Source organism: Camelus ferus, chromosome 7 (genome assembly GCF_009834535.1).
Source record: "Camelus ferus isolate YT-003-E chromosome 7, BCGSAC_Cfer_1.0, whole genome shotgun sequence".
NCBI classification, from domain to species: domain Eukaryota; kingdom Metazoa; phylum Chordata; class Mammalia; order Artiodactyla; family Camelidae; genus Camelus; species Camelus ferus.
In genome coordinates, this window is record NC_045702.1 from 358,252 (window position 1) to 486,468 (window position 128,217).

At 50.1% G+C, this 128,217-nt stretch overlaps 1 protein-coding gene and 2 long non-coding RNA genes across 3 annotated transcripts; 2 read left to right on the plus strand and 1 right to left on the minus strand.

The window, feature by feature from the left end:
- Positions 1 to 4,778: 4,778 nt before the first annotated feature.
- Positions 4,779 to 15,484, minus strand: LOC116664755. The gene is made up of 3 exons (XR_004321159.1): positions 15,089 to 15,484; positions 7,401 to 8,094; positions 4,779 to 6,656 (listed from the first exon to the last, which is right to left on the minus strand). It is a non-coding gene; the product is annotated as an uncharacterized LOC116664755 (long non-coding RNA).
- Positions 15,485 to 19,914: 4,430 nt separating this feature from the next.
- LOC116665091 lies at positions 19,915 to 38,540 on the plus strand. Its single transcript, XR_004321668.1, has 3 exons — positions 19,915 to 19,926; positions 21,068 to 21,069; positions 38,319 to 38,540. It is a non-coding gene; the product is annotated as an uncharacterized LOC116665091 (long non-coding RNA).
- Positions 38,541 to 49,106: 10,566 nt separating this feature from the next.
- VIPR2 (vasoactive intestinal peptide receptor 2) lies at positions 49,107 to 113,188 on the plus strand. Its single transcript, XM_032482964.1, is given in 14 exon segments — positions 49,107 to 49,309; positions 51,622 to 51,721; positions 68,141 to 68,248; positions 70,769 to 70,833; positions 70,835 to 70,867; positions 87,177 to 87,274; positions 100,392 to 100,533; positions 104,552 to 104,702; positions 105,375 to 105,435; positions 106,727 to 106,796; positions 107,303 to 107,394; positions 110,281 to 110,410; positions 110,492 to 110,533; positions 111,512 to 113,188. Coding segments are annotated over 14 exon segments (1,329 nt in total). The 5' UTR covers positions 49,107 to 49,246; the 3' UTR covers positions 111,686 to 113,188.
- Positions 113,189 to 128,217: the final 15,029 nt, after the last annotated feature.

The following is a 128,217-nucleotide window of genomic DNA, read 5'->3' on the forward strand; positions in this document are numbered from 1 at the left end:
GCAGAAAGTCTGAAAGAGATATTTCCTCTGCTCTGACACTTTTCCAAGTTGGTGTGGGAATGTTTAGTTCCACTCTTAACTCTATTTTTTTCTATCATCAACCTACTTCCACCCTCCTCTTTTGCCCACTTTTCCTTCTCCCTCCCCTCCCCCATCCCCCTGCACATTCACGTTTGTCACAGGGAACTCTAGAAGGCTCACACGGCGGTTGTGCATTGGGATGCACTCAGCTGTGAGAACTGGAGCCTGCAGCAGCCCCAGCGAGGACAGACCACACTCAGCAGGAGCAGAGCACAGGAGCCCCACATGAAGTCGAAGAACCTGACTCTGCTGTTCAGCAGGGGCCGTGGAGCCCTGTGAGATCACCTTTGGATTTGGAGCTCCCCACCTTTGCTGCCTCTCAGGACCAAGCACAACGATTCAGCTCCTACACGCCCGAGGAATGGGTTTCGGGAAGCTTCCGTGGGTGTGGTCATCACAGTGAGTCTCCGCTGCTTGACCTGCTCAAAAACCCTGTTTACAGATTTTCCTCCTAATCATTGTTTGGGGGAAGAAAAAGCCACTTCTTTAATGTAACTTATTTTCAGACTCCTAGACTTAACTTGATTGCTGGCTATGCACGCAAAGGATTAATTCTTTTCTTTTGAAAAGAATGTTGCTTAAATATACCAAGTAGAAAATGTAAACACTCATGTTCCTTCACTGATCTGAATTGTTTGTGAGAAATAAAGAATGTAAGAAAAAAGTAGTCAGTGTAGGAAATTTTTATTTTAAAAGTGAAAAGGTGTTTCCAAGAGACATCTCATATTGACCTCATAATTTTAGTAGGGGAGATTCATTCAACCCCATAGCACTCAATTTCAGTTATTAGAAACCCCAGCAGATGGGACCAGGAATTTGTAAACTAGGTCCTATCCTCCTGCAGTGCCCTGGTGGTGGGTCCCTCATCAGCTCAAATAATGTGTTCTTGCTCTTCTTCGGAGACATGGAGCTGATAACACAGCTTCAGCTGACTCCACAGGTTTGCAAGGGAGGTCAAATCACACAATGCAGAGACTTCTCAAAGGAGCAGGCGAGGATGTTTGAGGTGGGTAGGGAATGGGGGGATTTGCCTCCTGCTTTGATCTGGTTTTAGTTATGCTGTTTATCTGGCAGTTTAAAGCATCACTAAGGGAGCTCATAAATTGTGCCAGTTTTCAAAGTGGGACATAGTTTGAGAAACTCTGAGTCAAGGTATGTGCTTTGTATAAATGTCCTTATGCTAAAAACATTGTATGCATTCTCTTAAATGAGTAAAACTAATTTTTCTCAATAATCAAATTAAGTTCAAAGATACTTTATTAACTAAAATAGAGAAACGGTTAAGTAAATGTTTGAAGATTTTGTTTGGACTAAAAAGGCTTTCTGGGTTCCCTGAGTTAGATAAAGAGCTCCTCCTTCAGATTCCTGCTGATTCAGACTGTCGGTGTAAATGACCGTATTGACCTGTAACCTGGGTGGCTTGGGGTGGTCTGGGGGTGAAGGGATGAGTACACTGTGGGTGAGTAAGAGGGCAGAGGGCTCATAACCAGGGCTGGGAGGGTGCACTTGTGACAGTGAGTTAAGGAGTCGAGGGTCTGGGGAGGAAAGAACCTGCAACCCTTGTTCTCTAGAAGATTTGCTCACGATAAGCTCCCACCTTTGCAGACCCACGTTCCCACCCCCTCACACTCATGTTCCCACCCCCTCACACCCATGTTCCCACCCCCTCACACCCACGTTCCCATCCCCTCAGACCCATGTTATCTCCTTGCTTATTTTTGTTGGATACGTAATGTTATTTGCCCCAGCCCTGTGCCTCTTCAGGAAAGACTCAACTGAAAGGGAACCTGAGAAGACATGAAAGAATTCTCTCCTCCATCATGCTGCCTGTCCACACCAGACCCTCCCCCTGTCCACACTAGACCCTCCCCTGTCCACACCAGACCCTCCCCTGTCCACACTAGACCCTCCCAGTGTCCATACCAGACTCTCCCCTGGGCTTTGTGTCCAACTTCTCATTCAAGGACTGTCTGTGGGGCAGCCGTCATATTCCAGGATCTGTGCGGGCTCGGGGAGCACAGAACTGACCAGAACAAATGAAGCTTACGATTTACTGGGAGGTACAATCAATTAAAAAGGTAATTTTAAACAGAGTGTGACAGATTTATTCAGGCCTCAAAACAAGGAGAAAGACAGTGTTTTCCCTTTTTCACTTACTGTCAGAACCACAGGGGTTCCCACCTGCTCATTCCCCCACACCCCACCCCTCTCTCACATGCACTTACCACAGCTGAGACTAGGGATAAACAGCTGCTTAACTCATAAGTGTTGTCCAAGATGACTTCAGAAGTCACATCCATAGGTGATCATGGGAGACCAGATTCTCTGCCAAATCACCGGCTCCTCAGTCACAGCCTGGACTCTGTCAGACCTGCTTTATTTATTAATCACTTGCTTAATACCTGGCAAGACTCAGCTGTTCCAATGAACTTGGACACAGCCACCGTGAAATCACTGGACTTCTTTTCCCTCTGCAACAGTTCTGAGATGATATCACCTCGTTAGTGTGTGGGTGATGCCTCTAAGCACTGCTGATGTTCCAGATCATCTGCTTCTTTTATCACGTCAGAGAATGGGAAGGATTGTGTCATGGTTCAGCTCAGACTGACACTCAGACAAGACAAATCCTGCAGCTTCTCTGCGGTGGGAACCTCTACGTGAATTTCCCAGCCAGTGACCTTTCCACTTTTTAGCACTTGTTCTCAATTAAGGATCCATAATTACTTTTTAAGCCCCCAATTCCTGGTATTGGCCTGTTGATGTGTACACACACGAGACAGCAGCGCTCCAGAGAGACGTGTGCTGTACAAGCCGAGACTGGACACGTCCACCCGGCACGAGGCAGAACAGACTTTGTGTTTTACTGAACACAAAGTATCTTACAGCTCGAAGGACTGAATTCACAACTTCCCCTGCAGGGGGAACCACCTCCCGTCACTAGGGTGCTGGCACCTTAGGACTTGAAGATTTACCCTGAGGATAACAATTTTATTTTAATATGAATATCTAGAAATTTTCAAGACCCAAAAGAATGAGGCTAGAAGGAATGGAATTTCCGATACTAAGTCAGACAATGCACGTGGTGAGTAATCTGACTTCTGCCATTAGTACTCAGGCACAAGATAGGTGGCTGTTCCCCTCTACAAACAGCCACTAAAGTCATTTATGGAGCCTCCATGGTGCTGAGGGAGTCAAGGTAGGGTCCGGCAAAATCAGCCCTATTTACACTCAAATGTGCAGGTACCTTTCTCAACCAAATAGAGTTAAAGTGATTAGTGAGATCAATACATAACAGAAAGGTGCTCCTGGTGACTGTTACAAAGGAGAATCATGTGACAGCCGGGGAGCTGCCCTAGAATCTAGCAGAAGTGAGATGATCTGTGGAGGTCACAGGTTGTAAACAGTGATGGAAGATGGCACTGTTATGATCGTGACTTGGTTCTACAACCTGATTCTCATGAAATCTTACAATCAGGGTTACTCTTAAGTAACACCAAAGCACAGGAAACTTCTCTGGGCTGCTTCTACTTTCCTGAGACCCACACTCTCATTCCTTGGCTTCCCAGCTATCTTTCAACAAACCTACTAAAATAGAACTTTATAAGTGGCTTATTATCCTTCCTTACAGTTCATGGATTGGAAATAGGAATTTCTGGACACAAAGTATCTTACCGTTCAAAGGACTGAATTCACAACCACCTGCAACAGTGTAATTTCAGAATGTGCGTTAGTAGGAGACACATCTGGAGGAGGGCTGGGGATGGTTTTCTAGACACACGTCAGTCAGTGCCCTCACCACGGACACACTTCACCATGGACACGGCAGAATCCCTCTGCAAGAAGCAGACTTGCTAGGAAACACGAGACTCCACAACAAAGAAATGCGGACTGTGGGTTCCTGATCCTCCCAAAGTCACCCGCAGCCGCTGTGAACACCTAAACTCACACCCCAAAGTACATCAGTGCCTGGACCCTGAAGGAGGGAGAACGCATAACTAACGAGAAGAAAGGTCCAAAGAGTGGAAAGTTCACTATCATCAAAAAAAGTTTCCTCATCGAGGGAGATTTGCCTTTATAGTGTTTGAGATTTTATCAAACATAGCATTCACCTGTTCTTTGTATGCTAATAATGAAATAATTAACAAAAGAAGGATAACACTGCCAATCTTCCATTTGCACATAAACATATAAATCATAAATACCATGTTTATGAATAATGTAGATAAACTAGGTATAAGTTTTCCAGTTTCAGCATTTCCTAGATCAGCAATGCATACTCCAGTGAATGTGAAAATGCTAGTTTACTATACTTGAATTTTTCTTACTAGTTACTTACAAATCATAATCCATTGTGCATTTTGAAATTTAATTTCTAATTCTCAATTTGCCTTAATGCTTACGTAAATACCAGGGAGGAATTTCCAAAATATAAAAAAATCCCCTAAAAAAAATTAAAGGCCCTTCAAGTCTTTTCTTTTGACCAGTTTAACTTTGGCTTTCAGGGTTGAAAAATATTTGTTCCTTGGATGACATTACCACTTGCGGTCCCAGTGAAATGGCAGTCAGACCAGGCCTTGCTTTGGATGAAGCTTTGGCCTGAGAATGGACGATCTTAGAGCAGAAAGACATATCCATCAACACAGCTACACAGAATTGCACAACTTAACACTGCAATAACCACCGTTTAAAAACAAAACTTTAGAAAAATGTTTGTTTATAAGTCAGGGCATTAACCAAATTTACAGTTTTCAAAAACCGTCAAAGGTTTTGCAGAGCCCACTTCACACAAGGCGTGCTCACAGCTCAGCGTAATATGTTAATAGCAGAAATGAAAAGTAGAGACGCAGGCAGAATTGTTTAAAAGTCACTGGGACCGTGTTGGGACTTGTTCAGATCTGGAGCCAGCATCACCCTTGCCCTCGTGTACCTGTTTGAGACGGACACTGTGAGCTCGGAAGAGCCCTGGCAGAGGGATTAAAGAGGAGACATGGAGGAGGCGGATGGGGATGGGCAGCCTCTCTCCCTCTGCCCCAGAGACGGGACTTGGAACAGAAAAGGCGCATTTCAAAGGCAGCCTTTGGAACAGGCTACACCGCTCTCTTTCCCCTGAGCAATGTCTGCCACAGTCCAGCTGCGGCTCTGCAGAGGTCTCCTCTTGGGAAGTACCTGTGGTCCCCCCACAGGACTGCTGAACACAGATGGGGTCCTGTAGGGAGCGTCTGTGTTTCCCTTTCCCCCGTGTGTAGACGCCTCCAGTGAGTTTGGCTGCATTATCAAAATGAAAGATCTTGGAAACTAGTTTAATTTTGACATGAGTGATTTCTCTGAATGAGCATTTCTTCTAAATTTGGCTAAGTTAAAGGAGTTTATTCCGTTTGCTTTGTCTAGGCCACTGGGCATGCCCAAACAATATAAATTAGCGGGGCTTTTTAACGGGAGAGAACACTGTACAACTGTCTGGAGGAAGCCAGTTTCCATCCACTCGGGAACATCAATGCCCGTGAACTTAGGCTCCACTGGACACCTGTGGACACTCTTGAATGAGACAGCTGTCACCATGGTAACAGGGTGCTATGGACTGGGTTTGTAAGAACATCACCCTGCGTGGTAAGAACATCACCCTGCGTGGTAACGGGATGCCTCAGGGTCTGATTCGTAAGAGGGTTCATCTACTCTATCTCAAGAAACAGAAAACTCGAAGCTGGACGGTTTCTTAACCACAGAACTGACAAAGATTACAAAGTTATTGTTTTGCAAGTTAAGCCCCTGAGAATTGTAAATGGTATTTATATTAAAATACAGCTTTGTGAGCACTTAGTAGCAAATAACTTTTCATGAAATTATGTGTGATCCTTAATGTCTCTTATAGCCTTCCTGGCACAATGGCTTAGCAATTCTTCTAAAACCACTCAGAAGTGTTTTTGATTTGGGCGCCAGGAGCTATTCGTGGTGCAGCAGGAAGAAAAGCGCTCACTTCGCAGACAGCGCAGATGCGAGGGGGTGTTTCTTTTCTCAATGACACTGTGATACTCGGGTATTTGAAGAATTCCCTGGATGGGAGATCACATGTTAAACTTGGAGTAACTGGGGAAGGCTCAGGGTATGTCACAGAATATTTTGAAAGAGATAAAATTCTTACATTTAATTGCGTAAAACAGGATAGGATTGGTATCAGTTGAGGCCTTTGGGAAGTTACTTTCATAACAAGACACCGTTTATAGTAAGTTTTGTGATTGTTTCTATGCAACTTATTTCTAAATAATGAAGGCTATTAAGTTCATTGTGTGGCAATAATGAAATGACTGCTAAAATCTCATATATTCGTGGGCAGAATAAAGACTCCATGCGAGTGACCCCAAGTTCCAAAGTGAGGGTTGAAATGGACGGTGTTTTCTCAGGGAACATCTGTTTAAATGGCGCTGGTCAAGCGGTCCTTTTCCTTCAGCTGGGTAGGACCTGCACAGGGTCGTTGGGATGGGCTGGTAGGGGAGCTGGGCCAGGAATCCGGAGATCAGAGTTTTAGCCCTGGTGAGTGACCGTGGGCAGGCTGTGCACACTGTGAAGTGTCAACTTTTCTGTGTGTAAAATGAAAAAAAAATGAAAATGAAAATGATAACCTAGGGATCAGGTTATTATTTTCCTACAACTAAATGGCATGTATTCAGACAGTACTAAAACACAGTGACCTGTGAAGAGGCGTCATAAGGAAGGAGAATTCCTCACAACATACAGATTTTCAGACAAATTACAATGAAATAATGAATGCTCTGGAATTTAAAAAACTACATAAATGCTCAGCACGTATACCTTAAAATGATATACAAAGAATTTCCCGTTCTTCATACATTTCTGTTTGAAAGGGTTTCCTCACCGCTCCTTGTCTGTGTTACAAAGCAGTGGTTCTGGAGCCTGGCTGGACTTCAGAATCAGGTAGGTGGTTAAAAAGCATCAGATGTCCAGGCTGCGCCTCAGGTCAGTAAGATTAGAATCTCTGGGAGAGGAAACCAGGCATTGGCACTTTAAAAGCTCTCCTGGTGATTCTAATATGCAGCCAAATTCAAGAACCACTACTAGAAAGGTTTCCTGTTTCCTCTTCAATCAGTCCTCTGCTTCTTTGCTAGTTTCACCTCCTCCTTCCAACCCTTAACCCAGATGCTCCTCGAAGCTCAAGGTAGAAATTCCTTTATCAGATATGGTAGGGACTAGTAATTGGCTCATTACGTAAAAATTGATTAAAGCAAGGAATCATTTAAAAAACACATTCGTGCTGTTGTGGACGGCAGGGAAAGGTTGGCAAACCCCCGTCCCGGAGTGCCCACCCTTTTGCAACACGACGTTGCTGCTCCTCTCAGCACAATCTCAGGTTTGTCCTCACCACCTTGAATCTGACGGGGTCTTCTGACTTGCAGTGATGATGGAATTCAGCAGGTGTGATGTTGTGGAGTTCTAAGTCCCGGCTACGCAGTTTCTGTTCTTGCTCCCCTGGGTACCGCCCTGAAGCCGGTGCGCGAGGAAACCCAGGCCAGCCCCTTGAGGACGCTGGGCCACGAGGAGGGCTGGCCAACCGACAGCCAACATCGGTGCCATGAATGTGGCCGAGACCGTCTGAGACCACAGGCTCCAGGGGAGTCCCCAGGGGGCCCAGCCACATGAGGGACCCCGTGAACCACAGCTTTAAACGTGGGGCCACAGACTCGCCAACAAGTAAGATGGATGCTATTTTGAGCCACAGTTTTCTGCTGGCTGTCGCACATGCCTGAGTCGCATGAGTAGAAGTTTTTTTCTGGCTTGAACAGTCTTCAGGCCCGTGATGGAGGACTTTTTATTTTAAACAATTAGTATCTTCTTTCTGTTCCTATGTTATCTTTCTTCCATAAACCACACCCATAATATGGCATCTGCTATTCCAGGTTTTGGAATTTTAAAACTAGTTCAAGAAGTTAAAGGCATTGGGGGGGGGCGTGTCTCAGAGGCAGAGGGTGCATGAGGTCCTGGGTTCAATCCGCAGTACTCCTATTAAAAAAAAAAACACACGATTAAAGGCATTTGTGGAGTAATCTGATCCAGACTCCTCAAATTTTACACTATTTTCCCAATCAATTCCAGTTTTCTCCCCCACACATAACTTGGTAGCATATTTTAATGACTCACTCTTACCAAGTTTTTCTTATCAAGTATTTTCAATCTGATTTTCCTAGAAACACTCCTCATTCTTTGTGTACTCACATTTAATCATCTTAATCTTTAGTTAAATTATGTAATTATAATAAGCACGGTTGGCACAAATGGGTTTAAGGACAAGCACTACTGATTTTTGTTAAGCATAAAACCCTAACCTGGGAGGAGAAATACAAGACATACTGGTCGGCTCACGAGCAGCCCTCGGTCAGCACGCCTGAACGTGGTCACCGCGTTTTACAACTTGGATGAGTGGAAGCCGTGAGAACGTTGCCTTTTGTACGTGGTTCTCCATCCTTTATATGGTCCTACGTGCCCTCTCCCTTCAAGGCATGTCCACAGCCATTGTTTCAAATCAGTTTCAGATTTAGAACTAAACTGTGGGTTTTTTGAGTTGCAAACATCTTCCCCCTCAGTTTCTCTCTTGAGATTCTTTTTCATGCCCTCCCTTCATACCCCTCTCTTACACACATTCTAGTTTAAATATTGTGTTTTCTGGTTACTCTGATTTCACTGATCTTCTGACCCTAATGTTCTGTTACACGTATGGGCTGAAATGATTGTTTACACACTGTGGTATCATTACTCCTCAGGTGTGCCAATTAATTTTACGTGTCAGCTTGGCTCGGCCACACTTCCCGCATGTTTGGCCAAACATCAGCCTAGATGTTGCTCTGAAGGTATTTTTGGATGAGATTAACATTTAAATCAGTTGACTTTAAGTAAAGTAGATTGTCCTACAGAGTGTGGGTGGTTCTCACCCAACCAGTTGAAAGCCTTAAAAGAAATACTGAAGTCCCCTGAAGAAGAAGGAGCTCTGCCTCTGGACGGACTAGGGTCTCCAGCTGCAGCATCAGCTCTTCCCTGGGTCTGCTGTCTGCTTCTGGACCTGCAGGATTCAGACCTGCCGGCCCTACAATCTTGTGAGCCCTCTGCTAAATGTAGTTACCTACCAACCTGTCTAACTATCTAGCTATCACCTACCTAGCCTGTTGATTTTGCTACCCTAGGAAACCCTGGCTGGTGCAGGTGCCTTAGTGTTTTTTCTCTAGAGTGTAAGCTATTTGATGCAGTGACCAGAACTGTTCCTTGTACAAGTGTGTACCTGCTGCCAGCCTGTGGTAGTTCATTGAGCGCAAGACTGTGTACATCTTTGTGTTTTAGGTCTATCACAGTGCCTGACACTATAAATGTTTCTTTAATGAATAAATCTCTTACAATCAGATGATTGATTAATAACCACTGAGAGAAAATATAAGTAGAAACGTTTAAATCCTTTGAGATGCCCAGATGAGCATTGCCACTAAGCTATACGCAGCAAACATAGCATTGATAACTTACAAAGTTCTGAAAGAAAGCCAACTTGGATTCTGACTTAATGTTTTCTTTCCAGAAATAAATATTTACAGAAAGAAGATGAAGCTATTGAAATTCAAAAAAGGCAGTTTTAAGGAAAATATTTTCTGCACACAAACATAGTAAATCTATAATATTTCTTACTATTAGGAGATTTTAAAGATTGAAAATGTAATTTCAAAAAAGATATGGATAGATTTGTGGCTATTTTATTTCTTACAAGGAAATTATGGCTATTCATGGTACATTAGCATTTTGAAGCTAACAATGTAGAGAGTATTCCCATTTTTTTAACAGGAAAAAAAGTGGAAGTAAAGACTGAATCCTAGGTGGATTTTATTACAGTTCTACCAAATATATAATTTTAATGTTCAGAATATAAAGATTAAAGCTCATAAGTGGGTATTTGTGAAAACTAAATGAACTCTAAAGTTGTATTTTTAATGTAATATTTTCTTTTTACATTAATAGATTTTAACATGTGTTACAACAAAGAGAAAACTCATTCATTATGTCACTTAGGTACCCAACGGCAAAGAGAAATTGATTTTATAATTTCCCCCCTTTAGTATGGACAGGGAATCGGTGATGATTATAATACAAGTTGATATAATTCAAGTTATTTTCAACTCCTTAAGAAAACTGCAAACTTCTATATTATGTCATTTACTTATGATTCTGTGTATTAAGTGTGCTTCTCAAATCTCCATGGTCTCGCTTAGATTCTTGACATTGGCCACTGTCAAGCGTAAACAGTAATTCGCTACGTATTTGAATATGGGCTAAAACTGTTAAGGCTTATAAGAGGTAGCCTCGTAGTAACCACGACAACTTCTCTTTGATAGGAAATTTCCTTGCTTAAAAAATAACAGGTGCTGATTGCTATGCAGTAGTAAAATGTCAGGCTTCAAACTAAAATTGCATATTGGGTATCATGAGAATTAGTGGGACAAAGTTGCCAAATATCTACAATTTCTCCCCCCACTACCAAGCCTCAGAGTTATATAGTTATTTCAAAATCATAAAATTCTTAAATTCATAAAGCTATGAGAAGAAAATAGAGCAGAATGTTTTACAGTCTTTGAAAGTGGGAGGTCTAAATATTATACCAAAACTATAAATTATAATGGAAAAAAATTAATAAATATGACAAAAAAATTAGTGATTAGTACTGGATATGAGACAAATATGAGAAAAAGTGCAACCTATATGACAGTCAAAAAGCTAAAATTATTCATTTATGAAGAATCTTTACAAAGAGTAAGAATGAGTAATGTGATGACCAACATAGTAACAGCAGCAGACTAGAATGAACACTTAGGAAAAGAAACAATGACTTGTGAACATGAAAAATGTGCTACTTTATTTCAATAAAATAAGTGGCATTTAAGTTTAATGATTTTAAAGTAACTTTTAGGTTGGCAGAGACTAAAGAACAGGACAGCACCCGGAGCTGACAGTAACCCAGCGAAACAGGTGCTCTACTGCACTATCAATGGGGCTGTAAATTTTATGTCATTAAATTAACAGTCATTGCAGAAGATAAATTTGCAACATTCTTTTTTATTGAGAAGTAATTATCATATAGAAACATTCTCTAAAATTTTTTATTTATGTATTTACCCTTAAATGTTATTTATTTATTTATCCTAAAATGGAAAACAAGACAGCCAAATGTATTAAATTTTATGTGACGTGACAGTGAATGGGCTATGAGTGAAGAGGGCTCAAAGCAGACTTGATGAATGAAGTGTATGAGCTTGCGTGCAGGAACTGAATTTTGCTGTTTGGTCCTTTTTCACTTGCTTCTCAGCTGTGTTCTGTACAGATGAGGTTGCAGGTAAGGACTTAGGCAAATAAATGGTTACTGTTTTCTTAAGAGTTTATAAAGAAAGACATTATTTGTGTCCTCTTTGAATTATAGGATTTCAGGTCAGATATTCTTTCTAGACCCAATTCTGTTCTCAAAATCTAAAACTCACAATTTCAAAGTGTACAATTCAGTGGGTTTTTGTATATTCACACAGTTTTGCAGCCACCAGCACTATCTAATTTCGGCAGACTTTCATCAGCTTCCAAAGAAATTCCTAACCCATTAACACTCACTCCCCACTTCTCCTCCCTCCAGTTCCTGGAAACCACTATCCAACCTTCTGTCTCTATGGATTTGCCTGTTCTGGACAAGCACAGTGGACTCAGAATGCGTGGCTATAGACTGGCATCAAAACACAGACAAGTGAATGCACTTCTGTGTTTAAGTTTTCTGGTCGTGCTAGTGGACAGAGGGCTGCTGATGGAGCTTTCCATTCTCGGCCTCTCACCAGGCATGGGGACCTCACCTCAACTGTGTCTCCACTGTGCTGCAGAGGGCCTCACACCAAGTGGTCACTTAACTTTTGCCAAAAGACTGAGGATCAAACAGACTCATTAGGTTGTGAACTCGGGGTGTGGAGAGAACCCTGGGGGCACCCACACAGGCACACCCCACTGCTGGGAGCTGAGATGACACCGTGACCCCCAGAGCCCTTTCTGGGTCACTGCTCACTGCTGGAAATCTCTGAAACGGGCTCACCACACTTGACTCTCTGTACAGGTCAGAAGATGAGACAGCATCTCGCTGTGATGTGGGGCTTTTCCAGGACGTCAGCCCTCACCGTCCATCTGCAAGAAGTGGGAGATAAGGCTGAACCTGCACTGATCCCCAGGAGTTGCCAAGCTTGAAGCCCTTCTTCCTATGACTCCAATAATTCTCTGCAACTTTATTTTCACATCATCTGCTTCTCTTTTTTTGTATATATATATATATATATTTTTTTTATTGAAGCATAGTCAGTTTACAATGTTGTGTCAATTTCTGATGTACAGCATAATGCCTCAGTCATACATGAACATACATATATTTGTTTTCATATTCTTTTTCACCGTAAGTACACAAATGGCTTAAAGACTTAAACATAAGACAAGACACTATAAACCTCTTAGAAGAGAACACAGGCAAAACATTACCTGACATAAATCTCAGCAGTGCTCTCCTAGGGCAGTCTACTCAGGCAACAGAAATCAAAGCAAAAATAAATAAACGCTTATAAGCTTTTGTACAGCAAAGGAAACCATAAACAAAACAAAAAGACAACCTACTGAATGGGAGAAAATGTTTGCAAAAGATGAGACTGACAAAGGCTTAATTTCCAGAATATATAAACAACTCACACAACTTAATAAAAAAACAAAAACAAAAACAATCCAAAATGGGCAGAAGACATAAATGAGCAATTCTCCAATGAAGATATACAGATGGCCAAAGGCATGTGAAAAAAAAGCTCAATGTAACTAATTATCAGAGGCATGCAACTCAAAACTACAGTGAGGTACCTCCTCACACCAGCCAGAATGGCCATCATTCAAAAGCCCACAAATGACAAATGCTGGAGAGGGTGTGGAGGAAAGGGAGCCCTCCGGCACTGCTGGTGGGGATGGAGTTTGGTGCAGCTGTTATGGAAAACAGTATGGAGATTCCTCAAAAAACTAAAAAGAGGCTTACTATATGATCCAACAATCCCACTCCTGGGCATATATCCAGAGGGAATTCTAATTTGAGAAGATGTATGCACATGGGGCTATTCACAATAGCCAAGACATGGAAGCAACTTAAATGTCTGTCAACAGGTAAGGAGGCTATGGTATTTATACAGTGGAATACTACTCAGCCATAAAGAAGAATAAAATAATGCCATTTGTAGCAACATGGATGGAGCCGGAGATCGTCATTCTAAGTGAAGTCAGCCATCTGCTTCTCTCTCAGAAGTAAACTAAAGCCCCATTCCTATAAAGTCCTGAACTGTTGGGCTCTGATAAACTGGAATGTCCTTCATCGTTTTATGACTAAACTACTAGATACCAGGCCTGGCTCCCTCACTGGCACTGAAGGGTATTTTCCAAGTTTGTAAGTCTTACGTTGAGAGCCCTGACTGTGGACCTGCTCGCCTCTTGGGGACTGTTGGCCTGGGGCTCAGAGCTCACAGTGGAGGCCTCCCAACCATCTCCGGAGAAGACTTGATTGTGTTCATAATCTCCAAGCCATTACAGACCAGTAAGTTTACAAAAGACAATAGAAAAGAATTTCTAGAAAAAAAATTTTAAAAGATGTACCAAAGTGAGTCCAGGTTTTTATTAGATTTAAAAGACAAAATCACATTTCAGTAAATCAGAGCAAGTACAGTGTGGACAGATTACCAAAAACACACAAGCAGTTCACTGGGAAGTGCACATGCCTGTAAACGTGTGACTCTTTGCTGTTTGGCAGTCATAAGTAAACAAAAACTTATGGAAAGGCAATGCCTGCATGCATGCTCTGAAAGGACACTGTGGATGCCAGCATGTAGAGCCTCTGACGTGACAAGAGCTGCTTGCCTTGTCCATCTCGCCTAAGTGGGAGAGATGGCAGGACGCACGTGACGGGTAATGAACACCCAGCTGCTGCCACCTCCAGTCTTCAGAAGCTTAGAGAAACCACCTGACAGAGGGCTGTTGGTGGCATAGGAAATGTTAAATCACTTCAGCAGGCCTAGAACATTCCTTCTAACTTTGTACAGAATGGAGCACCAGCAGTCAGCACCAGCTGCGCACTCCAGGAAAGCAGAGTCACTCTCTTCGGGGTCGACACTCATCTGAGATGCCACAGGGGGCGGTGTGGACCTGCATCCCCAGGCCAGTGTCTGCCTGGCCACCACGGCAGCGGCCCTGATGGCACCCGGGGTGGTGGGGAGGGGCTGCATTGCTATACGGTTTCTGAAGGCTTGTCTCTGATTCTGCCCTCCCCATCCAGGGCGGACACGGCCCTCTTGTGTGGACCCCCTCGGGGCTCCCTTGTGGTGGACCCTGAAAAGGTCTCTTTGAAAAGGAGTTTCATGCACACAGGGTTTTCGAGTGAAATTGCCGACAGAAGTACACACGTAGGGCAGACAGGCCAGGCCTCTCGTTTTACACGAGGAGGGGATGACAGACACACCCCATTGCCAGGACCCTTAGCCGCTCGCTGGGAAAACAGTCCCTCCCCTGGAAACAGACGCAGGGGCCCCAGGAGGACAGCACGGGGTTCCTTCCCTGGAGACCCAGCCTGGTCCCAGCCTGATGCCTCGAGGACCACGGTCCCCAGACTCAACCCTGCTCCAAGTGGACCCAGAACTAGGCGGCCCCCACCCCCCACACAAAGCAAGAGGTCCACTGTCTCTTAGGCCTAAATGACAAATAATAAATGGCTTATATCGACAACATTTTAGGGGCTCCGAGGCAGTAAGCCCTGAGAGTAGGTGAAGGAGCTGCGGGCAAGGCCAGCAGACTCTCAGCTCCAGATCACGTGGGACAAGTGCCCGGGGCCGCTCCTTCCCTGGCACCCAGATGGCAGAAGCTGCAATAACTGATGAAGGAAGGAGGGAGGGACAGGAGGGAAGGAGAAGAAAGGATAAAAGTCTACCTCGTGCGTCAGAGTCCAGCGTTCTCGACTGCAGGTGAGGGAGTATGTCCCCCAGCGGGTCCATGACTTGTCCTGAAATACGCGGCAAGAGCTCAGGCACCCAGGACGTGTCCCTTCTCTGTGGGTCCACATATCCAGCGCCCACACGCTGGGCTTCTGTGCTGGGACCGGGATTCTAGGACAAACAGTTCTCTCATTCTGTCCCTGGGGGAGCAAACAGGCAAACAGGCCCCTACAAGCTGTAACAGTAACACTGAGACGACCTTGATTTCACCCTGAAGGCAGGAGGCTTTTCCTGGAGAGGTCCCGGGAGCCGAGTTATGAAGGACCAGGATGGACTGCAGGATGGCCAGGGAAGGTGACCAAGGACAGGGCAGGACACGCCAGCTCACAGAGTCGGCAAGGCAGGGCTGGGGCCGAGGGGCTGGTTCCAGGCGTCCAGCCTCAGCCAAGCCCACACCTCCCCAGAGGGAGGAGAAACAGGCCAGACAGCATTGCATCACCTTAGCAAACTTGACAGGGACTCAGCACACTGCTGCCTCAATTAAGGTAGCTGGTAAAAGTAAAGGGGGAAATTCTTACCCCTAATCTCACCACTGGGCATGGCTAACAAAACCATTTGTATAAATTTCCTTACATTCTTTTTTATATGTATGTTTTGTGCAAAAAAAGTAATCATAATATACATACAATTTTGCAATTCACTTTTACAGTAATGGGAAGCGTTTGCTTGTTGGACTGCATGGTCATCCCTGGTGCATTTTAAGTCCGAGAGCCAGAAGGACGTAGACAGCCCTGCTCAGCCTCCTCGTTCCCTTGTGGGAGGGAAGCGCCTGCCAGTCTTCAACCAACCAGCTGAGCACCGACTGCCTGCCAGGCCAGGACAAGAGAGATCCCAGTGGCACTGACATTTCTGCATGGAGACAGGGGTCGGCAGACGAGAGGCTCACTGTTTGCATTAGCGCTGTGAAGAAAACACCAGAGCGAGGAGGCTGAGAGTCACAGCCTGGGCCCATGCATTAAACTGCTCTAAATTTAGTTGTTTCGTCTGTTAAATGGAAATTATTTTTTCAGGCCCTATTTCATAGGATTTGTTTTTCCAAATAAGATGATACAGGTTTTATAAACTTAAAAGCCAAGCAGAAAAAATTAATACTGGGACAACAATTGTTAGTGACACAGCTCATTGCTCTGTAAGATAATTGATAGAATCATGTTTAGGCTAAAAATTTCGCAGGAAATATTAATGGAGACGCATGTTCATTACAGAAGGAGTATGAAAGAGCAGGCCGGTGACCTTTCCTGCTGATTTATTGCCTCATAAAAGTTTCCAGGAAACAGTTGTGAAAATACCATTTCCTTGTCCCTTTAAAGTACATCTCGGGCAAGCAGCCAAGATGCAAGCTCTCAAGCTCTGGGAGGACTCTGTGGCCTCCCCCACCCCTGGCCAGGAGGAAGAGAGCACACAGCCTCGCGGGTGGAGGCTGCAGCCTCAAGTCCCCCCAGGAGGAGACGAAGTTGTTCAGGGAAACAGCTTCCCTGGAATTTGACCAGCGCGAGCATCCTCGGCAGGCTGGTCTTCAGTGAAACAATAGAGCCAAGTTTATACTCACCTCAGACTCTCCCTCCTACACGTTTCTGTTTTTCACTGTTTTCCCACTTTTTGATGGACTTTCCGCTGCTTGAGGACTTCAATCACATGCCGATTTTTTCCTATTTATTTTCTTCTAATTGAAACCAGTTTCTAACACACTCTCATTAGTTGTTTATGCAAAGCCTCCTTTTAACAACTAATTTACCTTACAGTTTAGCAAACACCTGTAAAAGCACTACCCAGAATAAAAGCTAGGACTTTGTAAAAGCCCCCTGTCTTAGCAGCTCCCATCCACTCCGCTCTTTAACTGCTGCTGACTTGTGTCTCGTGCCTTTCTGTCCATGTATTTCTGTCCCATACACACGTTCCTGAAAATCATGTGGCTGCATTTTTAGTGATTTTTTTTATCCCTCGGGGATTTTCATTTAGCACTCAAAATCAGATTGCTAAAATTCATACCTCTGGTTGCATGTAGCTATGGTTCCTAATTTGAGGTACAAAAATAATTCATTGTTTGAACATGTGACAATTTATCCTTTTCCTGTTGGCAGTCACTGGGCTGTTTCCAGATTTTTGCTATCACGTGAAGCATTCCTACGCATGTCTTGTGTGCACGTGCAAGGAACCACTAATGTTCCAACCAACGGACAAGCTGCCTCCAAAGCCAGAGTCCTGCCTGCACCCGCACCAGCCATGGGTGCAGCCGTGGGCACAGCCCTGCTGAGCTGCGCATTTTCCTGCCACCAGCATGGCACCATCAGCCCTTCACGTTTTGGGCTTGAAGGGGAGGAGACTGGCATCTCCTCGTGATCGCGATTTGCATTTTCCCGATCACTGGTGACACGGAGGCCTCTTCATATGTCTGCTAACCATGTGTGTCCTTCTCTGTGAAGTACGTGCCACTGCTTTTGGACATCTTAAGTGTTTTTATTAGTCCTTTTCTTATTGATTAATAACAATTCTTTGCTTTATAGGTAAAAATCCTATCTTAATTATGTGTTCCACATATCTGCTCCCATTCTGTGATGTGTTTCCAATTTCTTTAAGGTATCTGGGGTTTCTGATATCAGCACTTGTGGGCTCATTCAACAAACATTTTGCTGTCAAGATCTGGACATCTGTATTTCATCTGTGTCTTCTACTGGTGTCTACCATCTTTTATTCTTTTTAATAAATCTGAAAAGTACCACCACACGCACAGTTTCAGCTGTGTTCTCAAGCTATGCGAAACGGCAGCTGAGGTGTTAGCTTTACCAAGGTCACTTGCTTTTAAAGCATTTTTCCTAAATGTGGAATGAAGGGTCTGGGTCCCTGACCGTCTGACGTGAGGTCTCACCTTGAAGGTGAGAACAGGCTTCACAGGCCTCCCCGCAAGGTCCTCTGCCTACCTGGGGAAAGAGACGGAGTCCTCACGATGGCGTCCTCAGAAGGTACGGCGCGCTAGTGCCTGTGGCACGTCTGGGAACACTCGGCGTGGACTTGACTTCCCTTGCAGTAGAAGCTTTGTCTTAGGGTTACTGAACTGACTGATTTCTATTGTTCTGCCCTCACTGCTTGTGTTCTAAAATCAGCAAAGTTCCTTCTTGCTGTGAAGAGTTTTTTAAAACATTAGAAACAAGCCATTATCTTGATTCATCTTAAAAGCAAAATTACCCTAAGTAGACACATACCCTAACTTTAATAGTAAGTATGATACAAAATGCAGGAAACTTGCACTGTGATTTGAAAGAAGTAATTTTGGCTTTAGTTAGTCAAAACTTTCCATTCTAAAAAAACACATTGCTTTACTCATTTCAACCAGAAAAAATAAAATAAAATCAAGGAAAGGAGTCCAAGTCAGTATCTGAATCTTCCAAATTCAATGACTGGAAAAGGAAAGCAGATGGACTGCACCTGGGTGAAATGTTCCTCAGTGAGCAAACCAGGAAATTCCAGGCTGTGTCAGTATCCACAAGAGGTAAGCAAGGGTTCAGACGACGGTGCTTCCTGCGCTCGCAGACACTCGTACTCTCCCAAATTATTTAACATTTTCCAAAGAATAACACATACAGGGAAAGTGTACAAAATATAGACGTGCAGTCGAACGAACAAACACAAAGCAAACACCACCCAGGTGAAAAGTCAGACATGCGCCCGCATCCTAGAGTGCTCAGGCCCTCACCCCACCAGCACGCTTGCCTGCTCCCCAAATGGAACTGCTCCCTGACCCTTCGCCTGGCTTTGAACTTTGTGGGATGGAACAGCGTGCATTCCTTTGGGTTTGGCTTCTTTATTGGCCCAAGTAACGTCTGGTCTGATGACCAACTCAGATCTCCTTTCCAGATTCTTCCAGCTGCTGGAAGCGCTGTCAGCAAGGAGCCACAGCCATCAGCTCTGGTCAGGATTTGCTTGGTCTGCCCAAGGTCACCCCTTCTCCATGGGGCACCTCCCAGCCATCGATGGATCCAGGAGGGAGTGAGGGTCCCAAATGAAGGGCCCTGCGAAGCGTCACTCCAGCCTCAGTGTTTTCTGCAAGTCAGTTGAGAACCCTGTCGAGACTGTGTCCGAGCTCAGGTTCTTCCTTTGCACAATCCTGTCTTGTTCTTTCCACAGTGCTGCCCCCAGAGCACCCCAAAATGAAGCTCCAGAGTGGTCATTGCCATCTCAGAGTCACCCGGGAGCCCTGTCTGCCCAGTTCATGCTGCAGTGGTACAAGAGGACAGATGCTGGGAGACAGTTTTGGAGCTGAATGACCTACCACCAATGACAGGGAGCTTACTCCAAGGTGAAGCGAAGAATGCCTGGTGGCAAGGGAGCTGAGCCATTGTTAACGTTCGGACCAGTGACCAAGTGCCTGGTGCCCTGGGGCAGGTGCCCTGTGACAGATGCTGAGAAACACGAACAGAGTGATAAGCAGATGGAGACGGACAGTGGAATCAGATAGCAGTTGCTAACTTCAGTGAAAGGTTTGAAGAAGATAGCAGAGTGAACCTGATAAATAGTTAATGAGTCTGACAGTTGAAGTCATCCAAGAACTGGTCCAAGCCGTGAATTACCACCTGAGGCAGCTTATTCCTGTGTGGTCTGCATTAGCACACTTGCCAAGAGTTGGAGAGCCAGGACAAAGGGTTTCCAGATCATGGAATGGAAAACTGCTCGCCGGAATCCCTTAAGGCTGAAAGACGATGAGGAAAACAGTCAGTGGAGCCTATTACCTTGGAGGGAGTCAGAAACCAAACCAGAAACTTTGATGCAGAGGGAAATTGTGATGATTTAAACATTTTTTCTATCCTTCCAACACGTTTTATCATTACATTGTCAGATGGCAAAAGTATTTGCCAAAGAACTTTGCTTTTTTTCCAAGAAGGAAATTTCACGAGGGGAACCCTGGCTTGAGAGATGCAGGGAGAGAAACTGATTACAAATTTTACTCTGAAGCATAATCTCCAGGAGATAGATATGACTGTGAAAATGGGGCCACCTCTCCATATAAAGTGTGCTAAAGAGTTTCCACATAACAATTTCTTGCAAACACTTTTTAAAAATTAAAAATCCACTAGGAAGAAGTGGAATGTTTGTGGTCATAAAAAAACATGAAAAAAGGCTGTTACTGGAATTCGTGACATCAACATAGGCAATGTTATCATTTCAACTAACTAGCTTTTTCTCTTCCTCCTGAGTGACTGCCTTACAGTTATTCACCTGGCCCTGTGCGTGTCTGCATGTTGTGTGGACGTCTGTGTGAGCGGACACTGCAGAGACAACATTTATTTTCAGGGAATTTTGGATAAGTATACAAAAACGCTCACTTGGGTGATGAGGGGAGTCTGACTTTGAACTTTATTACGGAAAGCACTCATTTGAGGTAAACATAAATACCCTATCTTAAACTTACTGCCAACCTCATCAACAAGTCCAGCCCAAGCCGTCAGCTGAGATGGTCCATTTCCACCCACAGTCTGCCCTTCTGTTACTCTGATGGGGCTCCCCCGAGAGCACAGCTGCCCCGTCAGCCCGGGTTCCCAGGCCCGGCGGTCAGGAGTGCCGTTTCCCGGCTGCTCCCACCGGAAGGTGAGCGGAGGAGGCACACACACGTCTGACTCGTGGTGCCTCCTCCACCCGTCCCACCTAGTCCCGCCGGTGCAGCAGGAACACGTCAGCTCCCTGCCCACTCTGGCCTGAGCCTCTCACTGACTGCGTTTGTCCTCCAGGTTGGGGGCAGTGGGAGGTTAGACTGAGGGAGACAGGCACGAAATCCAGATCTCCAGACGGCAGGACCTCGATCTTGGACTTCTCGGCCTCCAGGACTGTGAGAAATGAATGTCTGTGGTCTAAGCCCCCAGGCCACGGTGGTGTTACAATAGCCCGAGTGGACCAGACGGAGATCCGCAGAGGACAGCCTGGAGTAGTGCTGGCCCCCAGGCCCAGAGCCCCCAAGAAGCACACTGACCAAGACTGATGTTGGGCCTGGACAGCTCAGAGGTCACAGTGGGCTGTGCAAACACAGCCTTCCTGGCTTGGTGACATGTGGACTTCAGTGGGCAAGGGAGCAAACGTGTGACGAGGAGAAGGCGGTGAGCTCTGCTGAGAAGCTGAGCAGAAAAAGCTTCAAAGCAGCTAGGTGGAGAGCACATCTGAGAGCGCTCTACATCCACCTGGCTTCTTAGTTATTCTTCCTGGGATACGCATGACCTGGGCACGTGGACGGCCTGAGGGAAGTGCTCAGGAGACGCCTCAGGAGAGAAGGTGACTGTCACGGAGCAAGTCCCTGCAGAACCGGAGACGTCTCTACCCCTGCCCCTCAGAGACTCAGCTCACCAGCCACCTGCAGATGCGGCTACGGCAGCCCTCTCGAGAGCTGTGAAAACGTGAAGATCTGGAAAGTGGAGAGAACTGGCTGTAAAAACGGCTGTTCTTTCGAGTTTGACGCTGTGACCTCTTCCTGCTAAGGGAGCAGGTCAGCATAGACAGTAAGTAGCAATTCATGCAGCAGTCTGTTTTGCCTGGGAAAATTCAAAAGTCAAAGAGAGACCTTTACAAAAATCTTCCTACTTCAAAACGAGATCAATCCCTGCTCTATGTGTTCCTCTTACAACCCCTTCTTGGGGGTGAGGAGCTTGGACACCCTCGACCGCAGAATGCCAGCACAAAGTGGGTGCTGCTGGAAGACTTGGCAAGATGCTGAAGGAAAATCGAGATCTCAGCTGCCATCCAGGTCGATCTCTGTCTGAGTCTGGTTGGCTGAGAAGCCCCCATATTTCATTCCATTTTCCTGACATAAATTTGTCAGGAGGTCTGTTCTCGTGTTATTTCAGACCATACAGTTTAAATATAGAGTTCTGCTTTTCTTCTGCATTTCCATCTACGTGTAATTTTATTTTTATTTCAGTGAAAATTTACTGGTGACCAGAGAATGTCTTCTGAAGACGGAGTTTACAGCCAGAGAGCCCGTGGGATCCTCATCCTTGAAGTGAGGTCATGGGCAGCTGCCGGTGTGACAGTAGGGGCTTCTCGGAAGGGGTCGGGGTCTCGAGCCGCCCAGTGCTACTCCTCAGTCAGACTTCACTGGCTGTTTCTTTTAAACAATTAAAGGACAAGAGGTCCTGGGTTAACAAAACAAAATATTACATTAGGACTACTTGCTTAATTGAATTTTTGTTAACAATGTCTCTGTTTTTGATTCAGCGTACAGTAAGTTTTCCTTTCAGCAAAAATGCTTTTTTTGGCTATACGGCATTGTACATACAGTCAGCAATCATGTATTGTGCACTTAAAAATTTTTTAAGAGGGTAGATCTCATGTTAAGTATTCTTACCACAAAAAAAAAAAAAAAATTTCTGAAATGTTACTTTTTTTTCCACTGCCGACACCCAGATCCAATGTGATTCCAGCGAGCTCTTTGGTTCCCTCCATTCAGTGTGGCTGCCCGGCCAGCCCGCTCCTCAGTTTCCTCCGCCCGGGAGCTCTGCTGTTACTGACAATGCCCTTGGCTGGAGTGCTCCGTTCTGCTCACAGGCAGGACTGCAGAGCCCTTCCACCGGCTGTCCCGCCCTCCTCCTAGGAAAGCACCTGCACCCGGAACCAGAGCCTCTTTCCCTGTGCTCTGCAGGTGGGTGCCGGGATGGGGAGGTGCAGATCGTCCCGCCCACCTTGCCCCCCAACACAGAGTCTCTGCTCTGGAGTGAGTCGGGGTGAAGATACTGGGGCCTCAGAACTCCAGCCTGCTATGCCCGGGGTGGAGCTTCCTTCCTACAGAGGAGATTGAGGGGAGGACAGACCTGGTGCTCGTAACTGCACCTGCTTCTGCAACACAGTGCAAGAGAGAGGGCGGAAATGCCCGCCGCGTGCCCTCCTGGGACAGACCAACGCCTCAGCCTGGGTGCTGGGGAAGGGCGCTCCCAGGTTCTTGGCTGTACTGCCCAGGACGGAGCCTCTGCAGCACATGCTTGGGAGCAGAGAGTAATGGAGCTGGTTGTGGCTCAAATGCCTCTGTGTTAACATAGTAAGAAAAAGAAGGCAGAGAAATTTTTTTATCATCGTGGTCAATGCCAAGAGACGCAATCAGAAAGCACAATGTTAAGTCACTGTAGATGTTTATATGTTGGTAACAAGTGTTTTTCACAGAGCTTCAGTAAGCTAGACTCTCTTTCCTAAGGAGATGAGGGTTTTGGCCAGGATATCCGAGGGCAAGAAGGAACGTGGGCTTCCTCAGGACGAGCACCAAGTCCCCCAGGCAGCTCAGTGTTCAAGGGCCCCCCGACCGTGCAGAGAGAAAAAGCAAGAAGGGCCAGAAGTCACAGTGACCTGCCTCAAAGTTGTGCCCACAACTGACTCGAATAAATCAAGATTCTCTCTTGGAAAGACAATTTGTAAATGCTAAGAAGCTAGAATTTCTTCTATCTGGAAAATAAAATCATAAATTCTGGTAGTGCAAGTCAATCCACCCATCGGAAACCCAGAAGAACTTTCTCTGGCTCAGAGTGCAGGCACCTCTGGCCAAGATGAGGCTTCCAGGAAGGTACTGCTCTTCAGGGAAGACGGGAAACAGCAAGGCAGGGCCCAGAGGGGTAAGGAGATTTGCGGACGATCCTCCAGGCGTGGGGGGCTGGCTCCAGCTCCCGACCGTCTGGAAGGCAGGAGCTGGAGGCCTGCGTCCCGCCAGCAGCAGGGTGTGGTCCCTTGGCTTGGACATCGAGATGCCTGCTCTTCAGCAGAGGCCGTGTGGGACTCAGAGGGGCTGGTTAGCAGGCGAGTTTCTCCAAGATCAGAGTCAAGTGTGGAAGCTGGACACGTCAGCAGGTCAGCCTCTCCTGTCATACTTTCCTCCAGTGGCTTTAATATTTGCTGACTCTCTCCTGTGGGTTAAACCCTTGGAAGCTGATAAGAAAAGCCTAAAGCAGTTTGCCTGAGCGACTTGCCACATGAAACCATGACCACATTCACAGCTTAATGTTAACACGTCCTTGGATTGAGGTTGCCCCACTGAGAGCCATCTAGGGAGAGAACAGGGACTGGTCCAGTTATCTGAGCAAGCAGGGTCAGAAAAGGCTGAGGGTATGGAAGCCCCAGGCTGGTCGATCCACACGGAGGGCCCTGAGCAGGTGGTGAGGACGCAGGCAGGAGACGGAGCAGTGCCGTTCACAGAGCCCATACATCGGCAGGGCCTGCTGCACCTGCTGGGTCCTCACTCGACGCCTGGAGACATTCCAGATCATCTGCTTCACCTTATTTCATCTTCACAGCGGCCTACATCAGTGACGTGATTCCTAGCTTCATTCTGCAGCCCAAGACCTCTGCTGCCTTCTAAAGGTCAGAAACTTGCCCAAAGTGACACACAAAGACCAGAGAGAGTTAAAATTGGGCTAAGTTCTGGGTCTAACCCTACGCTCCCCTCCACTGCCAAAGCAAAGCTGTGCGATGGTTTTCCCGAACGCCAACCCCATGGATGACTGCCTCCCAGACACATCTTTATAAATGACTCTCAGGGACATCCCAAGTTACAGCCAATGCTGTAAGAAAGGTAACGCGAAGGACGCTATTTGACAAAGTGCAAATCCACCTCTACCACCAGGAAAATATACTTAAGTACTAGGCTTAGCCTCAGATCCCTGGCTTCGTTTGGTAGACGGAATGGACTTTATGTTCCCCCAAAGTTTATTCCAGGACATGACAGTGTCAGTTTGGGAACAGGCAGCAGTCCCTGCACAGCTTCCAGCCAACCAAGCATCTTCTGGACATTGGCCGGAAAGATGTAAACTTCAGAGCTGTTGCTTGTACTTCCTGGTCTTCTGCCCTTGGCTCCGCTCCCTGCCAGATTCTCCGCTGCGACAGCCCTGCTCTATTTACAGCTTGTGTCTGGGCCTGAACTGACTTTTGCCTGTAAGAGAAAATAGAAAAAAAAATTAATTTTCAAAATATTTCTCTATACTGGAAATAAATAAAACTGGAGCTCAGGAGCAGGTCTTCACTGAGTCCTAACTGTGTCGCCTCGCTGTGCAGAGCACCAGGGACCCTGAGCAGACTTTCTCTCCAAGGTGGGAAAGGAGACAGACCACCCCCAAGTCCCTGGTAAATGAGACATTCAGGAAAGGATTTCATCTGGACCAAAATACTTTACATTGAGTAGGGAGATATGTACTGAAATACCTGAGTAATTATCTCCACTTCATTTTAGTTTTAAACACCAAAGAAAGCTTGCTGAAGGTAACAGGAGTCTATTTTGATTTTCAGCTGTCATTGAGAAACAATTCTGATGCCTGAGCACAGGGTGCACGGCGGGGTGGGGGGAGGGGGTTCCTGTGCCCCGCCGCACGCCCTCAGCATCCCCTCCCCAGGACATGCCCACCTCAAGTTTCCAAGCCTGGACCTGGGACGTCGGAGGGGAGTCACTGCCCCAGGAGCCCCAGTGACCTGCGAGAAGGGGAGGAGGAAGACCTTGGCATCACGCCCCTTGGGTGGGACGCTTCTGGGGCACATCCTGTGTCACTTCCCAGCTGCCCCTAGTTGTCCTGCTTATTCATTCACGCTCCCTTCCCCGCGCTCCCGCCCACAGCCCCACCAGCGGCACAGGGTCTGCCTCCCGAGTAAGCCATGTGCTCAGTTGGCTGCACGGTTATTTGTGATACAGAAGGAAAGCCCCAGTTTCCTACCAACGGAGCTGAGAACTCCGTTGTTGCTGAGAGACGGTGCCCAACCCTGTTATTCTCTTCAAGGAGTGTTTTCGATTGACTTTCGGCTTTGTCACATTTTCACCGTCCTTTAAAACCACGTGAAATGTATAAAAATGTACAAAATGCAAAAATATTTTTTAAATCCACTAAATAACTGGCTGAAAAGAATCCAAAAGTTAAACGCAGAGTTCTCAGTCTTCCTCCAAATGGACTTCAGCATGCACCCTTATCTGGTGATGAAGTTCTTTTCCTGTGACAGTAAAAATTGCTGCTTAAAACTTCTGAAGAAAATGACACGCATAAAGTGAACAAATCTTAAGCCTGTCACTCACATGTGAATGTCAGACACACATCCCCGGCAACCAGCCCCCACAGCAACTCACAGAACACTCCCGACGCCCCAGAGAAGGTGCCCTGGGGTCTCTCCGTCCCGTCCCCCCCCCCACCGGAAGGACTCACTCTCCAGCTTCTAGCACGTGGTTGGTGTTGTCTGCTGTCAGACTGGGTGTAGCGGCTCGGCCTTCAGAGACTCTGCCTGGCTTCCTGTCCCACACGGCGTACAGGACACGCCCGCTGTGGGGCAGCAGTTCCTTCTCTCTCTGTTGCGACAGCGTGTCCCAGGGCACGACCGCGGCAGTGGCTACCTGCCCTTTCTACTGTCAATCTACTGTCGATGAACACTGGGTTGTTTTCCCTTGGGGCTGCTGCTGCTAAGACTGCTGACAGGACCCCTGTACGTGAGCCGAACTGGCCACACGCACGCACTCGTCTCGGGCAGGTACCTGAGACGGAGCCAGCAGGTCACTAGTGAACATTCGTTCAGTTTTCAGTAACTGTTGCCAAGTGGTTTTCCAAAGGGCTTGTACCCAGTTATACTCCTGCCCACGGAGGACGTGAGTTCTCTTTACTCCACATCCTTGCTAAGACGCGGGACTGTCGGGGTCTTTAGTTCAGCCATTCCTTGGAGTGTGTAGGGCGTTTCCCTGATAAACAATGATGGGTAAGTAGACTGAGCATACTTTTACACGCATAGTAGCCATCTGGGATCCTCTTTTGAAGGTACCTGAAGAACACGTGTTTTTAGTCCTGAACAAAACAGGCGGGTTACGTAACACCTGTGGCACCGTCTCTCCAGGCAGGACTCCCAGCCGCCCCACCAAGACTGCAAGGCAGGGCAGAGCCCTCACCAGCCACGCTGATGCCACCACTGCCAGCCCTCAACAGGCCCTGGGGGAGGAGAGGCCTCACGGAGAGACCGAGAGAGGCCGGCAAGCGCGGGGACTCCAGACACATGAGTGAAAAAGCTGCGTTAGACGTGGAAGGCCGGTCCTCCCTGCGCTCCTGACCCATGGGATCACGTGCAAAGCAAAATGGCTTTTTTTGTGGGGGGAGGTAATTAGGTTTATTTATTTATTTTCAGAGGCGGTGCTGGGGATTGAACCCAGGACTTCATGCATGCTAAGCAGGCACTCTACCACTTAGGCTATATCCTACCCCCTTAAAATGGCTTTTTAATTCACTAAGTTTTGTGATAGTTTGTTGCACAGCAATAAATAACCAACATATGCACTGGTGGGAGGGGCGGGTCTACCCATGTGCTTTCTAAGCACAGAATGCAGCAGGGAGCAAACACAGTCACTGACTTCATTCTGGGAAAGGTGTTAGGGTTTTTGTGCAGGGCTCAGCCACGTTCCTGTCTTGTCTTAGTGACGTGAGCCTCAGGAGTGGCATTGTGGAACCTGAGAGGCCTCCCGGTCAGTCAGTTTCTCCCGCAAAGTGAAGACAGAGGGCTCTCACCTCCTTCGGTGCAGACAGTAATCCACGTGTATGGTGGAGAACTTGGAGCTGGGCACGCACAGCACCTGATAAATGATACCCTGGTGCTCAGTGGTTTTAGTTACAGGCGAGTCTTCTCTTTTTAAAGACTTCTAGCTTGAAGCATGACTTCCGCATGGCCTGCATCTGCGTCAGAGGCTGACCTTGAACCTTCAAGGGGAGTGTTGGGTTTAATGATCCGAGCTCACCTGGAGGCTCTGGTTCGAGGCACGAGAAGGACCCTTCCTTGGGGTGTGAAGGTCAGGTGAGGAAAGGGATCGTCAGTCAAGTTCCTTTTGTAGCTGCAAGATGTCTATAGGGACCTTTTCAGCTACTTGGCAGCATTAAAAATTACTTCAAAATCTAGTGGATTCAAACAAGCATTTTATTTTGCTTTTACACAAAAGTAGGGGCTGTGCCATCCTGGGGGTCTTCACTGGGTAATCATGGCTCAGTGTCAGCTGAGGCTGCATTGATCCAGGGCCCGAGGGCTGCACACCCTCGATAGCTCTGCCCTCTGTGGGAGCTCGTTCTGGGGGTTCAGCTGGCGTGGAGTAGACCCACACCCACGTGGAGCACCCACGATACCTTCTCACACAGCTTCCCACTGCCGTCCCCACTGAGTGTCCCAAGAGAACCTGGAGGAAGCCATGGTGATCTAGTTTTTAAGAAGTGAAAACTTCAGAGTTGAGTTTTAAGGACAAATTGGCAGTGTCTTTAAAAATACAGCAAATAAAATACATTTAAAAATCAAAATTATTTCATGAACATTGACTTCAAAAATAGGTTACAATTTCATTGATTTTTAAAATTTACTGTGAAATTATTTCTTCTCGCCGGGGGCTTTGCCGAGCTCATCCAGACCTGGGGTAGATGGGTCTCTTCACTGGGCTACAATTGCCTCAGGGTTCAGAGGGCGGGAGGGGAGCAGAAGCCACTGGGCCAGGAGGGTGTGGTCAGCGTGGGGTGTTGTGACCAAGGAAGAAGCAGCAAGGAAGGAATTCTAACGTGGGAAATGGCTCCAGAGAAGTTATTCCCAGTGGGAGTAAACTACTCCAACTTGATTTGAGCCGAGTGTCCAGCTTAGAAGGTAGCAAAAGCGTGTAGCTCAGTGGAGAAGCCAGGGGAGGGAAGAGGCCTGCTCTCGGCACTGAGACGTGGCTTTGGGGAAACATCAGAGCCACGGGGGCATCTCCCCAGCCACCCCCCATCGTCCCCATGCTGATGTCCTGACTTCCCAGCCATGGGCTCCAGTGGGAGACACAGCACTTTATTTTTATATTTTCTTAGGAATTAAGTCCAAGAAGATGGCATTAAAATTGCATTTCAAAAGAGCGTTTCATAAACAGAACCGCAAGGAAATGGGAATATTAAAAGAAACATTTTCTTATTCAAAAGGAAGAGAATGTGAAGCAGTAAAATTGCGTTTAACAAGGTCACATTGACTTGTTTTTGATGGACTTCTTCCATCTCTTCAATCTCTCCTTAACTTTCTCTGATTCTGTCCTGAAAATGAGGGTTTGCTGTAAGCCTTTTGGGTGACTATACAGTTTGGTAATGAAATCAATGGTTTTTTTTTAATAGTGCTCTTCCATTGAAAAAGAAAGAAAGAAAGAAAGAAAACATGTGCATGATATCTGCAGCGGGGCCTGGGCTGGGCTTTGTCTCCAGCTGAAGGGGGGGCACGATTTCTGAAGTGTAATGACTGTCTCTGGATAACCGAGGTTTCCCTCCTTGGTGAACAGGCGAGGACCGGCACGTGGAGCCGGGAAGGCCCTCTCCTTGAGGACAGAGAGAGAAGGGGCCTGGCGCGAGCTCAGGTCATCACCTGAGGGCCCCTCCTCGTTGGTCTGGCGGTGCAGGCCTGATGCTGGCGGGGTCGACTCCTCTGGGTCAGCCTGGGTCTCGCTCTGACCCTGAGAGGGTGGAGGCTCAGCCGGTGCAGAGTTAGATGCCAGGTCCTGCCTCTCCGAACCCCAGAAAGCAGGCGCGGTAGAAGGAGAAGGAGGAGGCGGGGTCCCTAAAATTAGACCACGGGGACCCACGTGGGCTCTTCTACCTAATATCTGAGTTTCGCCTCCACTTTCTGGCTCCTAGTCACTGACACAGGAATGCTAACACCATTTAGTCCGCAGGGCTTAGTGAGGTTTAATAAAATAATCATTGAAAGTGCCTGACGATAAATATCAGCTGTTATGCCTCTCGGGTGGACTGACACAGGGAGAGGGCGGCAGCCTGGAGGGCGGGACAGTCCTCTCTCTGCAGGTGTGGCCCCCGCCGCCCCACCGGCATTGCTCAGAACTGAGGGGCTGGACCGAACGATGGCTTCCACTCTCTTCTTCCTTCCCTAACAGGGGCTGGTGATTCAGTGCCGTCCTGCCATCCGGGCTTGGTCTCCAAACCCCTCAACATGGCCTTCCCAGAAGCCAGACACCCCCACCAGGGCCATTGTGAGCCGTCTGTACCGCGGGCCTGGGGCTCCCAGGTCCATGGTGTGGAGCCCCCGGTGCTGCTGCGAGATTCCCAGGGGAGCCCCACTGGTGATGGTCGTGAAGTGGGCCATCTCCCCAGATCCAGGTGCCACTGCCCTCACGCCGCGGGACAACCCTCCTTCTGAGACGCGCCTGGGCCCAGCCCCCAGTTTAATCATCCCATCACACTCAGCTTTTCAGTTTCCTCTTCCTTTTCCTCGCGCTCTGTAGCTCACAAGCAGGAAGGAGAGCTCACTGCGGAAAGAGAATCACAGCAGTGTTCGCACCTTTGCGGGATGGAACATCTTAAAGCAATCAGCTAAAGTGCCTTCCATTACAGCAGGGCACATTCCCAGGAGAAATGTGGGTTGGTTCGTGGGTTTAATAGAGCTTTGTTTTCTTCAGTTGCATCGTGTCCAACTTGATGTGTTTACTTTCTGTTGACTCATAAAGGCGTGTAAGTTAAAGCTCAGTGTTTATTTCCTGTACAATCATCTATCTAAGTTCCATGTGATCTGCTGGTTGAGTTACCAGAACAAAGCACGAGGCAACACGGCTTTCCCAACACGGCTGGCCACAGACTCAAGCCCTGTGGGGTCTGAGACAGGCCTCTAGTTCTCAGGAATGTTTCTTCTCAGAGGTCAGCCAGTGCCCTGCACAGACTGCGTGCTGACAGGTCACCAGTCAGCTGGACATTTAGGTTTTCTGTTGAGCATGGTCCTCTGAAGACAGCTGAGGCTGGAATGCTACAAATCAGTATGCAACAAATACTGCATTTTAAAGGCTCGACCCCCACCACAGGGGATGCAGAAACGTTGGTCACTGCCCGTACCTGCCGGCTTTTCCACCCCTCTGGGAGGGGTGGACATAAAATAATCAGACAGCCGTGCAGACTGGCACGGGAGTAAATGTCCGAATGGGCAGCACAGGCCCAGCCCCGTCTCTGTGGGACGGTCCGTGAGACCAGGTCCAGCAGGGTTCTCTCGGTTGTCTTCTGGCGTCAGCACAGCCTGATCGGGCGGTGAGGTGGGGCAGGGACAGGAGGGGACCGCGGGCCCCTGGGTCCTGGTTCCCCAGCTGTTTCCAGCGTACAGCTCGCCAGCTGGACCCTTGTGCATTGTCCCATCTGCTGCGTGTGATTCATGCTTCAATTTTAAAAAGTAAAGAGGGAAAGGGTGTTTTTAGAGTACAGCCATGTGCACCGTCTAGTTGAATCTGGAAACGTGTACTCCTGGCACACAAAAGCCTCGTCCGGCCCCTGGCCACATCAAGAACTGGAGAAGACAGGCAGACGGAGGTGAGTCTTGAACGTGCACCAGTGGCTGCAACTTGCCTGAGGCTCATATGTGTTTTCCTCCTGTCCACCTATTTGTGTAGGAAGTTTCCCATCTGATGTTGTAAAACTCAAAACGTGTCACTAACAGAGTAATTAAATATTTGAAAATTGAGTCTTGTCCTCTGATGTTCTGTGAGCTACTCTTTGACCCTCTTTCAGCCCCCACTGTCCCACAGTTTGAGGCTGAAGACGCTGTGTCGGCTGAAGCGGCATGTCCCGAAGTCTTAGAGAAATCTCGGCACAAAGATGGGGGTGCAGTTGTCCACCTCCTCAGTGAGAAGTGTCGTGTGTGTGCGTCTTCTCCTGAAAGACTGTTCTCACCCTGGAGGGCCCAGCCCAGTGGATGTACTACTGAGTGTGTACATAGGTACTAAACTTAGTACAAGTAGGAATTACAGGAAAGAGTGAAACCAGAAGAAATGGATTTTTGCAGGTATGTATTGTTACATTAAAAACTTCAAAACTATCTTTTATTTTTGTTTATAAAATAATTGTCTAGAAACTTAGCAAATACAGAGAAATAGAAGAAAAATGTAACCAAATCAGAACTCTTCACATCCTGGTGTATAAAAATTGGCCATCACAGAATGGGGCTCAGATGAGAGTAAAGTCACATCGAAATTCTGAAGTTGACACATTTATCCTCAGAGCCTCTATCCCCTGATCTCTCCCCTTTCCGTGACCCAGTTTTCTCCACTTGCCTCCCACAGGCCCGCAACTGTACTTGAACAGTGGCCAAAGGCCAGGACAGAAGCCCAGATGCTGACAACGGGACCCCATGTGCTGGCGCTGGAGTCTGAGGACCCAGGGAAGGATGGCGGCGGGCAGGGCCCTGGGGTCCTCCCTTGCCGGGTCACCAACCAGCTTATGGTTAAGAGACGGCTTATTAGATCGTCTTTCTACCTGATGGCACAACAGCCAAGCCCAATTCACTCCCAAATGTCTCAGATACCTGGGTCCCTGGCGTGAACCATGACTGCCCCGTCTGACAGTTGTCAGGTGCACTTTGGACCCGGCAGCCTGACGCAGATGTGAGCAGCAGGCCCCCGGGCAGGGCTCACTCAGACCCAAGTCTGCCTTCCACAGACCTCCCGGCGGCGGTGCCGCCAAGAGCAAATGCCCAGGCTATGTGACGGCTTTTTCCCCCCCTGCAAGTGAAAGCAATCACTCCAGCCTTCTTTAACCGAGGACACAACAAAACGGACCTGCCTGCCCTGAGGTCGTGGGTCCCCGACAGGGAGGGGTTCCTGGCTCCCTGTCGTCCTCTGAACATCGCAGTCCAGAAAGTACCAGAGTCAGGCTTCAGAATTTCTGATAGCAACACACAAACGTGACCAAACATCTCCTTGACATACATCGTAAACCTCTCTCACGGAGATTCAGAACACCCTGTGCATGGTCACACACTTACCAGCCCGTGACCCCAGCACCTCGGCTACAGACTGCCTGACCTTCCTCGTGGGTCCCTCAGAGACGCTCAAGAGTCTCCTTCCTCGCTTTCCTGAGACAGGGCTGTCAGCCTCGCCTGGCCTCAGCTGGTAGCAGGTTGCTCGTAGGAGCAGGTATCACCTCTGTGAGGCCACTTCTTGTGGGAAAGGGCCTCACTTCTCAGCCTTCTGGACGCACCCTGCAGGGGACATTTTGGAGGTCTTCCCACTGCATCTCCATGACCCTGGGTGATGCTGTCTCCTTAACGCAGGGACACCTGGCAGCAGTGTTTTTAGTGCCTGAATCTGTATTTTAATTTAATGTCTACTCCTCTCGTTTGCTATGATTGTCAGTGAACTTGACTCAGAGCTTCTCAACAGCTCTGAACTTGGCCATCAGGAAGCCAGGTAATCCAGCTTCACGTCAGCACTTAGCATTGAGCTGGCCTGCTGCACAGAGTCCCCGACCAGCTCTCCCCTCGGCGACACTCCCAGGAGAGCCGTCTCTGAGAAGTGACTGGCCACTGCCGGACTTTCCTTTCAGGGGAAGGGCTGACACTGGATCTCAGGCTGTAGGTCAAATCACCAGGTGAGGGTAAGACCCTTCTTGATAACAGGCTGTCTTCTCTGCTTCCAGAAGTAAAAACAACCCTGAACTTTTGTCTTCTAAAGATGCAGAATAAAAGAAATTATAATAAAGGAAATTTTTTCCCAGCTTTGACAGCATAGTAGGTAAAAAGCCTCATTTTGTTCTTTTAAAGACTATAAATAAATGTGAAAATGCAGCTAAATCTAACTTTAAGTATCATTTTGGCTTGCTTTCAGAGTGATGGAGGTAGTCAGAACCCTATTAGCCCGTCTGCTGGCTCACTGCAGAAATGAGGGAGCTCCTGTCCGAGAGGTAAAATAATGCCAGGGTCATTAGCAGGACCCGGCAAAATTCCTAGATTCCGAGGCTCTTCTTCCTGAGCTACCCTGGTTACTTAGTGACTGGGCAGCTTTGTCAGAAAGGGAAGCTCTAAGTAGCCACTGTCACTACAAGGTCTTGGAAAAACCTGTGTGCTCCATAGTGAATGGCACCTGAATATTCCGTGTTCACTGTGAGGGTTCACAGGGCCCTCCCGCCTCCCTTTCCAAAGTGCGTCTGGAATTATGGGAAGGGATTCAGAAAAGAGATTAGAGACTAGGACAGCAATATTTTAATGAAAGGAACTGGCACAAACTTTTTGATATTTTTATTAATGCCTTTGGTTTTGTCTGTAAAAGGAGCTAGCGATGGGGAATAATTAGGCACAGAAAACCCCCCACTTCCATGTGATGCTTCAGTTGCTCCTGGGGGAACGTTACTCATTATTCAAAGGGCCACTTGAGTAATTAATTGCCCTCCCCTGTTCATCTTAGAAGCAAACTTCTAAACTTAGTCCCATTTGCTAGTTTACTCCTTAGAGTCTCATCTCTGCTGCGAATGCGGCCAAAACAGGAGTTCTTTGTTTTGTTCTCATTTAAATTTGTTCATTCTCTTCTCTCTAAAAACAGAAACAAGGCATTTTAAAAGCAGTGCCGTCCTTCCGATGCCGACCGCCTCTAAAGGCTGGACCTCTTGTGCACGTGATTTCTCTCCTTGCGTGGTCTGGGCGGCCCCTGGAAAGAAACATCAGGTGGGGCCCTTCTCAAAGCCTCTGACAGCCCCCCAGGCCCTCGGTGTGGCCCTCCAGCCCCCGGCTGTGCCTCCCCGTCTCCGCCCGATGCTCCCAGCCTCTGCGTCCTGCTCTGCAGGTCTCCCCGCCTCTGGACCCGTCCACTAGTGGCGCCTTCAGGGCTCCCCCGCCTTTCCCACCAGACGGCTTGCACCAGGCAGACCCAGGGGAACAGGAGCATCCTCCTTCCACCCCTCCTCCCACCCCTCCTCCCGCCAGTGCCGGGCTCCTCCTCTCAAAAAGGAAAGGTCTGATTTACCCATTCTTGTTAAACATGCGTAATTTAACAACACCTTTGCTTCTCCGGAAAATGCCACCAGTTTGAAAGGGAATCAGAGGGAACAGAGCAGCCCACAAAAATGCTGGAGTCCTGGGCTAGGGAAATGCCTGGGGAGGAGGGCCTCCCACTCCCCGAAGGCAGGTCCTCAAGCTCCTGTCTGTGGGCGAGGTCCCAGGAGCAGGTGGCGGGGTGCGTGCCCACCACAAGCACACTGCCGTCCCACACGTGTCTTTCCCCTGGAGAGCAGGCGTTTCCTCTTCCCCGTGTGCAGCAGTGACACCTATACCTTTAATGCAAGCGACTTAAGAAGTGTTTTAGGATGTGTTATCTCGCTCAGTCCTTCCCACCAACTTACAAAGCAGTCATAGATGGTATTTTGTTTTTTTCTGTAAGAAAACTGAGTTTTAGTGAAGTTCAGGGTTTACCCAGGTTTGGAATGGGGGCAGAGACAGGAGAACTCAGATTTTCTAACTCCTGGGCCAGTTCTCTTTCCCAGCATTTCTCTATGTCGTGTTTCTAGTCTGGAACGTCTGTGTAGCAAAACGTCAAAAACGCTGGAGGTTGGAGTGGACCTGCAGAAACTAGGGGCTCTGGGGAGACGGTAGATAACATCCCGTACTGCCCTCCACTGGAAGAGCTCTCTTCATAGCCTGCGTTTCATGTGAATCTTATGATTACCAACAGAAAGAGAGGAGGGTCATTGGTTTTCCTGTTCTGTGTATTTTAAACTTTTAAAAATTGAGGTTTCTTTCTCAGAACTCCTTTCTGACTCTCCACAGTGTGGGCGCCAGTTTTAGGGCACTGGATGCTCTAAGGCCACGCCATGTCTGGGTGGTGACAGAGCCTCATGCCCCAGACTCCTCACTGAGGCCAGCATAGGGGACAGCATCCAAAGTGCACGGCCAAAATAGTCTTGGCACAGCTGGAAGCAAAGTGGATGACAGAAGGGACAGGATGTTCTGTGAAACTGCTGGGTTTTATTTCCTGTGTGCTGAATCTGATTCTGCAGCACAACCCAGGAGAGTGGTTTCACCCTCAGGAGCCCTCATGTGTTGGGAAGAGGTGGCACCAGCTGTGTGTCCCAGACAGGCCAGCCCCTCAGCACACCCAGTTCAAGCCACGCTCACTCCTTTGGCCATTCAGCAGATAGTGAGTTCTTGCCTCTGCCACGAACAACCTGGGGTTTCTGCAAGGAAAACCTTTGTTAGGAGAGGCAGACATTAATCAGATAATCTCTCTAAATAGAATAGAAGACAAGATAAGACAATGTAATTACAGCTTATGTGTAAAACAGTCTACATGCAGGTGGTGAACCCTCTTGGGAAAGGAGGAGTGAAGAGCTCTGGGTCTGGTGGGCGTGAGAAACTGTGAGCAGCAGGCAGGGCCCCAGAAGAAGGGAACAGATGAAAACCACACTAGAAGGCATGAACAGAAGACTGGGTGATACAGAAGAGTGTGTAAGTGATCTGGAAGACAGAAGCATGGAAATTACACAATCAGAATAACAAAAAGAAAAACAAATTTTAAAAAATGAAAACGGCTTAAGGGATCTTTGGGATAACATCAGGTATACCAACATTCACATTATAAGTATCCCAGACAAAGAAGAGAGATAGAAGAGGGTGAAAAATGTATTTAATGAAATTATGGCTGAAAACTTCCAAAGCCTGAAGAATGAAACAAATACCCAAGTACAGGGAGCACAGAGGGTCCCAAACAAGATGAACCCAAAGGACCCAAATCAAGACATATCATAATTAGAGGGGGGAGGGCATAGCTCAAGTGGTAGAGCACATGCTTAGCATGCACGAGGTCCTGGGTTCAATCCGCAGTACCTCCTCAATAAGTAAACTTCATCACCTCCCCCCAAAAAATTTAAATAAACTTTTAAAGACATATCATAATTAGAATGGCGAAAGTCAACGGTAAAGAGAAAATTCTAAAGGCAGCAAGAGAACAAAATAGATATACAAGGGATTCCCCCCCCCACCTCCCCATAAAGCTCTCAGCTGATTTTTCTGCAGAAACTGCAACCAGAAGTGACGGGCGTGATATATTTAAAGTACTGAAAGGGAAGAATCTGCAACCTAGGATACTCTACCCAGCAAGACCACCATTTAGAATTGAAGAGATGATCAAAAACTGAACGAGTTCATCAATACTAAACCAACACTAATGGAAATGTTAAAGGGGCCTCTCTAAGTGGAAAAGAAAAAGCTACAAAAAGGAGTATCTACAGAAATGGAAAAACCCCACTAGTGAAGGCAAATATACAGTAAAGTCTGGAAATCAACCACCTAAATAAGCTGGAGATTAAAAGACAAAAGTTTTAAAATCAAGTATAACTATAATAATCAGTAAAGGGATAGACATGAAGATATAAAATGTGAGGGGATTAAAAATGTATATCTTTTAGAATGTGTTTGAACTTAAAAGATCATCTGTTTAAACTATATAGTTAGTTATAGGTCAACATATGTGAACTCCATCGCAACCACAAATCAAAAACCTATAATAGATACACAAAAACAAGAGAAAAAGAAAAACAAGCATACCACTAAAGAAAATCATGAAACTATAAGAGAAAAAACAAAAAAGAAAAAGAAAAACAGAGAAGGTAAGAACTACAAAAACAACCAGAAAACAAGTAATAAAATGGCAATAGTACACACCTATCAATAATTACTTTAAATGTCAATCAACTAAATGCTCCAATCAAAAGACCTAGGGTGGCAGAATTAGATAAAAATAAGACCCATCTATATGTTGCTTACAAGAAACTCACTTCAGATCTAAAGGCATGCAGACTGAAAGTGAAGGGATGGAAAAAGATATATCATGCATATGGAAACAACAAGAAAGTTGGAAGAGCAATACTTATATCAGAGAAAATAGACTTTAAAACAAAGTCTATAACAAAAGACAAGGAAGGACATTACATAATGACAAAGGGATAAATGCAAGAAGAGAATGTTATACTTGTCAATATATATGCACCCAATACAGGAGCACCTAAATATATAAAACAAATATTAACAGAAATAAAGGGAGAAAATGACCGCAATACAATAAAAGTGGGGGACTTTAAAACCCCACGTACATCAATGGACAGATCACACAGACAGAAAATCAATAAGGCAATGGTAGTCTTAAATGACATGACAGACCAGTTGGACTTGACAGATATCTACAAGACATTCCATCCCCAAAACAGCAGACTACACATAGTTTTCAAGTTCACATAGAATGTTTTCCAGGATAGATCAAATACTAAGCCACAAAACAAGCCTCAACACATTTAAGAGGATAGAAATTATATCAAGCATTTTTTTCTTATTATAACAGTATGAAACTGGAAATCAATTACAGGGAGAAAAATGGGAAAAGCACAAACATGCGGAGACTAAACAACATGCTACAAAAAACCAGTGGGTCAATGAAGAAATCTCAGAAGAAATCAGAAAACACCTTGAGACAAATGAAAATGGAAACACAACTTCCCAAAAACTATGGGATGCAACCAAAGCAGTTCTAAGAGTGAAGCTTATGATGATAAGTCAAGAAATAAGGAAAATCTCAAATAGCTTAACCTTCCGCCTAAAGAAATTAGAAAAAGGAGAATAAACAAAGCCCAAAGTCAGCAGAAGGAAGGATATACTAAAGGTCAGGGAGGAAATAAGCAACATGGAGACCAAAAGCCAACAGAAAAGATCAATGAAATTAAGATATGGTTCTTTGAAAAGATAAACAAAACTGACAAAACGTTAGCCAGGCTCATGAAGAAGAAAAGAGAGGGGACTCAAGTCAATAAAGTAAGAAACGAAAGAGGATAAATAATAACCAATACCATAGAGATACAAAACGTATAAGAGAATACTACAAATAGCTGTATGCTAAACAACTAGACAACCTAGAAGAAATCGACAAATTTCTAGGAACGTGTATGTCAAGACTGAAACAGGAAGAAACAGACAATCTAAACAGATTGATCACTAGCAGTGAACTGAATTTGTAATTAAAAAAAAAAAAACTCCCAGCAAGCAAAACTCCAGTTTTGCTTCAAAGTCCAGACAACTTCACAGGGGAGTTCTACCAAATACAAAGAAAAGATGATACCTATCCTTCTCAAGCTATTTCAAAAATTAAACAGGATGGCGCACTCCCAAGTTCATTCTATGAGGCCACAGTTACCCTGATACCAAAACCAGACAAAGACACCATGAAAAAGAAAAGAAAGAAAGAAAGAAAAAAAGAAAGGAAGGAAGGAAGGAAGGAAGGAAGGAAGGAAGAAAAGAAAGAAAAGAGAGAAAGAGAGAGAAAGAGGAAGGAAGGAAGGAAGGAAGAAAAGAAAGAAAGAGAGAAAGAGAGAGAAAGAGAGAAAGAGGAAGGCAGGAAGGAAGGAAGGAAAATTGAAGGCAAATATCTCTGATGAACATAGATGAAAAAACTTCAATAAAATATTAACAAATCAAAATCAGCAATGTATAAAAAGGATCATCCACCATGATCAAGTGAGATTTATCCCAGAAATAAAAAGATAGTTCAATATGTACAACTCAATCAATGAAATACATCACATTAACAAAAGAAGAGATAAAAATCGTATGATCATCTCAACAGATGCAGAAAAAGCATTTGACAAAATTCATGATCCTTCCATGATAAAAACTCTCATCAAAGCTGGGATAGAGGGAACATACCTCAAAATAATGAACCTACAGCTAACATCATACTCAATGTTGAAAAACTGAAAGCTTTTCCTCTAAAATCAAGAACAAGACAAAGATTCCCACTCTTGCCATGTCTATTTTCACAGTATAGGAAGTCCTAGCCATAGCAATCAGAAAAGAGAAAGAAATCAAAGGCATCCAAATTGAAAGGGATAAGTAAAATTGTCACTAATTGCAGATGACACGACACGACATATAGAAAACCTTCAAGTCTCTACCAAAAAACTATTAGAACTAATAAATGAATTTAGTAAAGTTGCTGGACACCAGATTAGTGTACACAAATTTGTTGCTTTTCTATACACTAATAATGAACTATCAGAAAGAGAAATTAAGAAAACAATCCCATTTACAATCACATCAAAAGGAATAAAATACCTAGGAATAAACTTAACTAAGGAGATAAAAGACTTATGCTCTAAAAACTACAACACTGATGGAGGAATTTTTAAATGATACAAAGAAATGGAAAGATATTCTGTGTTTTTGGATTGGAAGAACTAATATTGTTAAAATGTCCATACTACCCTAAGCAATCTACAGATTTAATGAAATCCCTATCAAAACATCCATGACATTTTTCACAGAACTACAACAAATAATCCTAAAATTTATATGGAACCCCAAGAGATCCTGAATTGCCAAAGTGATCTTAAGATAAAAGAACAAAGCTGGAAGCATCATGTACCCTGACTTCAGGAGTATAATACAAAGCTACAGTAATCAAAACAGCATGGGACTGGCACAAAAACAGATGCATAGATCCATGGAACAGAACAGAGAAGCCAGGGGAAAAAGAGCCCATGCACTTATGTTCAATTAGTCTACAACCAAGGAGACAAGAATAGACAAAGGAGAAAAGACAGTCTCTTCAATAAGTTGTGCTGGGAAAACTGGACAGCTACACATAAAGGAATGAAATCAGAACATTTCCTCACACCAAAATAAACTCAAAATGGATTAAAAACCTAAATGTAATCCCAAAACCATTAAACTCCTAGAACACTTTTTGATATAAATGGCAGTAATATTTTTTGGATCTGTTTCCTAAGGCAAAAGAAGTCAAAAAAAATTTTTTTAAATTGAACCTAATTAAACTTAAAATCAAAGGAAACCATCAACAAAATGAAAAAGAAAAAAAAACAACCTACTAGGAGAAAATGTTTGCAAATAATGACTGTGAAGGAGTTAATATCCACAATATAGAAACAGCTCACACAACTCAATATTTAAAAAAACAAACAACTCAATTAAAAAATGGGCAGAAGATCTGAATAGACATTTTTCCAAAGAAGACATAAAAATGGCCAACAGGCACATGAAAAGATGCTCAATATTGCCAATCACCAGGGAAATGCAGATTGAAAGCACAATGAGATATCTCCTCACACCTGTCAGAATGATGTGGAATCTAAAAAATAAAATGAACAAATGTATATAACTAAAAAGAAACAGACTTGCAGATATAAACAAACTGGTGGTTACCAGTTGCAGAGGAGGAGAGGGAGGGGCAAGCTAAGGGTATAGGATTAAGAGACACAAACTATTACATATTTTAAAAAATAGGCAGCGAGTGTATATTGTGCAGCACAGGGAAATATAGCCATTATTTTGTAATAACTTGAAATGGAGTATAATCTATTAAAATATTGAATCACTATATTATGTACCTAAAACTAATATAATATTTAAATTAACTATACGTCAATTAAAAAAAAGAAAACTTGCAAGCAAAAAAAAAAAAGTGGAGTGAAATATTTACAGTGTTGAAAGAAAAAAATCAACCTAGAATTCTGTTTCCAGCAAAAATAACTTTCAAAAGTGAAGGAGAAATAAAGGCTTTCTCAGACAAACAAAATTGAGGGAGTTTGTTGCAAATAGACCTGCCTGGTTTAAAAAAAAAATTATAGGTTAGAAATCTGAATCTCCATAAAGAAGAGTGTTAAAGAAGGTTAACTGAAGGTCAAATAAAATCTTTTATTTATTTTTATTTCTAATTGATCTAACAGATAACAGTTTGCTCAAAATAGTAATAGAAACAGTGCCTTTTTTTTTATAGCTGATGGATGAGTAAATTGAATGACAAATTGTAAAGGACAGAAGGATTTATTTGGAATACTCTTTAATAAGGTACTTGTCCTACCTATGAAGTGGTATAATGTTGGGGTTTCTTTAACTTTGTGAAATAAAACTTATTCTACAAGATACTGTCATACATTAACAGATCTCCCAAAAGACTTGGTAAAATCTCAAGTGTTAAAATCAGAGTAGGACTTGAGAAACTGACTTGGCCAACTTTCTTGTTTTACACATGGAGACTCTAAGGCCTGAGAGAGAAAGGCCACACAGTAAATCCAGCCCCTAGTTGGGATGCAAACCCAAAGCTCATGACTTCAGTGGCTTTTTATTTCCTGTGTTTTGACTGTCCTGTGGTTATATCTATGCAGGGATGTATTCTCTTTCATGGTCTAGTGTTACTTGAAAGTGGACTTGAATTAGTTTTGAATTAGTTGTAAATGTATATGACAAACTGAAGGGCAACCACTAAAAAGTAGTATTTTTAAGTATAATTTGTATGTTAAGAGAGGATAAAATGAAATCATATAAAATGCTAAATTAAAACAAGAAAAGGAAGAAAAGCATGGAAGACCAAAAACCAAAAACAAATTAAAAAAACCAACCAACAAGGGCAATGAATCAAAAACAGTAATGAAAAGGTAGATTAATCTAACTATGCCAATAACGGCTTCAAACTTCAATGATCTCAACATGCCGATTACAAGACAGAGTGTCAGAGTGAATTAAAAAAACAAGACCAAACTATATGTTGTCTACAACATCTTAAATAAAGACACAGTTCGATTAAAGGTAAAGGAATGGAGAAAGATACACCACACTAAAGTAATCAAAAGAAAGCTTAAGTAGCTATATTAATTTCAAACAAAGCGGACTTCAGAACATGGGAAATGATCAAGAATAAAGAAGGGCGTTATGCGATCATTAAAGAGTCAGTTCTTCAAGAATATGTAACAATCCTGAATGTATATGTGCATAACAACATACATCGGACAAAAACTGATAGCACCTCAAGGAGAAGTAGTAAATAGAATCTGCTATTTCCAGCTGGCCAACACTCCTCACTGAGTAGTTGGCAGATACAGCAGGCAGGTAGTCGGTAAGGACATAGCTGAACTCAACAGCACCATCAATCAGCTGGATCTAATTGACATTTAGAGAATATGCCATTCAACAACAGAAGAACACACATTCCTCTCCAGCTTACCTGGAACATTCACCAAGACAGATCACATTCTGGGCCACAGAACACACTTTCACAACTTTAAAATAATAGAAAACATACAGTGTGTGCTCTCAGACCACTGTGGAATTAAACTAGAAATCAGTAACAAAAAGATCATTGGAAAACCCCAAATCCTGGGAAATTAAACAACACACTCTTAATAACATTTGAATTAATAGAAATCTTATGAGAAATTTTAAACTATTTTGACCTAAATGAAAATAAAATCCAACTAATCACATTTGCATGTTATAGGGAAAACAGCGCTTAGAGGGAAATTTACAGCATTGAATGAATACATTAGAGAAGAAAGATCTAAAATTGGTCGTCTAAGCTTCCCCTTCAGGAACTCAGTACTCCTGTTCAACATTTTACTGGAAGTCCTAGATAACGCAGTAAGAGAAAAAGGAAATAAACAGTATACACATTAGAAATGAAGAAAAAATTTGTCTTTTTCACAAATGACATTATTGTCTATACAGAAAATCCAAAGAATCAAAAGCAAAAAAAGATCTCTTGAAACCATTAATGATTATAGCAAAGTCACAGGATACACGTTTGATATACAAAGTCAATTGCTTTCTTATGTACCAATAACAATTGGAAGTTGAAATTAGAAACACAAAATGCCCTTAACATTAGCACCAAAGAACTAGAAATGCTTAGATATAAATCACATAAAATATGTACAAGACTTATATGAAGAAAACTACTGAACTCTGATGAATGAAACCAAAGGACAACTAAATAAATGGAGAGATAGCCTACGTTATTGGACACAAAGACTCAATATCATCAAGATGCCAGGTCTTCCCCCGCTGATCTGCAGATTCACTGCAATCCCAGTCTAAACCTATCCTGTGGCTCTGGACAAACTGATTCTAACATCATGTGGAGAAGCAAAAGACCCGGGAATGGCCAGCACAATATTGGAAGAGAAGAACCAACTCAGAGGACTGACACTACCAGACTTCACAACCTACCCTAAGGCTACAGTAATCAAGACCACATGGTACTGGCAAAAGTAACAGACAAATAATCAGTGGAACACAATGGAAAACCCAGAAATAGACCCACACACATACAGTCAACTGATTGACAAAGGAGCAAGAGCAATTCGTGTTAGTCTTTTCAGCAAATGTTGCTAGAACAACCAGACATCCACATGCAAAAAAGTGAGTCTGGACACAAATCTTACACCTTGCACAAAATGTAAAGTGCAAAACTATGGAACTCCTAGGAGATAAACAGGAGACAATCTAGGTGACCTTGGGTCTGGTGATGACTTTTTAGATACAACACCAAAAGCACAGTTCAAGAAAGAAAAAATTGGTAAGTGAGACTTTATTAAAATGTAAACCTTCTGCTCTGTGAAAGACACTGTTAAGAAAATGAGAAGACAAGCCACAGACTGGGAGAAAATACTTGCAAACCACCTATCTGATAAAAGACTAGAATCCAAAATGTACAAAAATTTCTTAAAACTCAACAAGAAGAAAAAAAAATACAATTTTTAAAAATCAGCAAAAAGACCTGAATAGACTGTTCACCTAATAAGATAAACAGATAACAAACAAGCATATGAAAAATGCTCCACCTCATATGTCTTCAGGGAAATGCAAATTAAAACAATGCAATACTACTACACAGACATTAGTGTCCAACCTCTGGAACAGTGACAACACCAAATGTCAGCAAGGATGTGGAGCAACGGGAACCCTAGCTCGTTGCTGGTGGGAATGCAAAATGGTGCAGCCACTTTGACAGAGTTTGTCAGTTTCTTGTAAAACTAAACATACGATTACTATATGAACCAGAAGTTAAGCCCCTAGGTATTTATCCAAATGAGCTGAAAACTTATGTCCACATAAAAACCTGCTCACAAATGTTTTTGGCAGCTCTATTCATAATTGCCGTATCTTGGAAGCAACCAGATGCCCTTCAGTAGATAAGTGGATAAATAAACTGTGGTCCATCTAGATAATGGAATTTTATTCAGCGCTAAAAATAAATGAGCTGTCAAGCCTCCAAAAGAGGGAGGAAACTTAAATGCATATTATTAAGTGAAAGGAGACAATCTGAAAAGGCTACATACTGTTTGAGTCCGCTGACATCCCACTGTGGAAAAGGTGACACTGTAGACAGTGAACCATGGACGTTAAATTCGTTAATAGCAGCGTTGGCTCAGCAGTTTTAACAATGTGCCACAGCAGAGCAGGATGCTAGTAACGGGAAAACTGCGTGGAAGATGAGGGTATGGTTCTTGGCAACTTCTACTCAGTGTTACTGTGACCGTGCTCTAAAAACAGTTTATTTGCAAACCACGAATTTTCAGGTGCGTCTGACACACCACCACCACGTTGCTTCCCTTCCTCTGGGAACCCCTGAGGAACAGGTCTCTCTCCAGATGTTTCTGGGCCCAGGCCGCGGGCTGAGTCACGTGATGGATGTCAGCATTTAAGCCCAAAGGCCCACATGGTTACGATCAAGTGCCCACATTTCAAAGTGAGGTGCTGGACTGCCCATGGGGAGGTCTGCCGAGAGCGTGACGCTGAAGGCCTGTGGGTGCCACCCGGAGCCCCCCTCCAGCCGCGTCAGAGGAGGCGCCAGCAGGATGGATTCTTAGTGGGGAGTGTCCGCTGGGCTCAACATTTCCCTTCTCTGTGAGGGAGCTAGGGTGCTTCCCCTCCCTCAAGCCGAGTGAGGTTGCCTGGGGAGCTTGGCCTGTGCCCCCTGCGGGTGGAGGGTGGGCTCTGGGCTTCTCCCGGGAATCTACAGGTGCGGCCACTGGATGGCTGCCCGGCTGCGGAGCCGGAGCTGGGAGAGGAGGCGGTGCTGGGCGGCCAAGCGCAGGGTGGGTTTGTAGTCTCATTGGCCTGATGCTGACACCGTGGACCATCTGAAAGTCCTCCCCCAAGAGGGTGTCTGGAGCGGAAAGGGAAACCTCTGGGAGCAGCAGGCATCCTTAGGGGACCCTTCCCCTGTCTGAGGGGCTACAGCGACACTGGGGCAGGAGAGGCCTGAGGATTCCCCAAAAGTGACCCCAGCTGTGCCAGGAAGGAGGGCTTTCTGGCTTCTCCCACCCGCCCTTTGAGCCTGGAGGTGCCCCGGCTGCAGTGGTGAGGGGGGCAGAGGTGAAGCGGGGAGAGAAGAGACACCACCGCACCCGCCACTGCTGCCCACAGCTCCTAACCACAGGTTCAGGGCCTGCTGCAGGACCGGGCCGGGGAGAAACCTTTTAAATTGAAGGAAGGTGAGCATCGTGCTGTCCCTGGGACCCTGCTTTTTCCTATCTGGAAAGGAGACCAACACCAGAAAAGGGCCCAGGACGGCTGGGGTCTTGCAGGGCTGCAGCTGTAAGAGAGGTCTGCACTAATGAATCCATCTCACAGGACAGATCCTCACAGTTGAAAACAGGAGGGTCTGGAAGCCACACGGGGCAGACGTGCAGGTCGCCGACCCAACCTGAACCAGGGCCCGGGCTCTGCCTGTGTCCGCCCGGGCAGCTCAGAGCAGGCAGCGGGCCGAGAGGGCACATCTCCAAAGCAGCACTTTCTGTCTGTATACTTTAGAAATGTTTGTGAAGGTTTTCCATGGCTGGTATTTGATTTTATCTTTATAATCATCTTGAGAAGTAGGCCAAGCACATATTAGGAATTTTACTCCAAAGCCTGGGGAATTGATTCAGTCTTATGTGATGAGCACACCGTGGGCCCTAGGTCTGGGCCGCAGCGCAGACTGAGTGCTGGGGCGCCAAATCCTGGGGTGTCGTGTGCCCGCAGGAACAGGAAACCGCCACAGAAGATGGGCTCTCCTTTTGCTTCCAGGAACCCAGGAGGCATAAGGCCAGGGTCCGAGCTCAGACCACCTGCAGACCCCCAACTCACAGCTGTGGGTGGGCAAAGGACTCCAAGCTGACAGCATTCTCCAACACCCCGGCTCTTTTAGGTGGAGAAGGAAGGAAATTTCTCCTTCAAGTCTCAACTCCAGGCTTTCTAAAGACATGAAGAGGGGCAGAGGCAAAGGCTGTGATTCTTCACAGGTACAAGGTAAAAACGGCTCATGCTGTGGTGTCCCCTCCACCCAAGCAGATGTGGTCCCCAGAACTTTGGATCTAAATGGGGCTGAGGGACCAGATGGACCTCAGACAGTCATGTATGTGTGAAGTTTACTTCCTCTTTCCGACAAAGTGTGAAGTGCCAGCACAGCATTTATTTTTGAGGAGATTTCACCCCCCTCCCTGAATCAGTGGGTTTCCGGGCTTCTGACTGTGGGCACAGCACACAAGGAGTCCGTCGGCATTCACTGTCAGAGATCTGATCCTTCACTCAGAGCTCAGCCTGGAAATCCGGGGAAGCCGCAGGTGTGGGAGTACCAGGGAAGGTAAGGGTGTCCAGGCAGGAGGGTAGGGAGGGCAGCTGACAAGTGCCTCACAGGGCCCACCCCTCCTGGAACACAGGCAAATGCAGGTGCTGAGGGCCCCCTGGTCACGGGTGGAAGAGGCCTGAGGGGACAGAGGTGGGGCCCTTGGGACCAGAGCTGTGGGCAGGGACCCAGGCTTCCACAGATGTCAGCATGGCACAGCCAGGAGGCTGCCACACCTTAGGGGGGCCAGTGCCAGAGGTCCAGGAACAAGACCACCAGCCCCACCACATCAGGCACCCACCGAGGAGCTCCTCACCCCCTGCCTTGAGGACATAGTCTCCCCCTGTGAGGGGAAGTGGAAAAATTCCTGGGAGAATGGGCATTTACCCCAGAGAAACAGAGTAACCTTTAATTGACAAGTGCTGCCCATCCCAACACCAGTGGGAATTTTGAACAAGGGAAGAACAGTCAGAATATAATGAACCTTGTGTGGTGTCTGCCATGAGCTGAGAGGCTCCCACCTGATCTCTCAGTCTTCACCATTTTTTAGTCTCCTTTAGACATTTACTCCTCCAAGCTCCTCCCACTCCTCCTCCTCCCATTTGCCTGTATCTTGCTATTATTACACTTTCTCTCCGCATCACACACCCCCATCTGCTGGACTACGAACTCCAACAAGACAGGGAGCTTGTGTGTTGCCTGTACCTGAAGTAGCTGATGTTGAGAGCATAGGCTTTCTGTGTACGGGAACCACCTTGATTCTCACAGTGACCCTCGAGGTGAAGGGCAGGTATCATCGTTCTTACCTGCAAGGTCACTTAGCTCAAAGTTGGCTTGTCCAGCTTCAAATATTGAGCAATCAAATGTTGTCAAGTTGGGCCCAGAGTCAATAAGCTTCCAGATCCCAAGCTGCATACCCAGAGTCTAGACCTGACCTGGAGGCTAGATCTGACCCGGAGTCTAGCTCTCACCTAGAGTCCAGATCCTGTCTCTACTGCTGTTCCCCACTAGTCAGAAAGACAGATAATAGTGATTGATAGACAGTGATGGATCTATTGGGGGTGACGGTGGTTGGAGAGAATACAAATGATAAAGCCAATGACGCACAATTCTAATCTAAACAAAGGGTGAAAAGGTGTTCTTTGTCCTATTCTTATTCTAACTTTTGTGTAAGGTTGAAATTATTTTCAAGTAAAAAGTTAAAACCAGAAGAAAATTTACCTGTTTTATTTTTCATTTCCGGTGTTTTGAGGAAGGGTGGAGGGAGTCTGGAGAAAGAATGAGTTGCCCGGTGTGACAGGCAGGACTGAAGATTTGCCACCGCGCTCGGTCTGCCCTCCACCGAGAGGCACGCCAGTTCTCTTCCTAACTTTCAGTTGCCCCAGCCAACCCCAGTGGCTTCCAAGGCAGCCCACCTGCACTCAGTGGGTTTCCCACCACCTTCTTGTGGGTCTTCAGGTTGTTTAACAGGGAGGACTCTAGTAGGTGCAAACGCCTCTAACCAGAGCCCCTAAGTGGGTCACTCCAGAGTTCCTCTCCCCTTGACCTCTCCACTTGGAGTATGCCCACCCCGAAAGGGGTGGAGGGGGGAGGGGAAGGAGCGCAGGATCGGTGGAAAGGAGAGGCGTGGAGGGGGGGGGAGGGGGGGAGCGCGGCGGTTGTGGTGCGTGGCGGCGAGGGGATCGCGGGGAGGGGAGAACCAGAGAGAGGCTAGCGTGGTGGGTGGGCATAGGGAGGTGCGGGGCGTGGGGCTGAGATTAGGGGAGCGCAAGGGGAGGGGGAGTGGTGGAGAGGCGGGGGGCCAGGGGCGGAGCGGGGAGAGCTGGGCGGGGACCCGGGGCCGCGGGGGGCGGAGCAGCGGGCGCGGGGCGCCGCGGGAGAGGCTGACCGGGACGAGGCGGCAGCGCGCGGACCTCGGGAGCCCGGGAGCCGGCCGGGGAGCCGCGTCGCTGCGGACGGGCGGCCCGGCCCATGTCGGTGCAGCCGAGCCGGGATGAGGGCTCCCGCGCTGCTGCTGCCCGCACTGCTGACCTGCTGCGGCTGGCTGCTCGCCCCGGTGAGTGCGCCCCCGGCCGCCGCCCGCACTGCACCGCGCGCCGCGCCGTCCCTCCTCGGAAGGGAGCGCTCCCCGCGCCGCGCCGCGCTGCGCTGCGCTCCCGAGTCCGGGCGCGTGGCTGGTCTGGGGGAGCCGGGCTGGTCCAGGGTCCCCACTTTCCTCCCGGGCTCCGGCGAGGGAACAGGGCCGCCGGGGAGCTCTGGACCCTCCGCAGCGGAGCGCGAAGAGCCGAGCTCCCGCCCGGCTGGGTTTGAGACCCTGGGGCTGGGAAGATGCGTTTGCCCCCCAACCCTCCGCACTGCTCTGGTTTTGTTCGGAACGGGGTCCAGTTTCTTGCTCGACGCTCTTTAAAGCGGAGGTTTCGGGACGCCTCCTCCCGCAGGCTGTGACCCGCGAGGCCGGTTCGCGGGCCCTGGAACCCCGGGTCGGGGACAGGACTGCCGTCACCTGTGCAGATTTCGCGTTTCAGAGGGAACTGGAGTTTGCTTTGTCGTTAAACACTTCCCCTAGTACACAGTCCTAGTCTTGTTACTGTTTTTTGTTTGTTTGATGTGTGCGTTAGGGAGACGGTGTGGCTGAAGAAAGTTTCCTTTCGGAAATGCTCTGCTTTGCTATTCTTTATCATCATTTAAGAGCACGGGAGGAAATGCTGTGCTGAACAGAAGTTTGTTACATGAGTGCACGTATGGGTTATCGAATTCCCAAGAATTCTTCCTTTTATTTGAAGACCCTTGCGAAAAGCTGTGAGCCTGTTCCCTGCTTTCCTGCCTCAGGCTGGAGACAGTGTTGGCCTGTGTGTGTTTACACGCATTTTACATCACGGCCAAATCACTGCCTGTACTGACTCATACCCCCTCTTAAGGTTGTGCGGCCAAGGATGGAGCTATTTAGGGAAGATTGTAATTGCTGAGGGTGCTTCCCTGTTAGGAGGGCATGAAGCTAGCCCACCCTCACCATCGCCAAACTCCCTTGTCTAGCAGGAAAGCCCACAGGTCTTCCTCCCTGAGAATGTAGTGAGAATGTGAACCTCCATCTTAATTTCAATGCTTTGAAAGAGCTGATTGTTGAAAGTACCAGGAATTGTTATGGTTAATGCCGCTTTAATTTCTGGGCTGTCCCAAAATATGTCAGAACCGTGCATATTCCAAGAATGTCAGGTATTACGGAGTCTTTTGATACCTTAAAAAATCCATTTTCCTTTTAAGTCAATGTGATTTCCCTAATTCTAAAATTTAACCCATTAAAAAGTGAAAAATACAGCCTGCTTGAAACCAGGAGTTTGTACAGTGGAGCTGTCCAGTTATGAACTAGGGAAACAAACAAGCAAACAAACAAGCTTCAGATTTTTTTTTAAATGAGGGTAAATGTAGCAAAAGTATCCAGCATTAAGCTCCTTCTCTTCATTCTGTTAGGAAGTTTTATTCCTGGTGAGAATTGTGATGGAGCCATTTCAGCAGCAGAGGAAGTACACACAGACGGCCATAGTGTGTACAAGAGTGACTTTCTTTAGTAAAAATAAAACTTTGTTCGGACATGAGGGTGAGGGGCACAGCTTCCGCCTGCAGGGTCAGCACTTGTTGGGGTGGGAGGTGGTGATGAAAACAGAGACCAGAGAATATTATCTCTAAGACCGAGACCGTGTGTGGCTTTGCCTTTCACACATGGGAACGGGCAACATTAATCATGTTGTGCCACACCTTAGTTCCCGTGACAGATCCCGGCGTGAGGACTCTCCCCTGGGCCTCTTGCTACTTACCCCTGGCCTTTTTGAAAAGCTCCTCACACCAAATTTTAAAGTTCAGTTTTGAATGCAGCCTGCAGCCTCTAAAAATAAAGTTATCCTATTAGGGCTTTGCAGCGAGTACAGAGGCTGGCCTTGGATGGAGCACACTGGCGTCTGGGGCTGTGTGCAGCCATTAAGAATGGGATTGCAAGTAAACATGTGTTTACTTTGATTAAATCAAGGACTATGAAATGGAGGGCTCGAATATTGAAAGATTATTGGATTAAAGACCTCTATGCCGCCAAATTAGTACCAACAACAGACAATGTACTACGTTAGTTTGTCTTCCTGCTCAGAAAACATACTCTATCAGATTTTAGATTTATTTAATAATTCCTTTACAAAGTAAATAGTGAAGCTTTTTTAAAATAACCATTCCAAAATATGAAGGTAACTGCTTTTAAGTGACTGTTATGTTGGAAGCAGGTTAGAACTGTGAGTTTTGGGGATCTTTTATGTAAAACGTTTGCTTGACTTTCTTCTTATAGTGGAATTTTCAGTTATTTCTGTTTCTTTTCACCTTGTCCAGGTGTACAGCATTCACCCGGAATGCCGATTTCATCTGGAAATACAGGAGGAGGAAACAAGATGTGCAGAGCTTCTAAGGAGTCAACCAGAAAACCACAAAGGTGAGGGGGATGCGTGTGAGTGCAGCTGTGCCCAGGACGCTTGAGCTGACGTGCAGGTAGCTTGCACCTCACTTGGAAAATTCATGTTTTCAGATCACCTGTGTCTTAGCAGGAAAAAGTCTGCAGTGTTTTTTAATGAACTGCTGGCAAAACTCATAGCTTTGTGAGTAATGGGCAGCCTGGTAGTGGGGGGTGGGGGGAGGGTGGTTTACAGACATCTGCTGTGGCAGTGGGGGAGGGGGGAGGGGGAGGGGAGGGGGGGTAAAAGAAAGCCTCATCGTCAACAGCAATAGTTTCTATGGTTTGAGGTGGCAGCAACAGTTACTGAAGTAACTTAATGGGTGTTGTTACGCTTTGCAAACACAACTCTGTTTTCCATGGCACAGGTATTTAATCTGATTTCTTGCGTTTTAAATTCTTAGTTACATCACAGATAATTTTGATCTGTTAAGAACAGTGAAAATTTATCAGAAATCAAACAGGAAAATGAGACTTTTGTCTTCCCAGAGAACAGACCTATTATGAGTACAGTGAACTTGCTGGTTTTATTTCTCCAGGTCCCAGAAGCAATGCTGGGACAGCATGCACTCACCAGAGCACTGACGCATGTCTGTAAATTCTGAGGGTTCTGGGACAACACCCAGATTATAAACAGTAGCAAAAGCCTTTTGTCCTTCAGCTTTTCTTTCTCTGTTCTGTGTCATTATTTTGTTCTCTTCAAGAAAAAAAATTAAAATCAAAGTACAACCATGTGTGAAAAGTCTGGTGTCCTGCAGAGGACCTCAGGTGGGAAGCCACCGTCGTGGGCATTGTCCTCGACGGGTGCTGCCCAGTAGAGGCAGGCTGCAAGCCTCACAGGTGATCTTGAGTTTTCTAGGAGCCACATTAAAATAAGTGAAAAAGTGTGATTTTAATTTTAACAGTGTATTGTATTTATCGAAATACATACAAATCGTTAGCATTTCGACTTAAAGCCAATGTAAAATATTGAAGAGAAATTTTACTTTTTTGAATACTACATCTCGGAAACCCAGTGTGCATTTTATACCTACAACGCATCACAACTTGGACCACGTGTTTCAAGTACTCATGCATAGCCGGCGGCTATGGGGCTGGACAGTGTGGCTATAGACTGGCACTAAAACAAGTATCCCATGCATCTTCCTGTCCTCCCTGGAGCTGCCCCCTCCTCAGATGAAAATGAGGACTCTGAGCCCAGGGTTCCTTCCAGCCTTCAAGATCTGTGCCTCTGCAGTGCACACGTGGTCCTGAGGCCACACCTTCCAGAAGGTCTGGCTGAGCTCTGTCCAGCGGAAGGTGGTGAGGTGCTCAGCTCCACCACAGACGTGGGTGAGGGTCCACCCTGCAAAGCCACATGTGATATTAGCCGCCTCCACGGGTAGAGGAGGCCTGAGTTCTGCTGGCTGTGGCCTCACGACAAGACAGGTGTCCCAGCCACTGAGGTCGGTTCCCTTCAGTGACAGTTAAGATACGGGAAAATGAAATGCTGAGAGGAGACAGGCTGAGAGCTTCAGAAGCATCTGGTGCGCGGCAGAGAAGCCAGGTCCCGTGGGCACAGCCTGCAGCGCCTCCATGGTCCACCACGTGTGCAGGGAGGGCGGGTGCCGTCCACCAGCCCCGCAGCAGGTGGCCCTCGGCTTGTTGGGAGACTCCTGGGAAGGAGCCCTGCACCCACCCCGTTACTCGGCAGTCAAGCTGTCTGGCCCTGAAGCTGCCCACAAACAGCGTCCACTCAGGTGAACAGAAGCATTTCCCTCCTGTGAGGGGTCCCCAGCACTGAGGGGTGGGCACTTGCAGCTCCAGTTTCCCTCTGATCCCTGTGCCCTCTGGGGACACCTCCTGGGACACGCAGGTGCTCCCGGAATGGAAGTGGGGAGAGCTGTACCGCCGACACACTGCGAGGCAGACGGGATTGCAGTTTTCCTTCTGCCGATGAGCTCTCTGCCGACAGCCTGCCCCCCCACCTCACATTTTAGGGAAAACCTCCTACAACACTGTCTTACTGTTTTGATTTCCCATATTCATCTAGTATGTTTCCTTAACAAAGAGAAAACTGGCAGGGCCGACGGCAGGGAGCATTTAGCTTTCAAAACTTGGAGTCTGGCTGTGACTTTCCCTCAGGGGAGATGGCCTCACGGTTGGTCAGAGGTGACCGGACAGCGGACAGAGCACCTGCAAATTTGTGTCAGTGACTCTCCTTGACAGATGCTGCTCCAGAGAAGTGGGCGGGTCCAGGCGGCTGGCTCTGTCCGTTGTGAAACAGGGTGTGTGAGCCTCAGTCAGGTCTCCAGTAAAGAGATTCCTCATCGTTGGCTGGCTCACGCAGGGGGAGTGTGGCCTTAATTAGCTCGAAACAACCTCCTTCCCGTTTTGCGGTTCCAAAGGCGCAGGCCTGCCCTGGTGCCTGGCCAGCCGCTCACCAGTGTGAGCTGTGGCCACACGGCAGCTGTCGTCACTACCTGGCTGGTTACTGTGGGAAATGCAGGCGCCAGGTCAGCCAGGTGTCTGTTTTCACACATCAGAAATGCAGCCTTTATGCAAAATATCCCAATTCTTAGAAGTTTGCAACTAGTACTCTTAAAAAACAGGCCCTGCAGGAGCCAGGCAGACCTGCGTGGATGCCGCCCGAGCTGCCAGGCTGCTCTGCGGGTGGCTGGGCCAGCCCGGCCCGCTGGAGCGGTGTCAGGACATTTAAAGCGCTCATTATGGTCCCCTCGCCAGCTCTCCTGCCTCGATTTGGGTTTGAGGAGCTTGGCACCCGCTTGATCAGAAAGGACACGCTGTTTCAGGTCAAGGGTTTGAAGTGTCTGCCCGTGTGGAGTGCGGCGAGAGGTGTGGCTGTTCTTCAGGGACGAGTGTCAGCCCTGGAGAGTCTTACCCTGACGACTCTTGTGTTAGTATCAGCTCCACAGCAAACACACCTGCCCGGGTCCTTTTCCTTCTGCCTCACAGAGGGGCCTGCTGACACCAGCTGCCTTTGAGGGGCGGGGGGGACAAGGGACGGCCGCCTGAGCCCGGCCACCGACAGTTTCTGTAGACAGAGGCAGCATGTGCGCTAAATGTCCGTTTATTTTTCTTGCTCTTTGAAGTATGCATGGCTCAAACACAGGGGTATAAGTAGTTGTGAGGTAGGAGAACAAAGACACTGCAGATGCGACAGACTGGGAGCCGGTGAAGGTGTTCCGACTGGAGGGGTGACGGGGGTCCAGCGTCAAGAGTGCACGTTTGCTTCATGGAACTGAGGTGACATGAGATGCTGGGGGTCTGTGGGAGCTGCTCTTAAATTCTGTAGGATCAAGAAACTGGTGTGAAAGCACCAGGAGTGAGAGGAAAAAACAGTTTTCGGTTCTCGTGAGGTCTGCTGTGTGTAAGTCTAACAAGGAATTCTTTCCATCACGTGTTGAATCTGAAACAAATGCAGACAAACAAACCACATAAATCTAGACAAAAACCAATTTCAAGTCTGAACTCCTTTAAAGGATTCACTTTGTAAAAAAGAAAAGTTTGGGAGGTGTTTAGAACTCTGTGACTTAATATTGATTCATTGCTGAGACTAACTGAACCCTGCCAACAGGGCGCTCCAAGGCTGCGGATGCCTGAAAATGCAGCCAAAGGCAGCGCTACCCCCACGGGCCTCGAGCCAGGTCTCAGCTCTGCCCGGGGCTCCTGCCGCTGACTTTGCATCCTCTTTGCTTGGGTCAGAGTGGGCGTGGCCTGGATTTCAGAGGGGCAGAGGCGGGACCACTGTTTCCTTGATACTCCGCAAGCTACACCACACCTTAAGGTGCATTGCTGAGGTGGGTCTGACAGCCAGCGTTAGCTTAGGACCAGGGCCGCAGGAGGTGCTAAGCTGGAAAACTTACTTTCCTTTGATGTTTTGTAAACGAAGAACACTGGACTAGTTTTGATCCACTTGTCAGGAGCTGATGGGTTTGGATTTTGCCCCCTTCAAGTCATGGATGTCTGCAGAAGGCAGCAGACCAGGTCAGAGAAGATCAGCAGAGTGGCCCCTGCTCCTGCAGAGCAGGCAGTGAGGGCCCCCGTCCCCACTCCTGTGGGCTCCCTTCAGCCCGAGTCCCACTGGGCTAGGACACACTGAAGTAAAATTTTGTGTTTAGACTCAAAGAAGGAATCCTGAGCACGAAGTCAGTTCCTGGTGCAAGAGGGGCGTCAGCACATCAGTTCCTGGTGCAGGAGGGGCATCGGCACTTTGAATCCACGGGGTGCCCTCGGCGTCCCCAGGAGGAGGAGCTGCACCTGCCCCTCTGTGGAGTCACAGGTGTGGCTTCGTAGTGGGTTCGCTGCTGCTGATCCGGCCCTAGTCGCTCCCTGTCCTCCTCTCCGGGGCAGGCCGAGTCTGGTGCTGGTGACCCCGACACACAGCTGGCCGTTGCTGACGGTCTCCTCCCCCGTGTGCGCCTCTCCCTGTCCACGTCCCCCACGTCCTGGGGACGTCCCGTCGCTCTGTCTGCTGGTGGGGCTGGTTCTGCAGCCACTGCTCCATCTCGAGATGAGCCTGGCGGGTCCACCTCAGCCTGAGGTGGTGTGATTTACTGCGGGACCACCTGGTGTGATTTACTGTGGGACCACCTGTGAGGAGACGGCACAGGGGCCCCTGCGGCTCTGGAGGCTCGTGCACCCGGGCGGGCTTCGCAAGCGGCTTCCCAGGCCTGGGCCTCACCGCTCTTTAGGGAGCCACAGCTGGTCCTGGGCTGCAGACCCGTGGGCACGTGGCAGTGCTGCCATGATGCAGGTGGGGTGGAGCCCGTCCCCCCGCGGGTTCCTGGGGTCGTGGGTTGTGTCAATTGCTGGGGCTGATTGCAGCCCTTCCTGGACACCTTGGAGAGTTGCACTCGTTCAGTTACGAGGTTTTGCAGAGTGTATGGGGTCAAGCACGAGTTCCAGTGGGTGTCTCAGAACCCTGGTAGCCAGGCCTGCTTTTGAGGGGCTGCCCTGGATCTTGGAGTGAGTAAAATGTCACTCTGGTGTGTTGGCTGTTCTGTCACTGATTTTTCCAGCATGTTTTTGTTTTTACTGAGTACATACCAGGCTGGAAGGGGTGATGAGAAATTGAATGGACATGTCATCCTCTCTCATCCAGAATCAAGGCCCCAGTGGAGGTGCATGGGGATGAGCAGGGGTGACAGGGCCCCAAATCAAAGGACAGCAGGGTTTTCAAGGGGAAACCAGAGGATCTGAACACGCGGTAACGTCGGTCTACTAGGAAGCAGAAACTGACAGTGATTGAAAGTGTCTGAGGACTTACTTATCCTTGCTCGGAGATGAGGCAGGAAAGAGGTGAGTGGGAGACCACGGAGAAGAATGGAAGCGCTTTTGTCGTAAGCTAGTCGGCGATGAGGACTTTGGGTGCTTATTACAAACTTGCTCCGTGTCTGGGTTCTGTTCGGTGACCTGGGTCCTGGTTTCCATGTTTGTCCTGTGCTCGGGCCTGGGATGGGTTCACTCCACCCCGTTGCCCTGTTCCACCTGCACTGACTGCTGTGCCCCCACCAGGCCGAGCCCCCAGCTTCCCCGTCCTTTGCACTCAGCGTTGCTTCCACCATGATGGTGAATACACGCCCTCTTTATTCTAGGAAGGGGGCCGTCTTGGGGGCCCCTCAGCCTCTTGGCTCCAAGGCGTCTGCCCAGGGACCCTCCTTCTGGGCCTGTGACCCAGGAGCAGATGTGCAGACCCCCTGCAGCATCCAGGGCAGAGCAAAGGCATGGAGAGGCCATGCAGGGTCCACCCTCAGGACAGGAGCGGGAGGCGTCCATGCAGCAGGCACAGAGGGCCCAGGCTCAGTGCTGGAAGGTGATCTCCAGCCACCCCAACGAGATGAGGCAGTCACACACAGAAATGTGAGAGGACTTCTGAGATTCTCGTCCAGGTTGGTGTCAGGGCCTAGCTCCCTGGACCCCTAGTCAAACACTCGTCACAAATCTGAATTTGGCATCTTAGAGGCAGGAGTGCTTCAGACAAGGGTTTTCTTCCTCTCCAAAGTCTGCTTCCAAGGGGAGGGGCCTCCTCTGAACCCCCACGTGGACTGCCCTGGTTGTCTGACCTCATATCCACTTAAGCCTCCTCGTTGAATAAGGGTTTTCACCGTTTGCTCACTTTGTGAAGTCAGCCCTTCTCTCCTACACCTGCAGTGAGGTTTGGGGGCAGGACCTGGATCTGGGGAGTCTGCCTTAATTTCATAGCCTTCAGCTCCCTCATGCACCCCCGATTCCCTGTGTACACACAAGGACCACACGGCAACCGTGGTCCACCTGCAGGAGGAGACCACACAGGACAGGACGTTAAGTCAGGGCCCCACGCAGCCCCCAGGTCCGCACCCCTCGCCTCACTGACTGCAAACAGCCTGGGCGGTGCGCCAGCCACCCGAGAGCTGACCTCTTCTCCCTCTCAGGGAGGGGTTACTGCCGCCGGTCGGGGACTTGTGACTTCTTAGCTGCTCCTTCCTTCTCTGCAGGAAAAGGACTGAGGCCTGTTTGAGTGGACACTGAGGGTGAGGCCAGGCTGCCTGGCTGCTCACAGGGCCCGAGTGATGAGAACAACACTGTCCCCCAGCGAGCACTGTCACTCTGCTCCTGTGTGACCCTGTGTGTGACCCCAAAACCAAATGTTCAGAGGGTGGAGAGGGAGGTTTCCAGCCGGGGCCAGTGCTGGCTCTATTCCGGAGCCTGGAGGTGGTGGAGCTGGATGTGCAGGTGGTAGGGCACACGCTGGGCACACGGAGCAGCTTCTTCAGTGGCGAGGGGCTAGGAACTCAGACGCCAGGGGGCACGTGGAGGAGGGAAAGCAGAGTGGACCCACATCTGGAGTCGGGCCAAGGAGCCGCTGAGGATTCTGAGACGTGGGGCGTCTGGGCTGAGCTGTGCTCGGGAAGGTTCGTGAAGCAGACACTTCTGAGAGGATTTGGAGGGCCCTGGAAGGGGGAAGCTCACAGAGTGAGGGACATTCCAGGTGGGAGATGCTGTGGGCATCCCCCATGGAAGGTGAGGGAGTCGTTACACAGGCTGGGGAGCAACAGCCAGGCTGCAGGGAGATGGGGGCTGGGGAGGTCCCGTGGCCGCACATGGGGTGAGCTACTACAGAGATGCAGGAGAAAGAGGGGGAACAGGGGATCTGGGACCCAGGAAAGCACCTTGGAGGGGAGGACTGTGGAGCCTGGGCTGTGGCAGAAGGAGGGGCCTGAGGAGGCTGCAGGTCCTGGAGGCAGGAGGAATGACCAAGCACAGACCCCAGGGGTTTGTCCTGGAAGGAAGAGGAGCGGAGGAGGGCAGGGTGAGGATAGAGAGGACAGAGCACTGAGGGACCCGAGGCTCAAGGACCCCCAGGAGGCTCAGCTCTCGGAGGCTGGGGCCACAGAGGTCAGTAGACTGTGACCCGGGCACTGACCTGCGGACATGCCAGGGGCCCCAGGCAGCTGTGCGCACTGTCCTCTCGTCCTGCAGAACTTGCATGTGGCCTGGGAGGGACTCCTGTGTGAGGCCGGTCTCAGCAGGGATGTTGCCCTTGGGGTCATGCTCAGCTGTGCTGGGAGGATGGTTTGTCATAACACTGGTAGACGGATGTCTTGGAACCACCCCGGGAAGTCGCCCAACCCTGCTCATAAATCCACGGGAGATGATCCCGGGAATAACATGGCTGAGTTCCCCGCGCCCTCACCACCGCTTGTCAGCTGGAGTCCAGCCTCCCCTGCAGGACATGCTTGGCTTTGCCAGCCTGGGAGCTCGTGTGACACCAGCAGTGTCCAGGTGGTCACAGACATCTCAGGGAAGGTTTGGGGATTTGTACAAAAGACATGGGCACACAGTTCGGCCTCCCATCCGTTTCCCATTGCGGGCCCCCCTAGGGTCTCCCATGGGCCCACATCTGCGCTCTGGGAGGGGAGGCCGGAAAGTGCTGGTCTTGTCGAGGAGGAATGTGCGGTCAGTTCTCGGTCAGCCCTGCTGCCAGGACCCCAGCCGCAGGCATGGATTCGCTCAGCTCAGTTTGGAGGACGTTCTGATGTTTGGGGTTTATTGGATTCAGCAGATCTTTTAAGCAGGTTCATACTGGATTTCTCTATGTTTCTTTGGAAAATGCTTTTGTTTGGTTAACAGCTTTGGTTAGTTCTGGAGTTTGAGTCTTAGTTTAATGTTAGTTCGCATCCCAGAATATGAAATGGAATCTGCCTGAACCAAAATTAAACTCGGCCACTTCTGTATTCAGAATTCCAGAGTGGTCCCATTTCAAGGCGCCATCCAGTGGCACTGCCCCCCCCCCCCCGCCAGATGGTAATTCCCTGGCCTGAGTTCACAGCTCACCTCCAGGCCACCGGGATGACGATATTGTTGCACCCCAATTAGCCAGACTATGGTGGTATCTGGAGTGGACTGAAGAGTGAGCCCCCTACAGCGTTCCTCGTCGCGCTCTGCAGACATTTGCAGCGGAGCTCTCGTTGGGCCTGGGTCTGCTCCTCCGTAGAGCCCGGACCCTCAAGCAGGTGGCCCTGGACCACGGTCCACACCTGCTTGGCTGCTTCTCTCTGGGACCGACCTGCTGTGTGGACTCGTTACAAGCTGGGTGTTGCAGAGCCAGCCCCAAGTGGCCCCTCTGTTGGTGTGCGAACCTGCTGTGTTCACGCTGCAGGAAGACCCGTGGTGCCCAGCCTCCGGGCCCAGGCAGCTCCCGAGAGCAGCCTTGGGACCAGGGGAAGAAATGTGCCGAGGAAAGGAACACTCACCCCTGCAGGGTTTAAGAGGATGTGGCTGCAGCCTGTGCAAAAGCAGTGGAGTCACGAAGAGAGTGCAGCTCATGGACGACAACTGTGCCATCTCTGTCCCCGCAGGCGGTGGGGCTGTCGTCACGCCCTGAGCTTGTCCTCGTAGGTTGTCTCTCGAGTCATTCCTTCAGCTCCAGATGGCAGCAAGCCCTCCCCGCACGTGCCACCTCAGCTGCCCTGACTGCCTCTGAGAAGAGCTCATCCCCACAGAGGCTCTGTAAGTTCCGGTGGGTTAGCGCTTGGGTGTTTCCCTCAGAAGGCTCCTTTCCGCTCCCCTTCTGCCAGTACTGCTTACTGCCAGCGTTCCTGACTGCAGCATTTCCCAAAAGGCACTGGGCAGGGCACCACCCCCAGCTGAGCGGCGGCATGGACGTGGCTGTCTCCTCGTCTCACGGAAAGTATTTCAAGAAGAAAAGATGCAAGTGCACCCTCAGACCAACAGAGGACTCCTCCATTCGGTAGAATTTGACCATCACTGTCAGTGTTCAGGTGGGCTGGACTCTGTAGGACTCAGAGGAGCAGGATACTTGCAACTGGACCCTGGACAGGCAGCATCACAGATGCCCAAAGACCAGCTCCAGGGCCAAGGGAGGCACTGATGGGAAGTGTGGCCAGTGTTTCGGGGCCTCCAGATCCAGCAGAGGGCTCCAGCGATCACATCACTGTCCTCCAGGCAGGGGTCTGGCCCCGCTCACCATCACACACATCCCGCAGGAGCCTTGCTCAGGTGCAGGCTGAGACAGTCCTGGGCGAGGGCAGGACAGCAGTGCTGTCTGTGCCCGCTCGGGGGCAGCCTCCACCGCTCAGCCGCACACACCCGCATCGGGGAACGGGCCCGGGGGGTCCTTCCTGTGCTGCGTGGCCCAGTGCCCTCCTCCACCAGGTACCCGCTTGTCTGGTGTGCCCTTTGCTTGTGGCCACAGTGGCCAGCGCCCGAGGCCTGAGCCGGGCAGCCTTCCCTCCTGGGGGCCCTGGGGCCACCTCCCTCCTGCCCGGGGCCAGGACTCCACGTTGTGTCCCGCTTTTCCAGGGCGGGATATACCTCTGCAGTTCAAGGAATTGTGGCTTCTGGGTGCGATGTTAGCAGTTTTCCAACAGAAAGGCCGCTCCTTTCTCTGATTGAAAATCTATATAATCAGATGTTGGAAGGGAGTTAGGGGCCACACCCAGGTCGCCGGCCTCCCACACTTGCCATGGCAGCTTGCACAGGACACGTTCCGTGGCCCATCTCCACGTAGCCGTCCTCACCCTGTGGGCACCTCAGCCTGAGCCTCCCCAAGTGAGGACCTTTCGGAGTGTGTCTCGGTGTTCCCTTCCGGGGTTGAAGTCTTCAGGCCCCGTATCTCCTCCACACTGCAGTTTGGATGCGAGGACTTCCTTCGACTTGGGTGAGGCTCTTTGGGAGGAGTGCGTGCAGGTGACGTGTGTGCTGTCCTGTCCACACACCACCCTGGTGGCCCCTTAGTGCTGTTTGTCACTTGGTTAAAAAGTGACCTGCAGAATCCTGAATACAAAGTTCTTTTTTACGCTTTGCAGTTGGCAGGTAATCTGTGAGGCTGCGGGCACTGTGTGAGCTCTGGTGAAGCAGCCCCCCCGCTTCTTGGTTTTAGCACCTTGTGATGGGTCGTGCTTGAAGCAGCCAGACCTCAGGCACCCAGAATGCCAACGTTTTCGTCTAACCATTCTGTAGGTATTTATTAGTTAGCGTTCTCCGTGAGGAAGAGCTTGTCCTCGTCATTTGGAAAAGGACTAGATTTCCTTCCAGAGGACAGGATGAAAGTTCGGACACTTCGGGGCTCCTGTCAAGTGTTTGACAGGTGGTGCTCCGGTCGGGCATTTCTTCATCGCCTCCTGCTTGCATCACAGATAAAGTGGTGGTTGGAATATTGGTAGCCGTTAAAAGCGATGGCCCACTACATGAGCAGCAGGAGAAGACACGAGTGGTGTGTTGCTAGGTGAGAAGGGAAGACATCAGTGCACAGAACACCCTGTTTTTGTAAAAAGAGCACATGTAACGTCTGTGTGCACATAGTGTAGGGCCCGTGTGTGTGGTGCCCTCAGGCCCAGCTACACACTGGAACCCTAGGAATCGATCTAAACATTGAGAAATGCTGTCCAGGGGAGTTAAACCAGAACCCAGCAGGGCCCAGGTGGGTTTTGTGGGAAGGACCCAGGCTGTGTTCCGGGCACGCCCGGCCACTGTCCCCGGCCACGGCTCCGCCCAGCTCCGGGACTGCAGCCAGGGCTGGGGGTGGCACTGCCTCGCCCTCTGACGGCGTCCCTCTGAGCGGGCACACGCAGTGCTGCCCAGCAGAGCCCCGGCCTCCTCCTTGGTCAGTCAGGCGGCCCTTGGGGACTCTGCTATTCTGGCCTCAGCAGATTCTGTACGAGGAGTGACCAGGGGACAGAAGTGCTGTTTTTCTGTTTCTCTTGAGCAAGGTTAAAAAGTCAGAAAGCAGATAAAAGCCGCTGTGGGGGAGGGACTTGGACGTGGGGGTGCGTCCACCGTGGGCTGCAGGGCCAGCCAAGCTGAGCCGTTACCACCCTTCCTCCTGCCGCTAAGTAGCAGCGGCTTTCCGGGTGTCTCGCCCTCTCCCCTTCCGCCTGCTTCAAGTTAGAGCTGCTGGACTCAGCCCTCCGCCCAGCTGGGGACAGGAGCCAGGGGGGAGGCAAGGGGGCTCCTGCTCTCCCGCCTCGCTCTCACTGCATCAGACCGTTGGTTCTCCCCTGTGCACTGAGACGGGCGTGGCTGACTCCACTTTGCAGAAACTCCTGGAAACAAGGAAAAGGTGTCCCGTGGAGCCTCCATCACAACCAGGCAACTGGAAGTCCGCTAGACTGGACCTGCCCCTGGCTTCCTTGGGGTCCCGGCTGCTGCCACAAAAGGCAGAGGTAGTGGGATCGCGAGAGTGCCCGGGACTGCAGCTCAGAGGGGAGCGTTGCTGCCTGTAGGGTCTTTGTCAGCCCCGTCCAGGGCCTGTGGGGGGCGCCGGTGAGCAGGACGGCTCTGCTGGGCATCTCGCAGGGTCTGATTCTGGAAGAAGCTCTGCTTCATGTGACTTTAAACTTAAAATAAAATAGGGTTTTGGATGGAAGAAGTTACCAGCAGCATTAGCTGTTGTCTGGCCTCGCACCGTAGTGCCAGAAGCAGCTTTACTTCTCGCCTCCCTGCCCCTGCAGCCGCTTCCCCGGCTCCATCTGGCGCCCGGTGGTTGGGAGGGTTAGCCCTCTGACGCTGGTCCGCTGCCCTCTCCTCTGCTGTCAGGCCTGGCTCTTGGTGGCCATGGGGGAACCCCATCACCCTGTGCGTGGGCACCGTGGCTCCATCTCCAGAGTCAGCCCACCGGGACTCCCTCGGCTGTCCCAGCACTGTGCTCTCTCTGCAAGTTGCTGTTGAGGGGCCTGGAGTTCTCTCAGGGTAGAAATGGGGCGCCCAGGACCCTCACCCGGAGAGGAGGGGCGGACATGCAGGCCAGGGTCACAGCCTCACCCGAAACTCAACCCCTGGTGTTTGCTGTGTGCATGGTCACAGGGCCGTCCCCTTGTCCACAGCGTGTACGCGGGCAGGGGATTTATCTCCATCACATTTGAGGTTAAGGAGGAACCTAGACTCGGACACTTGCCTCTGCCTCTGTGTCCAGTGCTTTCATCATGACGCACCTTGAACGTGGAAGGCTGCAGTGGTGGGAGCACATCCACAGGTCCCGTGAGGTCAGCGAGGCCAGAGGGACGGTGGCCTTTAGGCGGGGGTTCTGGCCCCAGTCTCCCTCTTCATCCCGGAATGAGTGTCTTTGCTCCGGGCACCTGTGAGGGGAAGTGCAGTGTCTGTAAAAGCTCTGTCAGAGATGAAGTCGTGAGACTCATGTGGTTTCCTTGAAAATTAATCAATGTTTATATCATTGAGACAATGAGAAAATAAACCCATCTAGGACTCAGAACTACACGTGTGCCATCATCTGTGAGAGCACGACTTGCCTGGGGACATTGGGGAGAGAAAGTCGGTTTTTCAGGTGTAAGGGGTTAGTTTCCTCTCCGTTATGATATATTCCTCCCCACTGCCAGGACCTCCCCCCCGAGCCGGGGTGAATCCCAGCTGTCTCCTCAAAGCCCTGCCCTCCGGGGCCCGTATTTCCAGAGTGTTGATCGGAGCCCGTTCGGACAGCAGCCCTTCCTAAACTCTCATCGATGTCTGAGTACATCCCCTTGACGGTGCCAGGAAGTTTAAGGAGGCTGAAGGCTGCACCGTTCGTAGGACTGGTTCTTCTGAATCGCTTGGTCTAGAATGTTGTTTTCAAGAGACCAAACCGCCCTCCCAGGAACTTAGGAGGCACCGTTGGTTTACGTTGGGCCCCTGCGTTGTCTTTTCCCGTGAAACTTGGGGGGTTTGTGGAGGCGCCGGTCCAGGGCCCTGGTGAGGTCTCCCGCCACCCGTCACCTCCCCGCAGCCTCTGGGACAGATACTGACGCCCCCAAGCCAGCTCAGCCTGTCGCTTGATTAAATACGTGAGCCTACAGAGCACGAAGGGAAGTGCCTGCTCTGAGGGCAGCTAATGTGTGTGCTTTGCCGAGCAGCTGTGGAGTTAGAGGTGAGAATGGCAGGTGGGACCACTGTCTGGAAACGCACCTCCGTCAGCCGCATCAACGCCCTGCCGCTGGGAATCATGGGCGACACGCGGGTCGTGATTTCTACCAGAGGAACGCGAGCAGCCCCGTCAGCAAGCCCCACGCAGAGGAAGGGCTTTGGCTGTCTGTGCTATGTTCAAGTGATAAACACACATTTCATGTTTTAAGTTAATAGGTGGTATTTAAGGCATTTTTTCTGGTTCTCTCCCATGCTTTCCAATTCACGAAGCCACAGACCACCACTGTGGATGAGCGGTCGGTCTCCTCCTTGTGGTGGGTTTTGAAAGACAGAGAAGGTTTGCGTGATAAGTGAAAAATAAATTTATTACCGAAAAAATCTCATTTATAATTCATTCATAAGCCATTTCAGATAATCTGCATGGACATTTTTAGCTGAAAAACCATGACACAGAGAAGGTTTCATTTGTCTGGGCCAGTTTACCTTCTGTAATAGTTTCTGTGCAGTAATGATGGGTTTTATTATTTTCTCTCTTTGCTTTCTTAGTTTGCAAGAGTGGCTTTTTAATTTTATTTTCTGTTTGTTGTAACTACGGCTCTAGGGGGCCCTGTCTGTTGGAACTTCCTGTGATGATGGAAACGTTCCGTCTGAGCTGTGAGCTGAGAGCCACGTGGCTTCTAAGCATTAGACGTGTGGCCACTGTGACTGAGGGCTGATGTTTTAATTGCACTTAGTTTCAGTCGATTTAGGTTTAAGCTTTCGTGGCTGCGTGCGCCTAGTGGTGGCCACACTGCGAAGTGCGGTTCTGGGATTTTTCTCTTCTTTACACGTGGGTTCATCTCCTCCTGTCTGTTGTTTCAGCTAAAGCTCTGACACCCTGTGGAACAGCAAAGCTGACAGCAGGTCCGGCCGGGCCCTGACTTGGGCTGAGGCTGGGTCTAACCATTTCTAACAACGCCTGCTACTCTTGGCAGCTGGTCTTGCTATGTTAAGGAGGCCTCATTGTGTTATTAGTTTATTTAGAGCTTTTAGAAGATAGCAGTGGCTGCTGAATCTCATCAGACAGCCTGGGGTGGGTAATTAGGTTTACTTACTTCTGTTTTTGGTGGAGGTTCTGGGATCGAGCCCAGGACCTCGTACATGCTGAGCACGTACTCTACCACTGAGCTGGGGCCCCCCCCCCGCCATCAAATAACTTTTAAGTCTATCAATATGAACAAAATTTTCCTCTTTTCAGACTGACCCTTGATTTTATTATCACCATCTCAAACACCTAGGTTGCTACCAACATGTAACAAAAAGACCCTGGTGGCCTCACCCAAGCCTCTTTGTCTTGGGCACTGTAGACTAGCCACTACTTTTGCAACCAGCCTTTTTCCCCAAACGTCTCTTTGTTCAAGCTGTCCTCCTGTTGGGAACGGGCCTGCCTGTCAGGTCTCCTCCTCCTCCGGTCTGCCCCCACCCCGGGGGGTCCAGTCACATCGCTGGTTTACGTTTTTATGGTCACAGTGACATGTCATGTCCACCGTCCCCATTCTTGTGTAACTGTGTTCCTGGGGTGCTAAGCGCCTCGTTTCCCTAGTCTTCTGTAATCTATCAATCATTAGGCAACACCTCTGTGCCAAACAACAAGGAGCTCTGACGACAGTCAGGCTCACAGGCTGATCCGCGCCCCCACCCCTGCCCAGGGGGCCCAGCTGCTCCGAACCTCCCGCCTCCTGTGGGCGCCGTCCCTGCAGGTGGTGTCGGCAGAGCTCCCAGGAGGACCTAGCGGGCAGGGAGGCCGGACGTCTCAGTGCTGGGAATCCAAGGCCTCGAGTCAGTTGGCGGGGGCCGGCGTCCGGGCACCCAGAGCCCTGACTCCAGGGGCTGCCCGCCGCCCCCCTCCCGCAGGCTGCGCTGCCTGCTTACTTCACGCACACGCACGTGCCCTCTGTCTTCGGTCTTTACTGGGATCTCCTGGTTCTACCGTTGCAAACTCTTGACTGTCACTTCTTGCGATTGGGGCAGTGGAAGGAAGAGCTCACATCCCGACTGGCAGTCTCGTGCCCTGAGACTCACCACGCAGCTGGGGCCCCGTCCCCTGCCCGCTCACCTGCCCGCTCCTGGGCCTGCGGCCGCCCTTCCCACCCAGCTTGTACTGAGTTACTTGTCCTGTTACAGCAGCATTTTCTTTAAATATGTAAGAACATTATTATAGTATGAATTTATGTGCTCAAACTATGGCATGTAATTCAGTTTTTAGAACGAATATATATTCATTTTTATTTTAGAAAGTGTTTTCATATTTCTTTGCAAAATTCGGTTTGTAGCCAACTTTTCAATATCTGTGTTCTTGGAAGTAAAACATTCCAGTGTTCAAACCAAAAACGCATTATACCCCGTTGGTGTACTTGTGCTGGCATGGTACAGGTCAGGATGGCATCAGAGAGCAGAACTCCTGTCTCTTTCTTTGTTTTTGCTGAGGCTAGCGCACTGCTCCTCCAGTATTGAAGTTTAAATGAAATATAAAATTTTAGAGATGACAAAATACAGTAGAAATACCTTGGACTTGTAGTAAAAATACCTGAGTTCAAATGTGGATTCATTTATGGTTTAAATTTGCAAATTATCTTGAAATCAGAATCCATAAAAGCTTAAGTGTATGTTCATCCAGGGAACCCATCCCCGGGACTTACACAAATATCAGTGGTGCCCATTTTGTCACACTGAGGGCGGTCCACGTCAGCAGCAGGAAAGTAATGATTCTGTTAAAATTCAGAAGTTCATGGTGCACGTTGGGCTACTCAAGTACTGTCTACCGCGAACCTGCTCATTTCTCCAAAGCTGATTACGATGAACACACGCCAAGTACATTCTCAGTAATACTGTGGTGCAAGTTTGTTTCACAGAAAAGTCTCTTGGAAGACAGTTGTCTAATTAATAGGCTTTCTATTACGAAGCTTCTGAGCAGACCCGGCCCACCACCGTGGGCCCCCCACACGTGGCCCGTGCGCCGTGCTCGTGGGGGTCGGGTCCTCCCTCACCCTCCATCTCCCCCTCCAGCCTGCAGCGGTGTCTGGGACAACATCACGTGCTGGCGCCCTGCGGATGTCGGCGAGACCGTCACGGTGCCCTGCCCAAAACTGTTCAGCAACCTTTACAGCAAACCAGGTACTGTCGCCAGCCTTGCTCCTGAGCTTTAGCAGAGGGTTTGCGTCTGAGGGGGTGGTTTCTGCATCAAGGCACAGACGCCGGGAGTTGGTTTCCTTGACTGAGGAGTGGGGAACAGCTGTGCCAAGAAAGGCAGGTGCCAGGATGTGCATGGTGGCAGTGCTGACCCGGGGCCACAGTACCAGGCAGGGAGAAACCGTAGCCCTGCTGCCCATGGGCTCCCGTGACCCCAGAGAGCGTCCTCCAGGGCGTCGCAGGTGCTGATGCCCAGGGATGCAGCCTGACTCCGTCCTGGCCCAGGATCGTGTTTCTCCTTCACAGGAAGTGTCTCTCCGGGTTCTCAGCCCAACGTCACCTGAGGACCCACAGCCTCTGGGGTTCCAGCCTCGGAAGGTGCTGATGGGCTGGTGTGCCGCCTCCTCCAGGAGGTCTGCACACAGGCCCGGGAAATCCCAACGTCCAAGAAATAGACCTATGTCTTTTATAAAGGGTGGCAGGCGGGAAATGGGGGGGTGCTCTGCGTATATCTGTGCATTCTGTCATGGCAACCAGCCTGAGCCCAGGCCCATGTGAGACACCCCTGAGCTGGCTGGATAGGACGGGAGTCTGCTCCCTGGGTGGGCGGGGCTCCACCTCCGTTGGGGGACAGTGGAGAGGACAGAATGGGGCCCGCAGAGAGCAGGTCTCTGAAAGGAGTATGGCCAGGTAGAGGCGGGGCGGGTTCAGGGACCTGGAGATTTATTCTGACAAACTGGGACCTGGCGCGGGCTGGATGCCTTCGAGAACTAGGGGTTCTCAGAGTTAGGGAGAGGGCGTGTGTGCTTTGCACCGGCAACAACCTGGTGGGGTGCACAGTGTCCCCAGCCTGGCAGCTCAGGGTCTGAGCCCAGCTAGCAGGGGTCAGGGCCAATGCTGTGACCGAGGCTCTTTTCGGGACAGTCACGTGCAAAGGTACACTCCATGAGCGAGGTCAGGAGTGTGCCTCAGCTTTGGGGAGCTGGGGGGGCACCTGTTGCCACTGTCCTGAGGGCCCCCACTCACTGCAGCTAAATTAGGGCCACAGTGGGGAGAGGTCACAAAGACTATGGGGTCCCCACAAAGTGGGGGAGGTCCCCCAGATAGGAGAGATCCCCACAGGTTCAGGGTTGGGGAGAAGTTCACTCACAGGAGGGAGAGGAGGTCCAGGCTCCTGAATCCTGAAGCTGTGCCCCCACCTGGCCCCTCCCTCACCTCCCCACCCCCTCACCTCCTGGACTTTGCACGCTGCTGCCTCAGGCATTTCCCGGGAGCTCACTTTCCACCTCTTCTCCAGTGTCACGGGGGTGTGGGAAGCCAGGCAGAATGAGGAACCCATGGGGAATCCCGACGTCATAGGACGAGTTTTGTTTACGCGTCTTCTTTAGTGTTTGCTGTTTACCCAGTGCAGAGTGACTGGCTCAGCCCTCTGCTGTCTGGTCCCAAGAGCAGGCAGGCAGCAGGTGTGCTGTGCAGGTGAGAGCTGGCTGCTTAGGTCTGAAGCCAGGCCCCCGCTCCTCCACGGTGTGGCTTTAGGCAGGAGGCCCAGCCCCTTTAAGCCTCAGGTTTCTCATCTAAGGGCCTCCTCGCGTAGCTGTCAGGGCGGCCTGAGCACCTGCTGCCACCACCGTTGTCCCTTTCTTGATTCTTGTGGCTCTGACGGGCAGGCCATCCCTGTCCTCTGTGGCCTCGGTCTCCCTGCCTGTGAGGTGGGGCAGGGGGGCCAGGCCGCAGAGCCTTGCCCCTCAGGGTTCTGTCTCTCCTTGCTGTCCACTGCAGCCCCTGCGTCCGAGCTGCCCCCACAAGCGCCGGGAGCGGGAGCAGAAGTGGGTTTAGGTCAGAATCAGAGAAACCCGGGGCAGGGAGGGTGTTGGCACATGACTGCAGGGCAGACCCAGGCGGTGTTTTCAGCGGCTCTGATCACCGCCCCCCCCCATCTCCAGTGGATCAGGGGCCCTCCTGCCCCCTCCACACAGTGTCCTGAGAGTGTCACCACCTCAGTGGGGACATGCCATGCTCTTCATTTCACCCGATTATCTTCAGAGCAGGTGAACAAGTAGGCTGCCCTGGTGTAGAGGAAACGAGGGACTTTTTAGTCAGAAATCTCAGTCGCTACTGAACCCTCAGGACCTCACTACCCATCTGTTACAGAGTTGGGGAGCGCAGGGCAGGTCAGGAAGGTGGCTGCGGGGTGATGGGGTTTGGCTCCAGGTGCCGCTCATTTGACAGCACGTAAGTCTCTGAAATCCCGCTCTGCTCCGTGGTGATCAGGACACACTCTCGTTACCACCCTCTCCCCGTAACCACCACCGCGGGGGCCGCCGCCCAGGTTCCTCGAGGAGGCAGAGGAGGGTGGACACGCTGTGCAGCTCGGGGTTCAGATGGGGCTCTCACTGACCCCAGAGGAGGAAGTGTCCCAGGACCGCGCAGGTGCAGGCGCTGGTCTCCCCACCAAAGCCAGAGTCCGTGCACACACAGGTCTAAAGCCTGGGCTTCACCTTCCAGGAAACATAAGCAAGAACTGCACCAGTGACGGGTGGTCGGAGACGTTCCCGGATTTCATGGATGCAGTGTGGCTACAGTGACTCCGAAGACGAGAGCAAGGTAAGGGCGGTGTGTGGCCCTCACTCTCCGGCCCGTTTCCCGGGGGCGCGTTGAGCCTCATCCGTTTGCTGCCACAAGACCTGCCCAGATTCCCTCCCACTCCTCACTGGCCAAATCCAGCGAGGTCCCTGGTTCAGCTCGGTTGCCCGGCTTTTGGAATCCTGTGATGGTTCCACAATTTGGGGCGGGAAAGGCTGGTTTTCTTCACCTGTGTCTGAAAGGGGACACCGAGTGTGGCTCTACCTATGAAATGAGCTCTAATGGGTGTCCTTTCTGCTGTGAGGGTTTCTTTGTCCCATTTAAGATTTTGCCCCATTCTGAGCCGCGGTTTTCTTAGCCCTGAGCCAGCAGTGGGAGATGGGACCCTTAGTTTGCAAAGACGCTCCGGCTGTGTCCCTGGCTGGGGCCTCCCGGGCATGGCTGGATGCTGGTGATTTCTCTCAGGCTGGGGTGGGGACTCAGGCTAGGCAAGCATCCCCCTCAGGGCCACCCTGTTGGCCACCCCGTAGCATAAGGAGAGTGTTGGGGGTGGGGTGTTCCTGGGACACCCTTTCTCCAGAGATGTGATCATTTAAATGACCTGCCACTACAGCTGAGCTAAACTCCGTCCCGGCCTTCTGAGACTGTCCTCAGCCCCGGCACACTCACCTAGCAGTGTCCTGCGATGGTCGCTTTATTTTGTTTACACCAGAAAACTGGGTCCCTGCCTCCCCTCGGGCCCGGTGACCTGCCCTGGGACCCTGTGTGGACACGTGAGCACCTTAGGAACCCAAACTCGGGGCTGTTCCAGACACATACCCCCATCCGATGCCAGGTGTGGGGGCACACTGGCCCCTTTAAAGAGCCCTGGGGGTGCCTACTACACACACAAGCCCACAAAATATGAGTGGAAATCTGTTCTGTGCAGGAGACGCCCCCTCACCTGCCCTTGGCCCCCCACGTCAGTCTCACTTCCCACGTCCCTGGGTCCTGACACCAGAGAGACCGCTGGGACATTGTAGTCAGTGAGCTCTCCCTGGCTCAGCTCCTCATGATCCTTTTCCACAGACGGGCTCTCTGTGCTCTCCTCTCTAAGGTTTATCATTTAAAGCCAGTTCTCTTCCCACTGAGTTAGTAAACCCTAGAAAAGGAAGCGCCTCATTTTAGCCGGCGTCCCTCTGACTGGAAGATGAGTCCCGTGACCGACGGCCAGCGAGGAAGACAGCGGTGCACCCTCACTGCCTCGCCGTCTTCTTACTGGCCGGTGCACGCCACACACACCTCAGGTGCACAGTGTGACGCTTTCGTATGCACACTGTGCAACGACGCCCAGCCCTTCACACTCGCCTGGACTTGGTGAGACGCAGGACTCACTCGCCTTCTCCCTGCAAGCTCGCGTTCTTTGACTGGCGCCCCCGAGTCCCCTCCATCTTATTTAGTCTTGGTGACCACCCATTTCACAGACAGAGAAGCTGAGGTTTAGAGAAATGATGTGACGTGGCCAGGGGTCTGCCTGCCTGGAGCCAGTCCCTTTGGCCCCCCCATCGGTGGGCCGCTCCCTGACCCTGCCGCTCTCTCCTCCCAGGTGGGAGCTGCCGCAGAGGATGTGGGACACCCCTGGGCCGGCAGCCCGGTGGAGGCTGCGCTGACCCTCCCAGCTAATACGGGGGTGCCTCCATGACTGCCCTTCCAGGGTCTCAAGGAAACCAGGTTGGAGGTCGGGGCCTGGGCTTCGGGCCCAGCGTCCAGAGCCCCCAGGAAGGGGAGATGAAGGCTGGTCTGGGTTTTTCTTGTGGGAACCTACAGCCAGACTGTCAGCCAGGGAATCAAGAGGTTGTCAGACTCCGTCTCCAGTCCTCAGCTCTGCTGTGGGACGTCGGGGCCCTGACTGGGCGTCCACTGTGGGGAAGGGAGACCCGGTGTGAGGGGCGTGGCTCTGTGCTGCTGGACTGAGCTCCTCTGCTCTGCTCCCTCCACTCCGCGTGTGCGTGGCGCTGAGTGAGCTCTTCTGTGTCCCGGGTCTCAGCCTCAGCCCCGTCACTGGTTACAAGGCAGCCCTGGGTGGACCTGCTCTGCCTTCCGCCAGCGGGAGGGCCACGTCCCAGAGGAGACACGAGGATTGGCTGATGGCCTGGCTGGGCTTACGGACCAGAGAAAATTAGACCCAGGCGAGCAGCCTAGGCCCTCCTGGGAAAACATCCTGAATTCTGACCAGGAGCGGGGAGGCCCCACAGTAACCAGGGATCCAGGAGTAGGACCCTGTCCCATTTCACCTGCCTCCCCTGTGGCATGTGGGCAGACCTCTCTCGGGGCAGGGAGACAGGCCCTGGCGCCTGGAGGGTGTCGGCCTGCTGTAGGCAGGGAGGGCAGGGGGGCGGGTCCACGTCTGACCACCCACGTCTCTCCACCTACTCTGCAGCTTCGGGACTCGCGTGCGTGGTGAGGAGCGGACGTCCCGAGGCCTCACCAGCAGGTTTATTTTTCAGTTCAGGATGAAGAGCTATTTTTGTTCTTAATTAAACATTTCCGAGATTCTGCAAATATCCTGAATGCATATTTTCTGCTAATGGATTAGAAAGTCAAAATATTTTCATCTGTGAGAGTGAAGAAAATAACGGCAGAAAACCAAAATGAGAGACTTTCTTCCTGACTGCAGCTTCCAGCGCTGGGCAGCCCGGGATCCGCGGCTGCGCCGGGAGCCCCTTCGCGGATGAAAGCCACCAGGCATGCGGGTGCTTCCAGCCAGGCCCTCCGCGGGCGGGCGGACCTGGCTCCCCTGCCCCCAGGGAATGTGAGCACCCTGCCGTCAGTCCTCATCTTGTCAGCAGCTCTTTCTTCCAAGTTTTATGATTTTAATTGGACTTCCTGCTCCCATGCAGCCCTGGGTCTGTGTGTGCAATCTTTGTTAGTTTCAAAATTAATTAAATTCAAGGAAATAAATTAACCTCCACAAAAGCCCCAGGGTTGGCTGCACACGGTGAGGGAATCAAGAGATAAAACAGTCCGGAGGCGGAGTCCCGAGAAGGAGAAAGGGTGTGAGGACTCCAGGGGTCCCGCGGAGTTGTGGGGTTGCTCGGTCTGGACTACAGTGCAGCCCTCACCCCATGGCCTTCCTAGTCTGTCCCTGTCCCAGCAAAACCAGCCTCAGGCGTGTGCACCTTCACCTTAGGCCTTTTGTCTTTTAACCACCAGTTAAAGGGTTTAATCCCATTAGGAGGATTTAAGGACACCCTCCCCCTCAACCCTGCCACCCTGCCGCCCCGCCCACAGGCATCTCACCAGCAGCTCCTCTTCCTCTTCTCCCATGTCCCAGCCTGCTGGGCACCACGGGGAAATCGGGCCAGCCAGAGACACTCTCAGCTGCCCCCCTGAATCACGGGCGTGCGTGGGTTTCCCTACCAGAAGTTGTGGGTCTCCTGTACTACGGAGGTTATCCTGGCATCATGGTCTCAGCCTCAGATGGGACGGCCAGTGCTGGTCATTCCACTTGGGGTCATCTCCCTGGTCACCTGCCCCTAGGCCCCCAACCCATCGTGCCCCAGACCCTGGACTTTCTGCCCGGGTGGCTCCTGCCGCAGCACGTCAGGTGGACCCTGGTCTCCTGACTTTCTTCCTCCATCAAAGGCTGCCCAGAGGCTCCTGGTCAGAGCACTCCCTGGGGCCAGCCTCGGTGTCCCTCCTACTGCCCAGGGATGCTGGGAGCTGGCGAAGTATGGAATGTGGGCCTGGTGGGGGGTGGGTTCCCGTCTCCCAGGTGACTCCAGAAGGACCCCATGGCTGTGCCCCTCTTGGCTGCCCGCTGTGACACAGACACACGTATGACTCTGCCCTGGCCCGCTGCCCGGCTGCCCACAGAAGACAGCAGCCCAGCGACACGCTGGTGTGCTGTGCTGGGCAGACACGCGAGGCAGCGCACACCATGTCTCCCGCATTAGGTATATGCTAACATAGCCCTTGCACAAAGAGCACTTCTGCTAAATTTAGCCAAGAGAACTGCTTGGCATTTCAGCCTTCCCACGCTTCAAGTGGACACATTTCTTCCATGTTATGCCATATTCCTAAAAATATGTGTGCGGTCTCCTCTCAGCTTTCAGACCACGGCAGTTACTTTCCCACTGACTGCTAACGTCCCCTCCCAAGGGTCCCCATCCCTGGCGTGCAGCGTCCTTCCGTATCAGGCACCCTTGGCCTCCCCCTTGGTCCTTCCAGGTCCTGCAGGGCCCCACGGTCCTGTGTGAAAGGAGAGTCACCTGCGGGAGGCACAGCCGGGACTGGAGTGCCACAGAGGCAGGCGGACCTGAGGGTGAGCTGACCCAGGGGCTGGGTGCACGCACTCCACACTCATTTCTGCCTCCAAACCAGCGCCGAGGGCAGTGTCTGCCTCATTTAGCAGTGAGTGGCAGGAGGAAGCCTCCCATGGTGGTTCGCAGGGCACGTGAGGGCCATGCTGGCTGCATGGGTGGCTCATCCAGCAATGGGGTGACGTTGGGTCAGGCAGCAAGACCTGTGGGCTCAGCAACACGGGAGGACTCACCCCACTGTCCACGGAGCGGGGCCTGAGCCCACACGCAACCGCTACCCACCAGCAAAACGTGATTCAGGAGACTCATGACAGACATAGTTATTAGCTATTTTCATGCTGGTTTTAACTGAACCTGTAGACGTGACGCTTAATACTTGCCCAGTAAAGGAAGGCGTCTTCCCAAGGGCAAAGGAGAAGTCGGTGCAGGAGGGGAGGTTAAGAGGGAATCTGTGGAAGCATGTGAGTCCCAGGGCGGGTGCCCGGGGCTAGGAGACCCCCCTGCAAGAAGGGAGATGGAGGCACGGAGATTAGGGTCAAATAGTGAAGAAGAAAGAGCCCAGGGGCCCCCGGGAGGGTAATGTCCGACTGAGAGACAAGGCAGTGAGTCAAGGGAAATATAAAGAAAAAGCCTGTCGTCAGCGCAGGAGACCCAGGGGGCGTCCGCAGCCTTGTGGTAGAGGAGGGAGGCCGAGCCGTGAGCCCACCCCGCCGGACACCAGGGCCCTGAACTGCTGAGTGACACCTCCGTTTCTGTAGGATGACCCGGGACCAGGTGTGTCCACAGGGCCGGGGCGTCAGGCAGGACTCAGGGCTGCAGGCTGCATCCCCAGCAAAGGGCTCAGCCCAGACAGTGCTTGGGGTGGAGGGCGTCTCCCCGATGCCCCCCTTTCCATTTGGGCTTGTAGGTGACACCCCTTCCTGGGGACACAGACATTTGGGCTCAGGCAGCGGTGAGTCTGCAAAGCTGGGGACACTGGCTGTCCCCGCCAGGCCCTTGAAGTGGGGAGAGGAGGGAAGGTACTGCCTCTGGGGTAGGTTGGGGGCCACCAAGACGTTCACTGGGTAATCAATCCTGTTAGCTTCTCCATGTGACTAAAAGTTTGTGGTCCTAAGAAATAACTGAAGAAAGTTTGTAAATTAGCACTATTTGTTTTACTGGGTCCTTGTGATCTCTGTTAATGACTCAGAAAAAGGAAGACAGAGTTCTGGGAAGGTTCACCTGCTGATTGTCCAGTCGGCACACAGTCACGTGGTCGGTGCGGTTCGGGGAAATTCAAGGGTCTGGACGTGGGTGTTGGGAGGCCGTGAGCCAGCAAATCTGCTGGTAAAGGGCAGAAACAGGGCCTCACACAGCAAGGTCCTTTGAACGGCTTTGCTGTGTTTTCTATTTTCTCAAAGGTAGTCATATATTACTTTTGTATTCAAATAGAATCAAAACTTAAGTCCCCCCAAAATTCAAATTTATGCTGTTTGACAAGTCATTTCACGGTGACATTTGCCTCCTCACCCTAGACTCTGTCAGGCAGCGAGGACACTGGACGGTCACCCTCCCCCGTCCGTCGCGCGTTTCCTGGAACTGGAGGAACCGTGCAGGGAGCCCGGCTCACCCGGTGTGTCTGGTGACTTCTGCGCATCTCCGGGAGCGGGCCGTGGCGGGCGTGGATGTGGGACCACGGGCTCACACACATGCGCCTCTTCAGCTGGTGGCTGTGAGAGTGTGTTTCCTAAAAGAAGGCGCTCTCCCTGCGACCTCAGTGCTGCTGTCTGGACTGCCGTCCACCTCCCAATGCCATCCTCACAGGCGTCTTCACCAGGACAAGCCCATGTGTCGCAGGGCAGTGACCCCAGCCTCCTCCCACCAGGAACACCCCTCTGTCTTTCTCTGTCTCTTGCGTCGTCGTGTCTGAACTGGCCTTGATCCCCGGGCGGCCCCACAGGGCGTGTGATGCTCTCCGGTCAGTCGGGCTGGGGAGTCTGCCTGCACTCACGCAAAGCTGAGGACATTCGGGAGCAAAGCAGAGGCTCCCATCCCTTGGCCTGTTGCTTTTTCTTACCATAAACGCTGCTCGAAATAGGCCTCGGTGGGAGAAGACGCTCCCAAGCATCTACAGCTGCGGCCTTCCCTCAGAGGTGTCACACCTGGATTTTGAAAGAAAATCCGCTTTTCCTCTAGCCCTTCCACACCAGCACAGGCCCGCTCCCCGTGTGACTGAGACTCAGGTGCCCTTCGCAAGCCTCTCACGGAGTCCCGGCGACCCTGCCGACAGCCCCCACCCTCCTCTGGACACCGCGGCCGGGCCGCGCTCCAGAGACTCTGGATGCCCGCTGCCAGCTGAAGGCAGCCCGTGTCCACAGGACATCAGCCCTGTTCCAAGTGGGGGCAGTCACAGTGACAATCGCGACGCCCCCTCCTTCGTGAGGCTTCAGACACGCGAGACGCCCTCTCTGCCGTCCCTGCCCCTTCCTCAGGACAGCTGTGACCTGCGATGTCCCCCGGGCCAACCCAGACTTGCTGTGACCGGTGCCTGGTCACTCCCGCCTGGGGCAGTGCTGGGCAGTGCTGTCCAGGGCCTCTGACCTGGAGGTGGTCCCAACTTCCTTGGCCATCGCCAAAGGCTGCATTGAAGGTTGGAGGAGAACTTGGTGGAAGCTCAGGGCTTCCTGGGGCGCCCGTCACCCACACAGGCTGAGAAGGAGCCACCGTCCAGCACCCTCCACCAGTGCTGTGCGGGCCCCACGGGGAGGCAGGGACCACCCTGAGTGAGCGTGCAAGATCCTCTGTGAGGCAGAACATGTACAAGGAAGCTGGAGAAGTATTTCTTTACCTGAACAAGGGAGACCTGGGTCACTGGACTAATAACCATTCAAATCTGTTTCATCATTAAAACAGTTTAGACCAGACCAAGTAACACAGTCACGTACTGAGCATCACCACGAGCACGCACGACTCCGGACGTGGCCTTTCCCATCACCCCCCGACAAGCCCCCGAGTGTAGCCCTGGTATTAGCTGCCGCTATGCGGTCGAGGGAGGCCCCCGCAGCCCGCCCTCCGTGTGCGGTGCACGCCACCCGTGGCCGCCCTGGCCCAGCCTCGTGACGCCGCGGTCCGCGCTTTGGGGTTGGAGCACCTTTTCATGCGCTCGGTTGCCATCCGGACCTGTTCTTCAGGTGAGGTGTCCATTAAGGTCTTTGGCCCGTTTGTAACTGGGTTGTTGGGTTTCTTACTGTCGAGTTTTAAGAGTGCTCTCTATGGTCTGAATAACACTCCTTTGTCAGATGTACCTTTTGCAAGTATTTTCTCCCGTCTGTGGCTCGTCCTCTCGTTCTCTGATGCTGTCTTCCACAGAGCAGAACTTTCAAATGTTGCTGAGTCCAGCTTATCAGTTACTTCTTTCACGGTCAGTGCTTTCGTGTTGTGTTTAGGACGCGTCGCCACACCCAAGGCCACCTAGGTTCTCTCCGTGCCGTCTCCTGGGAGTTCCACCGGTGCGCATTTACGTTTCGGTCTATGGCCCGCTCTGGGTTGCTTTTGTGAAAGCGTAAGGCCTGTGTCTGGATTCATTCTTTGCATGTGGACGTCCAGTTGTTCCAGCGACATTTGCTGAAGTCTGTCTTTGCCCCGTTGTACTGCCTTTGCTTTGTGTCAAAGGTCAGTGACTGTGTTTATGTGGCTGTTTCTGGACACGCTATTCCTTTCACTGATGTATTTGTCCACCTCTCGGCTGCACCACACTGTCTTGATTCCTGCAGCTGAGCAGACAGTCTCGCGCCTCTGCTCTGGGAGCCCCAGCTCCTGCAGCCGCCTCCCTGTCTGTCCTGTGTCCTCCTTTCTCTCGCAGATCTGGAAAGAAGGGTTGGTGTCAGTCTGTTCAGAGCGTTACTCATTGTTAGGATGGAGTGGTGACTCCCAAGCTCCTAACATGCAGAACCAACCGATGCCTCTTAAAGGAGAAAACTGAACAGACTCTGTGGGGTTGGATGGAGCCTCAGCTCTGCGCCGTGGAGGCCGTGTGTTCTTAAACTGGCCTCTCGCCCCCAGGACCAGGTCCCTCATCTGTGTGCAGGCAACGCGGAGGCAGTAACACCCCGTCTGCTCCTTCACAGGCTGCTGGGAGAAGTGGAGGGGTTAACTTCCATGTCACATACTGCAAAACACCCATCACGGTCTCGTGATCCTCATTACAGCCTCCTAAGCAGAACGGGTGGATCTTGAAAGTCACTTTGCTAATGACTCTCAGGAAGGACAGCTCAGCTCATCCCACTGTCACAGCGTGTGGCTGTGCACTTTCTCCCGCGTCCTGAGGTGGTGTGTGAGCCTTGGGAGGGGCTTCGATGGCCTGTGCGCACCGTGGGCCACATTCCCATGAAAACAGGCAGTTGTCTCCGGTGGTCTCTAAAATATTTGTTTTAAAACAAAGAAGCCTCAGCCTTCCATGTTCAGGTGAGGACAGGCACCTCCTCACACCTGAGACGGAGGCTGTCCAGTGTACTCCGGTGAGGCCTGCTGGCCTAAGGCTCCAGAAATCCTGCCCCATCCTGCCCCGAGGGGAGCCCTCAGTCTGGCCAAACCTCGGCGTGTCCTGCCGTGCGAAGCACCACTGCTTGGCCCCGGCCGCCACCACCTCCCAGGACCTGGAGGGTGCGGGGCCCTCTCAGCGCCTTCTCAGAGGAGCCTGAAGACCTGGCAGAGTGGGGGCTGTGGGGCTGCGCGGGGAGGGCGGGGGCCTATTATGAATGTCACCTCCGCATGGAGCCCAGGCGTCCCTGCCCCACCAGCAACATCCCCAGGCCCCAGCACCGGGCAGGTCCCCCCGAGCCACCCTGCGCATCACTGCTCCGTGTCACCCACCAAGGGCTCCTGCCCTTCCGCCTGCTCCTTCCTCCCACCCCTGCTTGTGCCTCAGCCCCGGGTCTGCAGTTCCGAGTTAGAGACTCCAGTCGGCACTTACACGCTCATTTCTTGGTGGGGTGTGCTGGTCGTGGGTACCAAACAAGCCCTTACACACCCCGGAGACGGGAGCTGTGCCTTCTGATTCAAGTGGGACCCGACTTCGACCAACGCTGGGTGTCAGAGGTGGTTCCGTTTGCATCCCCGCGGCCCCAGGTGTGAAGGTTAATCGTGGCTAGCAGGGTTCTGGGAGAAACCATCGATTCAGAAGAGAAGACACCCGTGTTTCCACGTGACCTGGTGGGTGGGGTGGCGGGTGGGGTGAGGCTCTCCTCAGGAAGGCTCCTGAGTCAGGAATCTCTGGGCTGGCTTTCAGCTTTCCTGATTGAAATCCACAGTTAGAAATGCATTTCACACCGTGGCCCAGCAAACACTTCGCAAAGCCGCACGTCCTGTGCTACCCTTTCAGACATTGGTTGGTACCCACAAAATCGATTGCATAACCCACTGCTGGGCTATAAATAGGGTGACGGCATGAAGTATCAGTCCAGCACGGGCTCTCGGGAGGGAAGGGGGAGCTATTAATAGTCAGCCCGGGACAGCAGACGCAAGCCAGGCCTGGCCCGGCAAAGCCGGGGCCTTGGTCTCCTGGTTATGACTCCCTGTTTGGAAACACTGACCAGGCCCGCAGGGCTCTCAGTGTGCAGCTCCCAGGCGCGCCTGATCACAGAAACATCCCTGGGTCCCACACACCCGCGGAGTAGGCGGCCACCTGTGGTGACAGCGGGGGGGGGGGGGCCGCGTCTCCTCCCAGGCAGGGCCCCCACCCAAGGCTGGTGTGGGGTTTGCCTGCCCGACTCAGGAGGGACTCGGATCGCAGGGTCCTGTCCCCACCACTGCCCAGCACATGCCACCAGGGCTCAGAGGCCTTGAGCAAGGCCGGCACTTCTGGACGGTACGCAGTCCTGGTCTCGCGTAGGGGACGACAGGTGCTGAGGTCTTTTACAAGTGAGTCAGAGGCTCACGCTGGTGGTCGTAACGCCAAGTCTGTTCGAGACCGTCTCCCCTGACGCAACCGCAGGGCTGTGGGGTCCCGCCACGTGTGGGGCCCGGGGGCTCGAGCTGAGGCCTGGAATGGACCTGCCGGGGGCTCTGGGGCCCATCAGTGCTGACACCGCCCTGTGTGAGGAGACCCCCAGGGTCAGTTCCCTTCACGGCTTCCACGCCCACCGGCATCTCCCCTCCTGGCCTCTGAGCAGCCGGGAAGCCCAGGAACCACTCCGTGGGCCTGAAGCCTAAGCAGCTTGAGGACTGTCTGTAGGAGAATAATGCAACGTTAAATATAAAAGCGAATGTTTCTTCAGGATAAGAAATGAAACCACAGGCCACTGGCGCCGGGCGCTGAGGCCTCTCCTCCTGGGACCTCCTGGCTTGGGACGGCCTCCTGCTCCCACAGGCTGCGCAGGGCCCTGGCTCAGCCGTGTCGCCAGCGAGGAACGCAGCCCCGGCTCCCGGCTCTGGTTCTGTGTCGGGCAAGGCCGCCTCGTTCCAGGACTGCTCCTCCCTCCAGAGCTCACGGCCGCGGTTGTACCCCGTGTGCCAGAGTGGGAACGCGCTTCAGCCACTCACTGGGGAAGACAAAGTCGTCCAGCCGTTGGATCGAACGCTGTGGCCAAATTAGCTGCCTGACTGGGCTTTTAGGTTTTCACCCTGGTTCTGAGACAATGGGGCTTTACTAATTCAGGGGAACAGGAGCATCGACCATATTGCTGGCGGGCAGCCGGACCCCTCACTCTGGCCAGCAATGGACGTCTTCATGGAGCAGAACTGCGGCTGTGCCAGCCTGACCCCTCATTGGTCTGAGGAATATCTGAAGATGCATGAGAATCAGAATCTGAGGGGTGTAGGGAGCCCCGAGACAGTGATGGCATGTGAATTATTCCTGCAAAACCTGCTCTCCGTGACCACCTCACACTCACCTGCTGCTTTAATGAGTGTCCTCCGATCAGACACCCGTCCGAGAAGCCTCAGGGAAGGCCCAGACAGTTGTCAGGGCCCCGGTCAGTGTGAGGGGAAAAGACGTGGAATCTGTACCCAATTATACGAACTTGAGCCCAGTATAATCCAGGCGTATAATTAGAGATTTTCTGTTCGATGTTAGTGAAAGACTTGCTTGACTGCAGAAAAGAGCAAAATCTGCAATCCACAGGCGATTCCTCTGTCATCTTACCCCACACCACCACCCCGGGCTCCACACGTGTGAGCAAACAGGCCAGGGTCGGGGAGAGTCCTGAACATCCGAAAGGTCTGCAAAGGCCACGCGGGTAAGTGGAGGCCAGCAGGACCGCGGGGCATGTGGCTGGTGCAGCCAGATGCAGTCGTCTGAGTCCAGAACCCACGGGAATGAAGCACCAGCCAAGCAGTGTGTTCTCTGAGCTGACTTTTCAGGGACCTCAGGCACAGCGGGTGCCCCAAGTGCTCACAGAGTGAAGAGCGACGAATCACAGTGCATCCGGCGCGTTCTTGGATCACCTCTTGTTGGCCTGAGGAAAGCAAGTCCTCGCAGACGTCCGGTCGCAGGACTCCCGTGAAGTCATAAAGTCGCAGCTGTGAGTTTGGGGCTGAGCTCGCCCTCTTATCCCGCTTGGGTCAGGATGAGTGTTAAGTTCAGCCAGACATTCGGAATAAATCTTGTGTGTATCAAAAAGTTATTGAAGTGGGACATTTAAATAATTCCCTCACCCTGAAGGGGTGCAGTGCATTCTGATTTCAAAGCAGCTTGAAGGGGAGAGGAGAGGGCTGGAATCCACTGCATTTCCCTCAGTGTTTGCACCTTTAGGTCTGTTTTGTCAGCTTCACACTCACGCTGTTTGAGGTGCAGATTACAGACGTCACAGATCGTAAAAAAAACAGATGTTTTCTCCCTTAGGAACCAGACTGTAATTTTACGGGAGGCCTGCAAGGCCCTGTTACCAGCCCCTAAGTGGCCAGTGTTCTCACCTCTGCTGCGTCACCGTCTCCCGATTCTGCCCCTCTGATTTCAAGTGCCCTAGTGTGAACAGGGGAGGGAGACCTTCCCAGAGGGAAGTGGAGGAAAGAGTGACAGCTGACGCGTGCGCGGGACCCTGTCTCCTCTGGCGCCTACATGTTTATCTCAACACCACCAATGTGCTTGTTCTGTTTTATAAAATATTATATATTATGAACATTTTCTTAATTCAGTCAACATCCTTTGAAAATAAGATTCTTAACGGCAACCTAATGTTCTATTTTATGACTACGTCGAATTTATTCAATCGTTCACAACTTAGGTTGTTTTTAACATCTTGTTATTTTGATTAATAAACAAACCTATGCACAAAGGTCAATTCCTGGTCAAAGGATATGAAATATGAAAATATTTTTAATGTTCTGATTACACCCTCAAACGGCTTTGCCAAAAAAAAGGCCGGTGTATATTTTCACCAGGAACACACGCAACCCATCCAGCTAACACCCTCACCGGCAGTTTCTTATTTTTTCAATGATCCCCAAATTTATAAACCGAGAACAAAAGCTGTCTTACTGTTGTAACTGCACCTGCTTACCCGGGTCGTGGTCAGCCTGTTCCCTCTGCTGCTTCGCCATCACTGCCTTCCTTCCCGTCCACCCAGGACCTCCACACCCACCACGCCCACGGCCTGGCCCTAACTCGTTGTGAGAAATTATTGGGGCTGTCCCGAGGCCCCCTTACCTCTTCCACGTCTGCATCTGACCCTAATAGCACCTGTACTGTTTCCTCTTATTTTATGAACAATTTAACACGAACTCTCTGGTTCACTTGGAATTTATTTGCAATAACTCTGGTAAATAAGGACTGATTTTCCACCAAGAAATTTATCTGTTCTCCCAGAATCACACTGAATGGCCCATCCTTCCCCACTGATGTCAAAGCTGCATTAGTGGTGCAGGAGCCCTGGGTCTGCGCAGGGCCGTGTGCCTCTGCCCTCCTAGACCCCACTCTGCCTAACCCTAAAGGCCGTTCGTCCTTCCTGCTCCAGCAGAGATCCTGATTGTTGTCTTGTGATTTGCATCGTTCTCCTGAAAGCTGGCAGCAAGAAAAGGTCTTGTCTCTGCGGGCACCGTCCCCTGCGTGGGCTCACCTTCGGAGCTGACTGCGGGGATGTGTGAGCCTGGGCAAAGACTTCCCTCCAGGAGAACCTGTGTCGTGCCTGCTGGCCGTTAGCTGGTCTCACCAGGCGAGGTTCCCATTGCTCCAAGTTGCTGGGGCTGTTTTGCACTCTGGTCCTGATAAGACTGTCCCAATGCTGCCTGGACTCAAGGCCCCCAGCCCACGTGGGACTCTGCTCTACTTCAAGGCCTCAAGAGACACCTTGCGTGCCAGAAAATTAGGCTCTTAAATGATGAAAACATGTAAAATCTAACCCAGCTTTAAGCAAACTAATATAAAGTGAAATGTGGGTGTTCCTTTTTTTCTGATAGACACAGAAACAAAGACACTAAATTCATCCTGTCTCAGTTTCTAGCTCGTGTATTGTCTCCTGGGACATCAGTCCTGAAACAGGTCTGTGACCCCGGGGTGGGACCCTGCTGTCACTCACCCTGCTTCCTCGGGCTCCTGCAGTGTCCAGGCCTGATTACGTTCTCAGGAAGTGTGCTGAACAGAATGAGTTAAATTAGCCAATGACACCCACCATGTTCATGAGAAACAAAAATCTTGTATGAGAAATTGAGGGTAGAAATTCTACGACAAATCCACCAAAAATGCTGAATAACGAACAACGATGATGCTTTTGAATGCAGAGCTAAGATTTCGAGAAAGCACAGAAATCTCAAAACATAGAGCTGAGACCAGGGTACCTGGCACCGGGGCAGCTGCTTCCAGCGTCCAGTGGGTCCCCAAGAAGCAGAGGGATGAGGTGGGCAGCCGGAATCAGGTGCGGGACGGAGCCCGACTGTGAAAGTGGCGAGGGCGTTTTCCTGTCTACATCTGCTTCCGTGAGGGACTTTAAGTCTGTCCCAAAAGTCGTCAGCACAGATGTGCCTTCCTGCAGGCTGGGCTTCCTTGTAACGCTGCCCAGAAAGGAGACCCTGAGCCTAGTCATCCAGGTGAAGCATCGGGGCACGTGGCAGAAGCAGTCACAGGTCCTCCTGGAAGGAGTCTTTGCCCAGGCTCACAAATCCCTGCCGTCACCGCCAAAGACGAGCCCGCGCTCCAGGTGCACCAGCCGTACAAGGGAAAGCCTCTGTGAAGCAGTCGGCAGACGGCACAGTGAAATTACGTCCCTGAAACCTGAGAGAATGGATTCATCAGGCATAGGGCACAAATAAGAGCACTTAAAATGTAAGAAGGGAGGGAGGGAGGGAGGGAGAAAAAGAAAAGGGCCTGATCTGGGGGAAAAATAGACCTAAAAAAGTGAAAATCAAGTAGATACCTCAAATAGCAAATCAGATACAGGTGAAAAGAGAGTTCTGGAATGGGTGAGACAGACAGAGAACCTGCCCAGCGCTGCCCAGGAAAGGGGGCGGGAGATAGAGCGGTTCCCAGGGTGGGGTGGGGGCCAAGCACCAGTCTGATCACAGTCTCAGCAGAAGGAGCGAGACCCCGAGTACAGTGAGTAAACAGAAATCACTGCCAGGCACCTGCGGTGAAACTAGAAAATTCCAAATAGCCGAGAATCGTGAAACAGGCAGAGATGAAGGACAGATAGGCCACCCACGGACAGGAGCAGACGCAGGCCCTCGGAGTGCAGGGGAGCTGGCTTCACTCAGCTTCCACCGCTGGGCCTTGCTCAGGACAGGAGGAGAAAGACGTTTCAGAAAGACAGACACCAACAGGGTCCACAACCAGAAGACTCGTTAAAAATGCCTGAAGACCGTGCTTCAGGGGAAGGCAAACCAGAAGGAAGAGCTGAGCGTCAAGAAAATGTAAGAAGGAAGGTAAACATGGGAAATCCCAGCGAAGACGATTCAACCACCGATACAATGGGGTGTGGGTGTGGGGACCCAGGAAAGCACCAAACAGCAAGAGGCACCGCTGATGGAGGGCGGAGGTCACCAAGGCGCGTGCGCAAGGAAACGCACCAGAAAGCCTGTCCGCACTGCAGCACGCACGTGCTCACACACAGCACATGCACTCACGCGTACGTGCACACGCACACCCGCTTGTGAAGGTGTGAAGGCTCTCGCGGGGTGCTGGAGCCCCGGGAGGTGGGCCCGGGCCCCGTGGTCTGACGCAGTGGTGGGTCCGGAGCCTGTCTGCAGGTGCGTGTCGTCGTATTGCTTCCTGTGCTCTCGGTGGATTTGAAGTGTTCCATTTCCAACTGTTTAACCCGAACTCCCCACAGCATGACCCGTGGACATGCCCCCACCCCATCCGTAAGCCCCATTGGGAGGAGGCTGGGACAGGATGGAACCTATAATCGGAGGTTTCCAGAACATTCTGGAACCCCAGCTGGTCCCCCGCTTCCTCCCCTGTGGGCTCAAAGCAACAACAAAACCCCACACACCGACTGGGGCCTCGGAGCGGGTTGCCTCTGAGGCAGGATGGGCCATTTCTCTCACGCTCAGCTCTGCCGTCTGCACTGATTTAAGGGCTGAATCTCGCCGAAGATTAATCGAGGGACGAGAACACACACGGTGGAGGGTGGGTGTCTCTTTGTAGGAGCACCGTCCTGTCCCCAGACATCACCTGTTTCTAACTGCACTGGCCATTTCTGTAGGCAGGTGGCCTCAGGGACGACCGCAGGACTTGTGCCCAGCGCCGCCTTAGCGGGCATCACCCCTGACGTCCAGACAAGCTCAGTGGTTTTTGTGTCTTACCCCGGACCGCGAGCGTGGCCCACCCCGCGGTGCCTGAGGCCTCCCTGAACGTGCCCAGCACTGCCTTCTCCCCAGCTTCCCCCGGTGGTTCCCTCCAGACAGGTTTGCTGTGGAACCATCCCAGGGCACTCACAATGAATTATCGGGAACAGCAGGTGTTTAGGGGAGAGGACCACTTGGGTTCAGGGCGGAAGTGGATCTCTGAGAGGTCACTGTCCCGCGTTCCAGCATCTGCAGTCCACAGCCTCCCTGAGGGAATGCACGGTGGGGTCTGATGCTGCCACTGTGACTTACAGATTTATTTTCCTCTCTTTCAGATCACGTTTTATATTCTGGTAAAGGCCATTTACACCCTGGGCTACAGTGTCTCTCTGATTTCCCTTACAACCAGCAGCATGATTCTTTGCCTCTTCAGGTAAGTAGCAGAAATGAGCAATTCTGCCAAAAACATGAGACGGGAAATCATCCACTTACACCATCTCGGCCATCGGAGGAGGCAGACACCACTGCCTCCAAGCCCTCCTCTGTGCCAGTCAGGCTGTCTTGGAGAATGCCAGAGTGAAATGTGATGCTAACTAACACTGGCGCTTTTATTAAAGTACCCTGCATTTCTTCTATGAGGAGACAATACTGACCACGGATAGGAATCCAGTTCAACTATTATTTACTAAACACAGTGTTATGCAAATACTTTGAATATAAAGACGCAGCCTGGCCTTTCCCTTCCCACTCAGAAGCACGGAAGTCTGGGCTTATGTGTGGGAGCGCTGTTGAGAGACCCTGTGATGTGTTTAGGAGCATGAGGACCGGTTCAAATCCTGGGTCTGTCTCTTAGCAGCTGTGTGACATGGACAAATTGCTTAACCTCTCCGTGTGTCTGTGAAGGATGGAAGCTGACAGAGCCAACGGGGCTTGTGGTGGGCACTCTTTAATGCCATCTGGTTTCCCTGCACCTGAATCTTCGGTAGGTCTCTGATAACTAATGACGGACATTGTACAGCTGGTGGTCAGGGCTTGCGAATGGAGGCAGGAACTTCTCCCTAGGAAGAGCTTTTAGTTTTTAGGATTAAATCTGTTTCTTAAGCGTCACCAGCATTAAATAAAATGGATAATATCCAGCTTATTTCAACAGGGTTTTGGTCACCTGTCATAAAATCATCCGTAGGAAACAGAGAGCTTTTTGGGTTCCTAGGAATTGCAATCTGGGAGACACAGATTTGGGTAAAATGGAGAGAGCATTCCGAGGAAGAGAAATAGTCGTTAAAGGTAGAAATCACAGTTGCCGTGGTTGTCTGGCAGGAATTATGGTTGGCTCTGACGCAAGAAGGAAACGTTTGTCCTTAAGGGGTAGGCTCTCTCGAGTTATTTAGGGTCAGAGTCTGATAAGTATCTTGAGTTTCTGTAGAGATCTTCTGGCGGCTTTGTTTGGACATAAGTGCTCAGAGCTGAGACTCTGTCCACTGAGACGTGCCCAGCACCGCTCCTGCCGTGGCCTCCAGCCTCAGTTTAGAGGCTAGCAATGCCGACTCCATTTCTATCTTCCTTCCACACCCCACAGATCTTATTTCTCTTTGCTAAAATATAGTTCAAATGTTGGCCAATGTTCTGATAAAACCAGTGCTACAACAAAAGGAGCGATTTTAGGACATTAGGAAATCCATACTTGGAAGAAAAATGAATGAGCGGAGGCGATGAGCGTGGCTGAGACTCAGCGGACGTCCTTACGTTCAGCTGCTCTCGCTTCACGCATCCCGGTTGTGCCAGGTGTTGATAATTCTCAGAAAGAAAAAAAATGCCTTTTTAAAATTGAAGTATAGATGACTTACAGTGTTGTGTCAAAGGTGTACAGCAAAGCGGTTCAGTTATACACACACATACATATCTGTTCTTTTCCAGATTCTTTTCCATTATGGTTTATTATGGGGTGTTGAGTATAGCTCCCTGTGCTGTACGGTAGGAACTTGTTGTTTGTCTGTTTTGTATACAGTAGTGTGTGTCTGCAAATCCCGAGCTCCTGACTTACCCATGCCCTCCACCTTCCTGTTTGGTAACCAGAGGTTTTTTTCTATGTCCGTGAGTCTATTTCTGGTTTGTAATTAAATTCATTTGTGTCATATTTTAGGTTCCACATATGAGTGGTATCCTATGATATTTGTCTTTCTCTGTCTGACTGACTTCACTTAGTATGATCATCTCTTGGTCCATCCATGTTGCTGCAAATGGCATTATTCCATTCTCTTTTATGGCTGAGTAGTATTCCATTGTATAAATGCACCACAGCTTCTTTACCCAGTCATCTGTCGGTGGACATTTAGGCTGTTTCCATATCTTGGCTATTGTAAATAGTGCTGCTGTGAACATTGGGGTACATGTATCTTTTCAAGTTAGAGGTTCCTCTGGATACATGCCCAGGAGTGGGATTGCTGGATCATAGGGTAAGTCTATTTTTAGTTTTTTAAGAAGCCTCCTTACTGCTTTCCATAGTGACTGCACCAATTTACATTCCCACCAGCAGTGTAGGAGGGTTCCCTTTTCTCCACACCCTCTCCAGCATTTATTATTTGTAGACTTTTGCATGAAGGCCATTCAAACTGATTTGAGGTGATACCTTGTTGTAGTTTTGGTTTGCATTTGGTTTGCATTTGCATAATTAGCAGTGTTGAGCATCTTTTTATGTATCTGCTGGCCGTCTGTATGTCTTTTTTGGAGGAATGTCTATTTAGGTCTTCTGCCCACTTTTTGATTGGGTTTTTGTTTTTAATATTGAGCTGTGTGGGCTCTTTATATATTCTGGAAATTAAGCCCTTGTCAGTCACATCATTTGCAAATATTTTCTCTAACTCTATAGATGGTTTTTTAATTCTGTTTATGGTTTCCTTTGCTGCACAAAAGCTTTTAAGTCTAAATAGGTCCCATTTGTTTATTTTTGTTTTTATTTCCATTGCTCTAGGAGATGAGTCAAAAAAAATACTGCTGTGATTTATGTCAAAGAGTGTTCTGCCTATGTTTTCCTCAAGGAGTTTTACAGTATCCAGTCTTACATTTAGGTATTTAATCCGTCTTGAGTTTATTTTTGTTCCTGGTGTTAGAGAATGTTCTAATTTCATTATTTCACTTGTAGCTGTCCAGTTTTCCCAGCATCATTTGTTGAAGAGTCTGTCTTGTCTCCATTGTATATTCTTGCCTCCTTTGTCATAGATTAATTGACCATAAGTGTGTGGGTTTACTTCTGGGCTCTCTATCCTGTTCCACTGATCTATGTGTCAGCTTTTGTGCTAGTGCCATGCTGTTTTGATTACTGTAGTTTTGTAGGATAGTCTTAAGTCAGCAAGTGTGATTCCTCCAGCTCTGTTCTTTCTCAAGATTGTTTTGGCTATTCCAGGTCTTTTGTGTTTCCATAAAAATTTTAACATTTTTTTGTTTCAGTTCTGTGAAAGATGCCACTGGTAATTTGATAGGGACTGCATTGAATCTGTAGGTTGCTTTGGGCAGAATGGTCATTTTAACAATATTGATCCTTCCAATCCAAGAGCATAGTATATCTTTCCATCTGTTTGTGTTGTCTTCAGTTTCTTTCATCGGTGTCTTACAGTTTTCAGAATACAAGTCTTTTGCCTCCTTAGATAGGTTTATTCCTAGGTATTTTATTCTTTTTGATGTAATGGTAAATGAGATTATTTCCTTAATTTCTTTTTCTGATAGTTTGTTGTTAGTGTATAGAAATGCAGCAGATTTCTATGTATTAATTTTGTATCCTGCAACTTTACTGACTTCATTTATTAATTCCAACAATTTTTCGTAGGATCTTTAGGATTTCCTACGTATAGTATCATGTCATTTGCAAATAGTGACAGTTTTACTTCTTCTTTTCCAATTTGGATTCCTTTTATTTCTTTTTCTTCTCTAATTGCTGTGGCTAGAACTTCCAAAACTGTGTTGAATAAAAGTGATGAGAATGGACATTTTTGTCTTGTTCCTGATCTTGGAGGAAATGCTCTCAGTTTTTCACCACTGAGTATGATATTAGCTGTAGGTTTGGCATATATGGCTTTTATTATGTTGAGGTATGTTCCCTCTATGCCCACTTTCTGAGAGCTTTTATCATAAATGGATGTTGAATTTTATCAAAAGCTCTTTCTGCATCTATTGAGATGATCATATGGTTTTTATTCAATTTGTTAAAGTGGTGTATCACATTAATTTGTGGATATTGAAAAATCTTTGCATCCCTGGGATAAATCTCACTTGATCGCGGTGTATGAGCCTTCTAATGTATTGTTGGAGTTAGTTTGCTAGTATTTTGTTGAGGATTTTTGCATCTATGTTCATCAGTGATATTGGCTTGTAATTTTCTTTCTTTTTTTTTTTGTGATATCTTTTTCACAAAGATTTGGTATCAGGGTAATGGTGGACTCATAGAATGAGTTTAGAAGTGTCCCTTCCTCTGCACTTTTTTGGAATAGTTTCAGAAAGGTAGTTGTTAACTCTTCTCTATATGTTTGGTAGAAGTCACCTGTGAAGCCATCTAGTCCTGGACTTCTGTTTGTTGGGAGTTTTTAAATTACTGATTCAATTTCAGTGCTGGTAATTGGTCTGTTCATATTTTCTGTTTCTTCCTGGTTCAGTCTTGGGAGATTGCACCTTTCTAAGAATCTGTCCACTGTCTATTGGTTGGAACATTTAATCCATTTACATTTAAGGTAATTATTGGTACATATGTTCTTATTGCCATTTTGTAAATTGTTTTGGATTTGTGTTTGCAGACTCAGTTCTGCAAGATACAGGATCATAGTTTTCTTGCTTCTGGTGTCTGCCACCTGGTGGGTAGGCTGGTCTAGAGGCTCATGCAGGCTTCCTAGTGGGAGGGGCCAGTGCCTGCCCACAGGTGGGTAAGACTGAGCCTCTGATGGGCAGGGCTGTGTCGAGGGGCGTGTCTAGAGGTGACTGTGGGCTCAGGAAGTTTGCTGATGGGTGAGACTGTGTTCCCACCCAGTGTGTTGTTTGGTCTGAGGTGTCCCAGCACTGGAGCCTACAGGCTCTTAGGTAGGGCCAGGTCTTGGTGACCCAAGACCCAAGATGTCAGCCTCCAAGAGAGTGCATACATATGAACACTCCCCAGTATGTCCACCACCAGCTTTTATGACCCCAGGGTGAGCCACAGCCACTCTCAGGAGACCCTCCAAGACTGGCAGGTCTGGCCCAGGTTCCTATGAAGTTACTGCTTTTGCCCTTGGTCCCGGTACACATGAGATACTGTGTGTGCCCTTTAAGAATGAAATTTCTGTTTCCCCCAATCCTGTGGCTCCTGCCACCAAGACCTACTGGACTTCAAAGCCAAATGCTCTAGGGGTTCCTCCTCCCAGTGCCAGACCTGGAGGCTGGGGAGCCTGACATGGGGTTCAGATCTCTCACTCCTGTGGGAGGGCCTCTGCAATATAATTTTTCTCCAGTTTGTGGGTCACCACCCGAGGGTATGGGATTTGATACATCTCAAGTGCACCCCTCCTACTTGTCTCACTGTGGTTCCTTCTTTATGTCTTTAGTCATAGAAGATCTTTTCTGGGTAGGTTCCAGTCCTTTTTTAATCAGTGTTTGTTTTTGTGATTTTGGTGAGCTCATGAGAGGAGGTGAGCTCAAGGTCCATCTACTCCACCATCTTGGCCGAATCTCAAGGCAATGCCTTTAATCCAGAACTGCACTTTGAAAAATGTGAGGAAGACCCATCATGTTTTAGTTCTTTTAAAAAAGGCTGATACAATACTAATATTTGTTCTGCTATGTTCTGTATTTTGCTGTACATTTTTAAATACTGAAATTGTGAAATACAAAAATGAAAGGAAACATTTAGGGAGGTAAGCTGGCATAGGGTAACTTGAATTAGAAAAATTTGTTTGTTTTTAAAGAGCTCTAATCTTGAGCAATCCATATACTTGACCTCAGCAGCTTCCCTCAGATTTGTACTGTGCGACATATTTAACTAGCCAGCCTGATAGCATTTTGGAATTATTGCAAATGTGGACATGATGCATTAAGAGAATCTCAAATGGTTTTATGTGTATCCAACACAATCTTTTATACCTGGATGTCATTAGTCACCTGCAGGTGACACTTCTTGGTTAAAAAAAGAACGTGTCTGCTTTGGCTGTCATTCTTCTGCTGGTTCAATATGTAACAATCACTAGAAAAAGTGCCCAGGGCCCAGGCTGGTGTGCAGTTCTCAGCTCTGCCTTCATTTCGGGCACCTTCCTGCCTACATCGGCCAGACCTGCTCACCCGATGTCACCTCCCTGGACAGCTGTGAGAGTGAGTTGATTCTAAAATCCATTTTATGAAAATAATATGCTCCATTGTCCCAGTAATTACACCCAGGAAACAGAATTCTTTGCAGTCATTGAACATTTATTCTCCATAATAGTCCATGAGCTAAGAAAGCATTAAGCAGACATGCTCTTACTTTAAGGACAGAGAAATGGAGCAGCTCATTTCTTCCCATTTACAAAGTGCATGCAGACTTGGGTGACAAACACAGGGCCGAGTTCTGTGCGGAAGTCGCGGGCGGTCATTGTGGCTGACATCCTTGAGCACGTCCTGTGGTCCAGGCATGGACATGACAGCACCAGTCCTCACTGCGCTGTGTGCTGTATTAGTTTAGTCCTTACAGTGCCTCCACCAGGTCAGTGCTCTAACGTCCCAGCTCTGCCAGTTAGAGAAAGGAGGCCCAAGAGGTGCCACGAGCCCCAGGCTGCTGAGCTGGTGAGGGCGCAGCCCCGATTCATGACCACCTGCACCCCGTTCACCTTCGAGGGCCCACTCGCAGCCCGCACTGGGGCCGATTCCCGCCTGGCTCACCGGGGAACTCACTGTCAGGTACATCCACCGTCCTTTAGCAGAGCCGCGCTCCGAGATGGAACTTCAAGTGAGCAGCGTCTGCGAAGGCCATCACTAAGAGCCTGGGCAGCAAGACTTGCTTGGGTGGCTTGCAGACCCGGGTGACAGCAGTAAATCCCAAACTCCTCTCAGGGGAAAGACGTGGGGAGGAGGGAGGGGAGGAGAAAAGAAAGGAAAAGTGATCTGGAGGGGTGAGAGCCCCCAACACGAGACGCATGCAGCAGGGGCAGTGGCTGCACCGCCGGGAGCAGGGGTCCGAAAGCCTTAGACCTGGGTCACACAGCTGCAGAACTGCTCCGAGACCTGAGGAGCTGTGCATTATACTTAATGTCTTCATTTGCTAAGGCTCTGCAGCCGTGTTAAATACATAAAAATAAACTTTTATTCGTGAAGTACACACTAGGGGAAGTGGGTAGGTCTTCCACCTGCAGTGTGATGCTGGTCTTCAGTGAGCTCAGCACCCAGGCCAGGTGCAGGGCACTGTCGGCACCGCAGCCATGCTCAGGATGCTGTGTCTGTAACCACCCGCTTCCCAGAAGGTGCCATTATTCAGATTCCTGACACCACACGTTACTTTGGTCTCATTTTGAAAACGTTGTCTTTGAATCATACAAAGTGGAAGCCCCAGCCTCCAGATCCCTTCAGTGAGCCTTTTGCAGGGAGATTCACCCATGTTGTTGCATGTGGCCATCCTGTACTCTTCATTGCTGTCTGAAGATAATGAAACGTATTTATTCTTTCAGTTGTCCACAGATACGTGGCTGACTTCAGACAAGTAATGCTGCTGTGAGCGTCCTCATGCACTGTGTCTTGCGCATTTAGCTGTGGGGGTGTGTGTATGTGTGCACACTTATGTTTACATTCACATTTATCTTATATTTACATTGTGCGTGCTGGTCCGAGGCTCTGCAGAGGTGTAATCTTCCCAGACGCATCACATGTGCACCGGCAGTGTGGAGATTCCTTTCACGTCACCTCCCTGCCACCATCTGTTATTGCCAACTTTTTAAAATTTAGCCATCCAGTTGGGTCCATCATAACATAGAGTTGTGTTTTAATTGGCATTTCCTTGGTGGATGGTGAGGGTATGTTTGGAAACTTTTTTTGCAGTACTATTTCAAGTGTTTGCTCATTTTTCTATTTAGCTGTCTCTTTTTTCTTACGTTAATTGTTAGGAGTGGAAACCTGTAGTGGAACCTTTTGTCAGACACGGGTGTCACAGCTTTTATCTCCAGCACTGTGGTTCAACTTTACACTCTCCTAGTGAGTCTTCTGATCAGTGAAAGTTCTTTATTTTAGTGAAGTCTGTTGACCACTTGCATTGTATGGTCAGGGCTTCCTGAGCCTGTTTAAAAATCTCTAGCATGTTCTTAGTCATCATCTAGAAATTTTGCTATCCTAAATTCTCATGTTGAGCTTTAGGATCCACTGATGATGTATTTCTGTGTACAGTGTGAGGCAGGAGTTAAGGTTCACTTGCTTTTTCAGTATGTGTGTTTAGTTTCTCCAGGACCATTTGCTGGGAAGGCCACCCTGTGCCCGTGCGTCGCGATGGTGCCTTTGTGACCGTGTATCGAGGGACGGGACACTCCCGTCTTGTCACTGAGCCATTTTTACATTGCTGCCATGGCTGTGCCTTTGTGAAAAGTCCTGAGTCCCAGTGTAAGTCTGTCAATTCTCCTTTCACACTAGGAAGAGCTTGCTCATTTGCACTTACATGTGAATTTTTAAAAATCAGCTTGTCAGTAGCCATTAAAAAAATCCTGCTAGGATTTCACTTCGGATTCCGCTGAACCTATAGATGAGCTTGGATAGACTGGAGGTCTTTACAGCTTTGGTCATCCGACCAGTGATTATAGTAGACCTTTTCATTTGTTTGAGTTTCCTTAATTTCTTTCAGTAGTGTTCTGTGGTTTTCTGAGTTATCGAATTGGACATCTCCTAATAGTCATATGAAGTATTCGTTTATGCTGTTGTATATATTTGTGTATATATAACTTTCTAAAAAAGGAATTGATTTCTGCATACTAATCTTGCCTCAGCAACCTTGCTAAATTTATTTACAAATGTAATAATTATCCTGTAACTTCATGTGGATTCTTCTATATGAAACTCCTGTTTTTGTAAAGTACAGTGTTAAACAGAAGTGATGCTAAGAGACCACATTTTCTTACTTCTGAGCTCACAGTGAAGGCTCCCAATATTTCACTATAAGCATGACATTTGCAGCAGACATTCTGAAGATACCCTGTACCAGGTTAAGAACATTCCTTTCAATTCCCAGTTTTCTGAGTTTTCATCATGAATAGGTGCTGAATTTCATACTGATTTTTCTGCATATATTGAGATGAGCAGGTGGTTTTTTATCATTTGTTCATTTAATGTGAAAAACTGCATAGATAGATTTTCTAATATTAAATGTAGCTTTTATCCCTAAAATTAACCCTACTTGGTTGTGATATATCACCCTTTTATTACATGGCTAGGTTTAATTTACTAACATCTTGTTGAGGATTTTTGCATCTACATTCATGAATTTGATCTATAATTTTCCTTTCTCATAACATTGGGCTTTGATTTGACAGCTGTGCTGGTCCACAGGTGAATAGGAAGGTGCCCCTCTTTTCTATTCTTTGGACTAGTCTGGGTTAGATAAGGTGTTATTTCTTCCGTAACGTTTGTGGAAGCCATCTGGGCTGAGAGTTGTCTTGTGGGAAAGTTTTAATTTTATTTTAGGTTCAAATTCTTAAAAACAGACACATGATGATTCAGATTCTCTGTTTCTTCTTACGTTAGTCATGAGAAGGAATCTGTTTGCTTCATCTACGTTTCTGTATTCTCTCACTACACTGTTAACGTGTGTAAGAGCTATACTGCTGTCTCCTTTCCATTCCTGGTGTGAGCCAGCTGTATTTTCCTTCTTTGTACCTTGATGTATCTTCCTGTGCAAAGCTTTATCAGTTGTGTTTTCCAAGAACAGATTTTTACCTTTAATTTTCTCTCTTGTATGCTTTTTATTTATTACTGACTTGCATTTTTATCTTTATTATTTCCTTCTTTCTGCATTCTCTGGTTTTGATTTGTTCATTTTCTAGCTTCTTAAGTTAGATGTTCAGCATTCCTTGGTTTAAAATGCATTTATTTATATCTACAAATTTTCCTCTCAGATCTGCTTTAGTTCCATCTTTCAAGTTAAAGATGTGTTTTCCATTATCATTTAGTTCTAATTTTTCTAAACTCTTCTTTTGATTATCTTGTTTAACTCATAGGCTATAGAAATTCATAGCTTAACTTCTAATCTATTATTACTTTTCTTTTCAGTTTGCTAATGATTTCTGGCTTAATTCATGGTAATCAAAGAGCATACCCCATGACTTAAACCCTGTGACATTTTTTGAGACTTGATTTATGACTCAGAATGTGGTCTATTTTAGTAAAGTTTTGTTTTCACTTGAAAACGGTGTAAATTCTGCAGTTATTGGTTTGTATGTTAAAGGTGTCATTCACATCATTTATCAATCATGTTATTTAAATATTCTTAATCTTTACTATTTAAGTACTTGTCCTGTCAGTTACTGAGAGATATGCAGTAAAATATCCAACTATAATTGTGAGCTTGTCTATTTCTCCTTTTATTTCTTTCACTGTTGGCTTTATATATTTTAAGGTCTATGTTATTAGGGGCATACCTATTTAATGTTATATATCTGTGTGAAACTGTCCATGGTTAGTAATGCCTTTTGCCTTAAAAATCTACTTTTATATTAATGTGGTTATATTAGCTTTTTTTGTTTGATATTTGCATATTGTTTTCTGTGCTTTTATTTGAACTTCCTGTTTTGTATTTAATGTGAGTGTTTTAAAGCTCCATTTAATTGAGATCTGCTCTTTATTTCTGGTCTGAATTTTTATTTTTACGAGCAGTATTTTTACACTCACAGTTAGACTACTGACTGACAGCTTACAGTTCCAGTCCACCTTCTGTGTCTTTGCTCTGTTATTTCAGCTGTGCCTTGTTTCTCTTGTATCGCTTCATGCTTCTTTTTAAGTTATCAAGTATTTTTATTATCCCAATTTCTCCTTTTTAGATTGCCAGTTATATATTCTAGTGTTCTTCTTCTAGTTTTCACACCACATTCACAACATGCATCCTTGTCTCATAGGCAGAAACCTCCAATGACTATTTTTACTGCTTCCCGGTCAATTCAAGACTTTACAGCATTTATATCTGCTCACCCTCATGCCTTTTGTGTCATTATTCTGTGTTCTAATTCTGCATGTATTTTAAGTTCCACAAGGCATGGTTACTACTGTTGCTGTTTCCAAAGTCAGTGTTTGCTTAGAGTCATCGTCTATTGTCTTCCTTGCTCTTTGTTCTTCCTGTGTTTTCATGTTTCCATCTGGGACCATTCTCCTCCTGCCTGAAGACCTCCCTTTAGGGTTTCCTTCAGCACAGGCCTCCTGGCAATGAATTCTCACAGGTTTTGATTGCCTGAAATCATCTTAATTTTGCCTTCATTTCTGAGGATATTTTTGAGAGTACTGAATTCTTGGTAGGCAGTTACTTTCTTACATCACATTAAAGATGTACATCATCAATTCTTTTGAAAAAGCCTCACCATTACTCCACTGAAGGATGTGTCTTTCTCTGGGTACTTTGAAGATTTCTGTCTTTGTCTTTTGTTTTCAGCATTTACACTATCATGGGACTTGTATAGTCTTCTTTGTAATTCTCCTTCTTGGGGTTAGTGGAATTTCTTTAGTCTCTTATTATATTTTATCAGTTTCAAAAATTATTGGCTAGAATCTCTTCAAATATTGTTTCTACCTTATTCTCTCTCCTCTCCTTCTGAAACTCCATTTTCACACATGTTTAATGTTTTCACCATTTCCCTTATATTTCCTATTGTTTCTTTATATTTTCCATTATTTTGTTTCTCCCTACTTTAATCTAGACATAGTCTACTGATCTATTTTCCAGTTCATAATACTCTGATTTATTGTGTCTAATGTTACACCAGTGATTTATTCTTAGTTTCAAGGTTCTTTTTTAAGTTTTCAGTTTGTCATTTGATTTTTATAATCAATTCCATTCTATAATAAAATTCATTTCTTTATCAATTTTCTTGATATATTAATCAGGGTAATTTTATAGTCTATGTCTTACAATGCCAGTAACTGGCTCTCTTTTTGTCCTTTGTTTTGTTTTTGCTTTTCCTTTTTAACTGCATTTGATCATTTGGTCCTGTTTCTGGCATACCTAGCAATTTATTATTGAAATCACAAATAATTAAGTTTTAAAGGTTTCTGATTACATCTTACTACAGAGAGGATTTAATTTTTCTAGCAAGATGGGCAGACCAGCCTGAGACAGTCAGGGACTGAGCTGATTTGAGGCTGTATTCCAGGCTCTGTGAAGGCCAGTTTACTTCTGGTTTGTCATTCTTCCTAAGTCACAGCACTTTAGGGTTTTGAATGAAAACCTGGGGATTCTTCTGCTCAAGCAGCACATGAACACCTTGGAAATAAAAGAAGGAAAGCCTCAGTAGGTGATTGCCTGCTGAATTTTGGACTTTCTGTGTTTCCCTTTTCTCCAGAATGATTGCTGCTTGCATCTGTCACTTGAAATCCCTTAACTTCCTCTGTTGCCCATTCTGTCCAGTGACACTGTCATAAGCTCTCAGCCTCTGCTTTCTAAGTGGTCGTTGTGCCCTGAGACATGAGTTAACCACCAGCAGAGGTGACAAGGTGTGGGTGCCCACAGGGCCTCCATGCCTCCCTCCTCTCCAGGGGCCTGTCCTTCGAGTCCCAGTTGCTTTGGCTACTCTCCAGAGTTTAAAATCGTGTTGACCGCTTGGTGGGAGGGTAGTCAGATAAGCTTCCCTTTAGTAGCCACAAGTGGAAGACCGCTTTAGTATACATTTTTTAACATTCTTCAAAATTTTTAAACTTTCGTTAACCTTACAGAGTTAATGTTTAATGATCTTGGAAGTGCATTTGTGTGGAGCAGTTTGTTTCTTAAAGACTCCAAACAATTAAAAGTCAGAGTTAAATCAAATATCCAATTAAGTCTTCTGTAAAGTAGAATTTAAGTGTTGTAAAAGAATTATAAACAAAATGTTCTGAGAATTTTTAGAGAAGCAAAATATCGCATAAACTTAAGTTCAAAGACAGGTCATTTGATGTGGGCCTTGCAGGAAGTTTGCTGTAAAGACAACGTGGTCTTCACATCTGTGAAGTGGGTGCAGGCCTCTGCAGTCTCAAGACATCTTTGCTTCATACTTTTATCCTGAAATCTTGCTTCTAAAGAGATAAGTCAGAAATAAGGGAAAAGACTTACTGTAAAAAAAAAAATTACCATAATGCAAAACTAAGAACATCTTAAATATACAATAAGGAACGGTTAGATAAATAACTTCCATAAAAAAGAAGCCTTAAGACTAAAGCCACAGAGGCAATCACTAAAGTGTGCACAAAACAGTGATCATCTATCTCCTCCCCTTCCCCTCCGCTTCCCATTCCCCTCCGACCCTCACCCCTCCCCCACATCCCTCCCTGTCCCCAACGTCCTCTCCCCTTCCCCTCCCCCAACATCCACTCCCCCTCCCACTCCCCCGTGCCCCTCCCCCACCCCACCCCCGCAGGAAGCTGCGCTGCACCCGGAACTACATCCACCTGAACCTGTTCCTCTCCTTCATCCTGCGAGCTCTCTCCGTTTTGGTCAAGGACGACGTCCTGTACTCCAACTCCGGCACGCTGCACTGCCCCGACCAGCCGTCCTCCTGGGTAGGCTGTCCCCGGGCAGGGTCCTCTCCCTGAAGGTGGGTGGGGATACTCACTGGGATGAAGTCCCGGCGCTGGTGCCCGGGGTCCGAGGTCCCGGTCGGTGCGGAAGGAGAGGAAACTGGCCGGAGGCCGGAGCAGGCCCAGGACTGGCAGGAACCGAGCACCGCCAGCGGCTGCAGGGCGGGCGCGAGGCTGGCCCCCGGCAGAGCCAGGCTCCCGCGACGGCCCCCCAGGAGGGATGCACGGCCACTCCGGGATGGGAGGTCCTGGCACAGGTGGACACACATCCTCTCCCCGTCCCACTCCCCCGTGTTTTCTCCGCAAATGTCCGAGACCTGAGCAGTGGGTGCTTCCCCGACGGCTGGGAGGAAGCCACCCGTGTGGGACAGTCCCCGCAGCGCCCAGCTAGCGACACAGGGATGAGCATCTGAACTAGCAGTTTCCACAGATGCAGGCGAGGTTTGTGGTGGCCGCGCGTGGGTCTCTGGGGCCAGTGCAGCGCAGTGCGGTTATCGAGCTCCTCCGAGATGGAGTCCCCGTGCACCGTCTTCCCCGCCGTGATCCCGGCTCCGGGGCCGGCGCCTCTCTCGCTCGGAGCCAGAAAGCTGGCCCCCTCTCGCATTCCAAACGGTGGGTTCACCCACTGGCACCGCTGCCCTGGACAGAACAGATTTGAAACACTGTCGTTTTAAGATAGTAGAGCCTTTATAACAGCACAGACCCGTGGCTGCTCCGAGGCCTGCACGTAAATACACATCTGGGGCAGTCTTGCCAGCCATGCGTGTGGACTGAACGTAATAATAAAACTGACCAGATCCTCCACCTGGCAAATCCCGCCCCCGGGTGGAGGTGGGGCTACGGGGCTTTTGTCCCCAGATGGGGTCCTCTGGAGTGTAGAGGGGGTCGCCCAGCACCAGGAGCGGGAGACCCAGGTTCCCTCCTGCCAAGAACCTTCCATCTCTTCTCCATGCGTCTCAAACCTCTGCTTGAAGGAGCCCTCCCCACTTGGCTCTTCGTTAAAGGACATGGTGTCCCTGATGGATCCACAAACACCAGGCACTTGATCTGGAGCTGTGCGCTCAACTGTCTCCTGCTGCGTAGACTGAGGACCTTGCCAGGCCCCCACTGAGGGATGGGGAAGCGACAGGAACCAGTGTCCCTGCCCCGAGTCCCACCTGCCCAGAGAGTCAGGGCAAACTCGGAGGCCTGAGCTGTGCAGTGGGGGATGCATTCGGCCCAAAGCTGAACACTGACTGGGCCTCTGCCTGCTGCCCCAGGGGCCCAGGGGGTGAAAGCCAGAGACGTGGGCTGGAGGCTGGGCTAGGGGTCTGCACATGGCGGAGGGCCCTGGGCTCACAGCCCCAGGTGAAAGGCAGAAGGGGCAGGAGGAGGGGAAGTGAGCAGTGCCCAGAACACACGTGTGCACGAGGGCACACATGGAAACATGCACAAAGGTGCACATGCATGCAGAAACACACTGGCATGTGTGTGCAGCTCACACACTCTCCAGACTCTGCTCCATTGCATGTTTTGTATCCAGCCTGGGAAGGATGGCTGGTCAGGGCTCTGCGTGGTGCTGGGGGAGCCACGTCTGGCGAGTGTCTGCAGCTGTGGACATAGGACATGTGACACCACACAAGTGGACGTCGCCACAGGCATCACGTCTGCTGCTTGCTGCACAGTGAGGCTCCAGCTGTCAGCCCCACATAGGCGCCAAGGCCCACTTCAACTGTCTCAGCCCTGCAACCATCACTGTCACATATTCAAGTAAAATATCCTGTTCACTCGCTCCTACCAGGACCTGCCAGTCTTCCCGGCACCCTAGGGAGACGCCTCATGTCCTGTTGGCCCGGGAGGACACATGTTTACCTTTGACGACCCTGGGGTGGGTGTGGCTGTCCCATCCCTTTCGATCAGCTTGGCCTCTGAGAAGCCAGTGTCTTTATTGGATCAGAAAGTGGACCCAGGGACAGAGCCCCATCCCCTCCCCACTATGGCCCCGCCCTGCAACATGTGGGCCTCCTTCTCTGCCCTGGTTGGTTTGGGGTTCATCCAAGTCCTGCGGAAATCATGCTCTATTCTAGAGAAATGAATGACCAGACAGCCACCTGGAAGCTGACCAGCAGCAGGAGCCCCCGTGGATGACCAGTGTGGTCCCCAGATGCCTGGCCATGGTGGTGGGAGGCTCCCGGACCAGGGTGAGAACCTGCTGGACTTGGCAGACCTGCGAGGTCCCTGTGGGGCACTGTCCCGGCCACGTGGCCTGCTCAGCCCCTCCAGGCCTGAAGAAGATGAGGTCAGCAGACAGCACATGGCTCCCAAGACCTCCTGTCCTGGGAGCACTCACTGGTGGATGAGCAAAGGCTGCATTTTAAACATTTTCCCAAGAAAATGGAATTGGAATCACCTTAAACACACATTTTCTGCATCTTTCCTCCTTCAGCAGGATATCTCAGAAATCCTCCAAGTCTACCCTTGTCTCAGGATCTCCTCTGAATCCAGCGTGAGGTGTGATAAAACTGTAACCATCCCACCAGTAACAGCATGCCCACCTTAGTTTTCTACTTTCTGCCGCCACAAGCATCACCGCCCGGATGTCTCCGCACACTGGTGCTTCTCCCTCGATCAGATGGCCCTGGAGGGGGACTGGACGGATCAAAGGGCATCTGTATTGAAATTGTAACAAACAGTGCTGGGCAGCTTTGCAAAGGGGGAGACACCGCCGTGGGTGCAGGCCCCACCCCCCTGGACGAGCAGCAGGGCAGGGCCCCATGGTTTCCTCCTCCGGGAGGCGGAGAGCTCTTCCCCCTCCACACGCAGCACACACTCCTGCCACTGTTCCAATGAGCGGGTGGTGCTGAGGCCCAAGGCCCCGGGCTGGTGCCCCTGTTTTCACAGTTGTGTTATGATGTGCATCTGTCCACTTACGGTGGTCCGTGGGCAGCCTCCAAGTGCCAGACCACACTCCCCGCATGCAGCATCAGTAAACGGTAACAGCCGTCCGTGCTGCACCTTAGAAAGAAACCGAACCACACTTCACTGAGGCAAGAGAAACGAGGACAGGTAACGGGATTGGGTGTCCTGGAAAGAACGGAGCCTCTGTGGGTCAGAGCTCCTCCCAGCCCCAGACAGCAGCTTGAAAGCCACCGCGCGTCTCCTGCAAGCACATCTGCCCCGTGCACACGTATGAGTAAATCCACACACATACACATAAGACTGTATCTACACGCGTATGTGGATGTGTCCGCCCCACCCACAGATACATATCTGGGGAGGAGGCTGCAAAGATACAGAAAAATAGAAATAAAGTGCTGGATTTGTAGGACATTTATATGAGCTTAGTGACTATAAGTCTCAATGCCATGTTTGCTCATGATGTAGAAATACCTGACATGTTTACTTATGTGGGATTCTGAGAGATTAAAATATATTTATTTTGTGTAAAACATATTTTTTCCCTTTTGAAACTCCTGGGGAAAATTTATTTGCTGGGTTTCTCTTGTTTTTCCCCTTTATTTTCCTATCTCTTGTTAAGAGTGGACAGTGAGGAAGACAGAGAAAGAGAAGTGGGAGTGAGTGGAGGGCGAGGATGCAGGCGGGAGAGGAGGTGCAGGGAGGGGAGGAGGGAGGAGAGGTGGAGGGGAGGAGGGAGGAGAGGTGGAGGGGAGGAGGGAGGAGAGGTGGAGGGTGAGGAGGTGCAGGGAGGGAAGAGGAGGGAGAGAGGTGGGGGTGCAGGGTGAGGATGCAGGCGGCAAGGAGGTGGGATGAGGAAGAGGGAGGCTGTGCCAGGTGCCGCTTGTGTTCCCTCAGAGTTACAAATCACCTCCGGGACAGCGTGGGCATCTGCCTTCACCTGGTATTTACCCTCCAGTGACCCCGGCCGGCCGTGCCCTGACACGCACACACTTGGGTTCACACCTCTGTGTCAGGGTCGGGTTACACGGAGGGCGTGAGCACGTGCCGTGCCCTGCCCGGCACTGCCTGCCATGAGCGTGTGTCTCTTGCTGTCTGGCTCCAGGTGGGCTGCAAGCTGAGCCTGGTGGTCTTCCAGTACTGCATCATGGCCAACTTCTACTGGCTGCTGGTGGAGGGGCTGTACCTCCACACCCTCCTGGTGGCCATATTCTCCCCCAGCCGACGCTTTGCGGCCTACCTCCTGATTGGATGGGGTAAGGACTCCTGCCCTGCCGCACACTGCCACCCCCCAAGCCCTCCAGGTTCCTGATTCCGTCCTCTCTGGCCTGTAAACGCAGACTCTTTGAGCTCGAAAACACCTCGCTGAGCCTGTAGGAGGAGCTTTCCTAGGGCCACTGGGGGTCCCTGCAGCCAGTACGTTAATATTTCTGAAAACCAGGTTGCTCTCTCGTTGGCTGAGGTGTACCCTGATGCTGGGAAAGTCAGAAGGAAGGGCCGGGGAGGGGAAAGAGCAGGGGGCCGTCCGTCCTGCGTCCTGACCGCGTGCCCGTCAGTGGGACTCCGCACTGACCAGAATTGGAAAGGGGGTAAAGCTGCGGGACCCCCACACTCACAGCCAGGGGCACCCCTTCAGATCACCTGCCATGTCTGGACACAGCCTTGCCAGCACGTTGACACAGACACCCGCAAAAAAAAAAAGGGGTGATTTGGTTCAGGCCCGTGAAGGTTCAGCTTTCAAAGCATTCAGATTATCTTCACTGCTTCATCAGGCATGAGTGTAAATTTGTCTGCATTATGAAGAGCTTCCACTTGCTCATCAGAAAGCCCTGGTCCTTGATGGCTGGGCTGACGAAGGCTCACTCTGTCCCTGCAGGGCTGGTCCAGGGAACTAGCGTGGGTGGTGGTAACCAGGTGTCTTTCTGCAGGCATCCCCACTGTCTGCACAGGTGCGTGGACTGCAGCCAGGCTCTCGTTAGAAGACACAGGGTGAGTGCTGGGCCCGTGCCTCTGCCTTTTAATTGAGATTCATCTAGTGATGCTAAGTTCCTGGCATCACCAAGTCTTGGGAAACTAGGGAGAGGCCCCTTGTCTGATCAGAGGCAGCGCGTGTGGCCAAGCCGAGGGTTTGAGCACCTGATGGAGAGGACAGTGAACTTCGTCGGGAGAAGCCATGGGAGAGATGGGACTGAACCAGGTCTCACAGCAGAGCTGAGTTTGGGGTAAACCGGGCAGAGACAGAACAGCGTCTCAGAGCTTGTAGCAGTATTCACAAAAGGGCACCAAGCAAACGCAGAGCCCAGTATTGAGCCTAGTCACAATGGCCAGCTGGGAACCACCCTCTGAGACAGCGCAGCCGGCCTGGGGCCCCAAACATTCTGCCTGGTGAGTACAATGAGCCAGAGCAAGACCCCAAACTCAGGTACCAAGAGTTCCCACCACGAGGCTGTGGTCTACCAGTTGTCTATTCTGGTAATGAGCCTCTCAAAGTCCAGCTGCATGGCTGTAGTTTATGTGACATGTATCTGTCACTGGCACTTTGGGCAGTTCTCCTGGCCTCAGCCTGGCTCACTCACACACCAGGAGCAGCTGCAGGGTGGGTGGGCCAGGGCCACAGGTCTAAGACAGCATTTGTGGGAAGCCTCCCCTCTGCCCTGTGGGTTCCAGGAACCCCACATCCTACTGTCAACCCCAGCTGGGGTCCAGGGTGGGTCTCTGCCCCTGCTGGGAAGGAGTGCGGGTGACAGAGGGAACAAGGGAGGCGTTTCACCAGCACCCGACCCCAGCCTCCCACTGGAGTCAGCCCTTATGCTGAAAAGCAAAACTGAAAACATGTTACTGGACAAACGTTCCTGGCAGTACCTGCCTCAGCTATTCTGATGACATTTTTACGCTTTCATTCAAGATACTAATACTAAACATTTGGGAGCTGAGGAGAACTGATTTTCAGAAGGCAGACTTCTCTTTGTGATGTCAGCTGGAGAAAGCTGTGCCAACGCCCAGGCTGTGGGCCTTCCTGGGGCTTGGCCTGCTCCTTCTCCCAGCTTCTGGAGTTGCCTCTGCATCAGCAGATCTCTAAGTGCAGAGCAATTGTGCCTTCAGGGTGGAGCACGGCAGTCAGGAGGGACCATCTAACAACCCCGAGGGGAGGGGAGGGGAGGGGGCTTTGGGCTCTGTTTTGCAAGCACCCTGTAAGGGGTGAGTCCCGGGCAGTGCGCTTAGCCTGTGCTGGATTTGTAGCTGGAATCATCCGTGGTAATGAGACTCCCTCTCTTAACAGTTGCTGGGATACCAACGACCACAGTGTTCCCTGGTGGCTTATACGAACACCAATTTTAATTTCCATTATAGTAAGTCATTTCTGTATTGAAACACAAGTTACCCTCCAGGCTGCACGCTTGGGCAAAGAGCAGGCTGCTGCCCAGAAGCAAACATAAATAGCCCCGTTCTCCTGGGTCTTCTGAGGCACGAACCCCAAGGCCGAGCTCTTCCACGGCGGGCTCAGCCCGCCTTCAGGGTGGAGTCTCAGGGAAGAGGGTGGGTGAGAAGGAGACTGCTCCTTCAGGGGACCCTCAGGGGAATCACCATCGGGTGGACCAAGTGTGCAGCCTCCAAGCTGAACCGGATTTCCCTCTGTCCGTTGCACATCTCAAAGTCAGTTTACTTAGCCGCCGCAGCCCAGGGCCAGAGTGTATGCGACACTGCAGGGGACACTGTCCCGCTCTCGGGGTTGGGGGGCGGTGGGCAGCCTGTGCTGGGCCCTGGCACTGCTGAAACTGGTGAGGCTCAGCCACAGACATCCCGGCCTCCTTTCCAGGGGGCATCACACACAAACATGTCATTTCTTTTTGTGCAGGTCAATTTCATCCTTTTTGTTAGCATTATACGAATTTTACTGCAGAAGTTGACATCCCCAGATGTCGGTGGCAATGACCAGTCCCAGTACAAGTGAGTATGTGCTTAGGACACACCTCGTCACCCAGGACCCAAGGGTGAGGAGATCAGAGCCAGGGTGTGGGGACACCCCAGAGGGCCCCAGCTCTCCTCCTTCAGTTGCAGGCGAGTGCCCTTGGCCACTTCACAGGGACCCCCAGAGACAGAGGGTCTTGTCCCAGGGCAGGCTGCCCTGGCAACTGTTCAGGCCCCCCCTTCCATCATGATGTCCCCCAGGGAGCTGCTTCTCGAGGTGCTTTGCCCACTTTCCTGTGCTGTCATCTGACCTTTCTCCTTGGCCACACCTAATTTGTACCTCATGTTTAATTCTTCTGCCCCCTCAGACCTCAGGGCTCAGGTAGGCGCCTGGTGTCGGGCCTTGTGCTTGATCATGATGCCGCTGATGTTTGTGGACATGCTGAGTGACAGCCTGGGGACGGCTGAGACCCTCTCCCTTCCCAGGAAAGGGAGCAGAGGTTAAGCCTCCTCCACATGACTGTGGATCTACAAGATCCAACAATTTTCCTAAAAAAAAAAAATTCATGAGGCTCTGAGACAGTAAAGGAACTTGAAGATTCTGTACATGTCTGTCACAAATTTATAAGGAAAAGATACAGCGCACAACTCAGATACAAAATAAAATCAGTTTGGTGTGAGTGGCTGGTGCAGCTGGTCCAGTGGTTGGGTTCAGACAGGCCGGGTTGGAGCTGCAGCCGCTGAAGGCTAGTGTGGCCCTGGCTCTTGCCCCGAGGGTGGGCCCCACGCAGCCGTCTCCTCCCTCCCCTCCTTCAAACAGAGTGGGAGACGGTCATGGAGGCCTGGGGGAAAGTGACTGGGCTGCTCTGAGCCTCAGTCTCCTCACCTGTAATAAGGTGGAAATAATAGTATAATTGTCACTGAGGCTATGAGGATCAACTGAGTTTTATTCAAAACTCAATTAACTAAATTAGTATTCAAAGACATTTCGTGCCTGGCAGCAGTAAGTACTGTGACAGAGTTAGTAAACACACACACACCTCATCGTGCCCGGCGTGGAAATCTCTGCCCAGCCCACCAGAGGCCAGGCTAGATGGGTTTCCACGTCAGATCGCAGGGTGGGGGGCGGTCCTTCCACGCAGCATTTCCTTGGCTCAGGTGAGAAGCTGGGCGGCCCCTGCGCCCCGCCCCCACGCCTGCCACCCAGGCTGTCTTCAGACTGACTCCTAGTGTTTCTGCTAGTCGTGTTTACAGCCCTGCCGACCTTCCCTCCGGATTCTATGGGAAGTTCACTAAGTAGGTCTTAGAGACAGATGCTTTATTTTGGAAACAAAACAAAGTGGGGATAATGGAATCTGGTCTTTTTCCAGGATAACACAAAAGGCAGAGCACGTCTGTGATCTCGTCTGGTTGTACTTTGCCGTCTTCTTCTCCCTGTAACTGTCTCAGTAGTGTAGTAACAGGTCTCCCCACACTGGGTCCCTGGGACCCAGCCTCTAGAACCCTTTTCCAAAAACCAGCACAAAGCACTTCTGGGCAGATGGATAACTGGAATTCAGGCAGGTTCTCGCTGAAGTTTAACCAATGGCATAGCTCCCTGCAGGGCCCGTCCTCACGCATGGTGACACCAGCCGAAGTGTCAGTGCAGTGCGGGCACAGCGGGCCTCGTAAAGTCAGACGTGCAAATCTGCAGCTGCGGCCTGGAGGGCGGGCAGGCTCTCCCTGCTGCCCAGGGGCGTTCACGTCTGCTGCAGAGTAGGCTGGGCTTCTGGGCTTGTGCAGATGGTCCAATACAGAGGGCAAGCCTCTGGTAAACACCACAGGTGGGTTTTTTGAGGGAACTGGGAGAAATGAACACACTTCTAGAACTTACATTTGAGGCTCTGAGTGCTAGGTTTGAGGCAGGTGACTCAAAAATACGTAAAGAAATTCGTGACTTTTCCAAGTGTTGGGTGGGGGAGGAGCAAGGAGGCACCCCTCACTCAGTTTCCAGGATGAGGCTGGTCATTAGAGCACCTGCTGGTGGTTCATTTGGGGGCCTTGACGTGCATACACATCACCTGGTGGGCCAGCCGGTGACCCCAGTACTCCTGACCCTCAGACCAGGTGGCGGCAGCAAGGTCACATAGGACCACTGTTGAATCCCCTGGGAAAATGCCAGCCACCTGCAGAGACCTAACATCATTGGATGAGGGCCAGGCAGACTTGAGGAAGCTGAAGAGCCCCCCAGGTGACTCTCTAGTGCAGCTGTGAGTCACTGCCTTAGCGCAGTAGTTGTCAAAGCAGGGTTCCAACTAGCAGCCACAGCATCTTCGGGAACCTGACAGAAATGCATTCTCAGGTCACACCCCAGACTTTCAGAGCTGGGAGCAAGCGGTGTTTTAACATGACCTGGTTCTGGTGCAGGAGGAACTGGGAAGCCCTGACCTGGAGGAGCGTGACCAGCACCCGCTTGGGGAGCGGGAAGGGCTCAGACAAGGAATGGGGCTCCTCGGAGGGTGGAGTTGCGTTCAGTTATTTTGTTTTCTACAAACAACACGGTGAGGAGAAAATCTGCTCGGACTAGGGAGGGTAAGAGCTCTGTGACAAAGAAATTAGATCCCGTCTGGGCTCCCTCGACTTCTGAGTCTGCTCTCCACGGGGACACTCTCCGTCACACGTGTGCTCAAGGGACCACCGTTTTGTCTGCTCTTCTGATCTGAAAGTAAAGCTTGCCCCCCCTTCAAATGCTGGGATGGGTCTCAACTATTAAAACTAGTGGCCCACGGGGCAGTGAGACCCCTCAGACCAGTGTCTTCTTGCCAAACCTGTCAAGTTTCTTGTAGGAGCTCCGCTGCAGGTAGGAGGAGAAGGTGATCTGACGGTCCGTTCGCACGTTCTTTCCGGAACGGGCGGGGACCTCAGGATCCTTTCTCTTTGGTGCAGGAGGCTCGCCAAGTCCACCCTGCTGCTCATTCCGCTGTTTGGAGTCCACTACATGGTGTTTGCCGTGTTTCCCATCGGGATCTCCTCCAAGTACCAGATCCTGTTCGAATTGTGCATCGGATCCTTTCAGGTGCGGTGAGCAGGGGCTGGGCGTCCCCGGGACGGGACGGGGGCGGGGGCGAATGGCCTCTGACCGCCCTTCCACCTGCAGGGCCTGGTGGTGGCGGTTCTCTACTGCTTTCTGAACAGTGAAGTAAGTGCTCACCCCTGGGAAGCAAGCACAGATTCTCGCTTTATGAGGAATTCCCCAAAATGCCCCAGCCCTGCAAAAGGCCCAGCCTTCCATGGGGTCAGTGCCGCCGCCCAGCACCTGGGGTCTCGGCCCCGGCTCACGCTGCCCGCACGTGCGGGGGTCCTCCGCCGCCCGCCAGGCGCTGTCACGGAGTCTGGGGCCCCTCCCGGGTCCACGGCCAGTCCTCCCGCGGCTCCACCTTGTCCCGCCCTCTGCTGACCCTCTGCAGCCGCCCCACCTTTTACCCCACTCCCTTCTCCCAACTCTGCCCTGCCTCGCCCTCTACCCACGCCCCCGCCCTGCTCCCCCCTGAGCCCCGCCCCACGCCCTGAGTTCCCGCCCCCACCCCCACCCCACCCCCTCCAGCGCCTCTCTCGTCAGCCCCGCCCCCGCCCCGCTGGCCCGACTCACCTGGGCTGTGGCCGCCTCTCCAGGTGGCGCCTCGCTGGCTCCCCCTTTCCCGCTACTTGCTGTTCCTCCCGGCCCTCATGTTGGCCTGAGCGACTCCTACACCTGCCTCCCTTCCTTCTTTCCAAACTCCCCGGGAACTCCCTCACCAGGACTGAGGGAGCAGAACCAGGACCGTAGGTAAAAGCACTGCATGCCCTGAAAATCCGAATTAGCTCTCTCGGTTCTGGGTGTGTCGGCTGCTGTCCGACGGCACTGAAGATCCTGGGACCAGCAGCTCGGAGCCTTGGGTTGCGCAGCCTGGACACTCTCCCCTAGGCCCCCGTCGGGTCCCGCGTCCCTTTCCCTGCCCCACCCTCCCAAGCGCGTCTGATGGGCGGGCAGGAATGTCGCACCCTCCACACAGAAAAGGGCGGAAGAGGGAGGGGTTCGTTCACAGGTGTTTGCATTAGAGGGCACCTGGGGTCCCGGTTCCAAACCTGTAGTCCGCCTGACCCCCACCGCCCGCCTTGCGTTTGCCCTCGCCCGCAGGTGCAGAGCGAGCTGAGAAGGAAGTGGCGAGGCCTGTGCCCGAGCCGGCCCTCCGCCCGGGACTACAGGCTGCATAGCTCGTCCATCTCCAGAAACGGCTCGGAGGGCGCCCTGCACGTGCCCCGTGGCTCCCGCACCCCGTCCTTCCTGCAGACGGAGACCTCGGTCATCTAGCGGCGAGGCCACTGCGCAGCGGAGCCGCGGTGAGGGCCGTGAGCCGGGGTCCCCGCCAGGATTGCGGGGCGAGTCAGCCGGGTTACCTTGTAACCGCCTGGGGGTGAAACCTAGTGATTGTAAAACTCCAGCATTTAGTAATTGTCTCGTTAATGTTGTTTGGCTGTGTAGCTGGCCCTATTTTCAAAGAGAGTAGGAGAGACCAAGGCGGTTGAAGCCCAGGTGTTGGGTCCAGCGACTGAGGGAAAAAATGAGGAATTTTCTAATCTCAGTGCCTGTTCTGCGGGGAGCGCGGGCCTGAGCTGGGATGCTGGCCGCCCTCCCTCCGAATAACCAGCACCACTGGCCTCCCACCCCCAGGTCCCCCGGGCAGCCCTCCTGTGAGCAGGACACGTAGCCGCCCTCCGAGGGCTTCCGTTAAATTCTCCTGCGAGCCCGGGTGGACCCGCCCCTCCAGCGCCCACTCCGTACCCCACTGCCCGAGTCCTGCTAACGCCACCTCCGGGCTGTCCGCCCTCTGCTGCTCCACCGGGGCAGCCAGGCTGGCAGGGAGAGTGCGGAGAAGGGCGCCAGGTGAGAACAGCAGGTGGAGCGGTCACCCCCGGAAGGCACCTGCACTTTCTGAAGGCCCTGCCCAGCAGGCAGCGGGCAGGGCTCAGTCGGCGGCTCTGCGGGTGGTGACCTCACCCGCGGGGCAGGGAGACCAGGCATTTTACCTGGTGGGGGTGGAAACCTGTTCTCTCCTTAATGAGAATAATCTTGAAGTCATTTCTGTTTAAGTGGAGAATTGTTTTAATGAAAGATTAAAATGTATCAAGCTCCTATCCAGTATTGGCAAGCAGCTATCCTCGCCTGGGCTCCTTTGACTGTTGGTGGGTCTGAGAGAGGCTGAGTGGCCTCGGGGGCGGGGGATGGGGGGGTACGGAGAAAAGCAGGCCCACACCCTGTCCAGGGCACCCCCCCCCCCGGCAGGCATTCTGCTCACAACCCTGTCCAGCTGCTTCAACTGCTTTGCCAGTTCTCCAACCTCTTTATGATAGTGGTCCCTGTTAGCAGTGAGGCCACAGCTTCTTCATCCTGAGACATCACAGGCCTGGGTGTGAGTGCCCGTGACCAGGATGGCTGGCGCGAGCTACGGGGAGCCTGAACAAGAGCAGCGGGCAGTGTCCAGGAACCACCCAGAAACCCTGGAGCCGGGGTCCCTGACTCAGAAGATTTGCTGTGATGAGATCCACACGACCAACTGGAGAGCCAGCCCCCATAACCTGGGACGGTCACTTGTGCTCGGACGTCAGACATGTTCCCAGGACGGCCCTCCAAGGCCGCAAGCCGGAAACTGGACTGTCTGGACCAATGAAGAGCAGAGGGGAGAGTGAGTGTTACTCATTGTTGGCAGAGGAGCAGGTGATCAGAGTCAACATATGTCTTTGTAAAGTGTTGTAACCATGTGTGGAATGTCCCCAAGCCACCATGCCTGACCACTTGAATAAAACCCGGTCCGTGTCTGTGTGCTGAGTGACTCTGAGCAGCAAATCCTGAGGCCCCAGGGCCTTGAGCTGGGGACATTCAGAGGAAATCTCCTCACGTCTGCAGCAGAGCTTGGATGTGGGACAGGGTGGGGAGGGGGGCACATGGCAGCCACCTTCCCTAGGGCACTTATGCAGCCTGCAGAGACATGTTCCTTACAGCAGCCGGTCAGCAGTGGGGGCGATGCACCTGGCTCCCCTAGGGTGGGGGCCTGCAGCTCCCGACATCTAATCCCCAGCTCCACAGAACCTGAGAACCTGCCAAGTAGGTGCAGGGCTGAGCACACACATGCTAGTGTGCATTTATGTGTGTGCACATGTGTGCACACCTGTCTACCCCCATTTGTGCCACAGACATACAAAATCTATTTCTAGGAAACTCTGTATTCAACCAAACTGCTTCATTCCGAGAGGAATGCAGCACCTTGCTACAAGGCAGATTTTCTGGAGGCCCAACTTGGAGAATTGAGCAGGTGGACCAGCCTCCAGTGAGATTCTAAGAGCCGCACCCCAGGCTGCAGGTGATGGTAGCTGTCAGCTGTCTGCTGGTGGAAAGGGCCTCCGTGAGGACTAGGGTAAGGCAGGAACCTGTTCCAGACTCATCGAAAGGAAGAGAGTGCTTGACGTGAGGACCGGCAGGTGCCCAGGAGCCATTCTGGGGAACATACCTCCTCTCTGCAGCCGGAAGTAGCATGCACCTTCCTTTCTCATCAAGAATGGCAGTTTTTAAATGGCTTTTTTTTTAGGTTTTCAGGTTATAGAAATTACACGGAGGAGTTACAAAACCTCAAATATTGATATAGGTAGATAGAACCTGAAAAGTGAAAGGCTTTGAATTCCATCCTCCGTCTGCCTCTCTCTGGTCTGGAGGTAAATGTTGCGAGTTTCCTCGATGTCTGTGCACACCTCTCCCTCCTTCTCTTCTCTTTTTCCATGGAAATTGGATCATGTTGTATAGAAGTCTCTGCAACTTGCTTTTTTAGTTAAGACGGATTGTGTGGGTCTTGCCTGTCTGCACACAGACCTGCCTTATTGCTGACAGCTGCGTGGCACGGCCATGCGTGGTTTAGTCCATCCACCGCTGCTGATGAGCATTTGAGCATATAGGTGTCCGCTCTGGTGTCCCAGAGATCAGTTCCCAGAAGTGGGAGTGGGCTCCAGGCAGGTGCTGGCCCTGGAAGGGCTGAAGCAGCTCCCCTCTCGCCGGGGCTGGGTGGACGCCAGCACCACTGGTGTTATGGTTGCACCTTGCCCCAACCTGCCCATCCTTGGTCTTGGAGACGGCGAGCACCTCTTTTCCACAGGAAGCTTGTTGTCTAGTCTGATTCAAAGCTGAGCCTCAGCCTGACCCACTGAGGCAGATTTCAGGCCCGTCTGTTCCTCCAGGTGGCCGCCCCCCCCCCCCCCGATGCAGTTCCTGCTGGAAGGTCACAGATTAATCCTTTATTCTTGGGAAACGGGGTCGAGACTCAGCAGAGGCAGTAGGCGGTGTGTCATCATCACGTGCTTGCATTGCAACCGCCGGCCCTCTACGAGGCCCCGCTTGGCTTGTGGACATCACAGAGGATTCAGGGCACCTTTTATACAGAAGAGTGTTCTTTGGGAGATGGAAAGAAAAGGGCCTGTCACTTCCTTTGTGTTCCCTGAAGGTGTAATGAGGAAATCAGGGGCAGGCTGTAGGTGGTCCCCTCGCTCCTGACAACAGCCCGCCCCCGCCTGCCCAGGGGTGCCCTGGACCGAGCCCTGGACAGTGGGCCTCAGCACGGATACTGACCCTGGGGTGGCACTGGGATCTTTGTTAAAGCGCCTGATGTTCAGCACCTGACCCTGAGGAAGCAACAGGGGAAAAAAGCTGTCAGAACATCACTGCGGAAAAACGAGACCAAGCAGCCGCTCGCTCTTGGAGGCAGGATTTTGCAAACCCTCGTGTGCTGAGCGGGGCAGGTGATGAAGCGTAAGCAGCAGCAGGGACACTCGGTGCGCTTGAGAAACACGAGCTCGCATGGTTTTAACAACTGCAACTGTGAGGCCAGAAGACGTAAAATTTGTGATTTTCAAACATAGCATAAATAATTACAACCCTTTCAGATCTAAAGACACCCATTTTACTGAAACCCCATTATAAGGTGCCTCATTGTCCTGCAGACTTTCACAGGCAAAGGCAGACGGTGTCTCCCCGAATCTATCAGCCGGCAGTGAAAACCCAAGTAACGTTTGTGCTTGGTTCTACGGAAGCTGTAGGTGTGTAAGGCATCTGTAAATTTAGTCCCAGTTTCTGCACATGTGTGTACGAAACTCACTGGTGAATGTGGGTCAGGGGCTTTTACAGGGGGCACTGCCCACCCACCCTCTGGAAAGGGTTTGGGCTGGCTTCCCAGGTCTTCCTGTTCCCTCCCTCCTGGTCAGACAGACTCGAGGGCTTTGAGGTGGGGAGGCTGAAGGAAGGAGGCGGGTGGAGAGGGTTTCCTCTTGGCCGGGGAGGAGGGGGGCGCGGTTTAATAGAGCAGCACCGGAGACAGCAAGTCTGTGCACTGAGCAGGGGTGATGGGAAAGGGGGCCCACGAGTCCCCAAACCCACGAGGTGCCCGTGTTGTACAGAAAGCACAAGTGAAGGACGTGAGTGTAACTTAACGTTGCTTTTGATGCGTGGACGTCACTGTGGCTCACAGACCCTCGACCACATCTGGTCTGCATTGTGTCCATCTGTCTGTCCATCTGACCACAAGGTTGTGCAAGGCTTTGCAGAAGACAACGCTGAGAGTTCAGCAAAGGAGTGAAAGGTTTTAGGGCAGGTGGGCCTGGAGCAAGGTTGGTGGGGGAGTAAGAGGGAATGACCTAGAAGTAAGCTAATACAGCAAAGGTGTAGTTGGTGTGGTTGCCGGGCGGGACACACCCAGCCCTGCAGAGGCAGAGCAGGCGCCACCAGTGCTGCCCAAAAGGACAAGTGTGGCTTTCTTGGAAGCTGGGAGCTTCCCAAGGCTTTAGGGCTAGGGAACGACCTTGGGGCAGCTTTTCTGGAGGTGACTGGTGGCGGGGGACGGTGGGGGGGGGGGCGCGGACGTGGTTTGGTAAGTTTCTTGAATAATCTGGGCCTCACCCTCTGCCCTGCAGAAGGGCGGTAGGGCGGCTGCTAGAGCGAGTTCTCTTTAAATCCCAACAGCATCTCTGTCTGCATCCCACCCGCGTCCAGGGCGCTCACAGCCCTGCTCACATGCCCACAGCCCTGTGCCCGCACTGATGAGACCCTGGGAAGACAAGGGGACGGGGAGAAGGCTGAGCCCGGCTTGGCCTGCAGGTGGCCACGCGAGGTGCCTGGTACCTGAACCTGGGTCAGCGGTGGTGGGTGCCGGGAGGGGGCGCGGAGGCAGGCAGCCTGACCACAAGAAGTCCCTGGAGGTGGTGGGGGAGGGAGCAACGGACCCGCGACACTGCTCAGGAGACACCCCTGTCCCACAGAAGCGCAGGGCGACCCTGAGCAAGATGTGCCCCCGGAGCGAGAGGGCCTGGCAGGGAGGGTGACCTCCATGTGCCTCTGTCTGCCCGCCCCATGCCAGGGAGACAGCTCAAGAGCGTTTTCTAAGTAACATTCAAGAACAAGTTGAAAGGATGTTTGTTTGCAAAATAAACCAGACAAGTAAATGTGTTCCAGTGTTGCTGGCCTGTCAGTTCATCTGAGTAGAGTTCCCAGTGGGCTGAGACTCACCCCTGCCTTACCCGCCTTTGGCCCCCTCTGGATGGGGCAAGCGTCCAGGTAGTGATGGGGCTCTGGGTGTCTGTCCCCAGCCCCGTTCTGGCACTTGGCCCTCAGGTGAGCCAGGATGTGACTGGTGCCCAGGCCCACCTCCCTCCCTCAGCCAGCAAGGGTCTGACTCAGGGAGTATGTCCCAGCAGAAGCGTGCAGGGAACACTGTGGCGGCTCCCACGAGGGACAAGGACAGCCCACAGGTGCCTGGATGAGGGGCCCTCACTAGACCCCGAGCCACACCCAGCCTCACGACTTCTGTGGGGCAGAATGTGTCGGCTGTGGGAGCCCTGGAAACAGGCTGATGCCCAGTGAGAGCCAAGTAATTGTCCGCTAGTCCCGATTTCTTGTTATGGAAGGACTGGTGATTTCCCCACAAGGAGCTAATAAGTAAGTAAGAAAAATGTCAACACTTAGAAAACTGACCAGCAGAAACAGATAATTAATGAACAAAAATTATGAAAGACAAAAAGAATGAGGAAAAGATTGCACCCCTCATAAGTAAAATTAAAAACTGGATCCCATAATTGCCTATGAATATGGTACTGTTCTGTGAACTGAGGTAAGGTTACAACTCCATTATGTGGAATAACACGATAATCTTTGCATTTAATGGTTCTGTTGTGTCACAGTATTACCACAATACAGCAACTAGCATACGATACAGCAAATTATTACCTGTGTTTCCTCTATAAACTTCAATCACATTCTAACTTTAAAACGTTCATTTCACGTGGCCCAGTAATTTCATTTCCAGGAATTTTCCCTAATTAAGCATTCAGTTGTGCACACAATTTATGTGTAAGAACAGTCATCATGATGCGGTTTATGATATCGGTGTCACAGAATTAGAAACAACAGAATTATTCACTCATTACAGCGTGATTAAGTAAGTTGTGGCTGGACCACAGAATGGAGACGTTGGCGTGGGGAAGGTGGCTCCCAGGAGTCAGAAACCGCTGGGCAGTCTCGAACAAGGCTGGAGTCCTGGGAGGGAGAAACAGCTGCGTACTCTGAGAACTTCACTGCTCCTGAGAGGAAGCTCGTGGACAGTCAGCCTGTAGTTCCCTCCACCGCAGTCCCGGTGGTCACTAACTCTGCCAAGCGAACCATTAATAGTGCAGTACAAATTACATGGTCCAGTTACTCACCTAGCAAGGATATTTAGGAATGAAATTTAGGACAGCCACTTTTTGAGCAAGTAAACCGGGAACAGCAAACAGCCAGCTCACCTAACTCAAGCAGTGCCACTTACAGGGCCGAGGGCTGGTGTGCCCTCAGTGGCAGCGTGGCATCTCTTCCTGAGGCCCAGACTCCAGTTTCCGCCTGTACATCGATGTCTCCCCGTACCCGTCCCACACACAGCACCTTCCCCTTTCACAGCAACAAAGGCCGACTCATCAGGAAGAGGCGGCAGTCCTCAGTGTGCAGGCACCTAGTGACAGAGCTGCCAGGTGCGGGAAGCAAATGGACAGAACTGAAAGAAGAAACAGACAAACCTACGATCGTGGCTGGAGATTTTAACACACTTCTCTGTAACTGATAGAACAAGCTTCCCCCAAAACCAGTAAGGATGTAGAAAATTTGAACAAAATATTAACCAAAAATATCACCCAACTTGGTGTAATCATATGTATAGAACATATACATACAGAGAACACATATATAGCATACACAAACATTGAGAACATACATGTAGAACATACATGTTTACAACACAGAACATATATACACATGCAGAACACATATGCAGAACATATACATACAGAACACATGTAGAACACAGCAGCCAACAATTGCAGATTGTGTATTTTGCAAGTGTACATGGAATGCTCACCAAATAGACCACATGCTAAGCCCAAAAGCAAGTTTTGATAAACTTCACAGAAATAAAACCATACAGAGCAGTTCCTCTGACCAAAATGGAGTTAAGCTAGAAGTCAATAGCAAAAAGTTAACCAGAAAATACCCAATAATAAAAGTTACACACCATTTGTCTAAACAGACCTACAAAGAAATCTCAGGGAAATTATAAAATATTTTTAGCTGAATGAGAACAAAAATACAGTGCATCAAAATTGGTAGGGCACAACTAAAGCAATCCTTGGAGGAGACTTTGGAACGTACAACACAGACAGGAAAAAGAAAATCAGAAGAATTGGTGACCCAAGCTTCTACTTCACGGGCAGAACAAAGCAGCACTCTTTCTCGCCAGTCTGTTTCCTCTTAGGCGTTCAAGACACAAGCCTCAGAATCACCCCGTCCTCGCGCCCGGTTCACCGAAGGGCCTCACCAGCTCCACCCGCCATCTTCTACCTGGGGCTGCCCCCTCTTTACCGCCTCAGATTCTCAGCGGCTCCCTGCTGAATCTTGCTCCCCTCAAACTCTTCCCCGATCTGGCCCCAGTTTAAAGTCACCCGTCTCCCACTTCATCAGGACTTACAGACTCAGGAGTGGATGTGTCGAGACACAGAAACAAACAGGCCTAGGGTTGCCTGCCCCTTCTGTTCCCAGGGAAGGGGACGTGCAGACGTCTCCCTGCTAGCTTCCTCTCTGCTCAGAAGCAGAAAACCTTGGAGACTGTCCCCACTCGATCTTTCCAGGGAACCCAGATCTAGGGAGTCTTGAGCCAGTTCCTTCCAGATCTGGCTTCACAGCGCACACAGGTGCTGCTCGTCTGCACACGGTGGTGAACACGAGGCCTCTGTACCTGAAGACAAGCAGCCCAGGCGCCCCCAGGGCTGCGGGGTGTGGTCCCGGCACACCTGGGATTAGTGGCCTGGGCAGCTGTGCCGGAGGTAAGAGGACAACCCTGCATTTAGGGACACCAAGGCCATAGGAGAGGACAGCAGGGCCCCTGCACCAAGCACCCGGGACAGTCATTCCTCCAGGGAGAGGGCAAACCAGCTGCAGACGGAGAGCCCAGGGGCCTGTGGGTGTTGCTTTAGGAGCAGTGACCACAGATGTGTTAACATGCACTTAGGCTCTTAAGAAGGAAAAACAGGTCTCTGAGAGGTTCAAGATTTCATTAAAAATTTCCCTAATGGTAGGCGAGGTCACAGGAAGGCCCCGGGAGGCCTGGAGGGGTGGCTGTGAAGCTCGCACCCGGAGGAAGATGGTGGGGGCAGCAATCACTGCCCCGCGGTTTGGCAGGTCTGGCTAGCAGGTGGGCGGCCATGTCTGATTAGGCCAAAACCATATAGGCCTCGTGTTTATTTCCCTGGAAATACATTTGAAGTACTTACTTCTATGAGAAAAACAAAACAAAACTCAATTTAAATAGTGACTCATTTTCTCAAGCAAGTCACTTAGGCTCCCGCCATCCGCCTTTGCACAAGATTCTCATTGCCATAGCAATCAGGGTGGAATGAGAAATAACCAGACCAGAAATTCCAGAGTTCTTCCTCAGAAAAATGTTTAGTTTTGTTTGGATGGGATCTTTCCATTAAGAGAGTTCTGTTCTCAAATGGCAGATGGATCTGGTTTGGCCCCAAGGTCAAATGAAGCAAATATTTCCCAGCCCAGCAGTCTGACCACAAGGTCCCCCTCCAGCAACCCAGCACCCGCTCTAAGACCCCGTGTCTGCTGTTCCCCAAGAGTCAGGGGCACTGCCCGGACTGGAGGCCCCAGGCTGGTATCTGTGGCCCCGTCCCACTGGACATACCCCTCGCAGTAAAGGCACAACTCCAGGCTTCCCCGGCCCCTGGGAAAGGTAAGTCTGAGCCACATGTGTGAGGAGGGACCGGTGCTGCTCCCTGAGCCCGGAGAGGCCCACGGCAGTCACGCGGCTCCTTACCAGCCACGTGGGTCCCACCAGCACTTCTCGGGGCTGACGGTGCTTTACCCTACCAGGGGTTCTTGAGGTTCCTCTTCAGAAAAAAAAAAGAATCAAAGTTCATTTTAAAACCAAAAAAGGAAAGTTAATACATTCTAGTACTTCACAGTATGGATAAATACAGACCTCAGATGGATTTAAAAGGTAGTAATAAATTTAAAATCAAAACCAAAACAATTACATCACCATTTGGGGAATTTTTTAATCATTAGTTGAGAAACTCTTCTTAAGTAAAAAAAACATAAAATCCTCCATTTTATCACAGAAACATTTTAAGGAAGTTCTGCACATCAAAAAAAAAAAAAAGCCATAAACTAAATTAAAAGGCAAATAACAATATAGAAAAGTGTTTGCAAGAACTATGAGAGGGAATTAGCATTCCTAAGGTTCAGTTAATAAGAAATCTGTCAAAACTCCAAGAGATGAGTTGGCAGATTGCTTAAAAAGCCAATCCATGAACATATGAATGAAAATGGCTAATAGATACATGGAAACGCTTCAGCTTTACAAGTGAACAAAGTGATGCATTTTTACTTTTATTTCCCAATACTTAACAATAATTTGTAAAAATAAATGAGTAATATTTGACTCTGGCCATGTGAGACAGGGCCTAGAATGTTACTGACAGGGTTAGATTGGTCCAAAAGTTCAAAAAAGCAATTCAGTAAAGACAGAAATAACTTTAAAAATGTTCACGAACGTTGACCAGATAGTTTCGCTTCTTAAGCATCTATCCTAAGCAAAAAACAAAACAAAAAATGGTTTTCAGCAAATATTTCTGTACAAGAGTGGATCACAGGTGCCTGTTGACTGGGATATAATTTGACCACAGGACGCTGATGATAAGCTGTAAAAGATAATGCCTCGGAGGTAGGGTGGGGACGAAAAGCACTTAAGCTGTCTATAGAATCCTTTATTCATATGATATTCATTAACAAATACTAAAAACACAGTATTAAAGTGGCTGTTCCTGGGGCACCATTCATTCACTCTCACAAATTCACCCTTCCTTTCTTCCAACTAACGTGTGAAGGGTCCCTGGGGCTCTGGGGCCACATGTGGACAGCACGGGGCCCCTGCCCCCCGGGGGCTGCGCTCCGGGCGGGAGGATAGACCACAAATCAGCACACACCGCAGTGAGCGCTGCGCACGCCTGCCGTCGGATCAGGGACACGGGGACATCCCCAGCACGAACGAGGGTCCTCGGACACTGAAGTTACAACGAGAAGGAAAAAATGCAGTGAACACACGGAAATGAACGTTCTCAAAGCCTGGCTTTCGGGCGCTGCACAGAGGGCCCCTCCCGCCACTTGGAGTGGAGTCACCGTGGGTCCCCACTCCTCTGAAGTCAGCACCACCTTCCTGAGATGTGGCTGCAACACCTGGAGACAAGGGACGTAAGACACTTGGGACAATTCATTATCAAAACGCGCTTGGTGAGTTCCAGCCATCACCACACTTCTCAGTGGAAATGAAATCTTACAGTTTTGATCAAAGTCGTTTGTTTCTTACGAAGTTGCTCCCAGTCCAGAGCAAAATTTCAGGCGCTGGCTTTTTAATACAATCGCATGTTCTGTCTCACGGCCTTGTCCTCCACCCATCCCGGGGTGCTGGTACTGGGAGGGAGGAGCCGGTCTCCCAGCCCCACCTCTCACCGCGAACACGCAGACCTGCACCCAAGGGGCGTCTCCATGCCTAGGGAGGCAGACATCCTGGGAATCACGCAAAGTCCGGGGGAAGGGGCTGAATTACTGCTGCTCCTGATCTGGGGGATGTTGGGGTCTTGACCCACCCTGATTGATTGTCTCCTCCTTCCAACCCATCCTCTTCCTGTCTTAGGAAAGCATGGCACTAGAAGTAACTAGCTTCTATTCTCTTCAAATACTGTTTGAGTACTTCCTAGAATTCTGTGGTGTTGATTTTCAGATCAGCGCGCTCCATTCTAAGGATTATACATCCTTTTGTCACTCAGATTTAATCACTTATAAAAGGCAGTACCTCCCTCCCATATCTGGCTTCTCTGGGCCCACGGGGGCACGTGTCATGCACGTGGTGGTAACGTCTTGCTTCTGCAGAGCAGCAGCTGTCTCTGAAGCCCTTCTGTGTGGATAACCTCACTCAGCAGCTGGATCAACTGCACCCCAGAGGTGAGGGGAGCTGAGAGATCTAGGTCATGCGTGAGAGAGAAGGTCCAGGCCCCCCGCTGGCTTTCACATTTCCAGGAAGGTGGTCATTCCCCTTCGCAGATGAATCACAGTGGAGGTCTGGCGTTTGGCCGCTTGAATCAAGGCAAACGGTCAAAAATGCATGAACCGTCTGGTCACAGAAGCAGAGCACTTACCAACAAGGAAATATAACCGTCTGCCACCCTGTTGTGCTCAGACGGTGACTCTCTACAGTGGTGATTTCAAGTGTCAGCCGCCCCCAGTCCCGGACCCCTTTTCATGTGAGATAAATAAACCCCTGTTTCTAACTATAGAAAGTTGTCCTGTTATTGCAGCCAAGGAAAGCCCCGGACCAGAGACTGGACGTGACTGCCTGCATTGCCCCTTCCCGGGGGGCCCAGAGACCCTGTCTCACAGAGGGTCTCCCCTCTCTAGGGTCTTGGCATCGTCAGGAAACTGGAAGCTTTGGCAGCCCGAGGAGGGGTTCTCTCTGCGAAGCACCCCTCCCCACTGCTCTCTCTGAGGCTTGGCAAACACCACCAAACCCAGATTTATCCAACCCAGTTCCCCTGGCACAGTGGTTGCCCTGGCACCTCGGGGGCCGTGTACCTCCCCCCGCCCAGAGGCTCACGTCAGCAAGGCCAGTCCCTCCGAGCTGAGCCCCCGGCTTCTCACCAAAGTTAGAAGATGAGCTGGCCTGTGACATGTCAGAATTCCTGGTGTATTAGCTATTAGGGGAAAACCTCTGACGTTTACTACTGATGGATCTCGGCATGATCTTGTCCCAACAGGACGCTTTAATCCTCGGCCGGGTGTATGACCACCACCCAGTCCTGACAGAGACCTGGCGAGGGGCTGCTAAAAGCCCAGGCTGGCCTCTGGGAAGCCATCTCAGGGTGGCCTGACTCTCTGCCGGCAAGGAGGCCAAGGTGGAAACTGGAGGCCTGGGTGCCATGACCCTCTGTTCGGCTCTGGACAGGTCACTTCACCTCCAGGACTTAAGCCAGTTTGTTCAGTGTTTGCCCCACCCCACACGATTCCAGGCTCATCGGTCCCCCCACGAGAAACTGCTGGGCATACCAAGGATTCTGTGGGGAAGCCTCCCACTCTGGATGCAGCAGCTTGGTAGAGCTCCACGGAGTCGGGAAGCTTGAGCGTCCACTCAACAGCGGAGTGTCCATCAGCTAAGGAGGCCTCCTCCCCGGTCAGCCGTGCTCCCGGGGGCTGGGGATGCCCAGACCTCCCGAGTCCCTCCCTGCAGCCACACCCTCCACCTACCACTGCAGCTTCCAGCCTGGAGGCCGAGGCTGGGTCAGAACGCACATCCCCGCACCCCGCTCCTTCCCGAGCCCCCTCCCACACGGTGCCTCACCTTGGTCCCGGGGTGTGGAGGCCAAGTGGCAGACGGACTCAGGGGCCACCACGCGTCTGTCCTCACTCACTGTGTGGCACAGAAGCAGTGGGCGCTGTGTGGATAAATGAGGAAGCACACACACTCTGCCACATACACGGCCTGAAAAGTCACTTTGCTCATTTTCAAGGCAGGGATGAGAATTAGACCTTCTGGTGTAGGAGCAGCCAACAGCAGTTGACTGAGAGGCATTTAAATAATGCTGTTGGTCTGTTCCAGCCTTTGCCTAAACTTTTACTAAAAATTCAGAGCACAAAGTGTTCCAGAAGGCACTCTCTCTTGCTAACACCAGCATCACCAGCCACGTCTTGCTTTGAGGGACCCGCTTGGGCACTGGTCCATGCAGGCCTTCCCTGGGCAGGTAGGACTTTAGTTAATTTAGTTAATCAGCAGTTGAGAGTGGCTGGGTGTTGGTCCTACGTCACAAGGACGGGTTTCAATGGCGCCAGACAGGGCAGAATATTCTAGAATGGCACAGGCCTTGTTGCTAAGAACCGCTTCCCCAGCTTACAGGGATGGGTCGGTTGGCCCCATGGACCATCCCCACCTCACTGGGTCAGAACATCTCAGGACGGGAATCCAGTACCTGCTACTAGTCCACATGTCCTCCTCCCTCTCTCTGTCCACGTTGGCCCCTGGAATCCCTTGTTCCAGGCACAGAGGCACCTAGACTGTGAGGCAGGCAGAAATGGTGGGTTCTGACCCCCAAGCCTCCAGGGAACCCAAGACTGGAGAAGCTCGGAGCCGCAGGCTGGGGATGAGCCGTCTGGGTGCAGGTGGCCCGCGGGCAGCATGTGGAGAGCAAGGGCGCTTCAGGGCAGACCAGCAGCTCGCCAGCCTCTCACAAGGCACTGTGGCCTTCCTCATCCACCGCCTGACGGCGGGTGGCCTGGAGAACAAACTGTCCTCACTCAGCTCTTTCCCTCAAGTGCTGGCTTGGGTACAAAGGACTCCACCCTCCATCCCTCGCAGAGGTTATAACAGCTCTCAAACATGTAAACTCTTGGAAATCCGTAAGATTAGCAGTTCCTGACTCAAGCATTAGGAGGATTTGGCACAAGAGGAAAGAGTGTGGCTGTCACATTGCTCACGGGGTGACGTGTGCGTGGGGACAGCGACGTCCTCCCACTCCCCGTGCAGTCTGTAAGCTCCCTGAGTAAACGTTTGTCTGTTACCACAGCTTTGTAATTTACTTTGAAATCAGGACGTGCGAAGCCTCCAGCTTTGTCCTTCTTTCTCAAGACTGCGTTGGCTAATCTGGGTCTTTTGTGGTTCCCTATTAATTTTAGGATTTTTTTCCATTTTTGTAAAAGTTGCCATTTGGATTTTGATGGGGATAAGCACTGACTCTGTAGCTCACTTTGGGTAGTGTGGACACTTCAACAATGTGAGTTCTCCCAATCCATGAACAGGGGAGGTCATTTCACGATCTGTGCCTCCTCTAATTTCTTCCATTAATGATTTGTAGTTTTCAGTGGACAAGTTTTTCACCTCCTTGGTTAGTTCCTAAGTATTTTATTATTTTTGATGACATTGTAAATGAGATTGTTTCATTAATTTCCTTTTCAGATGACTCATATTAGTGTACAGAAATGGAACAGATTTTTGTGTCCTGCAACTTTATGGAATTCATTTATTAATTCTAACAGGGTTGGTTTTTTTTTTTTTGGTGGAGTCTTCGGGGGTTTCTACATACAGAATCATACCATCTGCAAACAGAGATCTTTTTACTGTTTCCTTCCCGATTTGGATGCCTTTTTACTTCTTTCTCTTGCCTGATTGCTGTGGCCAGTGGACACTCTTACTGTGTTCGTGGTCTCAGAGGCAAGCTTCCAATTTTTCACCACTGAGTATGGTATTACTGTGGCTTGTGATAAGTGACCTTTGCTATGTTGAGGTAAATTCCTTCTGTATCTAGTTTGTTGTCACTTTAATAACAAAAGGGCGTTAAGTTTGGTCAAATGCTTTTTAACACCTATTGAGAAGCCGTGGTTTTTACGCTTCGTTCTGTCACTGTGGTGCATCACATTTATCGATTTTCTTATGTTAAACCATCCCTGCATCCCAGGATGGATTTCACTTGATCACGGCTCACGATCCTTTTAATGTACCACTACGCTGAGCTTGCTGTTATTTTGTTCAAGATTTTCACGTCTTTGTTCATCATGGATACTGACCTGCAGTTTTCTTGTGGGGTCTCTGGCTTTGGTGTGAGGGTAATGCTGGCCTTGTAAAAGGAGTTTGGCACCTGCATAAAGACACACATATGGACCAATGGAACAGAATAGAGGGCCCAGAAATAAACACACACACCCATGGCTAACTGATTCCTGACCAGATTGCCAATAATATACGAAGGGGAAAGGACAGTGTTTTTAATAAACAGTATTGAGAAATTAGATGACCACAAAGGAATAAAATTAGACCTCTACCTTACACCATACACAAAAATTAACTCAAGATGGATTAAAGACTTAAGCACAAGACCTGAAACTGTACAACTCCTACAAGAAAACATGGGGGAAATGTTTCTTGACATTGGTCTTGGCAATAATTTCTTGGACATGACACCAAAAAAGCAAAAAACAAAAGCAAAGATAAACAAATGGGACTATACTAAATTAAAAATCTTTCGCACTTCAACAGAAACAATTAATAGAATGGAAGGGTGACCTCTGGAATGGGAGAAAATATTTGTAACCCATATAGCTGATAAAGGATTAATTCCTGAAAGTTATATAAAATTCTACACTTCAATAGCAAAAAACCCAAACAACCTGATTTCTAAATGAGCAAAGGACTTGAACAGACATTTCTCCAAAGAAGATATACAAATGGCTAATGGGTATATGAAAAGACATTCAACATCATTAGTTATCAAATACAAATCAAAATGCAAATCAGAACTGCCATGAGATATCACCTCACACCTGTCAGGATGACTAATATCAAAAAGCAAAAAAATAACAAGTGTTGGCAAGGATGTGGAGAAATCGGAATCCTTGTACATTGTTGGTAGGAATATAAAATGGAGCAGCTGCTGTGGAAAACAGTCTGGAGGGTCTTGAATAAATTAACAGTGGAACTGCCATGTGACCCAGCAGTCCCACGTCTGAGTATGATCCAGTCCTGGGAATATACTCATCAGAATTGAGACCAGAATCACAGAAAGCTACCTCTACCCCCACGTTCACTGCAGAATTATTCAGAGTAGTCAAGATATACAAACAATCCAAGTGTCCATCAGCAGATGAATGGATAAAGACAATGTTGTGTATACAGACAACAGGTTATTATTCATCAAAAAAGAAAGAAATCCTGCCATTGGTAACAACATGATGAACCGGAGGACACGAGGCTGCGTGAAGCCAGTCCCAGCACAAACACTGTGCGGTGCACGTGCACGTGCACGAGCACGAGACGCCCCACACAGTCAGACTCAGAAGCAGAGAATGCACTCCAGAGGTTGCCAGGGGCTGGGGGAGCAGGGGATGGAGAGTCTTCCTTCAGAAGCCTTGTCCAGCATCCTCCACGCACAGGTCTTGGATGGCCTCCAGGAGCCAGCCCTCACCCTCCGAGGTGCTCTCCTGTGGTTTTGGCCTGCGCCGTCTCAGGCGCCAAGAGAGATTTCTGAAGTCATAGCAGATCCCAGGCCCTATCCAAGCCCTGACTAGACTGGCTCAAGGCCCTCCTCCAAACATCCTCACCTGAGCCCCCACCGTCCTACAGCAGGCGTCCTGCTCCCAACAACAAGGCTGCCCTGGGGTCCTCCTCAGCTTGGCTGCCTTCTGGCTCCAAGACTCCCGGGCGGAGCCCTATTCTTGCATTAAAATGCTGAAGGAAGAACTCTCAA